The 144,179-nt window shown below is 47.2% G+C and overlaps 1 protein-coding gene across 1 annotated transcript; it reads right to left on the minus strand.

The window, feature by feature from the left end:
* Positions 1–5,762: 5,762 nt before the first annotated feature.
* LOC141021651 (uncharacterized) lies at positions 5,763–119,083 on the minus strand. The gene is made up of 3 exons (XM_073497504.1): positions 118,721–119,083; positions 118,170–118,325; positions 5,763–5,963 (listed from the first exon to the last, which is right to left on the minus strand). The coding sequence occupies exons 1-3, from the start codon at positions 119,081–119,083 to the stop codon at positions 5,763–5,765; spliced, it is 720 nt and encodes a 239-aa protein (XP_073353605.1).
* Between the last annotated feature and the right edge of the window lie 25,096 nt (positions 119,084–144,179).

Here is a 144,179-nt window from a genome sequence, read left to right on the forward strand (position 1 = left end):
AATGCAATAACTGCTAATACAATTCCAATAGACTCTTAGCATCGCTACGAGTGAGAAAGTCCCACCGTAGTCAACCCCTTGAACTTGTCGGAAAACATCTTAACGACAAGTCGAGCTTTCTTAATGGTGATACTTACCATCATTGTCCGTCTTCATTTTAAAATCCATCTGTACCCAATAGCCTTACGACCATCAAGTAGTTCTTCCAAAGTCTATACTTTGTTTTCACACATGGATCCTCTCGGATTTTATGGCCTCGAGCCATTTGTCAGAATCCGGGCCCACCATTGTTTCTCCATAGCTCGTAGGTTCATTGTTGTCTAGCAACATGACCTCCAAGACAGGATTACGTACCACTCTGAAATAGTACGCATCCTTGTCGACCTACGAGGTTTGGTAGTGACTTGATCCGAAGTTTCATGATCACTATCATCAGCTTCCACTTCAATTGGTATAGGCGCTACAGGAACAACTTCATGTGCCCTGCTACACACTGGTTGAAGTGACGGTTCAATAACCTCATCAAGTCTCCACCATCCTCACACCCAATTCTTTCGAGAGAAACTTTTCCTCGAGAAAGGACCCATTTCTAGAAACAATCACTTTTGCTTCCGGATCCGAAATAGGAGGTATACCCAACTGTTTTGGGTGTCCTATGAAGATGCATTTATCCGCTTTGGGTTTGAGCTTATCAGGCTAAACCCTTTTCTCATAAGCGTCGCAGCCCCAAACTTTTAAGAAATGACAGCTTAGGTTTCTCTAAACCATAGTTCATATTGTGTCATCTCAACGGAACTACGTGGTGCCCTATTTAAAGTGAATGTGGTTATCTCTAATGCCTAACCCATAAACGATAGTGGTAATTCGATAAGAGACATCATGGTTTGCACCACATCAAATAGGGTGCAGCTATGATGTTCGGACACACCATCACACTATGGTGTTCCAGGCGGCATTAGTTGTGAAACAATTTCCACAATGTCTTAGTTGTGTACCAAACACGTAACTCAGATATTCATCTCTATGATCATATCGTAGACATTTTATCCTCTTGTCACGACAATCTTCAACTTCACTCTGAAATTACTTGAACCTTTCAATAATTCAGACTTGTGTTTCCTCAAGTAAATATACTTAGAATCTACTCAAATCATCTATGAAGTAGGAGCATAACGATATTCACTGCGTGCCTCATCACTCATTGGATTGCACACATCAAATGTATTACTTCCAACAAGTTGCTCTCTTGTTTCATGTCAGTGAAAACGAGGCCTTTCAGTCATCTTGCCCATGTGGTATGATTTGCATGTCTCAAGTGATTCAAAATCAAGTGAGTCCAAACGATCCATCTGCATGGAGTTTCTTCATGCGTATAAACCAATAGACATGGTTCGCATGTCTCAAACTTTTCAAAAAATGAGTGAGTCCAAAGATCCATCAACATGGAGCTTCTTCATGCGTTTTATACCAATATGACTCAAATGGCAGTGCCACAAGTATGTGGTACTATCATTACTATCTTATATCTTTTGGCATGAACATGTGTATCACTACGATCGAGATTCAATGAACCATTCATTTTAGGTGCAAGACCATTGAAGGTATTATTCAAATAAACAGAGTAACCATTATTCTCCTTAAATGAATAACCGTATTGTGATAAACATAATCCAATCATGTCTGTGCTCAATGCAAACACCAAATAACAATTATTTAGGTTTAACACCAATCTCGATGGTAGAGGGAGCATGCGATGCTTGATCACATCAACCTTGGAAACACTTCCAACACATATCGTCATCTCACCTTCAGCTAGTCTCCGTTTATTCCGTAGCTTTTTATTTCGAGTTACTACCACTTAGCAACCGAACCGGTATTTAATACACTGGTGCTACTAGGAGTACTAGTAAAGTACACATTATAATGTATATCCAATATACTTCTATCGGCCTTGCCAGCCTTCTCATCTACCAAGTATCTAGGGTAGTTCTGCTTCAGTGACCGTTCCCCTCATTTCAGAAGCACTTAGTCTCGGGTTTGGATTCAACCTTGGGTTTCTTCACTAGAGCAGCAATAGATTTGCCGTTTCATGAAGTATCCCTTTCTTCCCCTTGCCCTTCTTGAAACTAGTGGTTTTACTAACCATCAACAATTGATGCTCCTATTTGATTTCTACTTTTGCGGTGTCGCGAATAGCTCAAGGATCATCATATCTATCCCTGATATGTTATAGTTCATCACGAAGCTCTAGTAGCTTGGTGGCAGTGACTTTGGAGAACCATCACCATCTCATCTGGAAGATTAACTCCCACTCGATTCAAGCGATTGTAGTACTCATACAATCTGAGAACATGCTCAACGATTGAGCTTTTCTCCTTAGTTTGCAGGCTTAAGAAACTTGTCAGAGGTCTCATACCTCTTGACGTGGGCACTAGCCTGAAATCCCAATTTCAGTCCTTGGAACATCTCATATGTTCTGCGATGTTTCAAAAACGTCTTTGGTGCCTCAATTCTAAACCATTTAGCATTACGCACTGAACTATCATGTAGTCATCAAAACGTGTATGTCAGATGTTCGCAACATCCACAACCGACGCTCGAGGTTCAGCACACTGAGTGGTGCATTAAGGACATAATCCTTCTGCGCAGCAATGAGGACAATCCTCAGTTTACGGGCCCAGACCGCATAATTGCTACTGTCAACTCTCAACTAAATTTCTCAAGGAACAAATCTAAAACAGTAGAACCAAAGCGTGACCTACGACATAATTTGCAAAGACCTTTTGACTATGTTCATGATAATTAATTTCATCTAATCAAATTATTTAATGAACTCCCACTCAGATAGACAACCCTCTAGTCATCTAAGTGATACATGATCCGAGTCAACTAGGCCGTGTCCGATCATCACGTGAGACGGACTAGTCATCATCGGTGAACATCTTCATGTTGATCATATCCACTATACGACTCATGTTCGACCTTTCAGTCTCTTGTGTTCCGAGGCCATGTATGTACATGCTAGGCTCGTCAAATCAACCTAAGTGTTTTGCATGTTAAATCTGGCTTACACCCGTTGTATGCGAACGTTAGAATCTATCACACCCGATCATCACGTGGTGCTTCGAAACAACGAACTTTCGCAACGGTGCACAGTTAGGGGGGACACTTTCTTGAAATTTTATGAGGGATCATCTTATTTATGCTACCGTCGTTCTAAGCAAATAAGATGTAAAAACATGATAAACATCACATGCAATCAAATAGTGACATGATATGGCCAATATCATTTTGCTCCTTTTGATCTCCATCTTCGGGGCGCCATGATCATCATCGTCACCGGCATGACACCATGATGTCCATCATCATGATCTCCATCATCGTGTCTTCATGAAGTTGTCTCGCCAACTATTACTTCTACTACTATGGCTAACGGTTAGCAATAAACTAAAGTAATTACATGGCGTTTTCATTGACACGCAGGTCATATAACAAATTAAGACAACTCCTATGGCTCCTGCCGGTTGTCATACTCATCGACATGCAAGTCGTGATTCCTATTACAAGAACATGATCAATCTCATACATCACATATATCATTCATCACATCCTTTTGGCCATATCACATCACACGGCATATGCTGCAAGAACAAGTTAGACGTCCTCTAATTGTTGTTGCAAGTTTTTACGTGGCTGCTATAGGTTTCTAGCAAGAACGTTTCTTACCTACGCCAAAACCACAACGTGATATGCCAATTTCTATTTACCCTTCATAAGGACCCTTTTCATCGAATCCGATCCGACTAAAGTGGGAGAGACAGACACCCGCTAGCCACCTTATGCAACTAGTGCATGTCAGTCGGTGGAACATGTCTCACGTAAGCATACGTGTAAGGTCGGTCCGGGCCGCTTCATCCCACGATGCCGCCGAATCAAGATAAGGCTAGTAACGACAAGTAAATTGACAAAATCGACGCCCACAACAACTTGTGTTCTACTCGTGCATAGAAACTACGCATAGACCTAGCTCATGATGCCACTGTTGGGGATCGTTGCAGAAATTAAAAAATTTCTACGCATCACCAAGATCAATCTATGGAGAGACTAGCAACGAGAGAGAGGGGAGTGCATCTTCATACCCTTGAAGATCACGATGCGGAAGCGTTACAAGAACGCGGATGAAGGAGTCGTACTCGTAGCGATTCAGATCACGGTTGATTCCGATCTAAGCGCCGTACAACAGCGCCTCCGCGTTCAACACACGTACAGCCCGGGGACGTCTCCTCCTTCTTGATCCAGCAAGGGGAGAGGAGAAGTTGAGGAAGAGCTCCGGCAGCACGACGGCGTGGTGGTGGAGCTTGCAGTTCTCTGGCAGGGCTTCGCCAAGCACTACTACAGAGGAGGAGGTGTTGGGGAGGGAGAGGGCTGCGCCAGGGGAAGGGGTGCAGCTCCCATGCGCATCGCCACTATATATAGGGGTGGAGGGGGCTGGTTTCTTGCCCTCCAAGTCCATTGGGGCGTTGGCAAAGGTGGAGGGGAAGAAATCCCATCATTTCCCTTCCCCACCGATTGTTATCCCCCTTTTTTTAGGGATCTTGATCTTATCCCTTCGGGATATGATCTTATTCCTTCTAAGGGGGGATCTTGGTGCGCCTTGACCAGGGGTGTGGGGCCTTGCCCCCACTACGCACGTTCATGTGGGTCCCCCCATGCAGGTGGGCCCCACCCCGAAACCTTCTAGAACCTTCCCGGTACAATACCGAAAAATCCCGAACATTTTCCGGTGGCCAAAATAGGACTTCCCATATATAAATATTTACCTCCGAACCATTCCGGAACTCCTCATGACGTACGGGATCTCATCCGGGACTCCGAACAACATTCGGTAACTGCACACTAATTCCAATAACAACTCTAGCATCACCGAACCTTAAGTGTGTAGACCCTACGGGTTCGGGAATCATGCAGACATGACCGAGACAGCTCTCTGGCCAATAACCAACAGCGGGATCTGGATACCCATGTTGGCTCCCACATGTTCCACGATGATCTCATCGGATGAACCACGATGTCGGGGATTCAATCAATCCTGTATACAATCCCTTTGTCAATCGGTACGTTACTTGCCCGAGATTCGATCGTCGGTATCCCAATACCTCGTTCAATCTCGTTACTGGCAAGTCACTTTTACTCGTTCCGTAACACATCATCCCGTGATCAACTCTTTGGTCACATTGAGCTCATTATGATGATGTCCTACCGAGTGGGCCCAGAGATACCTCTCCGTCACAGGGAGTGACAAACCCGAGTCTTGATTCGTGCCAACCCAACAGACACTTTCGGAGATACCCGTAGTGTGCCTTTATAGCCACCCAATTACATTGTGACGTTTGGCACACCCAAAGCATTCCTATGGTATCCGGGAGTTGCACAATCTCATGGTCTAAGGAAATGATACTTGACATTAGAAAAGCTTTAGCAGACGAACTACACAATCTTGTGCTATGCTTAGGATTGGGTCTTGTCCATCACATCATTCTCCTAATGAATGATCCCGTTATCAACGACATCCAATGTCCATGGTCAGGAAACCGTAACCATCTATTGATCAACGAGCTAGTCAACTAGAGGCTTACTAGGGACATATTGTGGTCTATGTATTCACACATGTATTACGGTCTCCGGTCAATACAATTATAGCATGAACAATAGACAATTATCATGAACAAGGAAATATAATAATAACCATTTTATTATTGCCTCTAGGGCATATTTCCAACAAGCACCTCGCCGGGGTACTCGTCGGCCGCGGGTGCATCGGAGATGCGCAGCGCGGCGAAGGAGGCGGCGAGCGAATCGATGACGTCGTCCGCCAGCGTAACGGGCTCACCGGAGTCAGAGAGGAGCCCCGTCTGGAACATGTCTCCGGCCAGGACCTCGAGCTGCGCCACGGTGGAAGCCAACTGTCATGGTGGGTGCATGACAGATGCCAAAGGATGGCTAAAGAGAGGAGGAGGCTCGAGGGCACCGGTGGGTGTCGGTGTCAAAACCGGCGGATCTCGGGTAAGGGGTCCCGAATTGTGCGTCTAAGGTCGATGGTTACAGGAGACGGGGGACAGGATGTTTACCCAGGTTCGAGCCCTCTCTATGGAGGTAATACCCTACTTCTTGCTTGATTGATCTTGATGAATATGAGTATTACAAGAGTTGATCTACCACGAGATCGTAATGGCTAAACCCTAGAGGCCTAGCCTGTATGACTATGGTAATGAGTTTATCCTTTCTGGTCTACACCCTCCGGTTTATATAGACACCGGGGGATCTAGGGTTACATAGAGTCGGTTACATAAGAAGGAATCTTCATAGTTGGTCGCCAAGCTTGCCTTCCACGCCAAGGAGAGTCCAATCCGGACACGGGTACAGTCTTCGGCCTTCATATCTTCACAGCCCATCAGTCCGGCCCATGGATAACAAGCCGGACGCTCGAGGACCCCTTAGTCCAGGACTCCCTCAGTAGCCCCTAAACCTGGCTTCAATGACGAGGAGTCCGGCACGCAGATTGTCTTCGGCATTGCAAGGCGGGTTCCCTTCTTCCCGAACTCCAAGATAGTCTTCGGACACGATGATAGTATCCGTGCCTGTCACGCACAACCACAAAGAGAATATAATATTTCACGAGTCCCATTCACCGGCAACTCTTTTGATAATATGACATCACGCCTGCCCGGCCATTATTTTTGAACCGTTGGCTAGACCGTCGTCCCACGTTCCAAGACGTGGTTTTATTGGCATGTCTTATCCAAACGGAGATCGTGTCTCCCCTTTTTTAAGGGATTCTTATCAACCCGGACGTGGGTAACCCAACCGCCGCTTGGGGAAAACTCCTTGGGAATAGGCAGGTTTTGAGGCCCATGAGGAGACGTTTGATATTCGCGGCCTTCATATAGGGGTGCAGACCCGTCTTTTTCTTTCACGCTTGCTTATTCCTCAACCCCTGCTACGCCGAGTTCCAACACCCAAGCTTCAATCGCTACCAGCCCCAATCATGTCCGGATCTAGCCGTCAAGGCCGGTGGGTGGCTTCTTCTATCACGGAGGGAGATATTGCAAAGCTTCGACCGGCGAGGTATCTGACCGTAGAAATCCTTCATCGGCTTCCTGCCGAGGGGCAGGTTATTCCCACTCCCAGATCCGGCGAGAGGGTCGTGTTTGTGTCCCACTTCCTCCGCGGGTTAGGGTTTGCCCTTAACCCCTTCGTCCGAGGGCTCATGTTCTATTATGGGCTAGATTTTCATGATCTGGCCCCGGACTCTATTCTTCTTATCTCGTCATTCATCGTTACGTGCGAAGCCTTCCTCCGAACTCCTCCGCACTTCGGCTTGTGGCTCAAGACCTTCGATGTGAAGCCGCAAGTGATAGAGGGGGAGCAGGCAGAGTGCGGTGGTGCCATAGTGAGTAAGCTTGCTAGCGCTTTTTGGCTGAAGGGATCCTTTGCCAAATCTTCCGACTTATGGCAGCAGGGGTGGTTCTATATCACCGAACCCCATGGCTCCAAGTGGGCAGCTGCGCCCGTATTTCGATCTGGCCCCCCAATTCAGCTTGCATCGTGGATTAATAAGGGGTTGGACTGGGGATCAACGGACGAGGTGCGGACTTCGCAAAGTCGCATCCGGAAGCTCATTGAGAGGGACATCAATATCGTCAACGTTGTTCAAGTAATGCTAGTCCGCCGGACCCTGCCGTGCCAGCGACGGCCCCTCTGCCTATGGGAGTTTAATCCAGAAGGGCCGCGGACTCTTCAGCACTTCTTCGGCACTACGCGCGAAGGAATGTGGAAATTATTCTTCGGGAAACGAAAGCAATGGCCGGACACCACAGAAGATGTCGGCCTAGACTATAACCATCCGGACACCCCGGTAAGTGCCCGTTCGCCGAACACCTCGTAAATCGGATACCCAGTGGTAAGACACTGACCGAACCATCCTTTTTCAGGGCTGGATAAAGAAAGTGGAGCGGATTAGGTGTCCGGCTCCCCTCCCCGAAGACGCAGCGGATCCTATGCTAACAAGGATGCTGGCCTCGGCACCACACCAGGTGCCGGCAAGGGAGGGTCAGGAGGAGACTGAGAAGACCCGGGATGACCTTTATTCCAGAGGTAAGTCGGATACTGAGTCCGGAGAAATCGACCTTTCCTCGCCCGAAGACAAAGGCGAGAGAGGAGGCAGTATCCCTTCTCCGAGCAGGAGGAAAAGGGCCGCCTCCAAAGGTTGGGAGGGGCGGTCTCCCAAAAGGGGAAAAATGTCGCCGTCGAGCGGCTTAGGTTTGGAAGGCGATGCCGTTGAACAGCTCCAACATGGGGACAAGCCCTTAACCAAACCGTGAGTGAATCCGGGGTGCTTTGACAGCGTCCCGCTGTTTTGCCATTACCAAAGATATATGTAACGTGTGTGTGTATTTCTACAGGTCAGCACAGAGTTTTTCGGGGTAATCCTCTTCTTCAGGAGGTCTCCTCCCAGAGATGATGGAAAGCGAGACGCCTCCCCTGTCCTCCTCGCGCAGTAAGGCGGACGACTCCGAAGTGTCATCGGGGAGGGTTTTTCTTGCTCAACAAGTTATGCAGGGGATAAAAAGGCAGTGCCCAAAGGTGGATCTCCGTCCGTCCGGGATTCTGGGGCCAATAATAAAGGCCTCGGACTGTCAGGCTTGCCGTCGACGACGATTCCGGAGACGGGGGAACGAATTCCTTCAAAGGATGACTGCGCTCCTAGAGCGGCTTCCGGAGACCCAGTGGCTCCAGACATATTACGCGACATGTTGCGAAACGCATCTGTCTCGGGGGAGCAGCGTACCTTGATGGGTACAGTGGTTGAGAAGATTTTGTCCGCAAAGAGCGGATTAAATGAAGCCTTCATGAGCCTGCTAAAAGGCTTCGAGGTTTGTGATATAATGTTTTCAGCTATGTTTTATTTGCAAAGATGCACCTGTGTATAGGTAGTAGCCCCTGAGACTCGGGTTGGCTTCCAATGGGAAGCAAACGGAGGATCGAAAAGAATCATTCGAGGACTAACTTGTGGAACTTTAAAAACAGGCTGCTTCCCCCTTATCCACTTCCCATACTATGGATATTGCCGAGTTGCGGCGGAAGCTGGATGTAGCACGAGACGATCTTGCGTTAATCAATATGCGTCTTGACGAGTCGCAAGGTATGTATTCGGGGCAATCTCCATACATTTTTGTGGTATGAGCATGATGCTGAAAGTGATATGCTGGAATATGTGTGGCTACAGATGGTGCTGCCGCCGTTGAAGTTCTTTGAGCGGAATAGGCCCGGTGTAGCAATGCGGCTGCCGAAAAGGCATCGGCTGAACTAAAGGCCGAACAAGCTGCACTGCGCCAAGACGAGGAGAAGATATCCACGATGGCGCTCGAACTGAAAAATGCTACTGGCCGCTGTGAATTTCTGGAGAAGGAGAATGAAGCCAAAATGGCTGAACTTGACAAGGCCTTACAAGAGGCGAGAGAAGCGCGGTCGGAATCCAGAGCAGCCCATGAGGAGATCCGGCAAGCTAGGGAGATTGCGGCTGGTAAGCCGTTTCTACTACAGACTAAGTTCGGCGATCTGAACTATGCTCAGCTTGACCGAGTGTGGAGTTCTCTGGACGACTTTTTAGACTTGCCGAAGAGTTCTTCCGATGCGGCGCAGTATTATCAAGCGCGAGAGGGGTACGCAACGGAGAAGCTTCTGGTCGCAGTTTGGCGCTTCAAAGCGCCCTCTGTTGCTGAATGAACAGATGTCCCAATGGGTCGAGCTTCATAGGATATCCGGCGCTGCCATGAAGAACATCATAATCCGGTTGTGGCCAACCGAGCCTGTGCCGAATAGCTACTTCGGTTTGGTGCAAAGGCTTGTTGACGTGGTGCCGCGTATCGACGCTGTGAAGCGGTCGACGTGCATTGAGGGTGCACGGATGGTTTTTGCCTGAGTCAAAACATTCTGGGGGAAGATGAAGGCCATCGATGTCGCGGCGAAGAGTCCACCCAAGGGCAAGGACCGTCCTGAACCGGAGCATTATTTTGAAGACGTCCTAGAGGCCGCCCGCTTGATAGAGGGTTAGTGCTCGAAAGACATAATGTTTGAGTGAGGTGTATGAGAATTGTAAAAGACAATTTTATAGTTAATTTATTTGTATGTTTTGCTCGAAAGCTTTGAATTCCTCCTGTGCGGCCGTTTAATATAATCTGAAAGTTTTCCAGTCGTCGGCTTCAGCCGCCTCGTAGGAAGTACGGGGGTGTTCGGAAAAGCATTTAATCACTCTTTATCCAACGTCTTGGTCCATGAAGGAGGTGATAATGCGGCGAACCAGGCAATCGGACTATAGGGCGTTAACACTTTCACTTAGCCATAGGAGTTTTATGGTGGGGCTACGACATAGCCCCTGGTATGTATGCGGCGTATTATAATATGATGCCTTACATACCTGATCTGAAAAAGATCCCTCGTGTAACACGGGGAATCGCTAAGGATTCCAATAAGTCATCAAGTGGTTGACCAGCTCTCGCCGCATCATGACAGTCAGTTTTCGGCTTTCTCTACTAAGGTACTTCACCAGATGAACCGGAAGCACAATCGCAATAGTTCTCCCTTTACTACCCTAGCCGATGGAGCGGAACGTAGGGTAGCAAGCACAGGAGCCGGGCAACCCAACTATTGACCCAAGACAATGATTCGGAGCTGATGCATATAAGGCCAAACTTGTGACGCCGAAGTACGCTATAGAGTAGTTCGGACTTTTGCTGGCAACTCATTTGTTCCCATACCGAGCCCCTGGCAGGTTATGCCGAGGTATATCTTTGAAACAACCGTAGGAGCCATATTCGTTGGCGAAACAACACGGATGATTAATTCGGATACTTTTTACTGGGACCTGAGCGATATGCCAATGATTACTTTTTATATATATAAAGACCACAACCCCGGCTATTTGACATGCTCGGGGTTGCAGGCGGAGGAGGAGGCATATTACAGGCTCGAAATAAAGAGTGCGGTCTACAAAAGTTACTTTGGACCTCTTGTCGCACGTCTGCGCCGCCTGTCCTCGGCGAGGGGAATCCTTGATGGAAGTAGCCCCTTAGGTGAGTGTACGGATTCGAACTCCGATAGAGTCAGTTTTAGATATTTGCCCTGTTTGTCACCTATTTTTAAGAGATAGTGAAGGAAGAAATAAAAAGGAAGTAGATAAAAAGTGTTACGGGAATGTTTGCAGGCTTGTTCGTAGTGCGCTTCCACCAATTCCCATGGTATCTTGAGTGTGTAGTGGTGTATGCGCGGTACACAATGTGCAGGTGTACGGGGTGGGCGGCGGAAGCCGGACTGCTACTTTCGCTCTGGGAGTAATCGATCCTCGAGTGGAGATTGCTTCTGACTCCCGGTATTTCCTTGGTGAACCTCTCCGTTGTCCTTGTCACCTGGCGGCCTCCTCCCTTTGTGTTCGGCGTTGAGCTTGCCGGCCTACTTAAAGACCCAGCAATTTCTATTAGTATGATTAGCTGGTTTATCGGGGTGGCCGTGAATCTGGCAGGGTCGGTCCAATATCCTGTCTAGGTTGGATGGTTCGTCTCGGTTCGCTTTGAATGGCTTCTTTCGTTGATCGGGCTTGGGATTGCTAAATCTGGCGTTGACAGCTTTGTCGCGTGATCTTTCATTATCGTTGCGACTGTTGTGTTTGCTTCGTCGTGGCTTGCCGTTGCCGTCTCGGATTTCAAAAGTGCCCGGGTCACTGGCATTGTTGCTTCTACGAGCGAGCCAACTGTCCTCTCCCGTGCAAAAGTGGGTCATTAGAGTAGTAAGGGCCGTCATGGATTTAGGTCCTTCTTGGCCGAGCTGGCGTGCCAGCCATTCGTCCCGGGCGCTGTGTCTGAAGGCTGCGAGGGCTTCCGCGTCCGGACAGTCAATGATTTGGTTCTTTTTGACTAAGAACCGAGTCCAGAGCTTCCTGGCTGACTCTCCGGGCTGCTGGACAATGTGACTTAAGTCATCGGCATCCGGTGGCCGGACATATGTTCCTTGGAAGTTGTCAAGGAAGGCTTCTTCCAGGTCTTCCCAGCTGCCTATGGAATTTTCAGGCAGGCTGTTTAACCAGTGCCGAGCTGGCCCTTTTAGCTTTAGTGGGAGGTATTTAATGGCGTGGAGGTCGTCTCCACGGGCCATGTGGATGTGGAGGATAAAGTCTTCTATCAATACCGTGGGATCGGTTGTGCCGTCGTATGATTCAATATTGACGGGTTTGAATCCTTCGGGGAATTCATGATCCATTACTTCATCAATGAAGCAAAGAGGGTGTGCGGCGCCTCTATGTAGGGCCACACTGCGATGTAACTCCGAAGGAGTCCATTTGCGGTTTTCGGCTCGGGCATGGCTAGGTTTGTCACGTCCGAATAGGTTGCCATCATCGCGTGTCGAGGCATGCCCTCGCGATCCGTAGATAGATCTTGCGTGTTCTGCTCTTCTATCCAAGTCTCGTCGAAGGTAGTCTGTACAACCATGAGCTGTGTTATTCCTGCCTTTACGGCGAGGTGGGGCGGTCTGGTGTTCGGCTTGAGTTGCCTCTTTATCCGGACAGCGTTGTCGACGACCTGCCGCATTGTGTGATGATGGTACGGGCTCCAACGCCTCGTCGTCGAACTGAGGTAGCAATCTACACTTCGGGTAGCATTTGGCTGGGCCACTAGGGTCGTATTCTTCGGTGGCCAGGACTTCGGTCCATCTATCGTTGAGTAGGTCTTGGTCAGCTTGAAGCTGCCGCTGCTTCTTTTTCAGGCTCCTTGCAGTGGCATTTAGCCTGCGCTTGAAGCGCTCCTACTCGAGGGGGTTTTCGGGTACGATGAAGTCTTCGTCGCCAAGGCTTACCTCATCTTCGGAGAGCGGAAGGTAGTTGTCGTCCTCCAAATTGTCGCTGGGCAGGGCCTGTTCATCGGGGCTGGCTTGCCCGTTTTCTTGTTCTTCCTGTTCGGATCTTGCTCCAGCAGGGTCTTCATTGTTTTCGTCATCGTCCGGAGTACTATTTTCTCCAGTGCCAGCGTTGCTGCGATGTGACTTAGAGCGGCGTTTAGGGCGCCGGTATTTAGACTGTGTCTCAGGAGGTTTATTCTCAACTGGATCTTCTTTGTCATCATCGCTAGCTTTTTTAGGTGTATTAACCATGTACACGTCGTGTAAAGAGGTGGCCGTCCCACGTCCCGTAAATGGCGGGTCTTGGCCCTGCTCCTTGTCGGCATCATCGTCTATGCCGTCAATGTCTTCGGAGCCATAGTCAAGCATGTCGGTTGAGTCCTCGACAGTGGCTATGAAGTGGGTGGCGGGTGGGGAGCGAAATTCTCCATTATCAGCCCCTAGCTCGAACCGGACATAGTTCAGTTCTTTATCCAAGGACAGGTCTTTTAACGAGTTTAACACGTCGCCCAGGGGTGAGTGTTGGAAGATGTCTGCAGCTTCGAATTCAAAAATCGATAACCGATCCAGCTCGGTGTCCACAGGCGTACGTGGTTCGGAACTTATAGCCGGAGACGAGTCCGGAGTTCCGTTGACGTAAATATTGCAAGGTGTCGAGTCTGTGTGCGGCTCCAACGCCGCGGACTCTGTGGCCTCAGGTGGCGCAATCTGCTCCGGATTTAAGGACATTGCAGCAACAGGAACCATCTCATGGATGTGATCCGATGACAGATTTAAGTTACATTCATCGGAGCGAGGGGGAGCGATCGCCGCGGTCTCGAATCCGTTGAAGATCAGGTCTCCACGGATGTCTGCGACATAGTTCACGCTTCCAAATTTGACTTGATGGCCAGGGGCGTAGCTGTCGATCTGCTCCAGATGGCCAAGCAAGTTGGCCCGCAGTACGAAGCCACCGAATACAAAGATCTGTCCGGCGAGGAAGGTTTCTCCCTGGACAGCGTCACTATCGACGATTGAAGGGTCCATCGAACCTTTCATCGACGACACAGTGGAACTCTCAATGAAAGCACCAATGTCGGTGTCAAAACTGGCGGATCTTGGGTAGGGGGTCCCAAACTGTGCGTCTAAGGTCGATGGTTACAGGAGACGGGGGACACGATGTTTACCCAGGTTCAGGCCCTCTCTATGGAGGTAATACCCTACTTCCTGCTTGATTGATCTTGATGAATATGAGTATTACAAGAGTTGATCTACCACGAGATCATAAAGGCTAAACCCTAGAGGCCTAGCCTGTATGACTATGGTAATGAGTATATCCTTTCCGGACTACACCCTCCGGTTTATATAGACACCGGGGGGATCTAGGGTTACATAGAGTCAGTTACATAAGAAGGAATCTTCATAGTTGGTCGCCAAGCTTGCCTTCCACGCCAAGGAGAGTCCAATCCAGACACGGGTACAGTCTTCGGCCTTCATATCTTCACAGCCCATCAGTCCGGCCTATGGATAACAGGCCGGACGCCCGATGACCCCTTAGTCCAGGACTCCCTCAGTGGGCTCCAGAGGCGAGGTCGGCATGAGCGAGCGAGGGACGCAAGACATACCCAGGTTCGGGGCTCTCCGAAGAGATAACACCCCTAGTCCTGCCAAGTGTGGTTTATATGTAACAGTACAGAGTTGCTCCTTGAGCTGTTTGGAGGAAGGAGGAAGGCTAACCAAGGCTTAGGCTTCTACCCTTCCCTGGGTGTGTGTGAGTGGTTTGGTCAAGTGTTCTCGTGCCCGTGTACATGAGGTCTCCTGGGGGTTTTATAGGTCAACCCCCCAGGGTTACAATGGTAAAGTTACAAGGCCGTGGGGCCGGGTTGTCATCGTCCGGGAAGCCGGTGCTGGGACCCGCCGGGTGTCAGGGCTCACCGGGTTCTCTGGGCGCGGGCCCCATGTGCCAGAAGGCACTGTTTGCCATCTTGTCGAACGTCGCAGAGTGGCCGGGTCGAGTCTGCTACAGTGGCGCATTGCCCAATCGCCCTTTGCAGGCGTCAGCAGTGACAACGGGTGCGCTTTAGCCATGCCGGCCTCGGTCAGCAGGGTAGGTGGGGCACTGTTGCCATGCCTCTACCGGTCAGAGGAGTTGGTGGGGTACTGTGGCCATGCTCATCCTCTTAATGGAGACTTGTCCCATCGCATGCCTTGGATGCGACGGGAGCTCACCCGTGGCTGGGTTGAGGAACATGCCACGGGGCAGTTGGCTTGCTGGGAAGCCTTGGTGCGCCGGGTTCTGCCGGCTTGCGCCAGCGGTCAGGGCTGGGTTGATATCTTGGCCGGGTCAAAGAGTTCTGCTGGGCTAAAGGACTTGGCTGGGTTGATGAACCTGGCCAAGTGCGAGCCTGATTGAGGGGCGATGCCGGCCCTGATGTTTTTGAAAACGATCCGGGTTCCATTGCCTGCCCAGGGTTCATCCTCCCAACAAAGAATGTGACAAAGCTAGTGTTTACATGGTTGGATTCATATCCTTCCACCGTTGTTGTCGTCAAACGAATGTCATGAGATCTGAGAAAATCATTGTGCTTCCTTTAACATTAATTGGTTAGACCTTTTTCTCGAAGTCCTAGTACCTAAATAGACATGAAGATTGAAAACAGTTAATGTCTAAAATAGAGTATGTCGAAGGAGCGACAGCTAAACGGTTAATTCTAGTACATTATATATGGGCTTTCAATGTGTGTGAAATCATCACCTTTATATACAAATTCTCCAGACATGGAAAGCATCGCAGCAAGCCAATAGTGGTGTTCATATCAAGACACCCTATATAAATATATTAGGTCTTGACAGAATCCAGCACCCCTGATATACCATCCATGGACAAGCTCTGCATTCAGCATAGAACATAATATTAGCACCGAAAGTGTACTCCAAAATGATATTTAACTTATGCGCACAAATGAAAAATGCAGATTACTAAAGTGTACGTGGATAAATACAGTACCGGAATAAGTGTGGAGCCAACCACCAACTTGCAACCTTCAAACGGATCAGGAAATACACCCAAGGTCTCCAATTTAGGCGCAGAGACCACAGTTATTTGCGAAGGTTTATAACAACAATCAAGGAGCAACCTTTGAAGTGAAGGGGCATCTTCGATGATGAGCTCCTGCCCTTCAAAATGAATTCCAATGCTTACAAGGTGAGGCGACTTCATTTTGAGACAAGGGATATGGATTCCTAGTCCAAAAACAAGCACCAAACGCTCCAGTGCAGGTCAGCTGGAGTGGATGATGCTGTGCAGTGAGGCCGCCGACAGATCAACCAACACAAGCGCAAGTTTTTTCAGCAGTGGGAGTCAAAGCATTTGTACCAGATTGTCTGCTAGATGGCACCGGGTCAAGGTGGCGGTGTGGAGAGAGGAGGAAAACCATGAGATGGGCATCAGTGGTGAGGGTACAGATGGAGCTCTTGGTGGTAACCTATCGCTGTAGTAATGGTAGAACTCAAGCTGCTGGAGTTTCTCGAATTGACGGGATGTCAGCCAGGCGGCCACCATGCAGGGTATGTCCAGCAGGTAGCATGCCGGGATGCAGATGCATTGAACGGAGCCCTGGTGGGAGGAGATGATAGCTGCATGGAGTTCAGAATCATCATCGACAGATAGCTGATGACAGTCGAGATTAAGAGGCGCGGCGTGCCACAGAGTGCGCCACGGAGATGCCAGGACTTGTGTGCGGTAGCCATCCTTGGTGGGGAGAAGGTAGATGATCTCCCCAAGGATGGCGTATGGGAGATTGTTGATGCAGTCCACCGAAGATTCTACTGGTTCCTCAGGTCCAGGGGGCGTGGCCGCTTCTGGCCGCGCAGCCGAGTCCAATATCTACATCCGGCGGCGGCGATGGCCGGAGCCTCATCTGTGTACATACCAATCTGAAAGAAAAAAGGGCAGAAACATACATGTAAGACATTCAAAATCAATTCTCAAGATCTGGAAGAAAAAAGGCACAAACATAAATGTAGGACATTCAAAATCAATTATCAAGATCTGGCCACGAATTATTAGCACGCATGCTAACTGAGGGAGTCATGGACTAAGGGACCCTCGGGCGTCCGGCCTGTTAGCCATGGGCCGGACTGATGGGCTGGGAAGATACGAAGATCGAAGACTCCACCCGTGTCCGGATGGGACTCTCCTTGGCGTGGAAGGCAAGCCTGGCGATGAAATATGTAGATTCCCTTCTCTGAAACCGCCTTTGTGTAACCCTAGATCCCTCCGGTGTTTATATAAACCGGAAGGTTAGGTCTATAGGACCGAATACTCATTACCATATTCATACAGGCTAGACTTCTAGGGTTTAGCCATTACGATCTCGTGGTAGATCAACTGTTGTAATACTCATATTCATCAAGATCAATCAAGCAGGAAGTAGGGTATTACGTGAAGGAAATATGCCCTAGAGGCAATAATAAAGTTATTATTTATTTCCTTATTTCATGATAAATGTTTATTATTCATGCTAGAATTGTATTAACCGGAAACTTGATACATGTGTGAATACATAGACAAAACAGAGTGTCACTAGTATGCCTCTACTTGACTAGCTCGTTGAATCAAAGATGGTTAAGTTTCCTAGCCATACACATGAGTTGTCATTTGATTAACGGGATCTCATCGTTAGAGAATGATGTGATTGACTTGACCCATTCCGTTAGCTTAGCACTTGATCGTTTAGTATGTTGCTATTGCTTTCTTCATGACTTATACATGTTCCTATGACTATGAGATTATGCAACTCCCGAATACCGGAGGAACACTTTGTGTGCTACCAAACATCACAACATAACTGGGTGATTATAAAGGTGCTCTACAGGTGTCTCCAATGGTACTTGTTGAGTTGGCATAGATCAAGATTAGGATTTGTCACTCCGATTGTTGGAGAGGTATCTCTGGGCCCTCTCGGTAATGCACATCACTATAAGCCTTGCAAGCAATGTGATTAATGAGTTAGTTGCGGGATGATGCATTACATAACGAGTAAAGAGACTTGCCGGTAACGAGATTGAACTAGGTATTGAGATACCGACGATCGAATCTCGGGCAAGTAACATACCGATGACAAAGGGAACAATGTATGTTGTTATGCGGTTTAACAGATAAAGATATTCGTAGAATATGTGGGAGCCAATATGAGCATCCAGGTTCCGCTATTGGTTATTGACCGGAGACGTGTCTCGGTCATGTCTACATAGTTCTCGAACCCATAGGGTCCGCACGCTTAAAGTTTGATGACGATCGGTATTATGAGTTTTTGTGTTTTGATGTACCGAAGGTAGTTCGGAGTCCCGGATATGATCACGGACATGATGAGCAGTCTATAATGTTCGAGACGTAAATATCGATATATTGGATGACTATGTTCGGACACCGGAAATGTTCCGGGAGGTTTTGGACATTTACCGGAGTACCGGGAGGTTACCGGAACCCCCGGGGGGGTTATTGGGCCTTATGAGCCCAAGTGGAGGAAGAGGAGAGGCGGCCAGCTAGGGGCGCGCGGCCCCCCTAGCCCAAACCGAATTGGACTAGGGGGCCGGCCCCCCTTTCCTTCTTCTTCTCGTCCCCTTCCTTCCCCTCTCCTACTAGGACTAGGAAAGAGGGGGGAATCCTACTTGGAGTAGGATTGCTCCCCTTGGGCGCGCCTCCTCCTCCTTGGCCACCCCTCCTCCCCTTGCTCCTTTATATACGGAGGAGGGGGGCACCTCTAGACACAACAATTGATCTCTTGATCTCTTAGCCGTGTGCGGTGCCCCCCTCCACCATATTCCACCTCGGTCATATCGTAGCGGTGCTTAGGCGAAGCCCTGCGTCGGTAGCAACTTCATCACCGTCATCACGCCGTCATGCTGACGGAACTCTCCCGTGAAGCTCTGCTGGATCGGAGTTCGCGGGACGTCATCGAGCTGAACGTGTGCTGAACTCGGGGGTGCCGTATGTTCGGTACTTGGATCGGTCGGATCGTGAAGACGTACGACTACATCAACCGCTTTGTGCTAACACTTCCGCTTTCGGTCTACGAGGGTACGTGGACAACACTCTCCCCTCTCGTTGCTATGCATCACCATGATCCTGTGTGTGCGTAGGATTTTTTTTGAAATTAATACGTTCCCCAACAGTGGCATCCGAGCCAGGTTTATGCGTAGATGTTATATGCACGAGTAGAACACAAGTGAGTTGTGGGCGATACAAGTCATACTGCTTACCAGCATGTCATACTTTGGTTCGGGGGTATTGTTGGATGAACCGGCCCGGACCGACATTACGCGTACGCTTACGCGAGACTGGTTCTACCGACGTGCTTTGCACATAGGTGGCTGGCGGGTGTCAGTTTCTCCAACTTTAGTTGAACCGAGTGTGACTACGCCCGGTCCTTGAGAAGGCTAAAACAACACTAACTTGATGAACTATCGTTGTGGTTTTGATGCGTAGGTAAGAACGGTTCTTGCTCAGCCCATAGCAGCCACGGAAAACTTGCAACAACAAAGTAGAGGACGTCTAACTTGTTTTTGCAGGGCATATTGTGATGTGATATGGTCAAGGCATGATGCTATATTTTATTGTATGAGATGATCATGTTTTGTAACCGAGTTATCGGCAACTGGCAGGAGCCGTATGGTTGTCGCTTTATTGTATGGAATGCAATCGCCCTGTAATTGCTTTACTTTATCACTAAACGGTAGCGATAGTCGTAGAAGCAATAGTTGGCGAGACGACAACGATGCTACGATGGAGATCAAGGTGTCGCGCCGGTGACGATGGTGATCATGACGGTGCTTCGGAGATGGAGATCACAAGCACAAGATGATGATGGCCATATCATATCACTTATATTGATTGCATGTGATGTTTATCCTTTATGCATCTTATTTTGCTTTGTTTGACGGTAGCATTATAAGATGATCTCTCACTAAATTTCAAGATAAAAGTGTTCTCCCTGAGTATGCACCGTTGCCAAAGTTTGTCGTGCCGAGACACCACGTGATGATCGGGTGTGATAAGCTCTACGTACATCTACAACGGGTGCAAGCCAGTTTTGCACACGCAGAATACTCGGGTTAAACTTGACGAGCCTAGCATATGCAGATATGGCCTCGGAACACTGAGACCGAAAGGTCGAGCGTGAATCATATAGTAGATATGATCAACATAGTGATGTTCACCATTGAAAACTACTCCATCTCACGTGATGATCGGACATGGTTTAGTTGATTTGGATCACGTGATCACTTAGATGATTAGAGGGATGTCTATCTAAGTGGGAGTTCTTAAGTAATATGATTAATTGAACTTTAATTTATCATGATCTTAGTCCTGATAGTATTTGCATATCTATGTTGTAGATCAATAGCTCGTGATGTTGTTCCCCGTTTATTTTTGATATGTTCCTAGAGAAAAATAAGTTGAAAGATGTTAGTAGCAAAGATGCGGATTAGCTCCGTGATCTGAGGATTATCCTCATTGCTGCACAGATGTATTATGTCCTTGATGCACCGCTAGGTGACAGAACTATTGCAGGAGCAGATACAGACGTTATGAACGTTTTTGATAAAAGCTCGGTATGATGACTACTTGATAGTTTAGTGCACCATGCTTTATGGCCTAGAACCAGGACTTCAAAAATCTTTTGAACGCCACGGAGCATATAAGATGTTCCAAGAGTTGACATTGGTATTTTATACTCATGCCCGTGTCGAGAGGTATGAGATCTCTGACAATACTTTGCCTACAAGATGGAGGAGAATAGCTCAACCAGTGAGCATGTGCTCAGATTGTCCGAGTACTACAATTGCTTGAATCAAATGGGAGTTAATCTTCCAGATAAGATAGTTGACCAAGTTCTCTAGTCACTATCACCAAGTTACTAGAACTTCATGATGAACTATAATATGCAAGGGATGATGAAAACAATTCCCAAGCTCTTCGCAATGCTAAAATCGGCGAAGGTGGAAATCAAAGAAAAACATCAAGAGTTGATGGTTGACAAGATCACTAATTTCAAGAAAAAAGGGCAAAGGGAAGATGGGGAACTTCAAAGAGATGGCAAGCAAGTTGCTGCTCAAGTGAAGAAGCCCAAGTCTGGACCTAAGCCTGAGACTAAGTGCTTCTACTACAAAGGGACTGGTCACTGGAAGCAGAACTACCCCAAGTATTTGGCGGATAAGAAGGATGGCAAAGTGAACAAAGGTATATTTGATATACATGTTATTGATGTGTACTTTACTAGTGTTTATAGCAACCCCTCGGTATTTGATACTGGTTCAGTTACTAAGAGTAGTAACTTGAAATGGGAGTTGCAGAATGAACAGAAACTAGTTAAGGGTGAAGTGACGATGTGTGTTGGAAGTAGTTTCAAGATTGATATGATCATCATCGCACACTCCCTATACTTTCGGCATTAGCGTTGAACCTAAATAAATGTTATTTGGTGTTTGCGTTGAGCATGAATATGATTTGATCATGTTTATTGCAATACGGTTATTCATTTAAGTTAGAGAATAATTGTTGTTCTGTTTACATGAATAAAACCTTCTATGGTCATACACCCAACAAAAATGGTTCGTTGGATCTCGGTCGTGGTGATACACATATTCATAATATTGAAGCCAAAAGATGCAAAGTTAATAATGATAGTGCAACTTATTTGTGGCACTGTCGTTTAGGTCATATTGGTGTAAAGCGCATGAAGAAACTCCATGCTGATGGGCTTTTGGAATCATTTTATTATGAATCACTTGATGCTTGCGAACCATGCCTCATGGGCAAGATGACTAAGACTCCGTTCTCCGGAACTATGGAGCAAGCAACAGACTTTTTGGAAATAATACATACTGATGTATGCGGTCCGATAAGTGTTGAGGCTCGCGGCAGGTATCTTTATTTTCTGACCATCACAGATGATTTGAGCAGATATGGGTATATCTACTTGATGAAACATAAGCCTGGAACATTTGAAAAGTTCAAAGAATTTCAGAGTAAAGTGGAGAATCATCGTAACAAGGAAATAAAATTTTCTACGATATTATCGCAGAAATAAAATATTTGAGTTAACGAGTTTGGCCTTCAGTTAAAACAATGTGAAATAGTTTCACTACTCACGCCACCTGGAACACCACAGTGTAATGGTGTGTCCGAACGTCGTAACCGTACTTTATTAGATATGGTGTGATCTATGATGTCTCTTACCGATCTACCACTATCGTTTTGGGGTTATGCATTAGAGACAGCTACATTCACGTAAAATAGGGCACCATCTAAATCCATGGAGATGACACCGTATGAACTATGGTTTTGCGAGAAACCTGAGCTGTCGTTTCTTAAAGTTTGGGACTGCGATGCTTATGTGAAAAAGTTTCAACATGATAAGCTCGAACCCAAATCGGAGAAGTAAATCTTCATAGGATACCCAAGAGAAACTGTTGGGTACACCTTCTATCACAGATCCGAAGGCAAGATATTCGTTGCTGAGAATGGATCCTTTCTAGAGAAGGAGTTTCTCTCGAAAGAAGTGAGTGGGTGGAAAGTAAAACTTGATGAGGTAATTGTACCTTCTCCCGAATTGGAAAGTAGTTCATAGAAATCAGTTCCAGTGATGCCTACATGAATTAGTGAGGAAGTTAATGATGATGATCATGAAATTTCAGATCAAGTTACTACCGAACCTCGTAGGTCAACCAGAGTAAGATCCGCACCAGAGTGGTACGGTAATCCTGTTCTGGAAGTCATCTTAGTAGACCATGACGAACCTGCGAACTATGAGGAAGCGATGATGAGCCTAGGTTCCGCAAAATGGCTTGAGGCCATGAAATCTGAGATAGGATCCATGTATGAAAACAAAGTATGGACTTTGGTGGAATTGCCCGATGATCGGCAAGCCATTGAGAATAAATGGATCTTCAAGAGGAAGACAGACGCTGATAGTAGTGTTACTCTCCACAAAGCTCGAATTGTTGCAAAAATGTTTTCGACAAGTTCAAGATGTTGAATACAATGAGATTTTCTCACTTGTATCGATGCTTAAAACTCTGTCCGCATCATGTTAGCAGTTGCCGCATTTTATGAAATTTGGCAAATGGATGTCAAACCTGCATTCCTTAATGGATTTCTTAAAAGAAGAGTTGTATATGATGCAACCAGAAGGATTTGTCGATCCTAAAGATGCTAACAAAGTGTGCAAAGCTCCAGCGATCCATCTATGGACTGGTGCAAGCATCTCGGAGTTGGAATATACGCTTTGATAATTTGATCAAAGCATATAGTTTTATACAGACTACGGTGAAGCCTGTATTTACAAAAGTGAGTGGGAGCACTACAGCCTTTCTGATAAGTATATGTGAATGACATATTGTTGATCGGAAAGAATGTAGAATTTTCTGAAAAGCATAAAGGAGTATTTGAAAGGAGTTTTTCAAAGAAAGACCTCGGTGAAGCTGCTTACATATTGAGCATCAAGATCTATAGAGATAGATCAAGACGCTTGATAAGTTTTTTCAATGAGTACATACCTTGAAAAGATTTTGAAGTAGTTCAAAATGGAACAGTCAAAGAAGGAGTTCTTGCCTGTGTTGCTAGGTGTGAAGTTGAGTAAGACTCAAAACCCGACCACAACAGAAAATAGAAAGAGAATGAGAAGTCATTCCCTATGCCTCAGTCATAGGTTCTATAAAGTATGCTATGCTATGTACTAGATCTATTGTATACCCTGCCTTGAGTTTGTCAAGGGAGTAAAATAGTGATCTAGGAGTAGATCACTGGACATTGGTCAAAATTATCCTTAGAGGACTAAGGAAATATTTCTCGGTTATGGAGGTGATAAAGAGTTCGTTGTAAAAGTTACGTTGATGAAAACTTTGACATCGATCTAGATGACTCTGAGTCTCAATCTGGATACATATTGAAAGTGGGAGCATTTTGCTAGAGTAGCTCCGTGTAGAGCATTGTAGACATAGAATATTTGCAAAATACATACGGCTCTAAATGTGGCAGACCCGTTGACTAAACTTCTCTCACAAGTAAAACATGATCACACCTTAGTACTCTATGGGTGTTAATCACATAGCGATGTGAACTAGATTATTGACTCTAGTAAACCCTTTGGGTATTGGTCACATGACGATGTGAACTATGGGTGTTAATTACATGGTGATGTGAACTATTGGTGTTAATCACATGGTGATGTGATCTAGATTATTGACTCTAGTGCAAGTGGGAGACTGAAGGAAATATGCCCTAGAGGCAATAATAAAGTTATTATTTATTTCCTTATTTCATGATAAATGTTTATTATTCATGCTAGAATTGTATTAACCAGAAACTTGATACATGTGTGAATACATAGACAAAACAGAGTGTCACTAGTATGCCTCTACTTGACTAGCTCGTTGAATCAAAGATGGTTAAGTTTCCTAGCCATAGACATGAGTTGTCATTTGATTAACGGGATCACATCATTAGAGAATGATGTGATTGACTTGACCCATTCCGTTAGCTTAGCACTTGATCGTTTAGTATGTTGCTATTGCTTTCTTCATGACTTATACATGTTCCTATGACTATGAGATTATGCAACTCCCGAATACCGGAGGAACACTTTGTGTGCTACCAAACGTCACAACCTAATTGGGTGATTATAAAGGTGCTCTACAGGTGTCTCCGATGGTACTTGTTGAGTTGGCATAGATCAAGATTAGGATTTGTCACTCCGATTGTCGGAGAGGTATCTCTGGGCCCTCTCGGTAATGCACATCACTATAAGCCTTGCAAGCAATGTGACTAATGAGTTAGTTGCGGGATGATGCATTACATAACGAGTAAAGAGACTTGCCGGTAACGAGATTGAACTAGGTATTGAGATACGGACGATCGAATCTCGGGCAAGTAACATACCGATAACAAAGGGAACAACGTATGTTGTTATGCGGTTTGACCGATAAAGATCTTCGTAGAATATGTGGGAGCCAATATGAGCATCCAGGTTCCGCTATTGGTTATTGACCGGAGACGTGTCTCGGTCATGTCTACATAGTTCTCAAACCCGTAGGGTCCGCACTCTTAAAGTTTGATGACGATCGGTATTATGAGTTTTTGCGTTTTGATGTACCGAAGGTAGTTCGGAGTCCCGGATATGATCACGGACATGACGAGGAGTCTCGAAATGGTCGGGACATAAAGATCGATATATTGGATGACTATGTTCAGACACCGGAAAGGTTTCGGGAGGTTTCGGACATTTACCGGAGTACCGGGGGGTTACCGGAACCGCCCGGGGGGTTATTGGGCCTTATGGGCCCAAGTGCAGGAAGAGGAGAGGCGGCCAGCTAGGGGAGCGCGCCCCCCCTAGCCTAAACTGAATTGGACTAGGGGGCCGGCCCCCCTTTCCTTCTTCTCCTCCCCTTCCTTCCCCTCTCCTACTAGGACTAGGAAAGAGGGGGGATCCTACTTGGAGTAGGATTGCCCCCCTTGGGCGCGCCTCCTCCTCCTTGGCCGCCCCCTCCTCCCCTTGCTCCTTTATATACGGAGGAGGGGGGCACCTCTAGACACAACAATTGATCTCTTGATCTCTTAGCCGTGTGCGGTGCCCCCCTCCACCATATTCCACCTTGGTCATATCGTAGCGGTGCTTAGGCGAAGCCCTGCGTCAGTAGCAACATCGTCACCGTCATGATGCCGTCGTGCTGACGGAACTCTCCCGTGAAGCTCTGCTGGATTGGAGTTCGCGGGACGTCATCGAGCTGAACGTGTGCTGAACTCGGAGGTGCCATACGTTCGGTACTTGGATCGGTCCGATCGTGAAGACGCACGACTACATCAACCGCGTTGTGCTAACGCTTCCGCTTTTGGTCTACGAGGGTACGTGGACAACACTCTCCCCTCTCGTTGCTATGCATCACCATGATCCTGTGTGTGCGTAGGAATTTTTTTTGAAATTACTACGTTCCCCAACATTACCTCCATAACATTGTGCACCCCGTCTCCTGTTACCACCGATCCTATACGCACAGTTCCTAGACGCACAGTTCGGGACCACCGAACCTAGGTAAACATTGTGTCCCCCGTCTCCTGTTACCACCGATCCTAGACGCACAGTTCGGGACCCCCTACCCGAGATCCACCGGTTTTGACACCGACATTGGTGCTTTCATTGAGAGTTTTGTTGTGCCGTCGTCAGAAGGATTGATGACTCGCCTTGTCGTCAAGGAAAATATCACCTCCGGAGGAGCCCTGGCGCCAGCCCAAACCCTCCGACTGGGCGGCTTCGTCATGACCGCATGTTCGGCCCTTAAGCCGACGATGACCTCTCGGGTCATCGAAAATCGCCTCCCCGTTGATCCCGAATACTCCGAAAGGATGGATCCGACGGAGCTATCGTCCCAAAACAAACTCCTAGATCGCATCACCGCCTTGGGAGTCGCCACAGACTACGATCGGATTGGGCTTAAACCCGACCAGAGAGAGATTAAAACTCCACCGATCACCCACCAGATAGCGGTAGTCGAGGAGCAAGACAACTCTTCCTCTATGTTGAGGACGAACTATGTTCGCATCTCCGATCTCGAAGCGCCAGATACCCTCCGGCAGAAAGACGCGCCTTGTTCTCCGGACATAGAATCGGATGGCAAGCCCAAAAATTCAGTTGATTTCTCGGAGCCCGAACTGTTAAGTCCGGAAGATCTTCTGACTCCGGATCCAAAGTTGGGCTAGGGTTCGGATTTAAAGCAGTGCTCTCATGAGCATACAACATCAGTCTCAGGAAACGGTCCATCACTTCTGGGCCAGCTTCCTCCTTGTGAAAAACAAGATTAAAGATTGCCGTGACGAAGACGTGATCTCAGCGTTCCACAACAACTACACGGACGAAGGAGTCCTTAACGCCATCAGTCGACGTCACATACCACACTTCGCTGACTTGGAAACTATCGTACAAATGTACAGCGTAATGGAGAGCGCCTGGGAAACTCAGGCGGCTCGCTGGGACTCATCGGTCCCCACTCCACCTCCCGTTCAGGTGAAAAGGGTGCACCCTCATGGCACGCCCGGTCCAATAATAAAGAAATATAAGCCCATTATGGGGCATGGAACCGTTCTGGAAGGATGGCTCCATCGGCCACGCAAAATACACACAACACCGGATAAGCCGCCAACCCACGGCCTTAGAGCATGTTGGGTACTCCGGCAAGTGGCCAAGAGCGGCGAGGATATCCTCACCCAGAATACCCCAGAACAACACCCCCTAGAAGACAACAACCTTAAATTATTGACGGTCTTCGAGACATTTGCGTCAAACAATAGGCGCAAAAGGGCAATCCGCGAACTCGCCAAAGTCTGCCAAATCGCAGCAATAAACCCTTGGAACGACACGGCTATAACTTTTAATGCCGGTGACGAACCAAAATACAGGACAGTCCGAGCACCAGTCGCCCTAGTCCTCAGTCCAATTGTGGACGGCTTTCAGCTCACCAAGTTCCTCATGGACGGAGACAGTGTACTAAACCTCATTTATGAGGACACACTCCACAAAATGGAAATAGACAGGAGCCGCATCGAGCAAAGCAGCACGACATTCCGAGGAATCATTCCTAGTCGGGAGGCACGATGTGCGGGGAAAATCACACTTGACGTGGTATTCGGCACGCCGGTGAATTATCGGTCCAAAGAGATAACCTTCCAAGTGGCCCCTTTCAACAGCGGATATCACGCTCTCTTGGGGCGAGAAGCATTTACACGCTTCCAAGATATACCTCACTACGGGTATATGAAGCTTAAGATGCCGAGGTCCAATGGCATAATTACTCTCGCCAGTGATCTGAACATAGCACTCCGCACCGAAAACAAAACCGCATCCCTAGCCCTTGAGGCATTATCTGAGGCCCTCACGACCGAAGAATTAACCGCACTGCGCTCCACGGTGGACAGGGACGACATGATCCTAGACAAGCAGCCCAAATCCACCTCCTTCAAACCGGCAGAAGAAATAGTCAAATTCCAAGTCCATCCAACGGACCCCAAGAAGACAGCATCCATTGGTGCACAACTAGACCCAACGGTCGACGCCGCGCTCCGAGAGTTCCTGTGCGAGAACTGGGATATATTTTCCTGGCACCCCTCTGATATGCCAGGAATCCCGCGCGAGTTGGCCGAACACAACCTCAATATATTGAAGGGATACAAGCCGGTCAAGTAGACACTGCGGCGTTTTTCCGAACCCAAACGTCAAGCTATGGGGGAAGAGTTAGCCAAGTTAATTGAAGCCGGATTCATTAGAGAAATAAAACACCCGGACTGGCTGGCAAACCTGGTGATGGTGCCAAAGAAGGACAAATCCTGGCGCTTGTGCGTCAATTTCAAAGACCTCAATAAGGCCTTCCCTAAGGATCCCTTCCCCCTCCCCCGCATTGACCAGATCATTGACGCTACCGCAGGGCACGACTCACTGTTCTTCCTCGACGCGTATTCCGGATACCATGAAATCAAAATGAAGGAGTCTGACCAAGCCGCAACGGCATTCATCACCCCATGTGGGCCATTCTGCTTCAACACCATGCCTTTCGGGCTCAAAAACGCCACTTACCAACGCATGATTCAAACATGCTTGGAGAAACAGATCGGCAAAACAGTTGAAGCATACGTGGATGACGTCGTCATCAAAACCAAACACGTCGAGTCGTTGATTGACGATTTACGTCTTACATTCGACAACCTCCGTACATACGACATTAAGCTGAATCCGGAAAAATGTGTTTTCGGCGTTCCTGCCAGAAAACAGCTGGGCTTCATTGTTTCCAATAGAGGAATTGAGGCCAACCAGCCAAAATCCGAGCTTTGTCACAACTGGCTACGCCAACAGATCTTAAACAGGTCCAAAAGCTGGCAGGATGTGTGGTAGCTTTAAGCCGCTTTATCTCCAGATTGGGAGAAAAAGCCTTGCCACTATACCGCCTTCTTCGACGCACCGACCACTTCGAGTGGACGGATGCGGCAACGGCCGGACTGGAGGAAATAAAGGCCCTTCTGGCAAGTAACCCAATCCTGGCCGCGCCGAACACTGGCGGACCCATGTTATTATATATATCAGCAACACACCAGGTGGTGAGCGCCATGCTTGCCGTCGAGTGAGAACAGGACAGACACAAATACCCGCTTCAGAAGCCTATATACTACGTGTCCACTGTCCTCACACCATGGAAATCCCGGTACCCTCATTACCAAAAGATAGCATACACGGTCTTCATGGCGTCCCGGAAGCTACGACACTACTTTCAGGAGTGCTCGATCACGGTGGCTTCCGTAGTACCACTAAACGACATAATAAACAACCGCGATGCTACGGTCCGGATTGCCAAATGGGCCATTGAGCTCCTTCCATTTGACATTACATATAAACCGCGTCGAGCCATTAAATCCCAAGTACTGGCTGATTTCTTTGCCGAATGGACAGAGGCTGAACTCCCTAAAGAGTACGGCATGTATTCCAACTGGGTCATGTATTTCGATGGTTCCAAAATGCTGGCAGGGTTAGGAGCGGGTGTCGTGTAAACGTCCCCCACCGGAGACGTAATTCAATACGTACTCCAAATATTATATATAGACTCCAACAACGCAGCCGAATATGAGGCCTTATTACACGGACTTCGGATGGCCGTCTCCATGGGCATACAACGCCTGGAAGTGCGCGGGGATTCAAACCTCGCAATATCTCAAATAAATGGAGACTTTGATGCCAAAGATCCAAAGATGGCAGCTTATCGTAATGCCGTTCTCAAAATTTTAGCCCGATTCGAGGGGCTCGAGTTCCATCATGTGGCTCGAGAAGGCAATCAAGCGGCGGATATCCTTGCTCGCATCGGCGCTAAGCGCGACCCCGTCCCACCTAATATCTTTCTGGAAAGGCTTTTTAAGCCTTCCGTGGTGTGGCAAGGGGAGAGCAGCAACACCAGTCCGGATCCGACCACATCCCCAGATCCCTAACGCACTGACATCATCGGAGGCTCATCCACCAAAATAACACTGTCGGCCCATCTTATAATGGAAGTCATCGCTGCATGGACAGAACCCTTCTTGGCCTACCTTGATAGGCGGGAGCTCCCTGAGGACCAGAATGAGGCTCGCCGCATTGTCCGGCGCTCTAAAGCCTACAAGGTTCATGAAGGAGAACTCTACAAAAAAAGTGCTACCAGAGTACTTCAAAGATGTATCTCCGAGGAGGAGGGCGGCAGCTCTTGGCAGAAATTCACGCCGGCCTCGGTGGCCACCACACCGCGGCTCGGGCCCTTGTAAGCAAGGCTTTCCGTACAGGCTTCTATTGGCCCATGGCCCGAGCAGACGCACATGACCTCGTCGAACATTGCGTCGGATGCCAAATCTTCACCAACCAAAGTCATATGCCCCCCACTGCCCTCCAAACCATCCCCATCACCTGGCCTTTTGCGGTCTGGGGATTGGATATGGTTGGACCCCTTAAAGGTGGAAGCCACAAGAAGAAATATCTGCTCGTCATGGTAGATAAATTCACTAAGTGGATAGAGGCCAAACCGGTCAAAACGGCCGAGGCCGGACCAGTGATAGACTTTATCCGGCGTTGTACACCGTTATGGTGTTCCACACAACATCATCACTGATAATGGCTCCAACTTTACAGCTAACGAAGTGAAAAATTGGTGCGCCAATATAGGCATTAAGCTCGATTACGCCTCCGTCTATCACCCACAAACAAATGGTCAGGTCGAACGAGCCAACGGTCTTATTATGAGCGGCATTAAACCCAGACTAGTGCGGTCTTTGAAAGAGTCAGACAAGCACTGGGTGGAGGAGCTCGACTCCGTACTTTGGGGGCTGTGGACCACGCCCAATCGCACTACCAGACACACACCTTTTTTCATGGTGTACGGTGCAGAGGCTGTGCTACCCTGCGACATTATTCATGACTCACCTCGAGTACGCATGTATGAAGAGAGAGAGGCCGAGCTAGATCGGCAGGACAGCTTAGATGCCCTGGAGGAGGAGAGCGACGTTGAAAAGGCCCGTTCCGCATTTTATCAACAGCATGCCCGAAGATATCAAAGCAGAGAAGTACGGGCCAAGACTTATAATATTGGCGAACTAGTTATGCGCTTGCCAGAGAAGAAAAAGGACAAACTCAAGCCCAAGTGGGAGGGTCCCTTCATCATTGACGAAGTTCTCACCGGAGGAGCGTACCGCCTGCGCGATGCCTCAGACAACTGCTTAGAGCTGAACCCATGGAACGCGGCCAGACTCCAAAGATTCTACGCTTAGCGCCGAACTCTTTGTTCGTCTCCTTATCCCTCTTGTTTCCATTATTTTCCTCTCTTTTTTGCTTTTTTTCTTTTCTAGCCTTAAAGCCTTCGTGCGGCTCAACCGCGCACTTGTGACGTATACATACTCAAATATGTACATCCACCATACCTGGGGGCTTCTTTAATAGAAGCTTATTAATATTATTTTTCGAGCATCAAGCTCATCACATATGCGCGTTTTTCCCATATGAACCTTTTCTACACCATTATATGCATCGATATGACTAAAGTTTTGGCCAAGCTGGGTTGCCTGGCTCCTGTGCTTATGCCCTACGTTCCCGTCAGTTCGGCTAGGGCATAAAGGGAGCACCTCTGCGATTGTTACTGCCGGGTCATCCGGATGTGTACCTCAGACTGGGTGAAGCCGAAAGCTAGCGTTCTTAAGGGAATATTCGGTCGGTGGATTAAAGATGTTTTTTACATTCATTCCATTAGGAACCCCCAGATGTTACTTATACTACGATTGTCCCAATCACAGTTCGGACATGCATTCTTACGCATGCACACCCCGGGAAAGGAACCCTTAACGGAACTATTCTCTCTGGAAGATGTTTCTTACACTTTCAGTGTAATATAACATAACTAGTAGGATACTTGTCTGTTCAAGCAACTATGACCCCTACGCCTAGTTTCCAAGCATACCCCGGTCTACTCGGCCGTGCGGGTATTCGAAAACACTCCGCGTCCTTGGGCCCAGAGGTCGAAGTGAAAAGGTCTGCCATGACAAGCTTTTTACAATTCAGCTAGAGTTACATATGAAAAGGAAAGTACATAATCATTTAAGACTCAAAAACTTCCTGTTCTATGCCGTCCAGCAGGCTATCTAATTTGCAATGGTGGCCACCTCTACTTGGTTATATACCAAACTAACGGGAATTTCCTTCCCATCTGACCCTAGAGGCCCGACCCGAGCCATATGATTTGGATCAAGCTTGGTATACCGTGTTTTCACCATGGCCCAGGCCTCTCGTGCACCCTCTCGGCAGGCTGATATCTTCCATAATCGGATACGCCGCCGCGCTCCCTTGTATAGCTCCACGAGCTCCTTCATTCTTCCTGGAGAGGAGGCGGACGGTCATAAAGCCTTGGCAACACTCCGGATTGCCTACCGCGTGATGTCTACTACTCAACCTTCTCCTTGTAGACATTGTTGGCCCTCCAAGTGCAGAGGTTTGTAGGACAGTAGCAAATTTCCCTCAAGTGGATGACCTAAGGTTTATCAATCCATGGGAGGCGTAGGTTGAAGATGGTCTCTCTCAAATAACCCTGCAACCAAATAACAAAGAGGCTCTTATGTCCCCAACACACCCAATACAATGGTAAATTGTATAGGTGCACTAGTTCGTCGAAGAGATGGTGATACAAGTGCAATAAGGATGGTAGATATAGATTTTTGTAATCTGAAAATATAAAAACAGCAAGGTAACTAATGATAAAAGTGAGCGTAAACGGTATTGCAAAGCTAGGAAACAAGGCCTAGGGTTCATACTTTCACTAGTGCAAGTTCTCTCAACAATAATAACATAATCGGATCATATAACTATCCCTCAACATGCAACAAAGAGTCACTCCAAAGTCACTAATAGCGGAGAACAAATGAAGAGATTATTGTAGGGTACGAAACCACCTCAAAGTTATCCTTTCTAATCGATCTATTCAAGAGACCGTAGTAAAATAACACGAAGCTATTCTTTCCGTTCGATCTATCATAGAGTTCGTACTAGAATAACACCTTAAGACACAAATCAACCAAAACCCTAATGTCACCTAGATACTCCAATGTCACCTCAAGTATCCGTGGGTATGATTATACGATATGCATCACACAATCTCAGATTCATCTATTCCACCAACACAAAGAACTTCAAAGAGTGCCCCAAAGCTTCTAACGGAGAGTCGAGAAGAAAACGTGTGCCAACCCCTATGCATAGGTTCATGGGCGGAACCCGCAAGTTGATCACCAAAACATACATCAAGTGGGTCACGTGATTGTTGGGAATCGTAGCATAATTTAAAATTTTCCTACGCTCACCAAGATGCATATATGGAGTCTACTAGCAATGAGGGAAAGGAGTGGATCTACATACCCTTGTAGATCGCGAGCGGAAGCGTTCCAATGAACGTGGATGACGGAGTCGTACTCGCCGTGATCCAAATCACCGATGACCGAGTGCCGAACGTACGACACCTCCGCGTTCAACACACGTACGGTGCAGCGACGTCTCCTCCTTCTTGATCCAGCAAGGGGGGAGGAGAGGTTGATGGAGATCCAACAGCACGACGGTGTGGTGGTGGATGTAGCGGGTCTCCGGCAGGGCTTCGCCGAGCTTCTGCGAGAGAGAGAGGTGTTGCAGGGGAGGAGGGAGGCGCCCAAGGCTGTTGTGTTGCTGCCCTCCCTTCCCCCCACTATATATAGGGCCAGGGAGAGGGGGGCGCAGCCTTGCCCCTTCCTCCAAGGAAGGGTGCGGCCAGGGGGGAGTCCTTCCCCCCCAAGGCACCTCGGAGGTGCCTTCCCCCTTTAGGACTCTCCCCTTTTTTTATCTCTTGCGCATGGGCCTCTTGGGGCTGGTGCCCTTGGCCCATATAGGCCAAGGCGCACCCCTTACAGCCCATGTGGCTCCCCGGGGCTGGTGGACCCCTTTGGTGGACCCCCGGACCCCTTTCGGCACTCCCGGTACAATACCGATAAAGCGCGAAACTTTTCCGGCGACCAAAATAAGACTTCCCATATATAAATATTTACCTCCGGACCACTCCGGAACCTCTCGTGACATCCGGGATCTCATCCGGGACTCCGAACAACTTTCGGGTTTCCGCATACATATATCTCTACAACCCTAGCGTCACCGGACCTTAAGTGTGTAGACCCTACGGGTTCGGGAGACATGCAGACATGACCGAGACGCCTCTCCGGTCAATAACCAACAGCGGGATCTGGATACCCATGTTGGCTCCCACATGTTCCACGATGATATCATCGGATGAACCACGGTGTCGAGGATTCAATCAATCCGTATGCAATTCCCTTTGTCAATCGGTATGTTACTTGCCCGAGATTCGATCGTCGGTATCCCAATACCTTGTTCAATCTCGTTACCGGCAAGTCTCTTTACTCGTACCGCAATGCATGATCCCGTGACTAACGCCTTAGTCACATTGAGCTCATTATGATGATGCATTACCGAGTGGGCCCAGAGATACCTCTCCGTCACACGGAGTGACAAATCCCAGTCTCGATCCGTGCCAACCCAACAGACACTTTCGGAGATACCCGTAATGCACCTTTATAGTCACCCAGTTACGTTGTGACGTTTGGCACACCCAAAGCACTCCTACGGTATCCGGGAGTTGCACGATCTCATGGTCTAAGGAAAAGATACTTGACATTGGAAAAGCTCTAGCAAACGAAACTACACGATCTTTTATGCTATGCTTAAGTTGGGTCTTGTCCATCACATCATTCTCCTAATGATGTGATCCCGTTATCGATGACATCCAATGTCCATAGCCAGGAAACCATGACTATCTGTTGATCAACGAGCTAGTCAACTAGAGGCTTACTAGGGACAGGTTGTGGTCTATGTATTCACACATGTATTACGATTTTCGGACAATACAATTATAGCATGAATAATAGACTATTATCATGAACAAAGAAATATAATAATAACCTTTTATTATTGCCTCTAGGGCATATTTCCAATAGTCTCCCACTTGCACTAGAGTCAATAATCTAGTTACATTGTGATGAATCGAACACCCATTGCATCCTGGTGTTGATCATGTTTTACCCTGGGGGAGGTTTAGTCAACGGATCTGCTACATTCAGGTCCGTATGTACTTTACAAATATCTATGTCTCCATTTTGAACACTTTCACGAATGGAGTTGAAGCGACGCTTGATATGCCTGGTCTTCCTGTGAAACCTGGGCTCCTTCGCAAGGGCAATAGCTCCAGTGTTGTCACAGAAGAGAGTCATCGGGCCCGATGCATTGGGAATCACCCCTAGGTCGGTAATGAACTCCTTCATCCAGACTGCTTCCTGTGCTGCCTCCGAGGCTGCCATGTACTCCGCTTCACATGTAGATCCCGCCACGACGCTTTGCTTGCAACTGCACCAGCTTACTGCTCCTCCATTCAAAATATACACGTATCCGGTTTGTGACTTCGAGTCATCCAGATCTGTGTCGAAGCTAGCGTCGACGTAACCCTTTACGACGAGCTCTTCATCACCTCCATAAACGAGAAACATATCCTTAGTCCTTTTCAGGTACTTCAGGATATTCATGACCGCTGTCCAGTGTTCCTTGCCGGGATTACTTTGGTACCTTCCTACCAAACTTACGGCAAGGTTTACATCAGGTCTGGTACACAGCATGGCATACATAATAGACCCTATGGCCGAGGCATAGGGGATGACACTCATCTCTTCTATATCTTCTGCCGTGGTCGGGCATTGAGCCGTGCTCAATTGCACACCTTGCAATACAGGCAAGAACCCCTTCTTGGACTGATCCATACTGAACTTCTTCAATATCTTGTCAAGGTATGTACTCTGTGAAAGACCAATGAGGCGTCTTGATCTATCTCTATAGATCTTGATGCCTAATATATAAGCAGCTTCTCCAAGGTCCTTCATTGAAAAACACTTATTCAAATAGGCCTTAATACTTTCCAAGAATTCTATATCATTTCCCATCAATAGTATGTCATCCACATATAATATGAGAAATGCTACAGAGCTCCCACTCACTTTCTTGTAAACACAGGCTTCTCCATAAGTCTGTGTAAACCCAAACGCTTTGATCATCTCATCAAAGCGAATGTTCCAACTCCGAGATGCTTGCACCAACCCATAGATTGAGCGCTGGAGCTTGCATACTTTGTTAGCATTCTTAGGATCGACAAAACCTTCCGGCTGCATCATATACAACTCTTCCTTAAGGAAGCCATTAAGGAATGCCGTTTTGACGTCCATCTGCCATATCTCATAATCATAGTATGCGGCAATTGCTAACATGATTCGGATGGACTTCAGCTTCGCTACGGGTGAGAAAGTCTCATCGTAGTCAACCCCTTGAACTTGTCGATAACCCTTAGCGACAAGTCGAGCTTTGTAGATGGTCACATTACCATCCGCGTCCGTCTTCTTCTTAAAGATCCATTTGTTTTCTATGGCTCGCCGCTCATCGGGCAAGTCAGTCAAAGTCCATACTTTGTTTTCATACATGGATTCTATCTCGGATTTCATGGCTTCTAGCCATTTGTCGGAATCCGGGCCCGCCATCGCTTCTTCATAGTTCGAAGGTTCATCGTTGTCTAACAACATGATTTCCAGGACAGGGTTGCCGTACCACTCTGGTGCGGAACGTGTCCTTGTGGACCTACGAAGTTCAGTAACTTGATATGAAGCTTCATGATCATCATCATTAACTTCCTCCCCAGTCGGTGTAGGCACCACAGGAACATTTTCCCGCACTGCGCTACTTTCCGGTTCGGAAGGGGTGACTATCACCTCATCAAGTTCCACTTTCCTCCCACTCAATTCTTTCGAGAGAAACTCCTTCTCTAGAAAGGACCCGTTCTTGGCAACGAAGATCTTGCCTTCGGATCTGAGGTAGAAGGTATACCCAACGGTTTCCTTAGGGTATCCTATGAAGACGCATTTTTCCGATTTGGGTTCGAGCTTTTCAGGTTGAAGTTTCTTGACATAAGCATCGCATCCCCAAACTTTTAGAAACGACAGCTTAGGTTTCTTCCCAAACCATAATTCATACGGTGTCGTCTCAACGGATTTCGACGGAGCCCTATTTAAAGTGAATGCGGCAGTCTCTAAAGCATAACCCCAAAATGAGAGCGGTAAGTCGGTAAGAGACATCATAGATCGCACCATATCCAATAGAGTGCGATTACGACGTTCGGACACACCATTTCTCTGAGGTGTTCCAGGCGGCGTGAGTTGTGAAACTATTCCACATTTCCTTAAGTGTGCACCAAACTCGTGACTTAAATATTCTCCACCACGATCTGATCGTAGGAATTTTATTCTCCTGTCACGTTGATTCTCAACTTCACTCTGAAATTCCTTGAACTTTTCAAAGGTTTCAGACTTGTGTTTCATTAGGTAGACATATCCATATCTACTTAAATCATCAGTGAGAGTGAGAACATAACGATATCCTCCGCGAGCCTCAACACTCATTGGACCACACACATCGGTATGTATGATTTCCAATAAGTTGGTTGCTCGCTCCATTGTTCCAGAGAACGGAGTCTTGGTCATCTTACCCATGAGGCATGGTTCGCACGTGTCAAATGATTCGTAATCAAGAGACTCCAAAAGTCCATCTGCATGGAGCTTCTTCATGCGCTTGACACCAATGTGACCAAGGCGGCAGTGCCACAAGTATGTGGGACTATCGTTATCAACTTTACATCTTTTGGTATTCACACTATGAACATGTGTAACATCACGTTCGAGATTCATCAAAAATAAACCATTGACCAGCGGGGCATGACCATAAAACATCTCTCTCAAATAAATAGAACAACCATTATTCTCGGGTTTAAATGAGTAGCCATCTCGAATTAAACGAGATCCAGATACAATGTTCATGCTCAAAGCTGGCACTAAATAACAATTATTGAGGTTTAAAACTAATCCCGTGGGTAGATGCAGAGGTAGTGTGCCGACGGCGATCACATCGACCTTGGAACCATTCCCGACGCGCATCGTCACCTCGTCCTTTGCCAGTCTCCGTTTATTCCGTAGTTCCTGCTTTGAGTTACAAATATGAGCAACCGCACCGGTATCAAATACCCAGGAGCTACTACGAGTACTGGTAAGGTACACATCAATTACTTGTATATCACATATACCTTGGGTGTTGCCGGCCTTCTTCTTGTCCGCTAAATATTTGGGGCAGTTCCGCTTCCAGTGACCACTTCCCTTGCAATAAAAGCACTCAGTCCCGGGCTTGGGTCCATTCTTTGACTTCTTCCCAGTAACTGGTTTACCGGGCGCGGCAACTCCCTTGCCGTCCTTCTTGAAGTTCTTCTTACCCTTGCCCTTCTTGAACTTGGTGGTTTTATTCACCATCAACACTTGATGTTCTTTTCCGATCTCCCCTTCCGCTGATTTCAGCATTGAATATACCTCGGGAATGGTCTTTTCCATCCCCTGCATATTGTAGTTCATCACAAAGCTCTTGTAGCTTGGTGGAAGCGACTGGAGGATTCTGTCAATGACCGCGTCATCCGGGAGATTAACTCCCAGCTGAGACAAGCGGTTGTGCAACCCAGACATTCTGAGTATGTGCTCACTAACAGAACTGTTCTCCTCCATTTTACAGCTGAAGAACTTGTCGGAGACATCATATCTCTCGACCCGGGCATGAGCTTGAAAAACCAGTTTCAGCTCCTCGAACATCTCATATGCTCCATGTTTCTCAAAACGCTTTTGGAGACCCGGTTCTAAGCTGTAAAGCATGCCGCACTGAACGAGGGAGTAATCATCAGCACGTGATTGCCAAGCGTTCATAACGTCTTGGTTCTGTGGGATTGGTGCATCACCTAGCGGTGCTTCTAAGACATAATCTTTCTTGGCTACTATGAGGATGAGCCTCAGGTTCCGGACCCAGTCCGTATAGTTGCTGCCATCATCTTTCAGCTTGGTTTTCTCTAGGAACGCGTTGAAATTGAGGACAACGTTGGCCATTTGATCTACAATACATAGTGTAAAGATTTTAGACTAAGTTCATGATAATTGAGTTCATCTAATCAAATTATTTAATGAACTCCCACTCAGATAGACATCCCTCCAGTCATCTAAGTGAAACATGATCCGAGTTCAACTAGGCCGTGTCCGATCATCACGTGAGACGACTAGTCAAGATCGGTGAACATCTCCATGTTGATCGTATCTTCTATACGACTCATGCTCGACCTTTCGGTCCTCCGTGTTCCGAGGCCATGTCTGTACATGCTAGGCTCGTCAAGTCAACCTAAGTGTATTGCGTGTGTTCCGAGGCCATGTCTGTACATGCTAGGCTCGTCAACACCCGTTGTATTCGAACGTAAGAATCTATCACACCCGATCATCACGTGGTGCTTCGAAACGACGAACCTTCGTAACGGTGCACAGTTAGGGTGAACACTTTCTTGAAATTATTATAAGGGATCATCCTACTTGCTTCCGTCGTTCTAAGCAAATAAGATGCAAAAAACATGATAAACATCACATGCAATCAAATAGTGACATGATATGGCCAATATCATCATGCTCCTTTGATCCCCATCTTCGGGGCACCATGATCATCTTTGTCACCGGCATGACACCATGATCTCCATCATCATGATCTCCATCATTGTGTCTTCATGAAGTCGTCACGCCAACGATTACTTCTAGTTCTATGGCTAACGCGTTTAGCAATAAAGTAAAGTAATTTACATGGAGTTATTCAATGACTCGCAGGTCATACAAAATAATAAAGACAACTCCTATGGCTCCTGCCGGTTGTCATACTCATCGACATGCAAGTCGTGATTCCTATTACAAGAATATGATCAATCTCATACATCACATATATCATTCATCACATCTTCTGGCCATATCACATCACATAGCACTTGCTGCAAAAACAAGTTAGACGTCCTCTAATTGTTGTTGCAAGTTTTTACATGGTTTGTAGGTTTCTAGCAAGAACGTTTCTTACCTACGTATGACCACAACGTGATTTGCCAATTTCTATTTACCCTTCATAAGGACCCTTTTCATCGAATCCGTTTGGACTAAAGTAGGAGAGACAGACACCCGCTAGCCACCTTATGCATCTAGTGCATGTCAGTCGGTGGAACCTGTCTCACGTAAGTGTACGTGTAAGGTCGGTCCGGGCCGCTTCATCCTACAATGCCGCCGAAACAAGAAAAGACTAGTAGCGGCAAGAAGAATTGGCAAACTCAACGCCCACAACTTCTTTGTGTTCTACTCGTGCATAGTAACTACGCATAGACCTGGCTCATGATGCCACTGTTGGGAATCGTAGCATAATTTAAAATTTTCCTACGCTCACCAAGATGCACCTATGGAGTCTACTAGCAACGAGGGGAAAGGAGTGGATCTACATACCCTTGTAGATCGCGAGCGGAAGCGTTCCAATGAACGTGGATGACGGAGTCGTACTCGCCGTGATCCAAATCACCGATGACCGAGTGCCGAACGTACGGCACCTCCGCGTTCAACACACGTACGGTGCAGCGACGTCTCCTCCTTCTTGATCCAGCAAGGGGGGAGGAGAGGTTGATGGAGATCCAACAGCACGACGGTGTGGTGGTGGATGTAGCGGGTCTCCGGCAGGGCTTCGCCGAGCTTCTGCGAGAGAGAGAGAGAGGTGTTGCAGGGGAGGAGGGAGGCGCCCAAGGCTGTTGTGTTGCTGCCCTCCCTTCCCCCCACTATATATAGGGCCAGGGAGAGGGGGGCGCAGCCTTGCCCCTTCCTCCAAGGAAGGGTGCGGCCAGGGGGGAGTCCTTCCCCCCCAAGGCACCTCGGAGGTGCCTTCCCCCTTTAGGACTCTCCCCTTTTTTTTATCTCTTGCGCATGGGCCTCTTGGGGCTGGTGCCCTTGGCCCATATAGGCCAAGGCGCACCCCTTACAGCCCATGTGGCCCCCCGGGGCTGGTGGACCCTTTTGGTGGACCCCCGGACCCCTTTCGGCACTCCCGGTACAATACCGATAAAGCGCGAAACTTTTCCGGCGACCAAAATAAGACTTCCCATATATAAATCTTTACCTCCGGACCACTCCGGAACCTCTCGTGACGTCCGGGATCTCATCCGGGACTCCGAACAACTTTCGGGTTTCCGCATACATATATCTCTACAACCCTAGCGTCACCGGACCTTAAGTGTGTAGACCCTACGGGTTCGGGAGACATGCAGACATGACCGAGACGCCTCTCCGGTCAATAACCAACAGCGGGATCTGGATACCCATGTTGGCTCCCACATGTTCCACGATGATATCATCGGATGAACCACGGTGTCGAGGATTCAATCAATCCGTATGCAATTCCCTTTGTCAATCGGTATGTTACTTGCCCGAGATTCGATCGTCGGTATCCCAATACCTTGTTCAATCTCGTTACTGGCAAGTCTCTTTACTCGTACCGCAATGCATGATCCCGTGACTAACGCCTTAGTCACATTGAGCTCATTATGATGATGCATTACCGAGTGGACCCAGAGATACCTCTCCGTCACACGGAGTGACAAATCCCAGTCTCGATCCGTGCCAACCCAACAGACACTTTCGGAGATACCCGTAATGCACCTTTATAGTCACCCAGTTACGTTGTGACGTTTGGCACACCCAAAGCACTCCTACGGTATCCGGGAGTTGCACGATCTCATGGTCTAAGGAAAAGATACTTGACATTGGAAAAGCTCTAGCAAACGAAACTACACGATCTTTTATGCTATGCTTAAGTTGGGTCTTGTCCATCACATCATTCTCCTAATGATGTGATCCCGTTATCAATGACATCCAATGTCCATAGTCAGGAAACCATGACTATCTGTTGATCAACGAGCTAGTCAACTAGAGGCTTACTAGGGACAGGTTGTGGTCTATGTATTCACACATGTATTACGATTTCCGGAGAATACAATTATAGCATGAATAATAGACTATTATCATGAACAAAGAAATATAATAATAGCCTTTTATTATTGCCTCTAGGGCATATTTCCAACAGTGATATCCCATTGTCACCACAGATAAGCATGGCAATACATACATCAATTGTTCTCAAATCCTGAAAGACTCAATCCGACAAGATAACTTCAAAGGGAAAACTCAATCCATTACAAGAGAGTAGAGGGGGAGAAACATCATAAGATCCAACTATAATAGCAAAGCTCGCGATACATCAAGATCGTACCACCTCAAGAACACGAGAGAGAGAGAGAGAGAGATCAAACACATAGCTACTGGTACATACCCTCAGCCCCGAGGGTGAACTACTCCCTCCTCGTCATGGAGAGCGCCGGGATGATGAAGATGGCCATCGGTGAGGGATCCCCCCTCCGGCATGGTGCCGAAACAGGGTCCCGATTGGTTTTCGGTGGCTCTGGAGGTTTGCGGTGGCGGAACTCCCGATCTATTCTGCTCCTAGAAGGTTTTAGGGTATATTGGTATATATAGGAGGAAGAAATACGTCAGGGGAGCCACGAGGGGCCCACGAGGGTGGAGGGCGCGCCCAGGGGGTGGGTGCGCCCCCCTGCCTCGTGCCCTCCTCGTTGATCCCCTGACACTCCAAGTCCCCTGGATTGCTTCCGTTCCAAAAATAACGTTCCCGAAGGTTTCGTTCCGTTTGGACTCCATTTGATATTCCTTTTCTGCGAAACACTGAAACAAGGAGAAAAACAGAAACTGGCATTGGGCTCTGGGTTAATAGGTTAGTCCCAAAAATAATATAAAAGTGCATAGTAAAGCCCATTAAACATCCAAAATAGATAATATAATATCATGAATACTTCATAAATTATAGATACGTTGGAGAGGTATCAGCATCCCCAAGCTTAATTCATGCTCGTCCTCGAGTAGGTAAATGATAAAAGAAATAATTTATGAAGTGTGAATGCTAGCAGGTGCACAAGTTTGATCAATGATAATTTCAATCACCTTTTCTAGCATCATCATATGTCATAACAGTAGCTCATCTCATAAAACTTTTCATGATCAAGTAACAAACTATTCACATGTTAAAGTATAGATCATAAACTTTCCTGAAAACTAACAAACAGTGCTGTTAGTCATCAAACAATTGCAATTCATCTTATTTTCAGGAACAGTCTATGTCAGAGCTTTGATTTAGCAAACTCCACATACTCAACTATCATATAGTCTTTCACAAGTGCTAACACTCACGCGATATTTATGGGTTCAAAGTTTTAATCAGACACAGAGAAAGATAGGGGCTTATAGATTCGCCTCCCAACCTTTTACCTCAAGGGTAATGTCAACAATAATAGTTCATGATGCCTTACATCCAATTGGATATATATATATATATATAATCTTTCCAACACAGTGTGCTTGCCAAAGGATAAAATGTAAAAAGGAAAGGTGAAGATCACCATGACTCTTGCATAAGGTAAAAGACAAGAATAAAAGATAGGCCGTTCGCAGAGGGAAGCAGAGGTTGTCATGCGCTTTTATAGTTGGATGCACAAAATCTTAATGCGAGGGAACGTCACTTTATATTGCCACTTGTGATAGGGACCTTTATTATGCAGTCTGTCTCTTTTATTACTTCCATATCACAAGATCGTATAAAGCTTATTTTCTCCACACTAAAAGATCATACATATTTAGAGAGCAATTTTTATTGCATGCACCGATGACAACTTACTTGAAGGATCTTACTCAATCCATAGGTTGGTATGGTGGACTCTCATGGCAATACTGGTTTACGGGATGTTTGGAAGCACAAGTAGTATCTCCACTTGGTGCAAAGAATTTGGCTAGCATGAGGGGGAAAGGCAAGCTCAACGTGTTGGGCGATCCATGACAATATACTTTATTTCAGATATAAGAAAACATAACCCATTACGTTGTCTTCCTTGTCCAACATCAACCTTTTAGCATGTCATATTTTAATGAGTGCTCACAATTACAAAAGATGTCCAAGATAGTATATTATATGTGGAATCTCTCTTCCTTCGATATTCTTTCATGAATTGTTCAAGTGACCAATACAATGTTTGTTAACCTTCAATAAATTTACCACCTCTACTTCTTATATGTGAAGTCATTACTCCCCATGGGATAAGCATATGAAACATATATATTTTCAGATTTATGATATTCAATTCATTCAACCATTTACACATAGGATATAAGTGAAGCACACGAGTAAATGACAAACTACTCCAAAAAGATATAAGTGAAGATCAATGAGTAGTTAAATAATTACATAGCTATGTGAAGGCTCTCTCTCATTTAAGAATTTCAGATCTTGGTATTTTATTCAAACAGAAAGCAAAACAAAATAAAATGACATTGCAAGGATAGCACAACTCATGTGAAGAAGCAAAAATTTAGGCTCAACCGATACTAACCGATAATTGTTGAAGAAGAAAGGTGGGATGCCTACCGGGGCATCCCCAAGCTTAGATGCTTGAGACTTCTTGAAATATTATCTTGGGGTGCCTTGGGCATCCCCAAGCTTGAAATTTTGTGTCTCCTTAATTCCTTTTATATCTCGGTTTCCTTAAATCTCAAAAAACTTCATCCACACAAAACTCAACAAGAACTCGTGAGATAAGTTAGTATAAACCAATGCAAAAACCTTATCATTCTCTACTGTAGAAAATCACAAAAATTATTATTCAACATTGCATACTAAATTTCTCTGCATATTTAATGCTCCTATCCTCAAATAGAATCATTAAACAAGCAAACATATGCAAACAATGCAAACATAACAGCAATCTGCCAAAACAGTACAGCCTGTAAAGAATGCAAGAGTATCAATACTTCCCCAGCTCCAAAAATTATGAAAGAAAATTCCCACTGTAGTAAATTTATCAGAGCTCAATATGCAAAAAGTTTCAACATTTTATCATATACTGAATTTTCTAGGGAATTTTTGCAACAGCGGTAAACTTTCTGTTTTGAAACAGCAACATGTATACTTGCAAAATAAGCATGGTAAAGGCTATCCTTGGCATTTTTATGGAAAATAGAGATGCAAAACACTATTCTAAATAACAGCAAGCAAATACTAACAGAATAAAATGACGCTCCAAGCAAAACACATATCATGTGGTGAATAAAAATATAGCTCCAAGTAAAGTTACCGATAGACGAAAACGAAAGAGGGGATGCCATCCGGGGCATCCCCAAGCTTAGGCTCTTGGTTGCCCTTTAATATTACCTTGGGGTGCCTTGGGCGTCCCCAAGCTTAGGCTGTTGCCATTCCTTATTTCATAGTCCATCGAATCTTTACCCAAAACTTGAAAACTTCACAACACAAAACTCAACAGAAAATCTTATGAGCTCCGTTAGTATAAGAAAATAAATCACCACTTTTGGTACTGTTGTGAACTCATTCTAAATTCATATTGGTGTAATATCTACTGTATTTCAACTTCTCTATGGTTCATACCCTCCGATACTACTCATAGATTCATCAAAATAAGCAAACAACACATAGAAAACAGAATCTGTCAAAAACAGAACAGTCTGTAGTAATCTGTATCAAACGTATACTTATGGAATTCCAAAAATTCTACCAAATTGGGAAGTCCTAAGAAATTTGTTTATTTATCTACTGAAAAAAGAATCAACTGAAAAGCACGTTCCTGTGATTTATGAAAACTAATCTCGTGCGCACAAAGTTTCTGTTTTTTTTACAGCAAGATCAAATAACTATCACCATAGGTTATCCCAAAGGTCTTACTTGGCACTTTATTGAAACAAAAGCTATAAGACATGATTACTACAGTAGCATAATCATGTGAACACACAAAAACAGTAAAGGTAAATATTGGGTTGTCTCCCAACAAGCGCTTTTCTTTATTGCCTTTTTAGCTAGGCATGATGATGACAATGATGCTCACATAAAGGATAAGAATTAAAACATAACGGGAGCATCATGAAGCATATGACTAGCACTTTTAAGCCTAACCCACTTCCTATGCATAGGGATTTTGTGAGCAAACAACTTATGGGAACATGAAACAACTAGCATAGGAAGGTAAAACAAGCAAATCTTCAAGATTTTCAACACATAGAGAGGAAACTTGATATTATTGCAATATGTAGAAGCATATGATCCTCTCTCATAATAATTTTCAGTAGCATCATGAATGAATTCAACAATATAACCAGCACCCAAAGCATTCTTTTCATGATCTACAAGTATAGAATTTTTATTACTCTCCACATAAGCAAAATTCTTCTCATTCGGAATAGTGGGAGCAAACTCAACAAAATAACTATCATGTGAGGCATAATCCAATTGAAAATTAAAATCATGATAACAAGTTTCATGGTTATCTTTATTCTTTATAGCATACAAGTCATCACAATAATCATCATAGATAGCAAGTATGTTCTCATAATCAATTGGAACCTCTTCCGAAATAGTGGATTCATCACTAAATAAAGTCATGACCTCTCCAAATCCACTTTCATCAATATAATCATCATAAATAGGAGGCATGCTTTCATCATAATAAATTTGCTCATCAAAACTTGGGGGACAAAAAATATCATCTTCATCAAACATAGCATCCCCAAGCTTGTGCCTTTGCATATCATTAGCATCATGGGTATTCAAAGAATTCATACTAACAACATTGCAATCATGCTCATCATTCAAAGATTTAGTGCCAAATATTTTAATGCATTCTTCCTCTAGCAATTGAGCACAATTATCGGAATCCTTATTTTCACGGAAGATATTAAAAAGATGAACCATATGAGGCACCCTCAATTCCATTTTTTTGTAGTTTTCTTTTATAGACGAAACTAGTGATTGTAGCGACCCGACCTCAGACGGTCAAGTCTCTGTGCTTAAGTGTCATCCCTGGATCGGTATGCTGACACACACAGTACTCGAGGATTTATAACAGAGGTAAATCACATGTATAAAATAACGTAAATACTATTACCTCAATCCAAATAGTGGAAGTAACAACAAGGTTGTGGATTCCCATCAACACCAACGGCAAAGTTGAGTGTAGAAATCGTAACCCTAACGTATCACTTACTCGTCGTAAGATTCCTGCAACATGAGACGTTGCAGCCACAAAGGGTCGGTACATTGAATGTACTCGCAAATTCACACCATAGGATAATAATGAATAATAACTATCACTACATGCATATATGGCTGGTGGAGGCTCAATGGTTATAAAGTTTTTGCGAAAAGCCAATTTTTCCCTACTACAAAGGAATATATTTTATTTAACTACAAAGTTGGTTGATAAAATATTGAGAAGGTTCCTCCAACTCAATCCCAAAATAATAATCATTAACCCAATCAAGTTAATTAAAGTAACGTGATGAGATCAATATGATAATGCAAGTACCAGAGACTCAAGATTGTCCATAACCGGGGACACGGCTAACCATGATTAGTTTGTACACTCTGCAGAGGTTTGTGCACTTTTCCCCACCAGACTCGATCTCCTCCGTTTGATTTCTCGCACTACATGGTGTTTGAGAAACGGATGACCGAGACACAGTCTTTCAGAAACAATAACTCTTTACTCCGGGTGGACATTTACACCTACTTTCCCCTACATCTGCTAGCCCACCTCTTCAAGAGGTCATGTAACCTACTCAACTATGCTAGAGCCCATAATAGCTTGTGGCTGCGCACGGAAGTTTCTAGTTTGAATAATCTCATGATCCCTTTGAGCCTGGGTGGCATTCCATAGGGTGATCACACGGGTCCTCTGGGATCCCCTTGGGCAAGCACTGGGTTCTCCAGGTGCCCGGGCAAACCACTGGGTGCTCCAGGGTGCCCCAACCAATCCACCCAGATGTGTATTAAAGTAGCCACCTTAAGTTAACCATTAAATAATAATCTCACATCTGTCATGGATACACTCAATCCCAATCCATGTCTACGAGCATAGCATAGCAGTATAAGCATAACGTAGTAACTCCCAGGGTTTGTTACAGGGCAATAGGTTCTACCTCATCAACTACTTCCCAATACCCACATGTTATCAAATCCTAACCATGCAATGTTTGGAGGTGAAACTAATGCATAAGAACTGGGTATGAAAGGGATATGATCAAAGTGTGAACTTGCCTGCAATGTTGATGAAGATGATTCGCACTCAACACTCTTGATAGATCTACTCGTCACACTCCGGTCAATCTATCGCAAGCAATCAATAGTAACCACACATAAGCAATCACTCAAAAGATCAGAAAGAACGAAGAAGACGATTCGGAAAACATCAAAACCAAGCAAATAACTCTTGCAACATAAAACAATTTCTAATAGTACCAAAATTATATGAATTTGGCCTTATCAGAAAGTTTAGGTCAAGAGCTTCGATTTGCAAAAAGAATCAACTCAAACGGAGCTACGAAACTCAAGTTACGATCAAACGAAGTTTGAATTCAAATCTGGTATAATTCAAATTTTAAACTTTCAAAAACATGTTTGAGTTGGATTACTGGATAGAGGGGATCCCAACGAAGAAGCGGGCGTTGGTTTCGTTGAATTTGGACAAACGAGTAAAAAGTTGCGATCGATTGAAGATCAGGGACTAAACTGTAAGAAAAGATTTCACAGATAGGTCCCTGGCCGAAACTAAAAAGAAAAAGAAAAATCCTATCGAACAAGCGTTCGCTACAGAACCCTACAGAATGAGATCGTTCACTAGAACTACCTAAGCAGAAAACGTTCGTTAAATAATCCAATCAAAACAGAACCGGTTTATAAAAAACAAAATCAAAACTAAAAGAAAACCTGGTGAAACGGGCGGTTCATACCGGTTCGGTCATATTGAGTCGGCGGTTAATCGGGACGGTGGTTCCGGTGAGTCCGGCGAGCTCCGGCGAGGGACGGGCGGTGGCTGCGCGGGGCGGGGCGCTGGGCGGCGTCGGTGGCGATGGCGATGCGACGAGGGCGAGCAGCAGCGAGCGGCGGCGGAGCTAGCGAGGCGGCGGCGGTAACCTACGGCAGCGGCGGCGGATCTAGCGAGGGGTGGCGGCACGAGAGGCGAGGAGGAGAGGGCCCGGGTGGCGCCCTTTATAGGAGGGGAGGGGAGGCGCCAGGCGTGGAGGAGGGGCAAGGGGAGGCGTGCCCGACCGAAACTCGACGGCGGCGGAGTCGGCCACGCTCGGGACTTCGTCCCGAGCTCGAAGACGGAGGCGGTTGGCGAGCTGGGCTAGGCCTGGCTGAGGAGCTGGGCCGGCCCAGTCGGCGGGGATTCTTTTTTTAAAATAAAGATTTTCCAGACAACAAACATAAATAAAACAAAATAAATAAAAAAATTTATATAGGCATATAATATATCAAAATTTTCAGAAAAAGATTTCCTAGAAGCTGAACATTTTTGTAAAGTCAAATAAAATTGAGAAAAATTCAAATAATTCAAAGAGTGCTACTGCCCTACTAAAATCCAATAAAAATCATTTTAAAAATACAAAATGATTTCAATTTTATTTCTCTCTAATTTTCTACTGTAGAAAAATAATTTCCTAGAAGCTGAACATGTTACCCTATTTTTCGTATATTTTATTTTTGGAGAAAAATAATTTGAATAAAACCCAAATAACTCCAAATTAAAAAATAATTTCCAAAACGACTTTGAATTTGATCCTTTTAAACTCCCAACTTATATTTCATATGTTTTGAAGAAGTCATTTTATCTTCTCTCATGAAAATCATTGAGTTGCTTAAAGTTTCTGAATTTGAAATTTTTTCAAATGAAATTCAAATATTTTCAACACCCCTTTTCATTTAAATAAATGGAAGAAGTCATGTCATCTTCTCTCCAGGGTTTTGTGGTGAAAAGAATTTGAATTCATGGAAATCATAGAATGCAAAAATGAAAGTTTGGGAAAGTCCTTTTATTCCCTCTCATTTAACTTTCAAAAAGTTTCGAATTTCACTCAATCAATCACACAACAATCAAACAATCAATCAAATCTATCTATTTATTATGACATTCCAAAATTTAGAATTTTGGGATGTTACAGTGATAAAACAACAAACTAAAAGATTCGATTGCAACATCTAAAGATATACCTTCAAGCACTCACCTCCCCGGCAACGGCGCCAGAAAAGAGCTTGATGTCTACTACTCAACCTTCTCCTTGTAGACGTTGTTGGGCCTCCAAGTGCAGAGGTTTGTAGGACAGTAGCAAATTTCCCTCAAGTGGATGACATAAGGTTTATCAATCCGTGAGAGGCGTAGGTTGAAGGTGGTCTCTCTCAAACAACCCTGCAACCAAATAACAAAGAGTCTCTTGTGTCCCCAACACACCCAATACAATGGTAAATTCTATAGGTGCACTAGTTCGGCGAAGAGATGGTGATACAAGTGCAATATGGATGGTAGATATAGGTTTTTGTAATCTGAAAATATAAAAACAGCAAGGTAACTAATGATAAGTGAGCGTAAACAGTATTGCAATGCTAGTAAACAAGGCCTAGGGTTCATACTTTCACTAGTGCAAGTTCTCTCAACAATAATAACATAATCGGATCATATAACTATCCCTCAACATGCAACAAAGAGTCACTTCAAAGTCACTAATAGCGGAGAACAAACGAAGAGATTATTGTAGGGTACGAAACCACCTCAAAGTTATCCTTTCTGATCGATCTATTCAAGAGTCCGTAGTAAAATAACACGAAGCTATTCTTTTGGTTCGATCTATCATAGAGTTCGTACTAGAATAACACCTTAAGACAAAAATCAACCAAAACCCTAATGTCACCTAGATACTCCAATGTCACCTCAAGTATCCGTGGGTATGATTATACGATATGCATCACACAATCTCAGATTCATCTATTCAACCAACACAAAGAACTTCAAAGAGTGCCCCAAAGTTTCTACCGGAGAGTCAAGATGAAAACGTGTGCCAACCCCTATGCATAGGTTCATGGGTGGAACCCGCAAGTTGATCACCAAAACATACATCAAGTGGGTCACGTGATATCCCATTGTCACCATAGATAAGCACAGCAAGACATACATCAAGTGTTCTCAAATCCTTAAAGACTCAATCCGACAAGATAACTTCAAAGGGAAAACTCAATCCATTACAAGAGAGTAGAGGGGGAGAAACATCATAAGATCCAACTATAATAGCAAAGCTCGCGATACATCAAGATTGTACCACCTCAAGAACACGAGAGAAAGAGAGAGATCAAACACATAGTTACTGGTACATACCCTCAGCCCCGAGGGTGAACTACTCCCTCCTCGTCATGGAGAGCGACGGGGTGATGAAGATGGCCACCGGTGAGGGATCCCCCCTCCGGCAGGGTGCCGGAACAGGGTCCCGATTGGTTTTCGGTGGCTCTGGAGGTTTGCGGCGGCAGAACTCCCGATCTATTCTGCTCCTCGAAGGTTTTAGGGTATATTGGTATATATAGGAGGAAGAAATACGTCAGGGGAGCCACGAGGTGCCCACGAGGGTGGAGGGCACGCCCAGGGGGGTGGGCGCGCCCCCTGCCTCGTGCCCTCCTCGTTGATCCCCTGACGTGCACTCCAAGTCCCCTGGATTGCTTCCGTTCCAAAAATAATTTTCCCGAAGGTTTCATTCCGTTTGGACTCCATTTGATATTCCTTTTCTGCGAAACACTGAAACAAGGAGAAAAACAGAAACTGGCACTGGGCTCTGGGTTAATAGGTTAGTCCCAAAAATAATATAAAAGTGCATAGTAAAGCCCATGAAACATCCAAAACAGATAATATAATAGCATGAATACTTCATAAATTATAGATACGTTGGAGACGTATCACCGCGCTTGCTCGTGCATCTGGGACAGGCCCTGCAGTAGATCGCTCGACGATCCGAATACCTCCTCCTCGGGACGGCCAGTCAGTATACCTACAGACATAACGCTGTTAGTTCCTTTCCTTGCCGAATTACACGGTGGTAAGTACGAACACATACTAAATATGCCGCCTCGCAGCCTCTTATTCTCCTTCACGGAGTCGGCTAGCTGGGCCCACACATCCTTCAGCTCTTCGCCCAGCTGGGTCCTGGAATCCTGGTGGTGGTTTTTCTCATCAACAGCCTGTTTCAGCCTATGTTCGCCCGCAGCACATAGCCTTTTGGCCTCTTTTTCATTCGCTTGCGCGACTTCCAGTGCTTCCGTCAGTTCATCTGATGATCATGCCATGATACATTCAATATTGTTAGCATTACGGGCATACGCTTATATTTTCCTATTGGAGGGGAACATTACCAGGTGACGCCTTCTTGGATTTCTCCAGTTCGGCGGTAACAACGTTTAGCTGTGTCCGGCACTTTTCCACCTCTTGAGACAACAGGTTGTTCTTCTCTTTTAACACCTGGGTACACAACGATCCTTAAATCAGTTGTGCCAACTGCTTCAAGTCTCGGGGGCTACTGGTATGCAACTATTGCATTTGGACAAGGTAAACTTACCTGCACATCTTTCAAATATTGGCTTGTGGCTCTGGCAAGCCCGTCTCGGGCGGTCCGAATGTATGCATCAGCCGAGTTGAAGGCATTGAATGCTTCCGTTGAAAAGCCAGAGTCACAAAGAATGGCCCTCCGGCGCCGATGATTCATGGCGCCCTCCACTTCCGAGTTGGTGACGGACATATTGTCCGAATCCTCGGCCGGACGACAATCCGGCATCACCCCCACACCAGCCCCCGTCTTTACGGCAGGGTTTGGATCCCGGTCGCGGGGAGTATGACCGGCCGAACCCCCCGATATAGTCTGGCTCACTTTTTTCCAAATACAGGACAAACATATAAAGCACAATTGGATGCGACTGCTGAAGCACATATTTGCAAGTTCATACCTCTTGGATGAAGGGCCAGCCGTATCTTTGTCTGCCTTCCTCTTCGAAGGCTCGCCCGGCATGGGGACCGCTCTCTTTGGAGACGCCCTCGGTGTGGCATGGCGCACCGTACGCCTCCCCTTTAGGGCACAGGATGGTGCGGTGGGTGAGGTGGAATGACAAAACTCTTTCGGACGGAATATCTCTTGATTACTTACGTGTGAAGCAGGCAGGAGGCCGGGGTAATCGGCGATGATGGCCACTTCTGTGCCGTCGTAACTCGCCTGGTAAAACACCCCGCCCTCGAGCACCACGAATATGTCCGGATCCTCTTCGAATCCGGGGTCAAGCTTCCGATTATGGCCCTCGGGCTGCGGGGCGGGGCTGTAAAGCCCCTCGGAGACCTTTCGCCAGTGCTATAATAAATAGGCGGATTACAAATTCATCAAAGATGGCTTGAGAAGGGGAGTAAGTAGAGCAGAGGGGTTTGAAACTTACCCAGCTAGGCGGATTGTACATGGAATATCCATCTCTGCGCTTGATATGAAGGAATTCCTCCTCCTCCCCTTTATATAGTTCGGCCAATATTTTGGCCAGAGCGGCGGGGGTGTCCGAACCCTTCCTGCCGCAGCGGGAGGCGCCGTCTTCCCCATTATAGTTCCACATGGGAAGCCCTCGATACTGGAGTGGCTGGACTACCCGCACTATTGAGGTCACCATTACCTCGGCTATTGATAATCCAGATTGGGCAAGCGTCTTTATCTTGCCCATGAGCTGGCGAACTTCCACACTATCGTCTTCCTCTAGACTCCGAGGGCGCCAGCTGTGGCGTTTCTTTAATGGAACACTTGTGAACTCGGGAAGGCCCATCCGAACTGGGTCTGGAAGTGCAACGTCCTCAATATAGAACCATTCAGACGGCCACTCTTCGGACGCCTTCCTTGGTGTGCCGGATAGGTATCCGGTCTCGGCGATGCGCCATATCTCGGCTCCGCCCACTTCAAATATTGATCCCTCGTGGTTGCGTGGAACGAGGCAGAATAACTTTCTCCACAGTTCAAAATGGGCCTCACAACCCAGAAATAGCTCGCATAAAGCGACATAACCCGCGATATGCAGGATAGAGGCCGGCGTAAAGTTATGCAGTTGAAGGCCATAATACTCCAGAAGCCCACGAAGGAATGGATGAATTGGAAATCCCACACCTCTTAGCAGGTAGGGGACGAAGTACACTCATTTCCCCCGGATGGATTGGGGAAATCTTCAGCCTCAGCCTCGCCATTAAAGACGGTCAATCCTGCTCGAACAGGGACCAAATCCGCGGGAGGAAGAAATCCCTGTGTTTGCAGCTTCTCCAGCTGACCATGGGATACGGAGCACCTCTCCCACTCGCCTTTTCTTGGGCCGCAGGGGCGGGAGGAGGAGCTGGGAGCGCTGGCCATGTTGGAATGGTCTCTCCTAGCAATCTCTGAGGATTTTTCCGCGTGGTACCGAATGGATCTGAGATCCAAACTCTTTAAATAGATACCCTTTCTCATGGCTGGGGTGTTATGTGCAAAAGTGCCATGACCTCTTGTATTCGCCTAACACGTGGAAGCCAAAGTCTTGGATGCACATAAGACGAGCAGTGCAACATTAAATGGAACGCCGAATACGTCTCTTCGAAGTTATCGGAGGAGGAACCCGCCTTGCAATGCCGAAGACAATCTGCGCGCCGGACACCTCGTCATTGAAGCCTGGTTCGGGGGCTATTGAGGGAGTCCTAGACTAAGGGGTCCTCGGGCGTCCAGCCTGTTAGCCATGGGCCAGACTGATGGGCTGTGAAGATACGAAGACCGAAGACACCACCCGTGTCCGGATGGGACTCTCCTTGGCGTGGAAGGCAAGCTTGGCGATTAAATATGTAGATTCCCTTCTCTGTAACCGACTTTGTGTAACCCTAGACCCCTCCAGTGTCTATATAAACCGGAGGGTTAGGTCTATGGGACCGAATACTCATTACCATATTCATACAGGCTAGACTTCTAGGGTTTAGCCATTACGATCTCGTGGTAGATCAACTCTTGTAATACACATATTCATCAAGATCAATCAAGCAGGAAGTAGAGTATTACCTCCATAGAGAGGGCCTGAACCTGGGTAAACATTGTGTCCCCCGTCTCCTGTTACCATCGATCCTAGACGCACAATTCGGGATCCCCTACCCGAGATCTGCCGGTTTTGACACCGACACTAACCCTAGTCGGATTATTAGCAAAAATCATTTGTACAGATCAAACAATTAATCACTAACCCTATACGGATACCATTCAAACAATCAATACACTACGTGCATCTAACGGATCTTAATTACTCTGATTTCATGAACTGAGAGAACATAACCATAGGATTTGTATTCCAAAAAAATTATAGAGGGGGGGAGTAACCAGAGAAAACACATGATATGTTTGCCACACAAATGGGTATATAGATGACTAACCGGTTTTCCGTCGGAGTCGCAGTCGTTGCCGGAGTTGCTATTGACCTCGGGCTCCGGCTAGGGGGGCACGTCGGCACCGACGAAGTCAAGGTCGTGCCGCTGCCCGCGCGAGACCTCGTCGGCAGTGACGACAACCTCTGTGCCCAGCTTCACGCGTTGGGTGGGTGCTTCACCAGCCCCGGCGTCGCCACTCCCTTCGATGGTGCGCTTCAACGGCATCCTCATACACTCCAGAGTCCAGACGTTGGTGACCACTATGGACCGGGGGTGTGGTCGCCTATTATGGACGGCAGCTTGGGTGCGCCATTAATATGGACCAGTGGGAGCACGACGGGCGGTGGTCAAAGGCTGTCTCGCCTTCCGGTGAGCCTGCGCGGCGGACTTCCGACATTCCTACCATCATTTCACATAGCTACTCGCACACCTCCCGGTGACATTGCGCAGCAAAAATGCCTCCCGTCAATTCACACACCTGCGTGCGTGCACGGCACACGGCGCGCGTGGCAGCACGTATATTTTTTTGTTTTTTGATGATTCATTATGCCGCTTTACTGCTTAACCGAAGCATGGCACGGTCTAACGCACACGGTCCGAATAAATAATTCATATGAGATATTGGTTACCGGTTATTAACAATCTCCCGTTTGTAAGAAGATTATATCAAAACGTGTCTCAAATTTGACGAAAAATACAATATCATAGTCTACTGGTGTCCATATATGACACCATGATAAGTTTCATGAATTTCAACTAAGTTTTGGATTTACTGAATTTTACAAATCTATATTCTCAATGTTTTGAAATCTGTTGCATGGGGAAACATGCACCCAGGGACACACATATAATTTTGCAATCCATTTTGGTGCACATGTAGCTCAAATTTGATTTTTGCACATTAAATCCCTAGGAAATCAATCAATGTATAAAAACAATCGAATGATCTCTGTTTTTTTAATTTTAACATGACACTCCTCTGGCCACATGTTCACTGCAGAAAAAGTTTGACATGCCTTAGAGTGGCTGTGGTGGTGCGGGATGTGTGTGTCTGTGTGTGTGGGGGGTGGGGGGAGGGGTCTGGTAGTACACTACGAGTCATGAGCCTTCGTGTGGGATTATTGATCATTTTATGAGTCATATATATATGGCACATCAAAGTCATGAATTGGTTATTTAAAGCATTACACAACCCTTTCATGCATACATGTTCGGGAAACATGCATGCATTGGTGGTCCTCTCGGACACTCCCTCGTACGGTTGTCAGCGACATGCCCATTCGTTAGACCGCAAAGGTTTTCAGTTTCGACCGACAAAGAGAGACATTTTACCAAAAGGTGGATTAATCTTGGCTTGTGTGTGGTGTGGATCATGGTGAGATTCCACATCAATGTTCGGGCACGTGCGTACACATGAGTCCCTCCCACCGGCTTGAAGTGAGGGGGCTACGCATCGTGGTGTAGTGTGTTTCCGGTTTGTGAAGCATGTGCCACGTCAAAGTTGTGCATTGGGTTTTCAAACATCACATAACACACAGGCACATGCACACGGTGGTTTTGTCCTATGACACTCTGATACGTCCATTTTGCATCATGTTTACCTACTATTATTTATAATTTTTTTATGCATAATAATGCTTTTTGGAGTAATTCTAATGCCTTTTCTCTCATAATATGCAAGGTTCACACAAAGAGGGAGAATTCCGGCAGCTGGAAATCTAGACCTGAAAAAGCTACGTCAGGCTACCTACTGCACAACTCCAAATGAGCTGAAACTTCACGAGGAATTTTTATGGAATAAATAAGAATTGTTGGAGCGAATAACTACCAGAGGGGGCCCACCAGGTAGGCACAACCCACCTGGGCGCGCGAGGGAGCCCAGGCACGCCCAGGTGGGTTGTGCCCTCCTCGACCCACCTCCGGTGCCCATCTTCTGGTATATAAGTCATTATGACCAGAAAAAATAAGGAGAGGACTTTCGGGACGGAGCGCCGCTGTCTCAAGGCGGAACTTGGGCAGGAGCACTTTTGCCCTCCGGTGGAGCGATTCCGCCGGGGGAACTTCTCTCCCGGAGGGGGAAATCATCGTCATCATGATCACCAACAACTCTCCCATCTTGGGGAGGGCAATCTCCATCAACATATTCAACAAAACCATCTTCTCTGAAACCCTAGTTCATCTCTTGTGTTCAATCTTTGTACCGGAACTATAGATTGGTACGTGTGGGTGACTAGTAGTGTTGATTGCAGCTTGTAGTTGATCACTATATGGTTTATTTGGTGGAAGATTATATGTTCAGATCCATTATGCTATTTAATACCCCTCTGATCACGAACATGATTATCACTTGTGAGTAGTTACTTTTGTTCTTGAGGTCATGGGAGAAATCTTGTTGCAAGTAATCATGTGAACTTGATATGCGTTCGATATTTTGATAGTATGTATGTTGTGATTCCCATAGTGGTGTCATGTGAACGTCGACTACATGACACTTCACCATACTTGGGCCTAAGGGAATGCATTGTGGAGTAGTTATTAGATGATGGGTTGCGAGAGTGACAGAAGCTTAAACCCTAGTTTATGCGCTATTTCGTAAGGGACCGATTGGATCCAAAAGTTTAATCCTATGGTTAGAATTTATTCTTAATACTTTTCTCGTAGTTGCGGATGCTTGCGAGGGGGTTAATCATAAGTAGGAGGTTTGTTCAAGTAAGAAAAACACCTAAGCACCGGTCCACCCACATATCAAATTATCAAAGTAGCGAACACAAATCAAATCAACATGATGAAAGTGACTAGATGAAATTCCCGTGTACCCTCAAGAACGCTTTGCTTATTATAAGAAACCGTTTTGGCCTGTCCCTTGCCTCAAAAGGATTGGGCTACCTTTCTGCACTTTTGCTACTATTATCGTTACTTGCTCATTACAAATTATCCTGCTACCAAATTATCTATTACTTACAATTTCAGCGCTTGCAGACATTACCTTGCTGAAAACCACTTGTCATTTCCTTCTGCTCCTCATTGGGTTCGACACTCTTACTTATCGAAAGGACTACGATTGATCCCATATACTTTTGTGTCATCAAGGCTCTTTTCTGGCGCCGTTGCTGGGGAGTGAAGCGCTCTTGGTAAGTGGAAATTGGTAAGGAAAAAATTATTATTACGTGCTGAAATTTATTGTCACTTGTTACTATGGAGAACAATCCTTTGAGGGGTTTGTTCGGGGTATCTTCACCTCGATCAGAACCATAATTAGTTGCCCCTCAACCCACTTCACCTACTGAAAATACTGAATATGAAATTCCTTCGGGTATGATAGAACAACTGCTAGCTAATCCTTATGTAGCAGATGGAACCGAGCATCCTGATATGCACTTGATATATGTGGAAGAAATTTGTGGATTATTCAATCTTGCAGGTTTACTTGGAGATGAAGCTAAGAAGAAGGTTTTCCCTTTATCTTTGAAGGGAAAAACATTGGCATGGTATAGGCTATGCGATGATATTGGATCTTGGAATTGGAATCGATTGAAATTGGAGTTTCACCAAAAAAAAATCCTATGCATCTAGTTCATCGTGATCGGAATTATATATATAATTTTTGGTCTTGTGAAGGAGAAAGTATTGCTCTATCTTGGGGGAGGCTCAAGTCAATGTTATATTCATGCCCCAACCATGAGCTCTCAAGAGAAATTATTATTCAGAATTTTTATGCTCGACTTTCTCATAATGATCGATCCATGCTCGATACTTCTTGTACTGGTTCCTTTATGAAGAAGACTATTGAATTCCGGTGGGATCTTTAGAAATAATTAAACGCAACTTTGAAGATTGGGAACTCGATGAAGGTAAAGAGTCGGGTATTAAGCTTAAGTTTAATTGTGTTAAATCTTTTATGAATACCGATGCTTTTCAAAAATTTAGCACTAAATATGGAATTGACTCTGAGATAGTAGCCTCCTTTTGTGACTCTTTTGCTACTCATGTTGATCTCCCTAAGGGGAAGTGGTTTAAATATCACCCACCTATTAAAGAAGAAATTAAAGAACCGGTAATAGCTAAAGATGAAACTATTATTTATAATGTTGATCCAGTTGTTCCTACTGCTTATATTGAAAAACCACCTTTCCCTGTTAGGATGAAGGAACATGCTAAAGTTTCAACCGTGGTCAATAAAAGTTATATTAGAACACCTAAACCACCTGAGCAAATCAAAGTAGAACCTAGTGTTGCTATGGTTAAGGATCTCTTGGTCGATAATATTGATGGTCATGTTATTTACTTCGTTCGTGAAGCTGCTAGAATTGCCAAACCCGATGGGAAAGATAAACATAGACCCATTGTTGGCATGCCCATTGTCTCAGTTAAAATAGGAGATCACTGTTATCATGGTTTATGCGACATAGGTGCTAGCGTGAGTGGTATTCCTTTTACTTTATATCAAGAAATTATGAATGACATAGCACCCGCTGAGATAGAACACATAGATGTTACTATTAAACTTGCTAATAGAGATACAATCACACCACTTGGGATTGTTAGAGATGTTGAAGTCTTGTGTGGGAAAACATAATACCCTACTGATTTTCTTGTTCTTGGTTCCCCACAGGATGAGTTTTGTCCCATTATCTTTGGTAGACCTTTCTTGAACACCGTTAATGCTAAAAATAGATTGTGAGAAACAAACTGTCGGTGTTATTTTTGGTGATGAGTCTCATGAGTTTAATTTTTCCAAGTTTAGTAGAAAACCTCATAAAAAAGAATTGCCTAGTAAGGATGAAATTATTGGTCTTGCTTCTATTGATGTACCTCCTACTGATCCACTAGAACAATATCTGCTAGACCATGAAAATGATTTGCATATGCACGAAAGAAATGAAATAGATAGAATCTTGTTCAAAAAACAACCTCTCCTTAAGCACAATTTTCCTATTGAAACTCTAGGAGGTCCTCCTCCACCTAAAGGTGATCCTGTGTCTGAATTAAAACAGTTACCTGACACTTTGAAATATGCTTATCTTGATGAGAAGAAGATATATCCTGTTATTATTAGTGCTAACCTTTCAGAACATGAGGAAGAAAGATTATTGAAAGTTTTAAGGAAGCACCGAGCTGCTATTGGATATACTCTTGATGATCTTAAGGGCATCAATCCCACTCTATGTCAGCACAAGATTAATATGGAACCTGATGCTAAACCCGTTGTTGATCACCAACGTCGGTTAAATCCAAAGATGAAAGAAGTGGTAAGAATGGAAATATTAAAACTTCTGGAAGCAGGTATAATCTATCCTATAGCTGATAGTAGATGGGTAAGTCTTGTCCATTGTGTCCCTAAGAAAGGAGGTATTACTATTGTTCCTAATTATAAGAATGATCTTATTCCACAAAGAATTGTTACAGGCTATAGAATGGTAATTGATTTTAGAAAAATAAACAAAGCAACTAGAAAAGATCATTACTCTCTGCCTTTTATTGATCAAATGCTAGAAATATTATCTAAGCACACACATTTTTGCTTCCTTGATGGATATTCTGGTTTTTCACAAATACCTATTTCTCAACCTGATCAAGAAAAGACCACGTTTACTTGTCCTTTTGGAGCTTATGCTTATAGACATATGCCTTTTGGTTTAAGCAATGCACCTGCTACCTTTCAAAGATGTATGACTGCTACATTCTCTGAATTTTGTGAAAAGATTGTTGAGGTTTTCATGGATGACTTTTCTGTTTATGGGAAGTCTTTTGATGATTGTTTAAGCAATCTTGATCGAGTTTTGCATAGATGTGAGCAAACCAATCTTGTCTTGAATTGGGAGAAGTGCCACTTTATGGTTAACGAAGGTATTGTTTTGGGCCATAAAATTTCTGAAAGAGGTATTGAGGTGGAAAAAGCTAAGGTTGATGCAATTGAGAAAATTCCATGTCCTAAAGATATCAAAGGTATTCGTAGTTTCCTTGGTCATGCTGGTTTCTATAGGGGATTTATCAAAGACTTTTCTAAAATTTCTAGGCCTCTTACAAATCTTTTGCAAAATGATATTCCTTTTGTTTTTTATGATGATTGTTTAGAAGCCCTCGAAACACTCAAGAAAGCCTTAATTTCTGCACCTATTGTTCAACCACCTGATTGAAACTTGCCTTTTGAAATTATGTGTGGTGCTAGTGATTATGTTGTTGGTGCTGTTCTAGGACAAATAGTTGATAAGAAACTGAATGTTATTCACTACGCAAGTAAAACTCTAGACAGTGCACAAAGAAATTATGCTACTACTGAAAAAGAATTTCTAGTAGTGGTGTTTGCTTGTGATAAATTTAGATCCTATATTGTAGATTCAAAAGTAGTTGTTCACACTGATCATGCTGCAATAAAGTATCTTATGGAAAAGGAAGATGCCAAACCTAGGCTTATTCGATGGGTTCTCTTGTTACAAGAATTTGATTTGCATATCACTGATAGAAAAGGAGTGGAGAACCCCGTGGCTGATAACTTATCTAGGCTTGAAAATATTCTTGATGACCCACAACCTATTAATGATAGCTTTCCTGATGAGCAGCTAGCTACAATAAATGTTTCTCATAACACTCCTTGGTATGCTGATTATGGTAATTACATTGTTGCTAAATACATACCAACAAAAGAAAAAAATCTTCTATGATTTAAGACATTACTTTTGGGATGACCCACATCTTTATAAAGAAGGAGTATATGGTATTATTAGACGTTGTGTACCTAAGCATGAACAGGGAGAAATCCTACGGAAATGTCACTCCGAAGCTTATGGAGGACATCATGAGGGAGACATAACTGCTCACAAGGTATTACAATCTGGGTTTTATTGGCCTACTCTCTTCAAGGATGCTCGTAAGTTCGTCGTATCTTGTGATGAATGTCAAAGAATAGGTAATATCGGTAAGCGTCAAGAAATGCCTATGAATTATTCACTTGTTGTTGAACCATTTGATGCTTGGGGATTTGATTACATGGGACCTTTTTCTTCTTCTAATGGGTATACTCATATTTTGGTTGATGTTGAGTATGTTACTAAGTGGGTAGAAGCTATTCCAACTAGTAGTGCTGATCACAACACCTCTATTAAAATGCTAAAAGAAGTTATTTTCCCAAGGTTTGGAGTCCCTAGATATTTAATGACTAATGGTGGTTCACACTTTATACATGGTTCTTTCCATAAAATGCTTGCCAAGTATGATGTTAACCATAGAATTGCATCACCCTATCATCCTCAGTCTTATGGTCAAGTTGAACTTAGCAATGGAGAAATAACATTAATTTTACAAAAGACTTTCAATAGGTCCCGGAAGAATTGGTCTAATAAATTAGATGATGCACTTTGGGCTTATAGAACAGCATATAAAAATCCTATGGGTATGTCTCCTTATAAAATGGTTTATGGAAAAACTTGTCATTTGCCTCTTGAGTTAGAACACAAAGCTTATTGGGCAATTAAAGAACTCAACTATGATTTCAAACTTTCTGGTGAGAAGAGGTTATTTGATATTAGCTCATTAGATGAATGGAGAACCCAAGCTTATGAAAACTCCCAAGTTATTTAAAGAAAAAGTTAAAATATGGCACGATAAAACAATCCAAAAGCGTGAGTTCAAAGTTAGAGAATATGTTCTTTTGTACAACTCTCGTTTTAGATTCTTTGCAGGAAAACTCCTCCCCAAATGGGAAGGACCCTATGTTATCAAGGAGGTTTATCGATCTGGAGCTATCAAAATAAATAATGCCGAAGGTACAAACCCGAAGGTTGTTAATGGGCAACGAATAAAACATTATATCTCAGGTACGCCCATTAATGTTGAAAGCAATATTATCCAAACGATGACACCGGAAGAACACATAAAAGAGACCTTCCGGAACACTCCAGAATCGTGAAAAAGAGGAGGTACGTGATATGGTAAGTAAACGGACTCCGAAAAATCTGCAAAAATATTTTCTGTCTGTTTTGGAATATAACAAAAATTAGGAAAATAAGAAACAACTAGGCAGGTGGGTTGTGCCCACCTCGGGTACCTCCCGGACTCCGTTTTTCTTCCGTTTGCTTGTTTCCCAAGATAAAATCTTTATATACCCCCCGAACCTATTGACCTCCATATCACGGAGAAATCTTCTATTTTCTTTTCTTGCTGTTTTTCGGTCAGATCTGTTGAGCCAGGCATCATGTCTTCTTCTTCCCCCAACAACGTGGAAGAGGATGCTTGGTTGATGAAGATCAAGCTGAAGAGAGAAGAGCCCGTAGAAGTCGTCAAAGGGGATGAGAGCAAGGAGGCTACCGGAGATCAAGCGCCGGTGGTTGAGCAGGCCTGGCCTGCCGAGGAAGAAGAAGAAGATATCATTAAACCTTACTATGATCATCTCACCCCCACCGAGATCGAAGCCTTTCTGATCATCAAAACGTTTCATCACCACCACCTCCTTCTTCATCACCAAAAGAAAATATCTCACTCGTGAAAATATTTTGTTGCAAGAGCATATCATCGCCCTCCGAAGCGTCATCCGTAGATTGGAGAATCTCTTGATCATGAAGGACAAGATCGCTACTACTTCATCACCACCACCTCCTTCTTCATCACCAAAAGAAAATTGAGTATCGGGTATGGGCACTCCCCTTGGCTTGCGCCAAGCTTGGGGGAGGTGCCCCTGTATCGTATCACCTCCACTATCTTTTGCCTTTATTTACCTTAGTTCGATCCATAGTTATCTTTTGCTTTAGATGAATAAAAGTTTAGTTCGATCCTTTCTTTTCGAGAGTTTGCTTAGTGATCCATCTTTGTAATCATGTGCAAGATATATAATAAAGTTTAGTTTGAGTTTTGTTTTCTTTACTTCCATTTTCAACATAAAAAAGGAATAAATGAAAAATATCATATGCTAATCTTATGGTAAGTAATGACATCACATAAGGAAAAGTATAAGTAGAAAAAATTATTGGAGATTGACAAACATATCATTGGTCAATGATGCAATTCATGAAAGAATTAATAAGGGAAGAGAAGATTCACATGCAAATACACTATCTTGGAAATCTTTTGTGATTGTGAGCCCCCATCAAAATATTATATGCCAAAATTGTTGACGTTGGACAAGGAAGACAACATAATGATTTATGTTTGTTAATATTCACATAGAAGTTATATTGTCATAGATCCTTCAACATGTGGTGCTTGCCCCCCATCTTTCCTAGCCAAAAATTCCGCACCAAGTAGAGATACTACTTGTGCATCCAAAAACCCTTAAACCCAAATCTTATTTTCTAGAGTCCACCATACCTACCTAAGGATTGAGTAAGATCCTTCAAGTAAGTTGTCATCGGTGCAATAAGGCAATAAAAATTGCTTCTAAAAGTGTTAGATCATTTAGTGTAAGAGAAAATTGAGCGTTGTACGAACTTGTGATGGCAAAGAATAAAAGAGACATACTGTATAATAAAGGTTGCTATCATAAGGGGCAATAAAACGTGACGTTCTTTAGCACTATGGGATTGAGCATACAAACAAAAAGCGCATGACAACCTCTGCTTCCCTCTGCGAAGGGCCTATCTTTTACTTTTATGTATTTACTTTCATGCAAGAGTCAAAGTTTTTCTCTCTATTCCTTTTTATTTTTCTCTTTTGGCAAGCATCATGTGGTGAGGAAATATCTAGGCACATATATCCAGTTGGATGTGGATAGCATGGGTTATTATTGTTGACATCAACTTTGAGGTGAATACGGGGGAGGCAAAATTATAAGCCCCTATCTTTCTATGTGTCCGGTTGAAACGTTTTGCTCATGTGTATGCTGTGAGTGTTAGCAATCATAGAAGACTATATGATGGTTGAGTATGTGGACTTGCCTAAAGGCTCCAATATGTGACCCTTCCTGAAAAGATGATGAATTGTAGTTGCAAAGTTGACTGAGAACATAGTTTGTTGGTTTCCAATAGAGTTTATGCTTTATACTTCGATGTTGTGATGAATTGTTACTTATTCATGAGAAGTCTATGATAAAAGTTCTATGATAAAAGTTTTATGTTAAAGTTTGTTGTTGTTATAATAATTTACATGATGCTTCTATGTCCGTATTTTGTTTTTATCGACACCCCTCTCTCTAAGCATGTGGACATGTTTTTCGATTTCGGTTTTTGCTTGAGGACAAGCGAGGTCTAAGCTTGGGGGAGTTGATACGTCCATTTTGCATCATGTTTACCTACTGTTATTTATAATGTTTTATGCATAATAATGCTTTTTGGAGTAATTCTAATGCCTTTTCTCTCATAATATGCAAGGTTCACACAAAGAGGGAGAATTCCGGCAGCTGGGAATCTGGACCTGGAAATGTGCTGAAACTTCAAAGGAATTTTTATGGAATGAATACGAATTATTGGAGAGAATAACTACCAAAGGGGGGCCCACCAAGTGTAACACCCTGGTTTTTGGCCCTTTCTTTTTCTTTTGTAATTTATTTGTCTTTGCCCTAGTTTTATTTTTGAAGTGGTTCTGTGGCCTTGCAACCTGGGAGATATTCAATTCATCTCCTCCAAAGTGACTCATCATTCCCAACTTTTTCCCAAGATCATGCCATTGTCCATTCTAGCTCAACCTCAAAATTCTTTTCTAGGGAATATTCTTTTTTCTGTTAAAGGAATAACCCTGTCTGACGTAGGTTGTGAAACAACCTATATTTCTGCGTCCAAAAGATTCCCAAATAATTCTCATAATTTCTTTGGGTCATATATTCCTCAAATATGCCCAAATATTTCCTTAACCAGTTCAAAAATAATTCCCCAATATTACTTCTTCACTTCTCTCCAGAAGGGCACTTTGTGAAGGAAGTATCATTTATATTATTCTGTTTGCTCCAAACTTTTTGGGAATTCTCTTATGTCCAAATGATTGCCACATGCCAAAACGCAACTTCATTTTCCTACTGAATCTTCCTTAGTGATTTTTCAAAGTTTCGGTTCAAATAGAAGCTTTGTGAAGGAAGTACTAGCTAGGAGTATCCAAATAAGTTTAAATTTGCATGCCTCTTCATGTGCTCCATCCCTTGATCTATGTGAGCACATGACCAAATCTTTGATTCTGTTAATATTTTCAGGTTGTGAAGCAACTATGAGTTATATTGCTTCATTAATTCTGAAAAATTACCAGATCATGCTCCTACCCATATCACTTCTCTCCACCAAATTTGGGACCATTTCATCAATCCATTTACTCCCCAAAATTATTGCAAGTTTCTGGACAGAGAGGATGTTTGTGAAGCAAGTACCATTTTGGCAAGTCCATTTGGTATGAAATTTTTACAGCATCTTAATATGTCCATATCAGCATGATCTACCCAATTTCAGCTCAAGTGGCTAATCTATGTGAGTGCATCATCCTATTCTCATTTCTGGACCAATTATGCAGTTACAAAGAAACCCTGTTGTTTTGTGGTCCAATTCCCCTCATAACCCCCAGGATTATAGTCCTTCTTAATCTAAACCTCTCAGACATCATATCTTGTTCTTATCTCATCTCATTTCATCGCACCACTTGCTCCAAGTTTGCTACAGCAAACTTGTGATGCTTGTTTCTTTCTACTCTCAGTGTCTGTGATCGTTTCATCAATTCAGGGCTGCTCCAGCTTGGAGGTACTTCATGCCAGACATCATTTGGCAGACCGTGTGGCACTGTGTGCACTAGTGCACGCGGTGATCACGATTCTGGCTCACCAAATACGTGCTCTGCTCACTGTGGCCGCGTCCAGGACGTTGCCTAGCTCCGGCCCCTCCCCCTCTCATAGTCTTCGCGCGTGAGCGTGTCTAGTGGCTTCACCTTGTCGTCGCCTTCACCATGGACCCGTCTCCCCCTCCTGTAGCTCGCTCGTCGGCGCTCGTCGCCGCGTGCCCACGGGCGAAAAGTGCCCGGCAGCCTCTGTTCGCGCTGCAACGTCTTCCTCCCCTTGTACCTTGGCCTCCTCTGCCCCGTGAAGCTTGTCTTCGCTGCCTCATTGTGTTCCTCGCCCTCCCCGTGATCGCTGAGCTCGACAGAGCCTCGGCCGGACATGCACGGCGGCACTCGGCCACAGCCTCCCTCGCCCCGCCTATTTAAGCCCCTCCCCGCGGCCTCCCGAGCACCTCATCACCCTCACCTCATTCCACTCCCCCTCCCTAGACACTCGCCCGAGCTCCAGGGGCCCTTCCTGCTCGCCATTGCCGCCTCGGTCGCCGGCGGCCGCCTCCTAAATTCGGGCAGGCCCGCGCTCCTCTCCTCTTCTTTCCTCCACCAGAGAGATCTCTAGTACCAACCAAATCTCTGGTGCACTCTTTTCTCCTCTCCGGCGACCCCTGAACGCGAGTCCGACGTCGCCCGTTACCGCCGTCCGCCATGGCCCCAGTCCTGCTCGCCTCGTTCCACCCCGGGGCCTATGACCTCCACCGTCGGGTGCGGCTCCTCCTGTTGAGCTCGTCCATAGGTCGAGCGAGGTGGGGATAGCCGGAGCCGGCCGGACGAGCACCCGGGCCGGCAGCCTCCTTCTGTTCTGCGTGTGAGCGACGGCGAGAAGAAGGAGGCAGGAGAAGAGAGTTGACCAGCGCGTGGACCCCGTGGCGCCACCTGTTAGTGGCACAAGGCCCGGCCCCGCGCCTGCCAGCGTGGAGTAAGTGGGAGCGCATTCGCGCTTGTACGTTTTCTCGTACCAAAGGCGTATTTTGGTGCGGCTTAAGCTAGGAATACGCTTTCCTATTCTGGAAAGCATATTTGACCAAATACGTTTTCTGTTTTTTCCAGTCAAGGACTTATTTGTGGATTAATTTTTGCAGATAGCTCCCTGGCAGTCAAACACTCGTAACTTTTTTCTCCTACTCCAAATGAGGTGATTCCAAAGCCCACTTCTTCGTCTCGTCGAGCCTGTTCCGATGGAATCATTTTCACCATGTGATAACATTCTAGAAATGACCATTATGCCCTTGCCCATATTCAGCCCCCTCCGAGAGAGAATGTTTTCCGGTGATTCTTTCCGCGAGCTTCTCGCACTTCTTCCCGGTGAATCCATCCACCACAGGCAAGCCACACCCTCCATTGCATGATTGCAATGCAATGCCATGGTTTAAATTATTTGAACTTATTTAAAATATTGCTTTAGCTACATGTGACTTGTTCATGGCATTTCTCGGAGTGATGTTTTGATCTGGCTATTGCCATGATGTTGTTTGGAGTTCTAGGACTAATATTTTGCAGCTTATGAGGATGACATGTGCCATTGGATTATTAGTGGCTTATATTATTTTCATGATAGTATTTGATATTATGCTTTGGAGTATTATTTTGGATATGATGTTATCATGTGGATCTTAGGTTAAAATCCTGCATTGGATTAGTAGTATCATTATACTTGGATTCATCATGATAGTAGTGCTATGCTATCCTCGGAGTATTATGATATGACTGTTATGGTTTGGATTATGTGTTGGATATTGCTATGACTTGGATTACAAGTGGATATTCGATATCGGAGTATCAGTTAAACTTTGAGGATAAATTCCGTCATTTCATTGGTCAGGTGCCACCGAACCGGGCTTTCCCAGTGCAACCACATTTGCCTTTATGGGAAGGCCCTAATGCGATCTATTGACATGTCTCTCGCCGGTGCCTCCAACGAGGGAAGGTTATGCGCGCGCACTACCCTGATCAGGTAGGCGGACATAAGCCTTGTGTGCTCGTAGTTGTTGTAGATGGCTTTCTCCCCGCTTGGGACCGTTTATTGTTTTGACACGATGGTGGCCATTGGATGTCACGAGTTGACATCGGGGCCACCCATGACTTAGCCCAAAGGGGAGTTGGTTGGAGTGTCCAGGAGAGTGTCATGGCAGTAGATTGGTTTTGTCGGAACGCCGTTGGTCCACCCAAATGGGAGCGAGAGGCCATGGGTTCTGTGATGTGGGTACAGTGTACTAACATCTGCAGAGTGTGTCTTTAATCTATCCATAGCCGCATCCTCGGTCATGGGCACAAGTTTCTGCTAGGTCACACCGTTCGATCAACACTCACATGATAGAATGACTTATAGATGACTTATATGTTGATATTGTGAGCAGTAACAGTTTGGCAGGATGTTGATGATGATGTTGGGATGATCTCGAGGATGATCATTCAGTTTGGGATGTGGTCACGAGGTGATCATGTGGATGTTTTGATCACGAGGTGATCAGGTGGATCACTAGGTAATCGAGATGGTATATTGTTTGGCCGGATAGCCAAGAGTGAGATGGGTGTTGAGTTTGAGATGTTGGTTTATAAGCATTGTAGTAGTTTCATATTATGTTTAGTAGTTGCTTCATCATAGTAGTTGTTAATTAATTAACCTGCTAATGCTATGTTATTGTCTTGCCTTGATGCTTTTGGTTGTTGTGATCTTGCAAGTACATTCAATGTACTGACCTGGCGTGTCATGCCAGATTGCAGGTGATGTCGTGATTGATTGATTGTTTGTCGAGGTATCCGTTCGTGCGAGCTAGATCGTGTCCCAGCCAGAGTCCCTGCGGAGTGGAGTTCACCACCTTCGTCATTGTTCCGCTCCTAGAAGTATTCGGCGGCTACGAGTTGTTCTGCTGCTAGCATAGAGCTGCCTTAGCAGGCGTAGTGTCGTTGTGCTGATTTGATCTTTTGTAACATCAGACCCTTGTAGCATTATCCTTTGTAATAAGAGCTGATTTGTTCTATGCCAAGCAGTGTCGTATTCCAGAAGACTTTTCCTCGATCTCTGGGCTGGAATACGGGGTGTTCCGGTCTCTTTGAGCCGGGGTGCCACAAGGCTTGGTATCAGAGCAGGTCTGGCTGTAGGACTCCCTAGTCAGCGCGAGCGGTAGAAATCGGTAGTATAGAGTCTGGCTTGTTTTTTTTGCATTTGGTTGCTACATTTGTTTGCTACATAGCATGCATATAGCATTAATATTTTGCTGCTAACGGTTTAATCTAGTGAGTGTAGATGGCATTGGATCCTGATCCACTACAACTCAGCCTCTGCATTTCCTCAGTTTCCTCTTTCCTTCGGTATTTGGCGTCGTCTCTGTCCCAGCAGAGTGATGCCAAGTGATCCGGACACTATTTTCAGAAACGGTGCTCAGGTATCACACCGATCTCTTCCTTCCAGCTATCCCTATCGCTTCGGTGGTAGACATGCTTCTACCCCGGATCGTGCTTTTCTCTTGTCGCGTTGGCAACCCTTAATGATCTTAGCTATCAAAAAAGGGCAATGCCAGCGGACTCAGCTTTCCTCGCTACCCTATTCCTTGGACGAGTACGGATCCCTTCCGTCCGCTTGATGATGATGTGGTGGTCACACTCGTGTCCCGCTACATGGTTACCAAGTACGTCCTCGCCTCCGAGCTAGTCAAGGTTGTTACCTGGCTAAGCCAGCACTTGGTGTAGATATGTTTACACCACCTTTTCCACACGTTGATCCATCTTCGTGCACACCGTAACAGCATGTTAGATCGTAGAACCGGAGATTCTGCGAGATTTGTGTGCTTAAGTAAGCATGCATATTATGTGACTAGCAGTAATATGTGACCTTGTTTGTGTGTGAGTTGATTGTTGTTGTGTGCTTTTGTTTAGTTGAGTTGTTTCTTCTCTCTTTTGGGCCCTCGGTGTTACCCTATTTTCCCCTTATGGAATTTGCTCATCAACTGACTCCGGGCTTAAAGAAGCAATAAGGAGTTCAAACATTTGGAAGAAGCTCAGCTAAACACATCAAGTCTACACTAGTATTTAATCCTCACAGCAGTAATGATCTAGCCAGCAGGAAGACAAGTCAGGTGCAAGATCCACGGTATATTTTCAGTCAAAGGTATGGATCATATACAAAGTTTTGGCTCAGCAATGAATGATGCTTGAAATATGTTATACTCCGAGAGAAAGTCAGAATGTGCTATGATCAAGGAAGACAGTCATATAATTTTTCTCATGCAAACAACCAGCCGCAAAATATCATGGTCATGTGTATGGATTTTTGTCTGCATTTCACAATATGAAGCTTTGGATGTGCTAAACTCGGTCTTCCTCCACATGCTATTGGAAGAAGCTTATGGTGCAAGGCTCCTCAATTTCCCCCCGTACAATATATGGATAGTTTCCGGTCCAAGATACCCAGTCTTTCACAACAATATACCCTAGTAAAAGCTTTTGACATAAGAAATCAAATCTTTCTCAACAAGCAACCAGAGGAGAAGCTTCTCAGATACGAAACCCAGTCTTCTCCAGCACGCCACCTCGATAAAAGCTTCGAGTATAAGCAATCGAGTCTTCTTCAACAAGCTACTTGGATAGCTTCCCACATAAGACGCCCAACTCGCGATAGTACAACGCTATGCACCATCGTCAGATATGCCACAACAAGCTGATAGTACATGGCAGCGCAGCTCAAGAATCAGATCCGTAACATTTTTAGAAGTACAATTCAGTCAAGACATATGCCTACTACAAAGACCAAGTGTTCGGTTGCATATCCTTCTTACATATATGGTGAGCATACACCCCGGGCATACAAGTCACTCATTCGAGATGCGGCAGTGATCAAGCTAATATACCTAAGGAAGGTAAGGGTTCAACAACCCCATGAGTCATGCAAATGAAGATAAGTAGAGATACACCTCATATAATGAAAGGATCGACAAGTTCTAGAGCTGACAACGCAGAATCAACAGTCTTGACAATGGTCACCAAGGCCATTATTTCCGCATCTGACAAGGAGATATCATGAACCCTCTCACTATTTTGCATGATTGGTCTCATCAACGAGCTATGTACAGCTACAAGCCCCGAGTATATGTGATATATGTGCGGACCCAAGTCAGAAAGCAAGCACAAGGAATAATGCCAAAAATATTTCCCTAACCACATACATGGTCATACGAAGAATCAAGGACATATGTGGCAAGCTATTTAAACGAGGTATCCTAACAAAGAAAGTCATGACTGTCAAAGAGTGAGACTGGCAGCAAAGGTATGATGATTTGTGCGCAATCATCAGGGTCCAGATACCCAAGTCAGTTGGAGGCCATGATTCCATATGGATCCACAAAAACATACCCCCTGAAGCCTACTCTGATATACAAAGACTTCATATTCCACCAACCCAGTTGTCCCACGACACCTGCCTCGACTAGTTAGTGTGGAATATCCAAGTCTGTTATGTCAAATCCAAGATTCCTTTGCAGCCTCCACAATTTGACTTCAACGACAATGAAAAAGATCTCACAGCCTATTACCACAAATGGGTATACTGAAAACATGAGTAAGTCAAAAGCAGAACCATTACCTCAGACCAGGTATACTCACTGGCAGAACCAAGTACACGGACAACTTGTCATGAAAAGTGTCCTCCCATCAGCACTCTTGTCAGGCCAGTCTCAAGATGCTAATGTTTGAGGTATGCTACACTTATAAGTCCGTACCATTTATATTGCTCACTGCCGAAGGCAGTCGAATCTTTGGTACGTATCTCATGTTTGAGACCAAGAAACAAATCGAGATAAGTTAGTACCACCTACGAGCAGTCAGATCTCGTCGGGAGAACGGCCATGATTCTCAGCATTGATTGAACCCGGAAGACATGAGTTTGTCTGAGCAACCCCATGGCAGAAGTAAAAAGTTTTCATGGCCAAATGAAATCTATGCTCAGATCCCTTGGATATCACCACAGATATGAAAGAATCAATGTCAACTTAAGGATTTAGTATATGAGCAAAAACCTGTCAGAATGTGGGAAAGGTGAAGCAAACCACTCCCGAGCAAGGTAATCAGATCATATGAAATTCTTGAGGGAACGATAAACAAGGGAAATGGATACCCGTGTTGTAAACGGTGTCCTCAAGTCATACTTGTTCCCTGAGCAACCAAATCTCGAGGACGAGATTTCTTTAAGGGGGGAAGGTTTGTAACACCCTGGTTTTTGGCCCTTTATTTTTATTTTTTAATTTATTTGGTTTTCTCCCTAGTTTTATTTTTGGAGTGGTTATGTGGCCTTGCAACCTGGGAGATATTCAATTCTTCTCCTCCAAAGTGACCCATCATTCCCAACTTTTTCCCAAGATCATGCCTGTGACGCCCCCGATTTGACCGTACACTAATCATGCACGCAAATGTGTACGACCACGATCAGGGACTCACGGGAAGATATCACAACACAACTCTAAAACATAAATAAGTCATACAAGCATTATAATACAAGCCAGGGGCCTCGAGGGCTCGAATACAAGTGCTCGATCATAGATGAGTCAGCGGAAGCAACAATATCTGAGTACAGACATAAGTTAAACAAGTTTGCCTTAAGAAGGCTAGCACAAAAGTAGCAACGATCGAAAAGGCAAGGCCTCCTGCCTGGGACCTCCTAACTACTCCTGGTCGTCGTCAGCGGCCTGCACGTAGTAGTAGGCACCTCCAGTGCCGTAGGTGTCGTCATCGACGGTGGCGTCTGGCTCCTGAACTCCAGCATCTGGTTGCGACAATCCGGTATAGAAAGGGGAAAGGAGGGAGAAAAGCAACCGTGAGTACTCATCCAAAGTACTCGCAAGCAAGGAGCTACACTACATATGCATGGGTATATGTGTAAAGAGGCATATCAGTGGACTGAACTGCAGAATGCCGGAATAAGAGGGGGATAGCTAGCCCTGGCGAAGACTACGCTTCTGGACATCTCCATCTTGCAGCATGTAGAAGAGAGAAGATTGAAGTCCTCCAAGTAGCATCGCATAGCATAAACCTACCCGGCAATCCCCTCCTCGTCGCCCTGTTAGAGAGCGATCACCGGGTTGTATCTGGCACTTGGAAGGGTGTATTTTATTCAGTATCCAGTTCTAGTTGTCATAAGCTCAAGGTACAACTCCGGGTCGTCCTTTTACCGAGGGACACGGCTATTCGAATAGATAAACTTCCCTGCAGGGGTGCACCACATAACCCAACACGCTCGATCCCAATTGGCCGGACACACTTTTCTGGGTCATGCCCGGCCTCGTAAGATCAACGCGTCGCAGCCCCACCTAAGCACAACAGAGCGGTCAGCACGCCGGTCTAATCCTAAGCGCGCAGGGGTCTGGGCCCATCGCCCTATGCACACCTGCACGTTGCGAACGCGGCCGCGAGCAGACCTAGCAACCCACACGATCACGGCGGTTACGTCAAAGCGGTCCAACACGGCGCGCGCCACTCAGTCGCTGACGTCACGAGGGCTTCGGCTGATACCACGACGCCGGGATACCCATAACTACTCCCGCGTAGATGGCTAGTGCGTATAGACCAAATGGCCAGACTCAGATCAAATACCAAGATCTCGTTAAGCGTGTTAAGTATCCGCGAACGCCGACCAGGGCCAGGCCCACCTCTTACCTAGGCGGTCTCAACCTGCCATGTCGCTCCGCCACAAAGATCCACTTGCGGGTACTCCTACGAGCCGACCCGACTTTAGTCATCACATGTGTCATGTATATAGTATATAAGTATATGCCCGTGATCACCGCCCAGGTGATCACGGCCCGATAGTATAGCACAGCAGACGGACAAGAATGTAGGGCCACTGATGGAAATCTAGCATCCTATACTAAGCATGTAGGATTGCAGGTAAAGGTATCAACAGTAGTAGCAAGGATAGGCTATGCATCAGAATAGGATATCAAAAAGCAGTAACATGCTACACTACTCTAATGCAAGCAGTATAGAGGAGAGTAGGCGATATCTGGTGATCAAGGGGGGGGGGCTTGCCTGATTGCTCTGGCAAGTAGGAGGGGTCGTCGACTCCGTAGTCGAACTGGGCAGCAGCAGTGTCGGTCTCGTAGTCTACCGGAGAGAAGAGGGGGAAGAAACAGTAAATACAATGCAAACATAAGCATGACGATGCGTGACATGACAATGAGCGGTGCTAGGAGTGCCCTAACGCGACTGTAGGTGGTACCGGTGAAGGGGGGGGGACATCCGGGAGGTATGCCCGATGTTCCGCATTTTCGGACAGACGGATCGGAGGGGGAAAGTTGCTAGTTCGATAGGTTAGGGAGGTGCGGTGGATGAACGGACTGCGTAGTCGGATTCGTCTCGTCGTTCTGAGCAACTTTCATATAGAAAACATTTTCATCCGAGTTACGGTTTAAAAGATATGAATTTTCAAAGTTTATTTGAATTTCTGGATTTATTTATATTAAGAAAAATGAATTATGACGTCAGCATGAGGCAATGCTGACGTCAGCAAGTCAACAGGTCGGCTGACCAGTCAAACCAGACAGGTGGGTCCAGTGGGACCCACATGTCAGCCTCTGTTAGTCTAATACTTAATTAAACTAATCTAACAGTATAATTAGAGGGATGGGCCCCACATGTCAGTGAGTGTTTAGCTAAACTAATTATTTTTATTTATAAAACATTTTCTTTTTCTTTATTTTTTTAATTTCTGCGGCGGGGCCCGCATGTCAGTGACTGGGCCTGCCCAGTCAGCAGTTGACTGGGTCAACCCAGTCAACTGGGGCCCGTGGGGGCCACTGGCAGTGACCCAGGGGTGGCCCCAGGTGTGCCACGTCGGCGGCCGGCGCCGGAGCAACGCCGGCGACCGAAAACACGGCGGAGGCGCTCGGGACCTCGCCGGAATCCACGTACAGGGCACCGTTCAGGGAGTTTTTGGTCGCGTTCGAAAGCTACGGCTGCGCCGCGTCCAACGGTGGTGGTTGTGGCGGCAGGGGTGACCGGAATCGAGCGCGGCGAGCTCATCGGCGGACGACCGGAGTCGGACGCCAGAGGAAAGGGCGACGCAGCATGCTAGCGAGCGAACGGAGAGGCTAGGTGGGACGTGCGTTAGGAGGCGAATGCAACGGGCGCTGGCCCGTGACCATTTGGTCACCGGAGGCACGCCGGCGACGAGCGCAGGCGGCAGCGCGTTCGGGCGCTCAACGGAGGCTATGCTAGGAGGCACGGGGAGGCACGGGCGTGGGCTCGTTGGGCTCCTGGGAGCTCCAAGAGTTTGACTACGAGCTCGGACGCGAGCTCAGGCCACGGTAGCCACGGCGGCGAGGTGATATGCGGCGGCGAGCTCAAAGCAACGGCGACGAGCTAGCTAGGGAGGCTCACGCAGTGCGAGGAGGAGAATGGAGGGAGGGAGGAGCTCACCGAGCGGCTACGTAAAGCCTGCGACAGCTTAGGAGCGCAGAGGTGGCCGGAGACGACGGCGGTCACCGACGCCCGAGGCGGAAGGGGGCGGCTCGATCCGCTGCCTGCGGTGCTCCCCGGCTTGCGTTCGTGGACGGGGACGAGGAAGCCGACGACGGCGGAGCTGCTGGACAGGTTGGCGAGGCGAGGCGAGGTTGGTTGCCGCGGTTGCGACGGCGGACGGCGACGGAGGCGCTCGGGATGATGGGGGGGAGCACGGAGCGGCGCGAAGGAGAGGGGATGAGGGAGGCGCAGGGGCCGAGAGTGAGCGGGGTGAGTGGGAGAGAGACCCGAGGAGGCGCGGGGGCTGGCGCCCTTATCCCCTCCGGCGTCGGTGCCGGCGAGGTGGTCGGGCGGCAGCGCGCCCCTGTTCCGACCCGGTCGGGGGAACAGGAAGGGGACGCGGGGGTGAGTTGGGTTGGGCCGGGGTCGGGGCGCGGGTGGCGGCCCAGTTTGGGCCGGGGTTCGGTCCAGACGGGCCACGGGTCCAGTGGGGGGGGGAAAGGGCTTTTCCTTTTTCTTTTTTTTCTTTCTGTGATCTGTTTTCTGTTTTCCTTTTATTTGTTTATTTTATTTTCTGTTTTATTTCTTTTAAAATTAATTAGGTATTTTATAAAAATGTTTCCTCCACCATAATTACCAGTGTATTATTTAGCACCCACTGAACATTTTTGTTTGAATTTTTGAAAACTTTTATTTTTCACTTTAATTATATTTGAAGTTTGAGCTAGGAGTTTGAAAGGAAGGTGATTCAAATGTGATCAAGCCCTGTTTAGCAACATGATTAGCTTAATCACAGGGGGTTACTGTAGCATGATTCTCAGGGTGTTACAAATCTCCTCCACTACAAGAAATCTCGTCCCGAGATTTAGGAGGTAGAAGGAAACAGTGCGGGGTATTCTTCGCGCAGACGATCCTCTCGTTCCCAAGTGGCCTCATCTTCAGAATGGTGCGACCACTGGACTTTGAGAAACTTGATCGCCTTCTGACGTGTGCGGCGTTCAGCTTGGTCGAGAATGCGGACCGGATGCTCCTTATAGGAGAGGTCTTGCTGCAATTCGAGCACTTCGTGATCCACAGCTCGGATTGGATCCTTGAAGCAACGGCGGAGCTGTGACACATGGAACACATCGTGAACCTGAGAAAGGTTCGGCGGTAGTTCCAGTTGGTATGCCACTTTTCCACGCCTTTCGAGAATAGTGAATGGGCCAATATAGCGAGGAGCTAGTTTTCCCTTGATCCCGAAGCGGTGAGCACCCTTCATAGGTGTGACTCGAAGATAAGCCTTTTCGCCAGGTTGATAGACCATGTCTTTATGATGATGGTCATACTGACTCTTCTGACGTGACTGAGCAGTCTTGAGATTCTCGCGTATAATGCGGACTTGTTCTTCGGCATCTTGGATAATATCCGGACCGAAGAGTGGACGTTCCCCAGTTTCTGACCAGTTCAGGGGGGTTCGGCACTTTCGTCCATATAACACTTCGAAGGGGGCCATCTTCAGACTAGCTTGATAGCTATTATTATAAGAGAACTCAGCATACGGGAGAGATTCCTCCCATTTCTTGCCGAAGGAAATAACGCAAGCTCGAAGCATGTCTTCGAGAACTTGATTGACGCGTTCAACTTGTCCTTGCGATTGAGGATGAAACGCAGTACTGAATGACAGATGAGTTCCCATTGCTTCTTGGAAACTTGCCCAGAATCTTGAAGTGAATAAGCTGCCACGGTCTGAGCTGATAACCAATGGAATACCGTGGAGTGAAACAATCCTGGACATATAGAGCGTTGCCAACTTGCTAGCAGTGATCGTTTCTTTGACCGCCAGAAAATGTGCAACTTTGGAAAGCCGGTCAATGACGACAAGAATAGCATCATTACCTTTCTGCGATTTGGGAAATCCAGTGACGAAGTCCATCTCAACATGGTCCCATTTCCATTCAGGAATAGAGATAGGTTGCAGAGTTCCAGCAGGCCTTTGATGTTCTGCTTTGATACGACGGCAAACGTCACACTCAGCAACATAACGAGCAATGTCTTGCTTCATATTAGTCCACCAGAATCTCTGACGGATATCTTGGTACATCTTTGTACTACCAGGATGGATACATAGAGGCGTATCATGAGCTTCTTTCATAACTTCCTGTGTCATATCCAGGTTTTTCTCTGCACATGGCACCACTAGGCGGCCCTTGAAGTATAAGGTGCCATCTTCAGCAATAGAGAAGAATGAGGGTTTTCCTTCTGCGAGGTAGCGCTTAATCTTATGGGCTTCAGAGTCATATCCCTGTATTCTCTTGATGGAGTCCAGGAGATCTGGTTCGACGACCAGGGTATTGAGGGAACCCTGGGGAACAACACGGAGGTTCATCTTGCGGAACTCCTTAGGAGGGGGAGCGAGTGCACCCGGAGGAACAATATGGAGGTTCAGCTTCCTGAATTCTTCAACAAGCGAGGGCTGAACTTTGTGAACCTGGAGGTGGTTGCAGTAAGACTTGCGGCTCAAGGCATCAGCCATTACATTAGCCTTGCCTGGCGTATAGGAAATACCCAAGTCAAAGTCTGCAACAAGCTCCATCCATCTCTGCTGACGGAGGTTCAGATCTGGTTGAGTAAACAGATACTTCAGACTTTGGTGGTCGGTGAAGATCTCGCAACGATTACCGAGAAGGTAATGTCGCCACTGCTTCAGCGCATGAATGACAGCAGCAAGTTCGAGGTCGTGAACTGGGTAGTTCTCTTCGTGAGGGCGCAATTGTCGAGAGGCATAAGCAATCACTTTGCGGTCTTGCATTAGGACACAGCCTAACCCTTGACGGGAAGCGTCGCAGTAAATGACGAAGTCCTTCTTAGTATCAGGTGGAGCTAGAACTGGGGCAGAAGTCAACTTGTCTTTGAGTGCCTGGAAACTTTCCTGACATTTGTCTGTCCATTGGAACTTGACACCCTTATGCAACAGGTTAGTCAGAGGCCTGGCGATCTTAGAGAAGTTCTCGACGAATCGACGGCAATAGCTGGCGAGACCGAGAAAACTTCTGACTTGCTTAACGTTCTTGGGAGGAGTCCAATCAAGAATAGCCTGAACTCGCTCGGGGTTGACGGCAATACCATCCTTAGAGATGACATGCCCAAGATAGGTTACTTCCGGTAGCCAGAATTCACATTTGGAGAACTTGGCATATAGTTGATGTTCTCGTAGCTTTTCCAGCACAAGTCGAAGATGTTCAGCATGTTCTTCTTCGTTCTTGGAAAGTATCTGGATATCATCCAGATAAACCACGACGAACTTGTCGAGGTAATCCATGAATATGTAGTTCATCAGACGAGAGAAGGTGGCTGGAGCATTGGTTAAACCGAAAGACATGACGGTGTACTCATATGAACCATAGCGAGTCACGAAGGCGGTCTTTGGGATATCCTCTTCGCGAACACGGATCTGGTGGTAGCCCAACCTCAAGTCGAGCTTAGAGAACACTGACGAACCCGCCAGTTGATCATACAGATCATTGATCCGAGGAAGAGGGTATTTATTCTGAATGGTAGCTTGGTTTATAGGACGGTAGTCTTGAACTAACCGGTTTGTTCCGTCCTTCTTCTTGACAAAGAGAGAAGGTGCTCCCCAAGGAGAGCAACTTGGGCGAATGAATCCTTTGCGAAGAGACTTGTCGATTTCCTCCTTAAGCTCAAGGAGTTCATGCGGCGGCATTTTGTAGGGTCGCTTGGCTGTAGGAGTGGTGCCTGGTTTCAAGTCGATGATGAATTCGACAGCTCTAGCAGGGGGAATCCCCGGAAGTTCTTCAGGAAAGACGTCGAGGAATTCACGCACGACGGGAATGTTTTCAATGCCCTCGAGTGGTGCAGCGTTCAATGCATTCAATGCATAGAGCCTTGCCTCGGCATTTTGCACCAGATGGGCTTGGTAAGTAACTATCTCATCTGAAGGGTGTAGCAGATGGACGGTCTTAGTGGTGCAAACGATTGAAGCAGTATGCGCTTTTAACCAATTCATTCCCAGAATGAGATCAATGCTACAGGACTTCAGTACGATGGGAGAGACAAGAAATTCCAGTCCTTCAATTTCAACAGTAACATCGCGACTAACCATAGAGGTTTGACATTGGCTCGCAGGGGTGTGTACCACTAGCGGAGTGTTTATCTCTTCGTGATTAATGCCATGCAGGAATGCAAATTCTGCTGAAATGAATGAGTGGGATGCTCCTGTATCAAATAAAACGGATGCTGGTACTGAATTTACGAGGAGTGTACCCATCACAGTAGCAGGCTGGTCTTGAGCTTCGCTGAGATCAACGTGGTTGGCATGAGCACGACCTTGAGACTTAGCATTGTTGTTGCGGGGCTGGTTGTTACCACGGCCAGCTGCTGGAAGGGCCAGTTGATTCTGATTCTGATAGCAGTTCCTGGCAAAGTGACCCGGTTGACCACACTTGAAGCACAGACCATTATCGGGAGTGGGAACAGGAGCCCCAGGTGGGGGAGCTGGTAGCTTTGACTGCTTAGATGGTGGAGGAGGCAGACGCGGTGCAGCATAAGATTTCCTGGGAGCAGGTGCATTTGGACGATACACGCTGTTCGGGATCCATATCTTACGCTTCTGTGAGGGTGAGCCCGAAGATGAGCCCGTGTCACGGTTGCGCCTCTGAGAGCTCTGGTATTCCTGCAGACCAGTCTCGACATTGATGGCCTTATTCACCAAGGTGGCGAAATCGACGAAGTCATGCACTAGAAGTGCGAGCTTGATGTCAGCTTGTAGTCCATCTCGGAACTTCTCCTGTCTGCGTGCATCAGTTGCAATGTCTTCTTCAGCATAGCGGGACAAGTCCAGAAACTCCCGCTGATAAGCTTCAACAGTTTTGTTGCCTTGGGTGAGGTTGCGGAACTCACGCTTCTTCCGGTCCATGACTCCCTGAGGAATGAAGCGGGCACGGAAAGCAGCTTGGAAGTCTGGCCAGGTGATGATTGTTCCAGCTGGCAGAGTACGCCTGTGGCTGTCCCACCATTGAGCTGCGGGTCCCTTCAAGAAGAAGGAAGCAAAATTGACATAGCTGGCAAGGGCTACATCAGCAGACTCCATCTCATAGGTGATGTCACGGAGCCAGTCATCAGCATCCAGAGGCTGAGTTGAGCTGCGGTAGATGGTTGGGTTGAGGCGTATGAAATCTTGAAGAGTCACTTGGGCTGGCTGCTGGTTCATATTGGGGCGAGGAAACTGAGCCATCATATTTTCCATGAATTGGCGGTTCAGTTCGAACTGTTGGATCATACCAGCCATGTACTCAGGTGGTGGTGGGGCATCGCCACCACGACCACGACCACCTGGTCTAACCATCCTGCTAATATATAACAGGGGTAGTTCAGCATTGAGAAAATTTGCCATGACAAGAATCATTCATGATGAAACATGCATAATTGAAAGGAGCACGATAGCTACTGCATAGTAGTCGGCATAACTTACAAAAGGGGTCATGCATAGAGTTCAGTACAAGGACTAAAACATCATAGGCGGCACACAGGCTCGCGGCGACTGAAACTAATACTACAAGCAAGTCTACATCAGTCCCAAGAGGTACTGTGGAGGTAATCGTAGCCCGACAGCTGGTAGTGAGGTAACGGATAGTCCTCCACGTCAGCAGACTGGGGCCCGCGGATACTCAGGTGTAGAGTCCGACGCTCAGGTGGCAGAAGAGAACCAAGTGCGGGAGAGTAGCCACCCACCTCTGGCCAACCGACAGCGTGGGGCATCACGGTCCTGGCTGGGTAGATCGCAGCACGCGGTACCTGTCCAGATCGGACAAAGGGGTGCAGCAGCGTCAGAGCACGGTAAAGGTGCTGACGGGTGGTGTACATCTCGTGACGAAGAGCTCGGTTAGCTCGATCCAGCCCATCAGCATGCAGAACCAGGTGCTGATGGTAGAAGGGCTCCCGGGTGACAGTGGAGTAGGCAGCAGTATAGTATCCCTCCGCACCAACATCAGAGGCGATAGCAATGTGCCTGAAAGGGGAGATGTCCAACTCCTGATACTCTCCACGAAGACGTGTCAGAGCAGCATAGGCAGCATCGTGGACAGCCATATCGATGGTCACACCAACACCATGTGCGGTGTGCAGCACAGTAGTGGAGTCGTACTCCCGAGAGTAGAGGTGGACGATGGCACGGTACTGCTCCTGGTTAAAGTCCTGGAACTCCTCGTAGACGGTGAACTCAGGGTGCCAGCGATAACCCAGATAGGTCATCATCTCAGCTAGCACCGCAGGTGATCCCGAGGCACCAATGGCCATCGTGTGGCGAACAACCTGCCTCGTGGGTTCCATCTGAAAGCAAAGACGTTTCAAAGGAGTCAAATGACAGTGTGTGAATTGGTCAAAATACTATTCTAAGAAACAACTAAGGCTTATCCATCTTTGGGGTGAACGCGGTCACGGGATCCTAGTGTTAGAGTTAGTAAATTCGTTTAACCCGAGTAGAAGAGATTTCAGAGTCCCAGAGTAAAGGTCGAGGAGTAAAAGATCCTAGTACCACCCAATGGCGACGTGGACCCGTAAGCCGCACAGCCATGTTAGTAGAAGTTTTTGCAATGACTAGACTCGACTTCGGCCAAGGAGTGTGGAAGGGGGGTTCCTACAGGCAGTCGGCTCTGATACCAACTTGTGACGCCCCCGATTTGACCGTACACTAATCATGCACGCAAATGTGTACGACCACGATCAGGGACTCACGGGAAGATATCACAACACAACTCTAAAACATAAATAAGTCATACAAGCATTATAATACAAGCCAGGGGCCTCGAGGGCTCGAATACAAGTGCTCGATCATAGACGAGTCAGCGGAAGCAACAATATCTGAGTACAGACATAAGTTAAACAAGTTTGCCTTAAGAAGGCTAGCACAAAAGTAGCAACGATCGAAAAGGCAAGGCCTCCTGCCTGGGACCTCCTAACTACTCCTGGTCGTCGTCAGCGGCCTGCACGTAGTAGTAGGCACCTCCAGTGCCGTAGGTGTCGTCGTCGACGGTGGCGTCTGGCTCCTGAACTCCAGCATCTGGTTGCGACAATCCGGTATAGAAAGGGGAAAGGAGGGAGAAAAGCAACCGTGAGTACTCATCCAAAGTACTAGCAAGCAAGGAGCTACACTACATATGCATGGGTATATGTGTAAAGAGGCATATCAGTGGACTGAACTGCAGAATGCCGGAATAAGAGGGGGATAGCTAGCCCTGGCGAAGACTACGCTTCTGGACATCTCCATCTTGCAGCCTGTAGAAGAGAGAAGATTGAAGTCCTCCAAGTAGCATCGCATAGCATAAACCTACCCGGCAATCCCCTCCTGGTCGCCCTGTTAGAGAGCGATCACCGGGTTGTATCTGGCACTTGGAAGGGTGTATTTTATTCAGTATCCAGTTCTAGTTGTCATAAGCTCAAGGTACAACTCCGGGTCGTCCTTTTACCGAGGGACACGGCTATTCGAATAGATAAACTTCCCTGCAGGGGTGCACCACATAAGCCAACACGCTCGATCCCAATTGGCCGGACACACTTTTCTGGGTCATGCCCGGCCTCGTAAGATCAACGCGTCGCAGCCCCACCTAAGCACAACAGAGCGGTCAGCACGCCGGTCTAATCCTAAGCGCGCAGGGGTCTGGGCCCATCGCCCTATGCACACCTGCACGTTGCGAACGCGACCGCGAGCAGACCTAGCAACCCACACGATCACGGCGGTTACGTCAAAGCGGTCCAACACGGCGCGCGCCACTCAGTCGCTGACGTCACGAGGGCTTCGGCTGATACCACGACGCCGGGATACCCATAACTACTCCCGCGTAGATGGCTAGTGCGTATAGACCAAATGGCCAGACTCAGATCAAATACCAAGATCTCGTTAAGCGTGTTAAGTATCCGCGAACGCCGACCAGGGCCAGGCCCACCTCTTACCTAGGCGGTCTCAACCTGCCCTGTCGCTCCGCCACAAAGATCCACTTGCGGGTACTCCTACGAGCCGACCCGACTTTAGTCATCACATGTGTCATGTATATAGTATATAAGTATATGCCCGTGATCACCGCCCAGGTGATCACGGCCCGATAGTATAGCACAGCAGACGGACAAGAATGTAGGGCCACTGATGGAAATCTAGCATCCTATACTAAGCATGTAGGATTGCAGGTAAAGGTATCAACAGTAGTAGCAAGGATAGGCTATGCATCAGAATAGGATATCGAAAAGCAGTAACATGCTACACTACTCTAATGCAAGCAGTATAGAGGAGAGTAGGCGATATCTGGTGATCAAGGGGGGGGCTTGCCTGATTGCTCTGGCAAGTAGGAGGGGTCGTCGACTCCGTAGTTGAACTGGGCAGCAGCAGTGTCGGTCTCGTAGTCTACCGGAGAGAAGAGGGGGAAGAAACAGTAAATACAATGCAAACATAAGCATGACGATGCGTGACATGACAATGAGCGGTGCTAGGGGTGCCCTAACGCGACAGTAGGTGGTACCGGTGAAGGGGGGGGACATCCGGGAGGTATGCCCGATGTTCCGCGTTTTCGGACAGACGGATCGGAGGGGGAAAGTTGCTAGTTCGATAGGTTAGGGAGGTGCGGTGGATGAACGGACTGCATAGTCGGATTCGTCTCGTCGTTCTGAGCAACTTTCATATAGAAAACATTTTCATCCGAGTTACGGTTTAAAAGATATGAATTTTCAAAGTTTATTTGAATTTCTGGATTTATTTATATTAAGAAAAATGAATTATGACGTCAGCATGAGGCAATGCTGACGTCAGCAAGTCAACAGGTCGGCTGACCAGTCAAACCAGGTAGGTGGGTCCAGTGGGACCCACATGTCAGCCTCTGTTAGTCTAATACTTAATTAAACTAATCTAACATTATAATTAGAGGGATGGGCCCCACATGTCAATGAGTGTTTAGCTAAACTAATTATTTTTATTTATAAAACATTTTCTTTTTCTTTATTTTTTTAATTTCTGCGGCGGGGCCCGCATGTCAGTGACTGGGCCTGCCCAGTCAGCAGTTGACTGGGTCAACCCAGTCAACTGGGGCCCGTGGGGGCCACTGGCAGTGACCCAGGGGTGGCCCCAGGTGTGCCACGTCGGCGGCCGGCGCCGGAGCAACGCCGGCGACCGAAAACACGGCGGAGGCGCTCGGGACCTCGCCGGAATCCACGTACAGGGCACCGTTCAGGGAGTTTTTGGTCGCGTTCGAAAGCTACGGCTGCGCCGCGTCCAACGGTGGTGGTTGTGGCGGCAGGGGTGACCGGAATCGAGCGCGGCGAGCTCATCGGCGGACGACCGGAGTCGGACGCCAGAGGAAAGGGCGACGCAGCATGCTAGCGAGCGAACGGAGAGGCTAGGTGGGACGTGCGTTAGGAGGCGAATGCAACGGGCGCTGGCCCGTGACCATTTGGTCACCGGAGGCACGCCGGCGAGGAGCGCAGGCGGCAGCGCGTTCGGGCGCTCAACGGAGGCTATGCTAGGAGGCACGGGGAGGCACGGGCGTGGGCTCGTTGGGCTCCTGGGAGCTCCAGGAGTTTGACTACGAGCTCGGACGCGAGCTCAGGCCACGGTAGCCACGGCGGCGAGGTGATATGCGACGGCGAGCTCAAAGCAACGGCGACGAGCTAGCTAGGGAGGGAGGAGCTCACCGAGCGGCTACGTAAAGCCTGCGACAGCTTAGGAGCGCAGAGGTGGCCGGAGACGACGGCGGTCACCGACGCCCGAGGCGGAAGGGGGCGGCTCGATCCGCTGCCTGCGGTGCTCCCCGGCTTGCGTTCGTGGACGGGGACGAGGAAGCCAACGACGGCGGAGCTGCTGGACAGGTTGGCGAGGCGAGGCGAGGTTGGTTGCCGCGGTTGCGACGGCGGACGGCGACGGAGGCGCTCGGGATGATGGGGGGAGCACGGAGCGGCGCGAAGGAGAGGGGATGAGGGAGGCGCAGGGGCCGAGAGTGAGCGGGGTGAGTGGGAGAGAGACCCGAGGAGGCGCGGGGGCTGGCGCCCTTATCCCCTCCGGCGTCGGTGCCGGCGAGGTGGTCGGGCGGCAGCGCGCCCCTGTTCCGACCCGGTCGGGGGAACAGGAAGGGGACGCGGGGGTGAGTTGGGCTGGGCCGGGGTCGGGGCGCGGGTGGCGGCCCAGTTTGGGCCGGGGTTCGGTCCAGACGGGCCACGGGTCCAGTGGGGGGGGGGGGAAAGGGCTTTTCCTTTTTCTTTTTTTTTTCTTTTTGTGATCTGTTTTATGTTTTCCTTTTATTTGTTTATTTTCTTTTCTGTTTTATTTCTTTTAAAAGTAATTAGGTATTTTATAAAAATGTGTTTCCTCCACCATAATTACCAGTGTATTATTTAGCACCCACTGAACATTTTTGTTTGAATTTTTGAAAACTTTTATTTTTCACTTTAATTATATTTGATGTTTGAGCTAGGAGTTTGAAAGGAAGGTGATTCAAATGTGATCAAGCCCTGTTTAGCAACATGATTAGCTTAATCACAGGGGGTTACTGTAGCATGATTCTCAGGGTGTTACAATGCCATTGTCCATTCTAGCTCAACCTCAAAATTCTTTTCTAGGAAATATTCCTTTTTCTATTAAAGGAATAACCCTGTCTGACCTAGGTTGTGAAGCAACCTATATTTCTGCCATCCACAAAATTCCCAAATAATTCTCATAATTTCTTTGGGTCATATATTGCTCAAATATGCCCAAATGTTTCCTTGACTAGTTCAAAAATAATTCCCCAATATTACTTCTTCACTTCTGTCCAGAAGGGCACTTTGTGAAGGAAGTATCATTTATCTTATTCTGTTTGCTCCCAAACTTTTTGGGCATTCTCTTATGTCCAAATGATTGCCACATGCCAATATTCAACTTCATTTTCCTAGTGAATCTTCCTTAGTATTTTTTCAAAGTTTCTGATCAATAGAAGCTTTGTGAAGGAAGTACAAGCTAGGAGTATCCAAATGAGTTTAAATTTTGCATGCCTCTTCATGTGCTTATATCATTACCCTCCCCCAATTTTAAGCTCCATCCCTTGATCTATGTGAGCACAGGATCAAATCTTTGATTCTATTAATATTTTCAGGTTGTGAAGCAAGTATGAGTTATATTGCTTCATTAATTCTGAAGAATTACCAGATCATGCTCCTACCCATATCACTTCTCTCCACCAAATTTGGGACCATTTCATAAATCCATTTACTCCCCAAAATTATAGCAAGTTTCTGGACAGAGAGGATGTTTGTGAAGCAAGTACCATTTTGGCAAGTCCATTTGGTATGAAATTTTTACAGCATCTTAATATGTCCATATCATCATGATCTACCCAATTTCAGCTCAAGTGGCTAATCTATGTGAGTGCATCATCCTATTCTCATTTCTGGACCAATTATGCAGTTACAAAGCAACCCTGTTGTTTTGTGGTCCAATTCCCCTCATAACCCCCAGGATTATAGTCCTTCTTAATCTAAACCTCCCAGACATCATATCTTGTTCTTATCTCATCTTATTTCATCGCACCACTTGCTCCAAGTTTGCTACAACAAACTTGTGATGCTTGTTTCTTTCTACTCTCAGTGCCTGTGATCGTTTCATCGATTCAGGGGTGCTCCAGCTTGGAGGTACTTCATGCCAGACATCATTTGGCAGACCGTGTGGCAATGTGTGCACTAGTGCATGCGGTGATCACAAGTCTGGCTCGCCAAATACGCGCTCTGCTCGCTTTGGCCGCGTCTAGGACATCGCCTAGCTCCGGCCCCTTCCCCTTTCGTCATCTTCACGCGCGTGAGCGTGTCTAGTGGCTTCACCTCGTCGTCGCCTTCACCATGGACCCCTCTCCCCCTCCTGTAGCTCGCTCGTCGGCGCTCGCTGCCGCGTGCCCATAGGCGAACAGTGCCCGGCAGCCTCTATTCGCACCGCGGTGTCTTCCTCCCCGTGTCACTTGGCCTCCTCTACCCCATGAAGCTTGTCATCGCTGCCTCGTCATGTTCCTCGCCCTCCCCGTGATCGCTGAGCTCGACAGAGCCTCGGCCGGACATGCACGGCGGCACTCAGCCACGGCCTCCCTCGCCCCGCCTATTTAAGCCCCTCCCCGCGGCCTCCCGAGCACCTCATCGCCCTCACCTTATTCCAGTCCCCCTCCCTAGACACTCGCCCAAGCTCCAGGGGCCCTTCCTGCTCGCCATTTCCGCCTCGGTCACCGGCGGCCGCTGCCTAATTTCGGGCAGGCCCGCGCTCCTCTTCTTTCCTCCACCAGAGAGATCTCCAATACCAACCAAATCTCCGGTGCACTCTTTTCTCCTCTTTGGCGACCCCTGGACGTGAGTCCGACGTCGCCCATCGCCGTCGTCCACATTTCCCCGCTCTCGCTCTCCTCGGTCCACCCCGGGGCCTATGACCTCCACCGTCGTGTGCGGCTCCTCCTGCTGAGCTCGTCCATAAGTTGAGCGAGGCGGGGGATAGCCGGAGCCGACCGAACGAGCACCCGCGTCGGCGGCCTTCTGTTTTGCGTGCGAGCGACGGGGAGAAGAATAAGGAGGCGGGAGGAAAGAGTTGACCAGCGTGTGGACCCTGCGGCCGCACCCGTCAGTGGCACAAGGCCCGGCACCGCGCCTGCCAGCGTGGAGTAAGTGGAAGCGCATTCGTGCTAGTACGTTTTCTCATACTGAATGCGTATTTTGGTGCGGCTTAAGCCAGGAATGCGCTTTCCTATTCTGGAAAGCGTATTTGGCCAAATTCGTTTTCTTTTTTTCTAGCCAAGGACTTAATTGTGGATTAATTTTTACAGATAGGTCCCTGCACTGGTACCGTGAGGTGCTATACAAACGGTTGTTAACCCCTTTCCGCGACGGCATTTGGAACCATCGCCAAGTGAGTGTGGGCGATAGGGGGTCCTTCCCACACGACCCAGAAACCGTCGGGGATATGCCCTCCTGGCACACACGCTCGACAAAATGACGTCATGTGCGACCGGCGAGCGATCAAATACGGTTATACATACAGTAGTGCTAAAAAATACAATTATACAGGCGAAATCGTTTCCGGCCGTAAGTATATCCCACACAGTCAGTCCCCGCTAAACGTTTCCATTCGTATATACATCCCACACAGTTGCTCCAAGGAAAACGTTTTCGTTCGCAGGTATATCACACACGATATTAACAATTTTATCGTTTGCGTTATTGAATGTAACACACACGGTGCGTAGAAGAAACTGTGTGGCAAAGGCTGTCCATCACACACAGTTTTATGTGGTAAACGTTTCCGCAAGGTGGCCTAATGCAAATAGTTTTCAAGAGAAGGTCATGTGTGATTGTTCATTGATCCAACACGGTTTGTTCCTAGAAACTATGTGTGTTGCCTGAGGTCATCGCCCACGGTATTTTCTCAATACTGTTTGCAATAGCAAAACCCAATTAGCAGGCTAATTCGCCATTAGCAGGCTAATTGCCCTATTATTAATAATCCATTTATTAATCTAATTTACATTCATATTAAGCACATAATATATTTCATTTCCATATTAAGGAAGCAGGATTTCATAATTGAAATACATCAGAGTACAACATAATATAGCTTCAGCACTCAGCTACCCCATTACACAACTGCACCAGCACCAAGTTTCACATGCAACATCACTACTGCAGGTTGTTGCTAACGCGACACTACGATTAGAGACCCTTCGACGAAACTGTGTGCGATGCCATAATCGCAAATGGTGGTGTAAAAAAACCGTCAAAAAGGTCCAAACGTTTGCGATGGAGGATGCATCAAACACGGTTCAGATTTTAGTTGTGTGTGCGATGCAGGGCACACGGTTCAGCTCTTTTAAATGTTTGCGATGAGGAGGAACAAAAGAAATGGGCAGCCAGATGAAGGTATGTGCGATGTACAACATACGGTTCACTCGGATGAACTGTTTGTGATTAGGCAACACAAAAGAAACGGTCAGACAGATCAGAGGTGTGTGCGATATATGGCATGCGGTTCACTCGGATGAACTGTTTGCGTTGAGACATGAGAACAGAAATGGTTCAAATGACCAAGATGTGTGTGATACGAGGCAAACAGGTCTGTAATCCGAAACGTGTGCGAAGAACGATAACAACATAAACGATTACTGCTAACAAGCCGTGTGTGTTGTGAGCAAACGATTGCTGGTATACAATTGTGAGTGATTGATTAAAACATCACCGACGGGTTCCATTGTTTAGTCCGTGTGGGATGTGATTTTCTTTGTCCGCACAACATCTACGCTCTGTCTACAGAGCATCAACATATATACTTAAAAAGACATCATTGCATAACCAAATTAAGCATACAATTACACAAGTGACTACACACATAACATTTCCACACACCAAAGTAAGCAATTGTAGCGATCAGACCTCAAATAGTCTGATCTACCGTGCACCAGTGTCATCCCTGGATCAGTAATGCTGACACGCACAGTACAAATGGAGGATTTATAACAGAGTAGCAATCACACACTTATTACAACGAGTATCTCAAGAGAGAAATAAGTATGACAAATATGGCTTAAGGCCATCTAATACGATAACAGCGGAAGACTTGGAAGATAAGTGAGTCCATCAACTCCAACGGCATCACTGAGTATAAGACCACGACCTAAGGCACCTTACTCGTCGTCTGAAAAGTCAGCAACATGAAACGTTGCAGCCCGAAAACGGGTCAGCACATGGAATATGATGGCAATGTAACACATAGAGAGTAATGAACATAATAATGCTATACTACATGCATATATGGCTGGTGTTAAGCTCTATGGTTACAGTTTTGTGAAAAGCCAATTTTTCCCTACTGCAAAGGAATAAATTTTATTTAACTATCATGGTGGTTGTTAAACATTGAGAATGGTTGACAGCATTCTCAATCCCAATTAAGTATCATCATTAACCCAACAAAATTAATTAAAGTAACATGATGAGATTCACATGATAATCCAAGTACTAGATACTCAAGATGTCCATAACCGGGGACACGGCTAACCATGATTAGTTTATACACTCTGCAGAGGTTTGTGCACTTTTCCCCACAAGACTCGATCTCCTCCGTTGGGATTCTCGCACTTCATGGTGTTTGAGAAACGGATGACCGAGACACAGTCTTTCAGAAGCGTTAACTCTCTACTCCGGGTAGACAGTACCACCTACATCCCCTACATCTGCTAGTCTACCTCTTCAAGAGCTCACACAACCTACTCAACTATGCTAGAGCCCATAATAGCTTGCAGCTGCACACGGAAGTTTCTAGCATGAATAATCTCATGATCCCTTTGAACCTGGGTGGCGGTCCAAAAGAAAACAGGCAATCCTGGAATACCCAGGTACCTCAACCCACCCAAATGTGAGTTTTAGTTGCCACCTTAAGGTTAACCATTATTTAACAATCTCACATCTGTCATGGTAACACTCAAACCCAATCCACGTCTACTAGCATAGCATAGCAATATAAGCAAACGTAGAAGTAACTCCCGAAGGTTTGATAATAAACAGGTAATAGGTACTACCTCAACTACTTCCCAATTCCCACAGCTTAATTAGATCCTAACCATGCAATGTTTGAGGGTTGGTCTAATGCAATAAAACTGGGTAGTAAAAGAAGTATGATCAAAGTGTTACTTGCCTTGCTGATGATCCGTGAAACCTAGAGATTCAAAGTAGCAAGCGGCGCACTCCGGGTACTCTATCGCAAACAAACAAGCAAACAATAAGCACTCATCTAATGCACAGGTAAAACTCAAATAAAGATCTAACCAGAAAGTTCAACTTAAGAACTCCGGTTTGCAAAAAGAATCGAATCAAACGATGCAACGAAAGTCAAACGGCGAAGGAAACAAGCTTCGTTTACTAATCTGGATCTAAGTCAAATTTTACAGTAGCAAAAACTTGTTTGAATAGGTTAAACGGAAAGAGAATTTCGAGACGAATCTCTAGGCGCTTGAATCGCCTGATTCCGATAAACGAACTAAAAGATAAACCAGAACGAAAATCTGATCAGAAATCGCAATCTGGAATAATCGCGGAAAATCCGATGAAAAAGAAAACTGATGAACAGTTAAATGAACGGACGTTCGTTAACTGCGACTAACTGGCGAACACGTTCGTTAAAACGAACGGGTCGGTGAACGTTCACTAACTAACTAAACCAAAAAAAGATAAACCGATCTATTCAAAAAAATCTAGGGTTTCGAAAAAAATAAATCGAACGTTTTTTTCAAAAAAAAACCGGCACGGCGGCGGCTTTGGCTACCTCGGTCCGGCGGAACTCTGGCGGGGTCGGAACGGGGCTCCAGCGGGTTCGGGAGAGGGCGGCGAGGGCGGCGGGGCTCGGGCGTCGTCGGGGGCGGCGAGGGGCGACGAGGGCGGCGGCGTACAGGGCTTCCCGAGGCGGCGGCGTCGGGCTCCTGCTCCGGCGGGTCCTCTCAGCGGCGGGACGGCTTCGGGTCGGGGCGGGGTGAGAAGAGGGGCGGCGGAAACGAGCGGGACTCGGGGCGGCGGCGGTCTCCGTCTCGGTCTCCACGAGGGAGACGAGGCGCGGGGTTGGGCTGGGCCGTCGCGCTGGGTTTCGGCCCAGTCGGCGCTCGTGAGTTTTTTTTAAAATAATTTCGCTGAACCTAAAAAAAATCGTAGAAAAATAAATAAAAAATCCAAAAATGCCAAAACAAATTTTCACAGTCTAATTAAAATAATTAGAACGAGATGAACATTTTCTTGGCCCAAAAATGCAGTTTTGAAAACGTGCAATTTTTCTAATGCAATTAAAATCCGAATAAAAACAAATATTTGATTTTAATATTTTCCTCCAATATTTCAATTATTTTGGAGAAGTCATATTTTCTCCTCTCATTTATTTTAATACGAAATATTTTTCGGAGAGGAAAATAATTAAAACCAAAAATCCTCATTTCATCATTTGATAAAAATCAAATATGAAAACCGCGAAAAATCCCCAACTCTCTCCGAGGGTCCTTGAGTTGCTTAGGATTTTCGAGGATTTGCCAAAATGCAATAAAATATGCTATGCAATAATGATCTAATGTATAACATTCCAAATTGAAAATTTGGGATGTTACAAACCTACCCCCTTAAGATGAATCTCGCCCTCGAGATTCGGGTTGGCTAGAAAATAGGTGAGAGTGGTTCTTCCGTAGATCTTCCTCTCGCTCCCAGGTGGCTTCGTCCTCGGTATGGTGACTCCACTGAACTATGCAAAACTTGATAACCTTGCTGCGGGTGACTCGGCTGGCATACTCAAGAATCTTAACTGGTTTCTCCTCATAGGTCAAGTCACTATCCAGCTAAATCGCTTCCAATGGCACCGTATCTCTCAGTGGTATCTCAGCCATCCCTGCGTGGCACTTCTTCAACTGGGAAACGTGAAATACATCATGAACTCCTGACAATACTTCCGGCAATTCCAGTTTGTAAGCAACTTCTCCCATATGCTCCAAAACTTTGTATGGTCCTACAAAACGTGGCGCTAACTTTCCCTTAACTCCAAAGCGCTTCACTCCTCGAAGTGGTGATACTCGTAGGTAAACTCTGTCTCCGACTTCGTAAACTGTCTCCTTGCGTTTAGAATCCGCATAATTCTTCTGCCTGGACTGGGCTACCTTGAGCCTATCGCGAATCAATTTCACCTTCTGTTCTGATTCCTTGATCAAGTCTGGTCCAAACAACTGGCGGTCTCCAACTTCATTCCACAACAAGGGTGTTCTACACCTCCTTCCGTACAAAGCTTCGAAAGGGGCCATCTTCAAACTGGTTTGATAACTGTTGTTGTAAGAAAACTCTGCATACGGCAAATTGTCGTCCCAACTAGATCCATAATCTAGCGCACAAGCTCTCAGCATATCTTCCAAAATCTGATTGACTCTCTTGGTATGTCCGTCTGTCTATGGGTGAAAGGCTGTACTGAACTCTAGCCTGGTACCCAAAGTTTCATGTAACTGATTCCAAAACTTCGAAGTAAACTGGGTTCCTCTATCTGATACAATGGTCCTCGGAACTCCATGCAGACATACGATCCTGGTCATGTATATCTTTGCCAACTTAGCACTGGTGTAAGTGGTCTTCACTGGGATGAAATGAGCTACTTTCGTCAAGCGATCGACTACAACCCATATTGAGTCATAGCCGGAACAAGTCCTGGGCAATCCCGTGATAAAATCCATGCCTAGTTTATCCCATTTCCATTCGGGTATCGGCAATGGCTATAGCAATCCTGCTGGCTTCTGATGCTCTGCCTTCACTCTCTGACATACATCACAAACTGCTACATACTCCGCAATATCCTTCTTCATTCCGGTCCACCAGAAAGTATCCTTCATATCCAAATACATCTTGGTATTTCCTGGGTGAATCGAATACGGCGAATCATGGGCCTCTTGCAAGATCAACTTCTTGATCTCTGCATTGGGCACATAAACGCGGTCCTCAAACCATAAGGTATCGTGCTCATCCTCACGAAATCCCTTGGCTTTTCCTTTACTCATCCTTTTCTTTATTTCTGCAATCTCCTTGTCTATCTTCTGAGCTTCCCTGATCTTTTCCATCAAGGTAGACTGAATCTCCAACGTTGCTAAATAGCCTCTTGGAACTATCTCCAAACATAGCTCGCGAAGATCCTCGGCTAATAATTTCGGTAACTCTCCGGTCATGAGGGTGTTAACATGGCTCTTGCGGCTCAACGCATCAGCTACTACGTTAGCCTTCCCTGGGTGATAATGCAATCTCATATCATAATCCTTAATGAGCTCCAACCATCTCCTTTGCCTGAGATTCAACTCCTTCTGCGTGAAAATGTACTTCAAACTCTTGTGATCCGTGTACACCTCACAGTGATTTCCGGTGAGAAAATGTCTCCATGTCTTCAACGCATGTACTACGGCTGCTAACTCCAAATCATGGGTGGCATAATTCTTCTCATGGGGTTTAAGTTGTCGTGAAGCATATGAAACAACTCTTCCCTCCTGCATTAGCACTGCTCCAAGTCCTCGACGTGAAGCGTCGCAATATAATTCATAATCCTTGCGTTGATCTGGCAGAATCAGCACTGGTGATGTAACCAAACGTTTCTTCAACTCTTGGAAACTAGCTTCACATTCCTCAGTCCAATTGAATTTGATGTCCTTCTTTAACAGCTCTGTCATGGGCTTAGCAATCCTCGAGAAATTCTTAATGAACCTCCGGTAGTATCCTGCAAGTCCAAGAAAACTCCGGATCTCTCCAACTGATGTGGGTGATTCCCAGTTTGTCACAGTGTCGACTTTGGCGGGGTCTACTGCTATTCCTTCTCCGGATATAACATTTCTGAGGAATCCAACTTCCTTCAACCAAAACTCACATTTGCTGAACTTGGCGTATAACTGATGTTCTTTGAGCTTCTCAAGTACCAAACGCAAATGCTCCTTATGCTCCTCTTCGTTCTTTGAGTAGACCAAAATGTCATCAATGAACACTACGACAAACTTATCCAAAAACTCCATAAACACTTTGTTCATCAGGTTCATGAAATAGGCAGGTGTGTTAGTCAGACCAAATGACATAACGGTATACTCGTACAACCCATACCTGGTGGTAAAAGCCGTCTTGGGTATATCCTGCTCTCGAATCTTCAACTGATGGTATCCTGATCGTAGATCGATCTTGGAAAATACCTCAGCTCCTTGTAATCGGTCAAACAGATCATTGATCATCGGCAGTGGGTACTTATTTTTGATGGTCACTTCATTCAATCCACGATAATCAACAACCATCCTCAACGATCCATCTTTCTTCTCCACTAGAAGTACGGGTGATCCCCAAGGTGAAGAACTTGGGCGAATATAGTCTTTATCCAATAACTCCTTAATCTGCTTCTTAATCTCCTCCAAATCTTTTGCGGGCATTCTGTACGGTCTCGATATTGGCCCTGTGCCTGGCAAAAGCTCAATCAAAAACTCTATGTCTCTATCTGGTGGCATGCCTGGCAACTCTTCTGGAAATACATCCGGGTAATCCTTCACCACTGGTACTTCTTCCTGTACAACTCCTGATAAGGAATTTACTTGAGTCCTCTTCGGCACATGTCGGGATACATACTTAATCCTTCTCCCTTCTGGGGTGGTAAGCAAAATCAACTTACTGGCACACTCAATGTTCCCTCCATACTTCGATAACCAATCCATGCCTAATATCACATCCAATCCTTGCGATTCCAGTACTATTAGGTCCGAGGGAAACACGTAGTTACCAATCCTTAATGGTAACCAATCACACCATAAACTAGCCATATACTCTGCTCCTGGCGAGGTTACTAACATGGGTGACCTAAGGGCTTGGGTTGGCAGTTTATACTTATCCACAAATCCCCTTGATATGTATGAATGTGATGCACCAGTATCAAAAAGAACGATTGCAGTAAATGACTTAACCAAAAACTTACCTATTACTGCATCTGGCTGAGCTTCAACCTCCTCCACGCTAACGTGGTTCACATGTCCTTTGTTGAAAGGGTTCGGCTTCTTCCCAGAGCTTCCATTGCCATTTCCATTCTGGGCTTCAGGACATTCATTGGCATAATGTCCAGTCTTCTGGCACTTAAAGCAAGTGACTTGGCTCAGGTCTCTCTTAGCCGGGGTTGAAGGGTTGGTACAGTTCTGGCCATTGCTTCCTCCATTCCCATTACCATTCTTGGGGCCATTATGGTTGTGCGAACTACCTCCTCCATGGGTATGCTGAAACTGTCCTCCCGATTTCGGGGTAAAACGTGGCTTCTGCTGAGCTCCAGAATTGTACTTCCCTTGTCCATACTTCCTTTTACGGTTTTCAATCTGCTGCTGCTTCCCTTCAATCATGAGAGCTCTATCTACCAACTCCTGGTAGTTGTTGAAGGTTGCTACCATCAACTGCATGCTCAGCTCATCATTTAGTCCTTCCAGAAACTTCTCCTGCTTGGCTGCATCTGTAGCAATGTCATCTGGAGCATAACGTGCTAACTTACTAAAGTCCTCCACATACTGGCCTACGGTGCGTCCTCCTTGGCGTAGGTTGCGAAACTCACGCTTCTTCATAGCCATAGCTCCTGCTGAAACATGGGCAGTACGGAAAGCTTGCTGAAACTGGTCCCATGTGACAGTGTCAACAGGGTGTGTGGCTGTGTAATTCTCCCACCATGATGCTGCGGGTCCATCAAGCTGATGTGCGGCAAATCGCACTCTCTCCGCATCTGTGCATCCTGCAGTGGTCAACTCCCTTCCAACTTTGTGGAGCCAATCATTTGCAACAATCGGCTCGGTGCTGCTGGAAAACACCGGCGGATTTAGCCTCAAGAAACGGCTAAGTGATCAACAGGTGGTGGTGGTGGGTTGTTGTTGTTGTTGTTGCCTTGGTTCTGTACTAACACTTGCATTAGGGCATTCTGCTGCTGAATCAACTGAGTGATCTCCGGTGGGAAAACAAATCCGGTGTCGCGTCTCGGAGGCATCTGATAGGTTTAGAAAAGATGAGAATTTAGAATAGAATGAGGTCTAGAGAGAAAACACTACCCATATGCACATGAGACAACACAATCAATATCACTCAATCAATTCAAACAAGGCATACAATCGATCTAACTATCGTTACAAAGTGCTCGGACTATACTATATACATGGGGGAATACTACTACTGATTATGGTGGTCTACTAGAAATTTTGATCGGTCGAAGACTCCATGATATCTGCTCCAGCTTCATCAACAAAGTCATCTTCACTAGGGTCTGAGTCAGTGTCGTCGATGATGATGTAGTTATCCGGGCAAGTAGAATCGTCATCTTCTCCTCCTGGAGCTGGGTCTCCCATGAATACTCCGATCTTCTTTATCAGGTCATCATTCTTCTCCAACAACGTGGCGATCTCCTCCTCATATCCATCGCACGTAGACTTGAGTTCTTCCTCCAACTCCGTGATCTTGGTCAATGCCTTCTTCAGATCTAACATGTCTGCGCACATCTGGTTCTCCTGGCGACGAATGTGTTGGTTTTGCTCCTGGACGAAAGCTGCAATTGATCCATCCTTCTTGGTGCTGATCATCTCCCATTGCTCATCTCGGCGTCCACAAATCTGATAAATAGTATCCTTAAGCTCCCTGTGGTAGACTTCTCCAATGCGTCCCATAGAGATGTGGGCTGCCATGCTCTTCCCTAAACTCCAGGTTGGTGCATCAAAGGAAAACTCTATAGGCTCAGTGACTGGCGTAAACGTCCTTCCTGGAACTTGAACTTGAATCTTCCAGCACTCCTCTTCTGGTAGTGTGGCGTTGTAGGTCTCGGTGAAGCTTGGTATTCCGATGTTCAGGTACTTAGTGACTTCCTTCAAGTGTCGTCCAAAAGGTGTATCTTCATCCGGTTGCATGAACTTGTTCCTTGCATCCGCCATTCCTAAAAGAGTAGAAAGTGGAGAGGAGTCAGAAATGAGAAGAGAGTAGTGTTCTAGGGTTTAAGCTTAGTGGTCGTGTCCTACAGTTAGCGTGTGCTCTGATACCATCTTTGTAGCGATCAGACCTCAAATAGTCTGACCTACCGTGCACCAGTGTCATCCCTGGATCAGTAATGCTGACATGCACAGTACAAATGGAGGATTTATAACAGAGTAGCAATCACACACTTATTACAATGAGTATCTCAAGAGAGAAATAAGTATGACAAATATGGCTTAAGGCCATCTAATACGATAACAGCGGAAGACTTGGAAGATAAGTGAGTCCATCAACTCCAACGGCATCACTGAGTATAAGACCATGACCTAAGGCACCTTACTCGTCGTCTGAAAAGTCTGCAACATGAAACGTTGCAGCCCGAAAACGGGCCAGCACATGGAATATGCTGGCAATGTAACACATAGAGAGTAATGAACATAATAATGCTATACTACATGCATATATGGCTGGTGTTAAGCTCTATGGTTACAGTTTTGCGAAAAGCCAATTTTTCCCTACTGCAAAGGAATAAATTTTATTTAACTATCATGGTGGTTGTTAAACATTGAGAATGGTTGACAGCATTCTCAATCCCAATTAAGTATCATCATTAACCCAACAAAATTAATTAAAGTAACATGATGAGATTCACATGATAATCCAAGTACTAGATACTCAAGATGTCCATAACCGGGGACACGGCTAACCATGATTAGTTTATACACTCTGCAGAGGTTTGTGCACTTTTCCCCACAAGACTCGATCTCCTCCGTTGGGATTCTCGCACTTCATTGTGTTTGAGAAACGGATGACCGAGACACAGTCTTTCAGAAGCGTTAACTCTCTACTCTGGGTAGACAGTACCACCTACATCCCCTACATCTTCTAGTCTACCTCTTCAAGAGCTCACACAACCTACTCAACTATGCTAGAGCCCATAATAGCTTGCGGCTGCACACGGAAGTTTCTAGCATGAATAATCTCATGATCCCTTTGAACCTGGGTGGCGGTCCAAAAGAAAACAGGCAATCCTGGAATACCCAGGTACCTCAATCCACCCAGATGTGAGTTTTAGTTGCCACCTTAAGGTTAACCATTATTTAACAATCTCACATCTGTCATGGTAACACTCAAACCCAATCCACGTCTACTAGCATAGCATAGCAATATAAGCAAACGTAGAAGTAACTCCCGAAGGTTTGATAATAAACAGGTAATAGGTACTACCTCAACTACTTCCCAATTCCCACAGCTTAATTAGATCCTAACCATGCAATGTTTGAGGGTTGGTCTAATGCAATAAAACTGGGTAGTAAAAGAAGTATGATCAAAGTGTTACTTGCCTTGCTGATGATCCGTGAAACCTAGAGATTCGAAGTAGCAAGCGGCGCACTCCGGGTACTCTATCGCAAACAAACAAGCAAACAATAAGCACTCATCTAATGCACAGGTAAAACTCAAATAAAGATCTAACCAGAAAGTTCAACTTAAGAATTCCGGTTTGCAAAACGAATCGAATCAAACGAAGCAACGAAAGTCAAACGGCGAAGGAAACAAGCTTCGTTTACTAATCTGGATCTAAGTCAAATTTTACAGTAACAAAAACTTGTTTGAATAGGTTAAATGGAAAGAGAATTTCGAGACGAAACTCTAGGCGCTTGAATCGCCTGATTCCGATAAACGAGCTAAAAGATAAACCAGAACGAAAATCTGATCAGAAATCACGATCTGGAATAATCACGAAAAATCCGACAAAAAAGAAAACTGACGAACAGTTAAACGAACGGACGTTCGTTAACTGCGACTAACCGGCGAACACGTTCGTTAAAACGAACGGATCGGTGAACGTTCACTAACTAACTAAACCAAAAAAAGATAAACCGATCTATTCAAAAAAATCTAGGGTTTCGAAAAAAATAAACCGAACGGTTTTTTTTTAAAACGGTACGGCAGCGGCTTCTGCTACCTCGGTCTGGCGGAACTCCGGCGGGGTCGGGACGGGGCTTCGGCGGGTTCGGGAGAGGGCGGCGAGGGCGGCGGGGCACGGGCGTCGTCGGGGGCGGCGAGGGGCGACGAGGGCGGCGGCGTACGGGGCTTCCCGAGGCGGCGGCGTCGGGCTCCTGCTCCGACGGGTCCTCTCGGCGGCGGGGCGGCTTCGGGTCGGGGCGGGGTGAGAAGAGGGGCGGCGGGGGGTATTTAAGGAGGCGGGTGCTGCCTTGGGGAAGGGGCAAGGGGCGGCGGCGGTCTCCGTCTCGGTCTCCAGGAGGGAGACGAGGCGCGGGGCTGGGCTGGGCCGTCGGCTGGGTTTCGGCCCAGTCGGCGCTCGCGAGTTTTTTTATAAATAATTTCGCTGAACCTAAAAAAACGTAGAAAAATAAATAAAAAATCCAAAAATGCCAAAACAAATTTTCAGTCTAATTAAAATAATTAGAACGAGATGAACATTTTCTTGGCCCAAAAATGCAGTTTTGAAAAGGTGCAATTTTTCTAATGCAATTAAAATCCGAATACAATTAAATATTTGATTTTAATATTTTTCCTCCAATATTTCAATTATTTTGGAGAAGTCATATTTTCTCCTCTCATTTATTTTAATACGAAATATTTTTCGAAGAGAAAAATAATTAAAACCAAAAATCCTCGTTTCCTCATTTGATAAAAATCAAATATGAAAACCGCGAAAAATCCCCAACTCTCTCCGAGGGTCCTTGAGTTGCTTAGGATTTTCGAGGATTTGCCAAAATGCAATAAAATATGCTATGCAATGATGATCTAATGTATAACATTCCAAATTGAAAATTTGGGATTTTACAGCAATTACATGCATACTAAAGTAGGAGAAACGAGGATCTAATCATCTACTTATTGTTGCGACGATGCTTGGCATTGCTCTACTTCTGGCTGGATCCCTGGCCGTTTTGGGAAAGGAGGCACTTCCTCATGTCAACGATCCGCCTGTACATGTCGTAACTCGTGTACGCCTCCTTGGCCGCGTACACGACGTGAGCTTTGTCGAGTTTCTCCATCCAGGCCAAGTGCCAGGCACGCTTGTCCTTGTTGCACGACTCCTTCATGTCTCTGTAGTAGGTGTCGATGATGGCCTCGGCGAGGTGAACCAGTGAGTCCTTCTCATGCTCCTTGCTGCCCCAGATCTTGCATTGGCCCTGGATGTCGACAAGATTCTGGCAGGCGATGCCCGAATTCTCGAGCGCCTTTACATCATTGGTGATGTCCACCGTAGCGAACATGTAGTGGGGGCTGTTGACAAACCTGGCAAAATTCTCGCAAGGCCTTGTGGCCAGGCAGTAGTGGTAGACGAGGACGTGGTGGCGCACGCACATCTGGGCGACGGCGACCTTGGGACGAGACCCGACACGAGCGCGGGTGTACTCGACGTCGAACTCGACCACCTTGTACTTCTCTTTGGCAAGCAACAACTCCATGATGTGGATGGAGTGCTCCACCCAGACCGAGTCGTTGGTGTACACCACTGAGAGGTCCATGAACCTTCTGTGGGTGTACACCATGGCACGCATGGTGAACTGCTACTCGTCATCGGCAGCCGCTCGGAGCGCCATTGGAGCCGCGCAGGATACCCTCTAAGAATTTCTCGTGGTGGGTGTGCTTCTTGCAATGGTGGGGCGCGATCGAAAGGTTGGCCGCTGTAATAAATGGGGGCCGGCCGGCCTGTAATCGTCACGTCTTGTCACGGCGTTCATAGCGGAGGATTCCAGTGCACACTTGACAACACCGCACCGCACGCATGGGCTCGAAGAGGCGCCAAATGTATCGTCGGTGAGCCTATTCCCGCGCTACCGCGCTGTTTACCGTGCAAGCTTCCCGCCCGACTAGTTTGGCCACGCGTCGGCTAGAAGAGGGACAAATCATGGGCGTTTATTGGCAAAAAATATTTGTAAAAACGAAGTGTGTGGAATGACTTCGGGCATAAGTTTACCTATGGGTGATGAGGTCAACGTTACACAGAAGGGTGATGATGGACACTGAAGTGTGATAATTAATTCTGCGCTCTACAGTGCACACGGTGGAAGAAACCAAATGTGTGCAAGAATGTCGAAGATCGTAGTCTTATTAGCTATACAAATCATGTGCTGTGAGATCCACAAGGTAAACAGATTCAAGAATGGTTAATAAAATCTAAGACCATTGCATATTAAGGTCAAAATAGTGCTAGCAATATACGAGTCTCATACGATGCCATTTCAACGATTGTACCACAAAAGCTCGAAATGTTACAAGGTTCAAATTCCAGAGTTATATGGCTCAAATTCGAAGATTACAAGGTTCAAACTGATATTAGAAATGAAATTCAGGCCCTCAGCTGCAAACGCTCGCGCTGATCCACTGAACATGGATATCAGAGAGGTTCAAACTAATATCACCGCTTCTAAGTCTGGTTTCGAAACCTCGCAATTTTTGCAAAGGGGTCAGCCACTGAGAAGTCGTGTATGGGGTTGACACGATGACTTCCGATTACTCTGTCATCTGAAGTTCCAAAATGAAATTCAGCATTTTTGGAGCCTACTCCATTCTGCCGCAGGCGCCGGCACTGATCAACAAACCATTCATTTTTGCGAAATAAATGTAGGGCAAACCTCATTTCCTTCAGCACCCTTTCTCTGAGAACAAAGAACCTGGCGAATATAATCTCCGGTAAGGTCCCTCGGTAGGAGTTCAAAGTAATTTCTGAGAGATGCAGATCTAGGCATTCGACGTGATTGTTATATTGTATCACATTATCCACCACTGGGCCTAATCTTATCTGCAAAAGAAGAGAACGTGTTAGTGCCTACATGCAGTTTTGAACATTACTACAGGCCTATTTGGTTTGCAGGATTTGTAAAATGCACTAACATGTCATCTTCGATCTGACATGATTAACATGGGCATTTGATTATATTCTAGAAAAATGTAGCCTTCTTCACAAGAGATTGGAGTGGATGAAAAGTTCCCTAAGAAAACTAGTATAGATGAATCCAAAGGAGAAATGCTTATTGATTATAACCATATGGATCAAGCAACCAATATGGGGGGGACATGTATGTACTGAAATCCTCCAAAAGAACCTTCAGAAATCGTAGTACATTGTCATTGTAAACTTGGAAAAAGGTGTCACAAAATGAACTCCCTTATGGTTAACATTTAACAGGAAAGGAACATCACCTTGATATATAGCTTCTCCAGGCACGGAAAGAATCTCAGGAAACTAACAACTTGCTCCAGGTTGGGGCCAATAGATTCTAGTGCCAAGACCTTCACTATGCGCAGTTTCAGGGTCAAGCTTGTCGGAATCATTTTCTGAATGACAGACGAACAAACATCTTCAAAATTAGAAATAATGTTAATTTGTAGAAGGGGAGGTAGAAGGCGGCTGTTGTACCTGAACGGGTGTGGATCCAATAACAAGTTCGGAGTATTTGTGAGACGAGTAGCCCACCACTGTCAATTTCAGCGCAGAAATGACATTGATTCTTGTTAGACCTTCTTGATCAACTACAAGTAATCTCTCAAGTGCAGGTGTGTCCTCAATGACCATACCATGGTACACATCTTGTGATATCTTCCTGCCGCACCAGCAACACACATAAATAGTCCGGAGAGTCATGGAGGTGATGTGGAAGGTACTCAACCCATTGATCGCCTGAAGACGGAAGTACTCGAGTGTAGTACAGCCACGGAGCAGGCGCTCCATGTCACCGTTTGAGAGGCAGATGGCAACGAGCTCGAGGTGCTTCAGTCGTGGTAGAATAAGAGCGGGCGCGTCATTAAGGGGGGAGAAATGGCAGTTCCTGAACTTGGTGACGCGCAGCGTGGGCGCGAGGCGGAGTGCGGACGTTGGCAGCGACCGCATATGCCCATCATCAAAAGTGAGCTCCTCAAGCTGATCTAGGGCGGGGGACCGAAACCAGTCGTCAAGCTTGGCTCGATCCTTGCCGTTGGAATGAAACTTGCCCATTCTAAGGCCTTTGGTTGGGCCAAGGTGACTGCCGAGGATCTAGGAGAACGCATCCAAGCTTTTGCGATAGCCATGGCAAAGCTCGTGGGTGTCGATGAGGTCGAGAGGGCTGGAGTTCCATAGGGGGCGCCACCCCCGGGAAAGGACGGTTGTCCGTGCCCCATATTTGCTTGGGAGGAGGGAGGTGATGACTCTCAACATATCATCGGGGAGGCTGCTGATGAAGTCTAGGCCTGCTAGAGTCGCTTGCGGTTCTAGCTCGCCCCGCCTCCGCTTGTTGGCAGCCCCGTTCTCCACCTCCGGAGTCTCCTTGTCCGCTTGTTGGCAGCCCCGTTCTCCACCTCCGGAGTCTCCTTGTCAGCGGTGCTTTCTGATAGAAATGGGAGTACAGGGAATATTTAGTTAAAACAGGGCAATAGAAAAGTGTATTGGTAACTATAAGTGATTAGGTAGGAATATAGTAAGAAAAGGGAATAACAATTGGTTGCTTAAATACTACACAATTCATTTGACATTGCTGGGTAAGTCAACATGCAGATAGTTGAAAAGAAAACTTACTTCAAACAAATTCTAGACGGATGATTTTGTCGGGGAAGTTAGCATATATCTCATGACCAGGCCCTTTTATGTGCAGTGCAATTTTAGTGCTAGCTTTCAGTACATAAAACTTTGCAATTTCTTTCCAAAAGTCAGTGCCAAAATAGGAGTCACCACGTTCATCAAGTCTTACAGCAGCAACGATTGTAAATCCATGGTTTGTGTGCAGTATGAGATCTGTGGAGCCTTGATCTATGTAAAGGGAAAAATTGTGCACTACATAATCTGTTGCATAGCAGGAGATGTTCTACAGAAAATGGTAGGATTGTTAAAGAAAATATGGTAACATGCAAATATGGGCCCAAATTGAAAGAACTATACAGCAGTTGAAATCGAAGGACAAAAATCTATAATTAAACAGATAGGGTAAACATGATGTCATGGAAATATGAGAGTAATAGAAAGAACAATACATCATTAATTTGCCTAATATAGAAAGAAGAGGGAAAAATCCCCTTTGACGTATATGGTTCATGTTGCACCTTTTATCCAAATGTAGCAATATTTAGAATATGTTCAGGAAAGTAGGCCATGCCAACCGATTTAGGGTGAGATTGAACATACCGCGCACATCCTCAAGTTATCTGGTACGGTGAGATGGACTCTCTGGCAGCGGTCGCAAAGTCCTGAAGTGTCGGTGCACTGTACATTCTATGAATGAAAGAAAACCCTCAAATCATCTCGAATAAAAATGAATTCACGGCGATTTCCGCCGGGTGATTAAAGGAGGCAGATGAACTGGGATAAGAGATGAGATAATATCTCGTTACATTAGTTACCTTGTCGTCCATGAGAAAGAACCCTCGGTACGGAAGATTCCCCAACCGAGCGGAGCTGGGTCGACCGCGAGCAGCATGGAGAAAGTCGATGGCGATAGGCGGCGGCAAGCGGAAGTGGCGAAATGCGGTGGGCTTTGCCGGCAGCCTGGCGGCGGCGGTAGGCGTCGAGCTAAGTGTTTACCGCCGCGATAGGTGGTGTCATGGCATAGACGCAGAGGAGCTTGTGCAGGTGTGAATGGGGAACATACCGGAGGGGCCGAGGGGGTGGCGGGCGGGGTGTGGGTTTTTGTGACATGGGGATGGTGAGGTTTTTCTTTTTTTTTGAATTGGGTGGTGAGGGTTTTCTGTCCCACAAAACAATTTGGGGGCGACGGTTTGCTAGAGCGAACCGTGTGTGATTAACGCAGCAGGCAAAATGAAAGTCAATGCACATGGTTCCAATTTTGGGAACCGTGTGTGATTGACGTACTACCTCCGTCCTGGTTTATTGGTCCCCTTTGTAATTTTTACCAAATTTTGACGAAATATTTGACATACTTAGACATAGATAATAAGCGTACACGTACATAAGCATAGTTCAACCATAAGTACATAGTTCAACCGTCATTAAGCATACTCAAGCGTACATAGTTCGATCCATCCCACATCTCATCTCACATGCGGCCGGCATGATCCTGAAGCTTCTCCAGGTACTCGGCGTACGCGCCGTGCGCCACCCTGCGAGAATACTTCTGCTTGAAGGAGCCAACAGCCCGTCCCCTTGCATGTGCCAGAACACTTAGATACGCGTCATGAAGCTTCTGGTTGCAAAATGGGCATCCATAGCCGCCGTTCCAGGTCCTAATACACCTGTTATGCATTCCCGCATAAAGCTCCCTCAGGATTTGCCTCTTGTACCTCCTCTGGCCATCTTCATCCTCGTTGTCCACATCGTCAGACACCACCTATACAAATAGTAAAACAAATTTGGCAAAAAATCAATGATTACATGCCGTGAAGTAGGATTAGGAATTTATGGCTATTTATTTATACATATCCAGAGATTATGGTTCGATTTTTAAGCACACTCGTCTATGTACAGACCAATCTTGAAGAAAATAATGGCACAAACATATGTAGGTCATTCAAAATCAATTGTCAAGCCCTGTCTAGGAATTGTTAGCACGAACACTAACCCTAGTCGGACTACTAGCAGAAATCATTTGCACAGATGAAACAACTAATCACTTATCACATGTACCATTCAAACAATCAATACACTACACGGATCTAACGAAACTTACTCAGATTTCATGGATGGGAGAACATAACCATAGGATTTCTATTCCCTATGATCTATTTGACACATAAATGGGTATAGATGGGTATAGATGACTAACCAGCTGTCCGTCATCGTCGGAGTCGTCGCCGGAGTGCTCGTCGGAATCGTCGCCGGAGTGGTCGTCGGAGTCGGTGTGGAACTCCATCTCCAGCTGTGGAAGCTTGACGCCGTCGACGATGTTAGGGTGCAGCGATAACTCGCCGGCGGTGACGACAACCTCTGTCTCCATCTCCACGCCTGATCCGGTGCTTTAGCAGCCCCGGTGTCGCCACTCCCTCCGATGGGGCGCTTCGGCGGCATCCTCATACACTGACGGCTTTGAGGACTGAGAGCGGCGTCGAGGATGCAAGCGGAGAGAGAGGATTGTGTGTGTGTGGCGAGGATGGGGGGTGCGGCCGCTCGGGCGCACCATTAATATGGAGTAGTGGGAGTTGTGGGAGAGAGGCGGGCGGCGGTCAAACCGATGGCTCGCCTCCTGGTGAGCCTCCTCACCGGACTGCTGGCATGCCTACCAAAGTTTCACACATCTACTCGCACGCCTCCTGATGACACTGCGCAGCGAGCACGCCTCCGTCAATTCACACACCTGCACGCATGCCTCCCTGTCTGCCTGCACGGTGGACTGCTCGCATGCGTCCCGTCAAATCACGCCTGCTCGCACGGCACACGGGTCGCGTGGCGGCACGTATATTTTTTTCTATTTGGATGATTAATGATGTCACTTTATTGCTTAACCGAAGCATGGCACGTATCCATTGTTGGTCTAACGCTCACGATTCGAATAAATAATCCGTTTGGGATACTGGTTCCCAATTATTAATAATCTCTCGTATGTAATTAGATAAATATTACATCAAAACTGGTCTCAAATTTGACAAAAAAAAGTACAATGCCACTTTGTATTGGTGTCCATATGACAACACGATAAGTTTCATGAACTTCAAATAAGTTATGGATGTACTAGAATTTAAAAATCAAGATTCTCAATGTTTGAAATTTGTGGCACGGGGAGTAAACATGCACCCAGTGAGACACATGTGTTTTTGCAATCCATTTAGGTGCACTGTCATGTGTGCATGTAGCTCAAATTTGATTTTTGCACATTATACCCATAGAAAATCAATCAATCAATGTACTAAAACGTCTTAATGATCTCTGTGATTTTTTTGAAATTAAAACGTCCCTCCTTTGGTAACATGTATGTTCACCGCGGGATAATTAATTTAACATGCATCGTAGTTGCGGTGGATTCACGGTGTGTGTGGGTGTGTGCGTCTGGGGGTGGCGGGTGGCTCGCAGTACACTACGAGTTTTGAGCCACTGTGTGGGTTGGCCGTTTTGTTAGGCAGGCTGGTGCCACATCAGAGTCGTGAAATTGTTATTTAAAACATTACACAACCCTTTCATACATAAATGTTTTGGCCACATGCAGTCGATGGTTGTCCTACACGACACTCGATACTCGCGTGTGACGCTTTCTGTGGGCCAGCGAGGTCGTCGTCCATCACTTTGACGAACAGCCGGCAGTGAGGTTAATTTGGCCAGCAAGGTAGAATCTTTTTTGTTTGTGTTATTGTTGGGGATATAACTACTGGTGTCACCCACCCAGGAGGGGCCGGGTTACGTCAGGACGATCATCACATGAAGCCCAATATCAAGCTTGAGGACGGCGGTTCAGTAATGGGCTTAAGGCCTAGAGGCGGCTTAAGGCCCGTAGTGATAAACCGCCGTTAAGGCATAACTTGTAGTGTAAGGCGAGAATAGTTAAGAGTGCGAGCCGGATACTGTTTATAAGTCGGCCGGGACTCTGAGAGCCACTGGGCGTTAACCTCTCTATATAAAGGGACGACCCATCAGCGGTTCAGGACAAGTAAAATCAGATCGATAGCCAGGCATAGCGGTTTAGCTCCCTGGTCATCGAAACCCTAAGTAATTCCACCTCAACTGGAGTAGGCTTTTACCTTCACCGTAAGGGGCCGAACCAGTATAATCCTCGTCTCCTTTGTCCTGTTTAACCCCTTTAAGCTTCCTAGTTGCGATGGCTCCATGACTAAGTCCTTGCACGAGGACATCTGCCGTGACTATTCCACGACAGTTGGCGCCCACCGTGGGGCCAGCGCACGGTGGATTTGAGTTCTTGAAGGGCAGCTTCAAAGGGCTCAAGGGATACGCTGTGGGCCGGATGACCAAGAGTCGTCGCGGCAAGCTCTACATCGACGACGCAGGCTGGGGCCCTGACGCCGGCTCAATCAAGTATGGGTACCGGGTCCCCTTCGGCGGAATCCACGTTTTCATTAGCAAGATTGGCGAGCCGGGCCCTGAGCCGGACATCTGCACCGACCTCGTCGAGACGGCTCAGCGTGCAAGACCCGCCCGGACTCTGCCTGCCTTGAAGCGTGCTTTCGTGGGATGCGTCCATGGAGGACTCTCTGAAGGATCTGGATCTGGCGATGAGGCGGCCACCCGCTCTGACGGCGAGTCGTCCACAGGTGAGACCGACTCGTTATATCAACTTCACGATGGCAGGCTCAGGGGTTGTTCCGATGGCAACAGTATTCCGGACCCCTTTGAGCCGCCGAGCCGGGTTGGAATCTTCATGGCCGGCACACAACCTGTTCAAAACTCTGCCGCTGGGGCAGGAGGCCCTGTGCACTCACCGGCTCAGGTGCTAATGGATCTCACAGATAAGATGACGGCCCTGTTAACCGCCACGGTCGTCCCGGCGGATCAAGCTCAACATGATGCAGAAGTGGCACAGTTAAAGTTGGACATAGCGCAGGCCAAGGAAGACCTGGCAGCGGAAGGAGTTAGGATGGCTGCAGAGCGGGCGGCTCTAGACGCCCAGACTCAGCTTATTCAAGCGCAATCTTTCCGGCTCACGATGGATCAGAATGCATCCAATGAGGTCATGAGAAGGAGGTATCAGAAGGCTCAATCTCGACTCCCTCCGGTTTATGATCCTCGCAACCTCTTCAACACACCCGGTGCAGGGCCTAGCAACCCGCCAGAGATAAATCAGATCACGGCACCCGGGGTGGGAACGCTGGTTCAGCCACCAGTGATGGGGCCTCCCCGTGTGAATACTGCACCGCCTCCATATGTGCCAACACCACCAGGTCATTATTCTAACCCATTGGAAAACATGATCGCTGCAGCAGCGCGACTGGCGGCTCTTCCGGTTGAGGGTGACTCCCCAACGGCGGTCGAAACCCGCAGGGTCAGAGAACTTCTTCAGACGGCTTTGGCGCAGCAGGAGGCATATTCATATAGCCGGGACAGGATTCATTCGACCCCTCGACAGGCAATTTGTCAAAACCGGAGTCCGAGTTATAGCAGACGCATGGCATCGGCAACCGGCTCAAGCAACGTCCGGCGCCATGACTTTCCTGGGGGGCATGGCCCGGCACATAACGGAGCCTTTAATGCGGTAGATCAAGACAGAGCACGTCAGGAAGCTGAGCAGGTGGCTCAGATGACGGCTTACCAGCCTTTTCCGGTTTACCCGACGGCTTCTATTGAGGCAGGCATGGCTACAAGAGCCGGAGGTGTCCCTTGCCTGGTGCCGGCTCTCCGTAACGAACGTCTGGCCAAAGATTTCAAAGGACCTAGGAAGGTACCTAATTACACGGCTGATTTACAGCCCGGAGCATGGATTGAGAGATACGAGATGGCTATGGAGTTGCTGGAGGTCAGCGAAGCGGCAATGGCCAAATACTTCACCATGATGTTGGATGGGACTGCCCGCACTTGGTTGAAGGGACTGCCACCCAATTCCATTGGGTCATGGGCAGAGCTAAAAGCCCGGTTCATCCAAAATTTCAAAGATACATGTAGGCAATCTATGTCAATTGTGGATTTGACTAACTGCAAACAGCAAGAAGGCGAGTCTACAACCCATTGGGTACGCCGGGTCAAAGAGATAATACATTCGTCTGATAAGATGGATGCCGGCTCTACGGTCTTGATGTTGGAGAAAAATTGTTGTTTTGCGCCCCTGAAGATGAAGCTTGGGCGGCTCAAGCGCGATTGCAACGATATGGGTACGCTGATGGTGGCTCTGGTCAAGTACGCCGACTCTGATAGTACCAAGGATCCCGCGTCTGATGAGGAAAAGACAGGGAAGGGAAAGAAGAATGGCAACGGCAAGGGCCCTCGGCATAACCCGGCGAACCAGGGAAGTAATAAACGTAAGGCTGATGGCAGTATGGAATTTGTGGCCAACGCCAATGCGCAAGGTAACAACCACCGACGTAAGGGGAGACCACCTCCCCGATCCGCCGGATCAGGCCCGACGCTTGAGCAATTGTTGAATGAGCCCTGTCCAAGCCACGGTTCTAGGGAGAAGCCCGCCACTCATCTATGGAAAGACTGCGCAGTCATGAAAGCTTTCAAAAATTCCAACACTTTCAATGGCAACAATGGGCAGGGCGGTGGCTCAGGCGGCGGCGGCTTTCATGGCCTGGGCGGCGGTTCAAATTCCAATTTTCAGAAATTTCAAGGTAATCAAGGGGGGTTCAACCAGCAATCTGGCTAGGGTAATCAGCAGCAGCAGCAGGGGGTATATCAGACCAATCCAAAGCAGCTCAACAGTGGACAGTATCATGCGTTTACTACCAGTTTGTGCAAGCGAGACCAGGAGCTTCATAAAAGGGCTGTGAACGCTGTTGAGCCGGCGGTTCCACGTTACTTGCGATGGTCTGAGCAACCTATTGTATGGAGTAGGGAGGATCACCCTCCCCGGGTTGATAATCCGGGTCACCTGGCTTTGGTGGTGGCTCCTCAGGTTGGTGGGTATAAATTCACTAAGGTGCTCATGGACGGGGGCAGCAGCATCAACATCCTCTATTATGAGACCTTCCGTCGTATGGGATTAACCGATAAAAACCTCAGCTAGTCCAATACTGTTTTCCACGGCGTGGTGTCTGGTAAGTCGGCGTATCCAGTTGGTAAGATCGAGCTGGAAGTAGCCTTTGGAGATGAGTACAACTCCAGGGCAGAAAAACTGACTTTTGAGGTGGTCAAGATCAGAAGCCAGTACCATGCTCTATTTGGGCGGTCGGCTTACGCCAAGTTCATGGCACGGCCGTGTTATGTATATTTGCAGCTCAAGATGCCGGGTCACAACGGTACCATTACGGTTCATGGCAGCCGAAAAGTAGCTTTGGAGTGCGAGGAAGGTGACGCTGCTTACGCTGAATCTGTTTGTGCGACAGAAGAGTTGAAGTTTTATAAGGATAATGTTGACCCGGCAGATATGACGTCTCTGAAAAAGCCAACCACGGAGCATGAGCCGGTAATGAAATTTAAGTCGGCCGATGAGACTAAGCTTGTTGACTTTGTTCCAGGTGACTCATCTAAGCAGTTCAGCATCAGCGCCAATCTGGATCCTAAATAGGAAGGCGCGCTCATCGAGTTCATCCGTGAGAACCGGGACATCTTTGCATGGAAACCTTCTGACATGCCGGGTGTACCGAGAGAGCTCGCTGTGCACACTCTTAATATTGATCCAAAATTTAAGCCAATCAGGCAATTCCTCCGGCGGTTTAATGAGGAGAGGCGGAAGGCCATTGGTGAGGAAGTAGCTCGGCTCTTGGCGGCCGGGTTCATTGTGGAAGTCTTTCATCCAGAATGGTTAGCTAACCCGGTGCTCGTACTCAAAAAGAACGGCACCTGGCGTATGTGTGTGGATTATACGGATTTAAACAAGGCTTGCCCGGCTGATCCTTTTGCTCTCCCTCGTATTGATCAAATTATTGATGCTACGGCGGGTTGTGAGCGTTTGAGTTTTTTGGATGCGTACTCTGGTTACCATCAGATCAAAATGGTTGTTAAGGACCAAGAGAAGACGGCGTTCATTACTCCCTTTGGAGCTTTCTGTTATGTGTCTATGCCTTTTGGGCTCAAGAGTGCACAGGCGACTTACCAGCGTTGCGTGCAGAATTGTCTTCATAATCAGATTGGGCGCAACGTTCATGCCTATGTGGATGATATTGTGGTCAAATCCAGAGAGAAGGAGACCTTGATAGATGATCTGAGAGAGACCTTTCATAATCTCCGGGTCTACAAGATGATGCTTAACCCGGCCAAGTGTGTTTTTGGTGTTCCTGCAGGCAAGCTCTTGGGTTTTCTGGTTTCTCACAGAGGCATTGAAGCTAACCCGGAGAAGATCAAAGCAATCACCTCTCTGGCTAAGCCGGCGTGCATAAATGACGTCCAGCGTCTGGCGGGTCGCATCGCTGCTTTGAGTCGATTTATAAGCCGGTTGGGCGAAAAGGCCATACCACTGTATCAGATGATGAAGAAAACAGATGACTTTGTCTGGAGTGATGCTGCTAATGCTGCTTTTGAGGATTTGAAAAGACAGTTAGCTGAGCCGGCAGTCCTTGCTGCTCCTGTCGATAAGGAGCACTTATTGTTGTATGTAGCCGCTAACACATGAGCTGTCAGTGTGGCCGTCGTGGTGGAGCGCAAGGAGGCGGGTAAGGAACATCCGGTTCAGCGGCCGGTTTACTACGTCAGCGAAGTACTCATTTAGTCCAAGCAACGGTATCCACATTGGCAGAAGCTTGTTTATGGGGTGTTCATGGCAAGCCAGAAGCTTAAGCATTATTCCCAGGGCCACCCCATCATTGTGGTTAGTTCTGCTCCTTTAGGAGATATCATCCAAAACAGATAAGCCACCGGAAGAGTTGCTAAGTGGGCCATTGAACTTGGGCCTCATGATTTAAAGTATGTGCCACGCACTGCTATCAAATCTCAAGCATTGGTAGACTTCATCAACGACTGGACAGAGCTGCAGATGCCTGAGGAGAGACCAGATAACACATACTGGACTATTCACTTCGACGGGTCCAGGCAGTTGGAGGGCTCGGGGGCTGGAGTCGTTTTAGCTTCCCCTCGAGGTGACAAATTTTGTTATGTGCTACGGTTGATGTTTCCCTGTACTAACAATGCAGCTGAGTATGAGGCCTTGCTCCATGGTCTTCGGATGGCTAAGGAGATGAGCTTAAGCCGGGTGAGATGCTTTGGCAACTCAGATTTGGTGGCTCAACAGGTATCAGGCAAGTGGGATTCCAAGGACCCCCTCATGGCGGCTTATCCGTGAAGTTGATGCCATCGCCGGGCATTTTCAGGGTTATCAAGTGGAGCACATTGACCGCAGAAAGAACGAAGCGGCTGATGCCTTAAGCCGGCTGGGCTCTCAGCGTAAGCCGGTGCCACCTAATACTTTCTTGGATATTCTGCATAACCCTTCTGTCAAGTTGCCTACAGAGGAAGACTTGGTTGTTCCTGACCCAGAAGCACAGTTGGTGGCGGCTCTTCACGTTATCCCAGATTGGACAGTGCCATACTTGGCTTACATGACCCGGGGAGACTTGCCTGAGGATGAAACTTTGGCCAGACAGATAACCCGGCGGTCTAAGTCAATGATAATTATCAATGGCGAGCTGCATCATCGCAGTGTTACTGGGGCTTTTCAGCGTTGTGTTTCCCCTGAGGAGGGTCAAGAAATTTTACGAGAGGTTCACGAGGGGGATTGTGGCCATCATGCCGGCTCAAAATCCCTTGTGGCGAAGGCTTTTCGTCATGGTTTTTATTGGCTGACGGCTCACGCTGACGCAGAGGATTTAGTCAGTAAATGTGACGGTTGTCAGAAGTTCTCAAGACGTGCTCACGTGCCGGCTCAAAAGTTGAGGATGATTCCAATCACTTGGCCGTTTGCAGTCTGGGGGCTTGATATGGTTGGGCCTTTCAAAAGGTCCAAGGATAAGAAGACCCACCTCTTGGTGGCGGTGGACAAGTTCACAAAGTGGGTTGAGGCAGAGCCAGTTAGTAAGTGTGACGCAGCCACGACGGTTCAGTTCATGAAAAAGGTGATATTTCGCTTTGGTTTTCCACACAACATTATAACTGACAATGGTACCAATCTGTCTAAAGCCGCCATGGAAGAATTTTGCCAACGAGAGCATATTCGGCTTGATGTTTCATCAGTAGCTCACCCCCAATCCAATGGTCAAGCTGAGAGAGCCAATCAGGAAATCTTGAAGGGCATCAAGCCCCGGCTTTTGGTCCCTTTGCAACGGACGCCGGGTTGTTGGGTGGAGGAGTTACCCTCTGTGTTATGGAGCATCAATACTACTCCTAACAGGTCTATGGGTTACACGCCTTTCTTCATGGTTTACGGAGCCAAGGCGGTTCTCCCTAGCGACATCCGTCATGACTCGCCTCGAGTGGCGGCTTATGTCGAGGTAGACAATGAGCAAGCGCGTCAAGATGCTCTTGACTTGTTGGATGAACAACATGACGTAGCAGCAGCTCGCTCGGTGATTTACCAACAAGACCTACGCCGCTATCACAGCCGCCGGATTAAGTCTAGGACCTTTCAGGAAGGTGATTTGGTGCTCCGGCTCATCCAGGATCAAACAGATGCACACAAGCTATCCCCACCTTGGGAAGGGCCCTTTGTGGTCAGCAAGAACTTGCACAACGGGTCATACTAGCTCATCGATATTCGAGAGCACAAAGATTCACGTAAGTCGGAGGAGGAGACCCGCCGGCCGTGGAATATAGCTCAGCTTCGGCCTTATTACACCTGAGCCACCGGCTCTCGTAATGTACATATTTCTATAGCCATGTATATATTATGATGAATAATAAAGCAGGACCTCTGTCCTTTCTTCCCCTCCAAAGGTAAATGTGTCATTGTTATTTTCATTATGATATCACAGGATCACTTGGAGGTTGATCCGGCTTATGATCGTATTCGAATCTAGCCGTTAAATATATGATCACTTGGGGGCTTCCTGTTCAAACATAGGTCGTATCCGAACCAAAGAGAACATAGCTGTCGATACCCATTTGATTGGCATATTTCCGAGCTCACTGGGGAGTTTCTTGATCATATTTGAATCATGGCTCAACCCCCTTTGGGAACCGACGTGGATCGTATTCGAATCAGCGTCGTTAAACAACTCTCAAGATCATTTGGGGGCTTCCTGTTGAAACATAGGTCGTATTCGAACCAAGGAGAACATAGCTGTCGATACCCTCTTGATCGGCAATGCCAAAGCCACTGGGGGCTACATGATCGTATTCGAATCTTAGCTTAACCCCTTTGGGACGGTTCTATGGTCGTATTCGAATCAGAAGCCTCCAAATTTTTGAAGTCTCTTTGTTGCAAGCAAGTTCTTTTGATTATATCTAAAGTGTTCAAGGGTGGTTTCTACTCCACCGGCTTAACTTTGGTCAATAAAGTTGATCGCACATGATAAGCATCATGTTACATAGTGGGGTTTTTTACTCATTATTCGGATCACATAAACCGGAGGTATACTTGAAGGATCACAGGTATGCTGTTATGGTTGTCTCAAGGATATAATGGAGGACCGGTTTGTTATGATTCCGGGTTATATGAAAAGTGTATGACTCTCCATGCGGTAAGCCGCCAAGGGACTTGTGATTTGTTTTTCTATGCAGGACAATTAAAGACAGCTCTTTAAACATAAGGAAAACAGAGGATCAAGCATAACTCGGAAGAATATAAAAGGGCAGCTTAAACAATGTTGAGCGCTACACACGCGCGCGATGGCACGACAAAATTAAGTGTTTGTCCTACTCTATTACATGACTCCCCGAGTCCAAAAGGTGAGGCATCGTCTTTTAAGACATAACCATGAGCCGCCTGCGAGATCAAGGGCGTTGTTGGCCTGAGGTTTCCGGGTCATCCCTCTCCGCTCCTCCGGCTGTTTCCATGACCTCGAAGGTTGATGATTTCCAGTCAATGCCACTCAAGGCTTCAAATTGAGCCTCATCATCAATTAACCCGGCCGGGTCAACTTCAGGGGCGAAGGTATGCTTACGAGTTGGAGGAACCAGGATGACTGCTTCATAGCGTGGTGTTGGGATTCTCTGATTCTCCGCGTCATAGCCCGGTTGATATTTGGTAAGATCTGTGTCATTGCCAATTAAAGTGGCCACATGGCGTACGCTCTTCACACAAGCGGCGAAGTCCTTCTAGTCAAAGGGGGTGCCATCTTCCTTAAAGCTAGGATACCCAAGGGCGATGTCGGCCGGGTCTAGCTCCGGTAGAAACGCCTTGGCCCGGCTCAGAGCGGCTATAGCTCCGGCTCTTGCAGAAGCCCGTCTCAACTCTTGGAAGCGTTGAGGAAGTACGGTAAGCCACCTGAGTACATCCGCCAGGTGAGTGGGAACTTCATTTGACAGAGCCACAATGGATAAGGCACGTTGTGACCCGGTGTAAAGTTGCTCTACCAAGGTATAAACCGCCTTCAATTTTGTCAGCACGTTTTGATTAAGATTGGAGCTCCTGGGGCCTGCATTGCAAAGACAGGTAAGCTGATGACAATTGAGATGCTCTTTGGAAAAGATGTAAACTAGCTAACACTTATGGAGTAACTTACCAAAGATTGCGGAGACCATCTGAGAAACATGGTGTTTTAAGACGGATAGCTCGGCGGCTGTTTCAGCAAGAGTGGGCCTCCTCTTGTTCGGCCCGGCTGAGCAAAGCCGTCTTTTCATCCGCCCAGGCTTTTCTCTCTGCTTCAAATTTCTTCTTTAGTTTCTCTTGAGCAGATACACTGAATTCAAACTTGGAGTTGGCCTTTTGGGTTTCATTTTCTTGAGTCTTCAGGCGGTTCTTTAAATCAGAGATCTTCGATTCAAATTGCTTGACGGCGGCCTGTATAAATTCCGGGTCACAGTTAGGGTGATTATAATGCAACATTAAGTCCCAAGCACTTTGCAAGCAAAGACACTTGGCACTTGGGGGCTAATGTATGCTGAAGAGCTCTATTTACAGTGGCGGTTCATGCAAATAAGTCCCAAGCACTTTGCAAGCAAAGGTACTTGGCACTTGGGGGCTAATGCATATTGCTGTTCAACTACTTGATTAAAACAAGGTAAGGACTAATTCAGATATGCTGATTAAACCGGACCTTGAGTGCTACCAGGTAAGCCGGTTTTCTTGCAGTGATTACTAAGCCGGTATTAAGTCTACAACATATTTTATCATAAGTAATAGACTTGGGGGCTGGCATGGTAAGTATAACTATGGAGTAAGAAAGAGAGTTATACCTCAGATTTTTGCTGTATTTGTTTCACCATGTCAATCTCCAGATCCCGGCTGTTGTGCACTTGATTTACATAGCCAGAGACAATATCTTCAATGCTCAGATGAGCATAATCAGTGATGTTCAACTTGGCCCGGCGGCGCTCCAAAAGTTCTTCCTTGGCAGAGCACTTGGCCAGCACGGTAGGTCGTCCCGGTTCGACAAACTCAATCCGGGTGATCTCAACGTCCGGATCATCTGGATGAGCCGGGCTGGGGATCTCTGGGTTCTCAGAACCTTCCATAGCTTGTTCAACAGTTGGAGCAGCGGTGGCATCCGGAGATGGTACAGCCGGCGACTCATCAGCAGAGGCATTAGGAGCAACCATTCTGAGTTCCGGCTCAGCCAGGACCGGCTCTTCGGCCGGCTTATTTTTCTTTGCCCTCTTGCAGGGCTTCACTTGTACACTGCAAGTCAAAGGGTTAGTGCAAAAACATGAGTAAGATAAGCACAAAATCAACTGATCATCATTACCCAGGAGCGGTTTTGAAAGCCGGTAAGCTGGACTGCATTGAGTCACCGGAGGAAGGCGAAGTTCCCTGGTAGTTTGAGTCAGAAGAATTAAGGGGTTGACGAGTGGCGCCCGCCAAAGGATACAAAGAATATAAGTCGGAGATAACCTCAGTCCGGCGCTTCCTTGATGCTTCGGGTAAGCCGGAGGAGAGGTCTGCATCTTTGCTGGTCCGGGTCTGCCTCCGACTCTCATAAATCTGTCGCTTCAAAAGAAATTGAGGATCTTGATAAGCTAAAGGATGTGAAAATCTTACTTTCCGGGTTACTCTTCGGACTTTCTGTCTCGGCAAAGGCTCGGAGTCGGAGGAAATTATAGTTACCTCTTCATTCACTTCACGACTCGCTCTGGTGTCCTCCTGCTGATAATCCGTGTCAATAAGATGGTTAAAAAAGGAGCCTAAAGAGTCAAGAGCTACCTCTGACTCGGAGGTGTCTTCCAGATGAAGCAGGTCCGAGGCGCTAGGTTTATTCCCTTTCTTACGGGGAGCGGCTTTCCTGGCGGCTTTCTTAACTTTTCTAGCTTTCTTGGCAGCTTCATGGTCATACTTGACTTTCCAGAATTTATCATTAGCCTGTAAAATACAACAAAGGTTACTGAGTTAAGACAAAATCATTAAAATGGAAGGTGAAGTATTCAGGTCAATGGTTTACCGCTGGAGCCGGGTTAGTCTTGCAGAAAGGGCTTAAGCGCACTCTCCCGCAATCTGCCAGGCTCTCGTTCAGAAGAGACTTGGTTGTATCATCAATGACGTCCTCAGGTAAGTCGTCTGGACTGTGCCGAAGAGGATCATCCTTCTGGCCTGTGTAATCACACATCAAGCCGGGGCGGCGGCTTAAAGGAATCACCCGCCAGGCAATCCAGACCCGGACCAGATCAATGCCATTTAGGCCGTTCCCCAGGAGAGCTTTGATTTTGTTGATGGTGGGAGTAAGTGGTTGACATTCAGCTTGAGATAATTTTTTGGCAATGGGTGATTTGACTCCAGACGCAGGGCGCGAAAGCCGGGCAGAGGGTTTTCATCAGCCGGAGAAGTGTCTTGGCAATAGAACCATGTCTGGCTCCAATCTTTCGGGTGGCTTGGCGGCTCAGCATAAGGGAAGAGACAATCTCTCCGTCGTTGGATTAAGATTCCACCGAGCTCCAAGCTGGGCCCGTTGGCACATTCGTTTTGGCGCTTCAGATAGAATAACTCTCTAAAGAGTAGCAAGCTGGGTTCTTCTCCAAGGTACACCTCACAGAACACTTGGAAGTTGCAGATGTTTGACACGGAATTGGGTCCGATGTCTTGAGGTCGCAGGTCAAAAAAGTGTAGGACATCTCTGAAGAATTTTGAGCTGGGAGGAGCAAAGCCCCGGTTCATGTGATCAGTAAATATGACAACTTCCCCATCCTTGGGTTGAGGCCTCTCTTCTGACGGGTCAGGAGCACGATAGGACATGACTTCTTTCCTTGGCAGATAACCCGTCTTTACAAAATCAGTTAAGATGATGTCGGTGACGTTGGATCTAACCCAGTTGCATGTGATGGGTGCTTTGGGAGCCTTAGGCGGCATTGTGAAATATGGAAGCTTATGACAAAATAAACTTTCCGGTTCAAATTTAAGCCGGAGGAAAGTTTCAGTTCAGTATTTAAGATGGCGGCTTATGAAAGGGCCTAATGATATATGGCTAATTGTGTCAGGTTATTTAAGCCGCCATGGATATCATGAGCAATTAAGTTATTTAACTCTATTATGAATGATCCGGAAATTTCACAAAGCATGGCCTCTTTTAAGCCGGCGATATGAGCCGCCATGGCTAACAGATGCAGTTTTTGCCTAAGTGTTGCACAAACAAGTTTCACAGATTGCAGGGATTATTTTGGATCAAACGATCGTCCAGAAAAGAAAAATTTCTAGACCTAAAACCTGATACGGAGAAGTTCATAAGCTCTAAATGAGGTCTTTTTGCAAGCAAAAGGGATCTGCTAGTATTGAAAATGAGTGTGAAACGACTACCGCCGAAGTTATGCACTACTCTTGGATCAAAGGAGGCCGTTGTGGAAGAACTGCGAAGGAATCGCGAGGAACCACGAAGAACACAGAAGAACTCGCGCACCCTAATGTGGATCTAATATACGGGACGGTGAGGACTTACTGGTGCTGATGAGCAGCGGAGGTGCGACACGGTTCTCTGGTCAAGACAGGTCGATGCAGCGGCCTTGGTTGGTGCAGACGGGATGCGCGGCGGCGGTGGCGGAGCTCAGGCTCTAAGGCGTCGAGAGGAGGAAGACGATGGAAAGGGAAGAATGACGAAGACCTGAAGGCCGGGCCTACTTATAAGGGACGGCTGATGAATGAGCGCGAGAAACGAGGAGGCTAAAGATATGGTTATCCAGCTGCAGAGATGCCTCGATTTTCGGGACAATTATTAAGATAAGGATCCATTGAGATACGATTGAGCAAAACGTGCATTAATGGCGGATGATGTCACGGCGGGTTACCAAGAATCCAGAAGATGACGTCGCGGCGGGTTATAGCCTTTGCGCAGACAGAAGCCAGAAGATTTTTTATTAAGGTATTGAAGATTGACATGAACCGGTTCAAATCAATCTGGGGCCTAATGTTGGGGATATAACTACTGGTGTCACCCGCCCAGGAGGGGCCGGGTTACGTCAGGACGATCATCACATGAAGCCCAATATCAATCTTGAGGACGGCGGTTCAGTAATGGGCTTAAGGCCCGTAGTGATAAACCACCGTTAAGGCATGACTTGTAGTGTAAGGCGAGAATAGTTAAGAGTCCGAGCCGGATACTGTTTATAAGCCGGCCGGGACTCTGAGAGCCGCTGGGCGTTAACCTCTCTATATAAAGGGACGACCCAACGGCGGTTCAGGACAAGTAAAATCAGATCGATAGCCAGGCATAGCGGTTTAGCTCCCTGGTCATCGAAACCCTAAGTAATTCCACCTCAACTGGAGTAGGCTTTTACCTTCACCGTAAGGGGCCGAACCAGTATAATCCTCGTGTCCTTTGTCCTGTTTAACCCCTTTAAGCTTCCTAGTTGCGATGGCTCCACGACTAAGTCCTTGCACGAGGACATCTGCCGTGACTATTCCACGACAGTTATGGTGGTATATAGTATGTGTCGAAGAGGTGGGAGGGGACTAGCATATATACTATACGTACGCATCCGTGAACAAGTACACCTCACTCAGTTTCGGGACTTTTTGGTTTCCGAGGCACGTGCCACATCAGAATTGTGAAATTGGTTATTCAAACATCACACACACCTTTTTGGGCCACATGCATATCCTAGCTAGGACATTCACGTGTGACGCTTCCATATGTGGGCCCATGAGGCCATCGTCGATGCATGCATGCATCACTTTAACCTACATCGGGAGAGGTTAATTAATTTCACCATCGATGAGGATTCTTTTGGGTTGTACATATATTACGGCAGGAGCATATAGTATGCGGTGAAGAGGGGGGAAGGGGACCATCATATGTAGTACGCTTGATATGAACCTCGCTCTGTGTGGGTGCATGGTTTATGGTTTTTGAGGCATGTGGCACATCAAAGTTGTGCATTTTGGGTATTCAACATATATATGTTTGGCCCACATGCAAAGCGGTGGTGGTTGTCCTCTCGCACCCACTTAAGCGGTTATCAGCGATATCGATGCTTTCCATCTGTGGGCCCGCTTGGTCCATCACTACTTTTTGCCTGACAACAAGAGAGGTTAATTTGACTTAGGAGGGGATTATTATTTTTGCTCTGGGATGACATGCATGATACAGTTTGAGCACACACACATGCATGTGTACGCATGAATCCCTCCCATCGAGTCGAAGTGGCTAGTACAACGACACATCATGAACCGATCTCGCTCTGTGTGGGGAGCTAGTGTACGATTTTTGACGCATGCGCCACATCAATGTTGTGTATTCAAACATGCATGCACGCATCACCTCCATACATATGCATGTAGTGGTTGCCTCCGAGCGGTTCACTCCCTCGTGTGGTTATCGGCGACAAGCCTATATATTCGTGGGCCCACCTGGACATCCATGATCACCTTGACCAACAACAAGATAGGTTACCATGGCGAATTCTTCATTTGGTTCGTGTTATCGTAGTATAGGTCATGGTGAAATCCAGACCTTAAGTTTGAGCGCATATACTATGCACGCATGCATGCATGAATCCCCGTCGTTGGCTTGAAGTGTGGTGAACATACATATGCATCGTCAACCTAACCCTCACTTAGTGTGGGGATTTCTAGTTCGAAATCACAGTGCCACATAAAAGTTGTTCCATTGTTACTCAAAAACACACCTCTCCATACATATGTTTGGGCCACACGCATGCAGTGGTTGTCTTCAGGGACTAGCTACTTGCGTGATTATTGGCGAGCTAGCCCATCTCCGGGGTCGCATGGACGGCCATCACTTTGACCAACAATAAGAGAGATGTTGTACGACCAAGGTGGATTATTCTTGGTCCGTTTTACGATCCATCTTGGTGAGATGTGCCTCTCTGGCCCGCCGACTGAAAGTGTGTGTGGGGGGGGTTGCTACTTCGCACTTTGCTAGGTGAACCTCGGTTGGGGGGGACATGCATTCATAGATTAGGATTCCCTTCGCGCCGACACGAGGGAGGGGGCTGCTAGCTACTTCTCACTTTGCTAGGGTGAACCTCGGTTGGGGGGAGGGCATGCATTCATAGCTTAGGATTCCCTTCGTGCTGACACGATGGAGGGGGGCTGCTAGCTACTTTGCACTTTGCTAGGTGAACCTCGGTTGGGGGTGTCAGTGTCAAAACCGGCAGATCTCGGGTAGGGGGTCCCAAGCTGTGCGTCTTAGGATCGATGGTAACATGAACACGTGATTTTACCCAGCTTCGGGCTCTCTCGAAGAGATAATACCCTACATGCTGCTTGATTGACTTTAATGGGTATAGGGGTTACAAGAGTTGATATACCTCGAGATCGTATGTTATGATCTAAACCTGAGGGTATGATGAATAATGTCATCATCTCCCATCGACTAGCCTAGCCTCGGCTTATATAACATACCGGAGGCCTAGGATAACAAGAGTCCTAGTCGATTACGTAGGTGGAGAGGAGTCCTTGCCTTGATCATCAAGTCTTGTGGAATATCCCTTGTATGCGGCATGGGCTGTCCGAACTGGCCCATGAGTGAACCGTCATGGGGGTCCTCGGCCCGATCTAGCTGGTCGGGAGACGACGTGGTGAGTACCCCCTTGTCCAGGACACCGTCAGTAGGGCCCCTGAACAGGTTTTCAAGTTGGGGGCGCTCCTCAATTCTTCTGAACTGTTCTTCATCTTCGGTCGTCGGTCTTGAAAACTGGTTCAACAAATCTTCTCATCTTTGATCTTGAGGATCGCCGAAGTGAATCCGAAGAGTTTACACGTCGGGTATCCGAGGAGCACCTTTAAGTTCTCGGCCTTTATCAATGCCTTGTTATTTTTTACGCCACACCTCGGGTTTGAAGTTGTTCCCGTGCGGCGGTGTCCTCTTGCATCCAAGCTCCAACGTCGGACTGCATTCGAGGTATCTTTTGTAGCCGAGCACCAATGTCGGACCGTATCCGAGCTTCAACGCCAGACTGTATCCAAGCTCCAACGCCGAACTATGTCCAGGCTCCAACGCCAGACCGTATCCGAGCTCCAACGCCGGACTATATCCGAGGTGTCATAGATAACCTTGGTTCAAAAAAGTTGAAGAAATTTAGCCGAGCTTAATGCCGGAAATGCCCTCTATGGAGCCAGCCACTTGCATCCGAGCTATATCCCGAAATGCTTTCGAGGTGGTTCAGCACCTCGGTCATGGGTTGATTGTTTGCGGATTTTATTTCTGATGCATGTAAATTTATTTGCTGTCAATATGTATAACCAGTAGCCCTCAAGGTGTGTGTCGGTCTAAACCCCGAGATGCACCTGAAGGAAAACATGAAACTGTTGATCCTAGTAGCCCCTGAGACTCAGGTCGATTCGCAAAATCGGCCTGAGGATCAAATCCTAGCTCGGTGGCATACGTAGGAATAGAAACGCAGTGTAATATATTAGAGATAATGATCGGCGGACGGGCCCCTGAGAGAGGGTCGTGAGAAGTCGCCGTGATATATTAGCTTGATGCCGGATAAGCCCCAGATGGTACTTATTGTTGTCCGAAGACGCGCTTGTCCATAGTTCGGTCATGCCGAACACTGAGCACTTTGAATTTTCCGCATTGAATAGGCAATGCAGTAGCCCCCGAGACACTGGTCGGGTGGCAACACCAGATCAGGGGATCGTTCTACCCCTTTAATGTTAGTAAATGATAAGCCCGAAGCCCAGTAGCCTCCGAGCCTTAATGTGGGCACGAGTGGCCGAATTAAGGATCGATATCCGAAGTAAAATCACAAATTATGTGTAATGATTCTATGTATCCACGTACTTTACATCATTAATGCTGGGGTCCGCATTGTACAAAACTTTGTTGACAGACCATCGGCTTCCATCTCCTCGGCCAGTAGCCAAGGAGTGTTTGTCCTACTTTATAAAGCCTTTATGAGGGCAAAGATTTGCGACAAACAAGGCAATCCAGCCATACGGTTTTACAAACAAAGGTACGTAGAGAGACATGTTATATTATTGTTTAACATAAGAAATGTCTTCCAAAGAAAATAGTCCTGCCATCGGTTCCTTTCTTTGGGTTGTCATGCTAAGCATGATCATGAAACCTCAGCTCCGATCAATGTGAGAGCAAAATATTGAGGATTTAGTTTGGGGAAAGTTCCGAACTATGTGGTCTTTAGCGAACCTAAATTTTCACTTCCCTCGTTGCCAACCAATTATATCTTTTAAGATCGCTAGCTTTCGGCTTCACCCAGTCTGAGGTACTAACTCGGATGACCCGGTAGTAACAATCACAGAGGTGCTCCCTTTATCACCTAGCCGAACAATCGGGAACGTAGGGGTAAGCACAGGAGCCAGGCAACCCAGCTTGGCCAAAAATCTTATGTCAAATTGATGCATATGTATGGCTTTATGACAATAATTACGAAAGGCAGTGCTTGTATACTGAATACAAATACTGATGACATATGTTTATATTGACTCCATTGTGACCGTTTATCAGTTGAAAGTGGCCCATCGTCGGCTTCCACCCCCTTGTAGATGCTACGCAGGGTGTTTCCGCAATAACAAAACAACCCTTAGCCGACGTCTCGGTGCCCAAAGGTGGTTGTGTTAGCGGAAACGAGGCAATCAGATATGCGGGCTTTATAACTTTCACTTAGTCATAAGAGCTTTAAACTGGGGAAGCTAGCGACAAGCCCCCGGTTAGTGTTCAGCACCGACCGAAGTGAAGCCGATAACACTTCGGCCAATGTTATGAAAGGCCCATCATTTATCACGGGTAATCAGTATCGATCTATAGTTTGACACCGTCATCGGACCGCTGACCAGTTTACGCCCATTGTGACAGTCAGTTTTCAGCTTTCTCCACTGAGGTGCTTAACCATTCGAGCTGGAAGCACAATCGCAGTGGTTCTCCCTTTGCACACCTAGTCGAACAATCGGGAACGTAGGAGGTAATCACAGGAGCCGGGCCACCCAACTATTGACCGAAGACACAATTCGAAACCGATGCATATATAGCAATATCCGAGAATTTTGTTGCCGAATCTCTAAAGGTGTCCGGCGTTGCACTGCGAGACTTATGTTGGAAACACACAAATAGTTTAAAAGTGCCATAGGATTGGAAAACCAAAAAAGTCAGTAAAAACTTGACGTCCGAACTAGATCAAGTGTTCGGTGCCAATTCGAAAATTGGTCTTAGAAAAAAAATTGTGCTTCTGTCATGCTTTAACATATCTGATCTCTAGACTTCAAGTGGGTCAGCCTTCAGCTTCAACTCCCTATCCCGAAGGCGGAGTGTTTCTCAGGCCAATTTAGAAAACTAAAAGCGAGCGGCTTTAGAGAGAAACCAGGCTACCCGGCTATTGATCATACACCTGAGTCGAGAAAGGAGTGGTAGAAAAAGACTATGCAGCGACTAACAAAAACGGCTCATACTAATTTAAGAGCCCCCCAAGTGACTTGGGTAAAAGAATTTTATGTATAATAATTGTATGTACCGAAGTACTTATATCATATCTGTGTTCACCCGAACTTTAAACGCGTCTTAACCGACCGTCGGCTTCTCCCTCTTCGGTCAAGGGCCGAAAAGTGTTATGTACTCCACCTGTCGAGAGTATCGACGGTGATTCCGATAACCAGGCAATCAGGCCATAAGGCTATAACAGACAAAGCGCGCTCAGGGAACTTATGCTATATTACTGACGAAGTGTAAGAAGCATCTTCGAAGAAAATAGTACCCCCACCGATACCTTTCTTCGGTTGCTCATTGTTACTATGAGACTTGTGCAATAGATTTTTTGTACTCATGAGTTCCGTTGTGTGCCGACCATGATTGAAAACAATAAGAGCACTAGCTTTCGGCTTCACCCAGTCTGAGGTCCGAGCTCGGATGACCCGATCGTGACAATCACAGAGGTGCTCCCTTTACTCCCTAGCCGAACAATCGGGAACATAAGGGTAAACACAGGAGCAAGGCAACCCAGCTTGCGGAACACTTAAGTCAACATGGTGCATATTGTGGCGTAATAGACGAACAAGGAACGAAGCCATACAAGTATAATCATATGCAAGAGGAAAGGCTTCATAAAGGAAGCCCCCCAGTAAACGGGGTATTTGAATTTGTGTGTCACAAACAAAGTTTTGACAAGGAAGTTTTTCACAAACAATTTTTTCCAAAAAAGTATAATGCTTGGTCGAACCGAACAAAATTTAAAACTGAAAGTTTTTGAGCATGAAAGCGACTTAGCTGGTTAATGTGTCCGGCATTGATGACGTGGTCAGAGATTGATGCGGGACAAGGCTCCATCCCCCAAGCCGGTCCCGAGGTGGCGGAGTGAAGAGCTCGGCACTCCGAAGTAGTGACATAGCATGGCCAATGCAGGCCGGCAGAGTGACGCCAAAGTCCCCGGCATGGGTTAATGAAGTGTTGACGATGCCCCCCGTCCAGCCGAGGTGACGTGGTATGTCAGTACGCCGAGGTGACAACCCTGCCCGACCCGGACCATTTACCTGTGCACAAAAAATAGTGCAAACCGGAGATAATAGAAATAGTAATAAATTAAAAAATTGATGCATAATAAATAATTTATGCAAAGTGAGTAATAAAAGAAATATGGCCTGTGCGCCGAACACTCGATGAGGTAGAGTTCTCTCGGCGATGCCGAAGTCACCGAGGCAACCGAACACGTCGGTATGGCAACTCGACCAACAAGGTGATCACGCGAGCCGATTTACGCCGATCGGGACGACGGCGTCGGCTTGCCGAAGAGACCACGTGACGCAATCGAAGTCCATTACCTGCACATGTAAAATAGTGTAGGCCAACAATAATAATATAAATATATAAAAATCCTCGCGTAATTAATTTACGCAAAATAATTTATTTAAAGATATGTGGCCTGGCGCCGAAGTCAATGTCGATGCAGGGCATCGGCGTGATGCGGTAAAGGCGTGGCAAAGCCTGAATTCACAGGTCGGTCCGAGTTCCGGATGCGGCGTTCGTCGAACTATGTACGAAAACTGACCGAACCACCACGCGACCGTCGTTAATGTGGCCACCATTTGATAGACCTGTGTACACATGATGGAACAAACCAGAGTAATAATTCTTTGGGAAAAATAAACCCAAACAAGCAAAAATTGCTAGGATTAATAGCACCTGATTTATTTGTTGTAGCAGTCCGAAGAAAAGTGATTTCCAAAATTGGGACTCGATCCGCATACCCATTGCCTGATGGCCGGTGAAGCGACGGCATGGCGATGCTGGTAAAGGTTGGCTCACCGAGGCAAAGCCTCCGGTCCAGCTAACATGACGAAGCTGATCGGTTGACGGCGCCGAAGTCTCCGGAGTAGGTTGATGAAGGGATGGCGAAGCCCCCGGTCCAGGCGGGGAGACGGAGCAGGTCGGTAAGGAGACGTTGCAGCTGCCATGTCAGCCGAGGTGTTGAAGTAGTTCGGCGTGATGGATATCGGCCCGATGAAGCAACGGTGCGGCCATGCCGATGCAGGTCGTAACTCGTGACATGGTCAATGCCGGCTTGATGAAGTGACCGTGCGGCGATGCCGGTGTGCCCGCTCCGTGTAATCCGTGGGGCGGTGATGTTGTGATGATTTATCCTTTGCGATGCCGAACTCTTGTTCAGCTTGCCGAGATGATGATCCGAAGAAGTTGAGCTCGGCTCAACAAAGCGACGATGTGTCTAGCGCAGGTCGGCAGCCGTGGAGCAACGTTGTCAGGCTGGTTTGACACCCGCGCGATGGTGAAGATCGTATTGGAAAAGACTTTAAAATTAGTGGGATGTGTTTGGGAACAAAACACAATACCCATACAAAACTTCCTTCAAAAAGGATGTCCGAAATCCCGTCCATAAAAAAGATGAACTCGGGTCGGATTCGTTCTCGCGCAGAAAACAGATCTGAAAACCGATGCACTAATCGGGAGGTTCCCGGAGTTTGGACGGTCGGATCGAGCTGAAATTTTGAGGGGTGGTAGATATAGGAATTCCACAGCCGATCAACGGTTGGATCTTCCAAAGGACATCCGAGCTAGATGCTGGACATCACGCTCCAAACTCGTCCAGATCCCGTCCAGGTTCGACGGGGCTCCGGTATATCGGAGACCGGCGGAGATTGCTCCATCGGAACGCGACAAAATTTTACAGTGTTGTTGTGGACTCAACCGCACGATTCCACCAAAGGAATCATCAAAGAGATGCTCGAGGAGGTGGTGGTAGCAGATACAAGTTCGTTGTTCGAAGAAACAGCACGGTCGCCCGAGGACAATGTTGACGTTGAGCCCCCGAGCTCCATGGATGATTCCTCCATGACCTTGATAGAGATCGGAGTTGATGTTGATGAAGGCCCTCGTCCGAACATGATGATTGGAGGTAGGGCATAGTCCTTGGTCAAGCCAAGGTGACCAGTCGAGGCGCGACGAAGACGCCGACGTCGCAGTTGATCTGCAGGCGAGCCATTGATCCTTTTGCCGACCACACAGCGGAGCTCTCAATGAAAGCACCATTGTCAGTGTCAAAACCGGCAGATCTCGGGTAGGGGGTCCCAAGCTGTGCGTCTTAGGATTGATGGTAACATGAACACGGGATTTTACCCAGCTTCGGGCTCTCTCGAAGAGATAATACCATACATGCTGCTTGATTGACTTTAATGAGTATAGGGGTTACAAGAGTTGATCTACCTCGAGATCGTATGTTATGATCTAAACCTGAGGGTATGATGAATAATGTCATCATCTCCCATCGACTAGCCTAGCCTCGGCTTATATAACATACCGGAGGCCTAGGATAACAAGAGTCCTAGTCGAATACGTAGGTGGGGAGGAGTCCTTGTCTTGATCATCAAGTCTTGTGGAATATCCCTTGTATGCGGCATGGGCTGTCCGAACTGGCCCATGAGTGAACCGTCATGGGGGTCCTCGGCCCGATCCAGCTGGTCGGGAGACGACGTGGTGAGTACCCCCTAGCCCAGGACACCGTCAGGGGGGGCATGCATTCATAGCTTAGGATTCCCGTCGTGCCGACTCGAGGGAGGGGGGCTGCTAGCTACTTCGCACTTTGCTAGGTGAACCTCGGTTGGGGGGCATGCATTCATAGCTTAGGATTCCCTTCGTGCCGACATGAGGGAGGGGGCTGCTAGCTACTTAGCACTTTGATAGGGGTGAACCTCGGTTGGGGGGCATGCATTCATAGCTTAGGATTCCCTTCGTGCCGACACGAGGGAGGGGGGCTGCTAGCTACTTTGCACTTTGCTAGGGTGAACCTCGGTTGGGGGCATGCATTCATAGCTTAGGATTCCCTTCATGCCGACACGACGGAGGGGGGGCTGCTAGCTACTTCGCACTTTGCTAGGTGAATGAACCTTGGTTGGGGGGCATGCATGCATTCATAGCTTAGGATTCCCTTCGTGCCGACACGAGGGAGGAGGGGGCTGCTAGCTACTTCGCACTTTGCTAGGTGAACCTCGGTTGGGGGGGAGGGGGCATGCATTCATAGCTTAGGATTCCCTTCGTGCCGACACAAGGGGGGGTGGGGGCAAGCAATACCGTGCGCTTTGTGAGAGAGGTGCCACATCGAAGTTGCATTTGGTATTTGAAAATCAAACCACCCTTTTGATACATAAATTTGGTCCACATGCAAGTGTCTTCGTGTTCTGACCCTCTCCCGCGTCATTTTTCGCCAAATTTATGAACATTAGACAAGTCGGATGACACAACAGACACGGTTCACTCAAACTAACCGTGTGCCACGCCGGTGCACCTGTCACGCATACATCCACACCGTACATTGGGCTCCACGAGGCTCCCCCTCTCAAAAATATTTGCCCGTCTCGAGGGTTTTCTGTTTCATAACACACGGTTGTTATCTCCGGACCGTGTGCGATGTTTCTTGTTCCCAATCCCGCCTGCATCCCTAGAAAATATCTACCCGCCTCGAGGGTTTTTCTGTTTCATAACACACGGTTGTTATCTCCGGACCGTGTGCGATATTTCTTGTTCCCAATCCCGCCTGCATCCCTAGAAAATATCTGCCCGCCTCGAGGGTTTTTCTGTTTCATAACACACGGTTGTTATCTTTGGACCGTGTGCGATGCACTATCATCAAAATTTTAAATATCCCGGCATTTCACTCCCGCGTAGTAAAATTTTCAGTACCCGCGTCATTTCCTCAAACACCCCGCGCCCCCCCCTCCACACACACACACACACAACACACACACCCAAAACCTCCTCGAGCGTGCGCGCACACACACACCCCCTCCCTCACTCGAAACCCTAGCAAGGTCCCCGCCGCCGCTGCCGCCGCCGTTGCTGCCGCAAGGCCTCCATTGTCAACATCTGCCGGTTTGCCCATGCATCTTACCCACCGATCTCCATACCTAGGCCGCCCTGAGTTTCTTAGATGACGCCTGCCAAACGCCCCCTTTCCCACAGATCCCCATCCCCATCCCCCACTCCAGAGCGTTGCAGCCTAAGCCCGGCTACGCTACCCGTGGAGCTCGAGGAGCGACTGGCCCAAAAGAGGTGTATAGCGGTCTCTTCGCCCGACGTCGCCGAGGAAGCTGACGACCATTACTGGCGGCAGGCACTCAAGCAGCGGGCTAGAGTATGCGGGCATGTCTCGGCCGCCGGCTACGACATCGAGGTCATCGACAGCGACGGCCTGAGGCGGGCTATGTCACAGGTTAAGTGGCCCACCCCCAACCCCTCGGGTTCAACCGCCGTCAATATCCTCCATGGCCCCGCCGCTGATCTCCTCTCGCTCGATGTCAACAATTTGCCATTCTACATCACCATCGAGCCCCTTTTGTCATTTCTGAAGGACACGTTCTACGACGCTGGCTTGGGATCCACAGCTTCCAAGTCAAACCTCATCGACGGCGACCACGAGGAGGGCACCCTCTCCGACTCTTCCAAGGGGAAAGAGCCCATCTGCTCTTCCAAGGGGAAAGCGCCCGTCTGCGACATCAGGGAGGGCACCCTACAGTCGTGCTCTTCCAAGGGGAAGGAGCCCATCTGCAACAACATGGAGTGCATCCAGGGTCTATGCTCTTCCCACGGGAACGAGCCCATCTGTGAGAAGTGAGGAAACCCATGATTTGTTTTGACGTGCCTCTTCACAGGGGCAAACCCATGATTTGTTTTGTCGAGTCCCTTTTGTAGTGTATTGAGAATATGTACAGTTTTAATTGCTATATCTGGTTGTTTGTAGTATGCCTTGTTTATTTCAGTTGTTCACAATGTGATGCTCTATATGTGCAATTATTTACTGTGCAGTACATTTCATCAATCCAGTTTTAAACATACCGATAGGAATGCATATATTTGCTTGTTGCTAAGCCTGTTATAGCTAGCATATGCCTCTTTTAAAAAAATTTATTGTTCGGTTGTTTGTAGTTAGCATATGTCCAGTTTCAAATGCTATTTTTGGTTGTTCGTAGTATGCCTTATTTATTCCAGTTATTCACAACGTGATGTTCTATATGTGCAAGTATGAACTATGCAGTTCAATTTCATCAGTACTAGTTTCAACAATACCACTATGAATGACTACATTTGGTTGCTGCATCTTGTAGTTAACACGCCTTTCCATTTTTATTTAACAATAACCAATGTACTTAGACCGGCACAATACCAGTTTGAATGACTATGTTTGCTTGTTGTTAAATGTTAGGCCTATTGCAGTTAGCACACCTTTCCACTTGTTTTGCTTTACTAGCGTGCTTAAACCTGCACACTGAAGCTATCTTTTGGAGATTATTTTGTCTGCCATGTATAATTTTGGTTGATGTTTGGCCTGTTGTGCTTAACATGCTTCTCGATGTACCTACACAGGACAATTTTGGGAACGACTGATGTTTTTCATTGAGGTTAGTTTCATCCCATGGCTTATATCTGCTCACTTTTCAGGATATCGGTAGCTGGCACCATATAGGTCGGCGGCTAATAAGGGACTAATCGGTGAATCAGACTTTTAACTGAATATATCTACAACCCATTTATCGTTAGGTTAACTAGGGCCATATGTAATATATCTGAGGCTACATAGCAACATGAACTGTACTTAATGTCTAAATATGCAATCCTAGGCTACATAGCAACAAGGAAGAGTGTTACATTAATGTTCTAATGATGTCTAGATATGCGTAGAAGAGCAGCAGCAGCAACAACAACAACAACAACAACAACAACAACAACAACAACAACAACAACAACAACAACAACAACAACACAGCCCTGTTTGGATACTCAACTTAGCTACAGGTTAGAGTTAGTTTCTAGCTCATTACTAACCCTGAACTAACTCCATCCAAAGAGTTGTTTGGATGGCAGGGTTAGATTGACAATAAATGCACTAGGAGAACTAGCTCCAATTAGCACCTCTTGGGTTGGATAGTTTTTTTGGGTGGGTTATAGATGCAACTAGCTCAAACTAGCCCTCATGTTTAGATATACTTTAGGGCTATTTGAGCCCGAACTAGCTCAAACCAACTATAACCCATGGCTACAGCAGTAGTTAATCAGCCGATAATTTGTAAGAATGCACTAAACTCCTTCCGGCCCATAATATAATATGTTAATTCATCTAATATGTGAGTATATTGGATGTTATAAGATACTCCCTCCGTTCCTAAATATTTGTCTTTTTAGAGATTTCAAATGGACTACCACATACGGATGTATATAGACATATTATATAAGAGTGTTGTACTACATCATTGTGCAATTGTTGTTTAGCTTCTAATATTAACTTGGTGCTTTTAGGTACATATGTCATTGGTAAAGATCCGCGCTTCGACCCTTTCTGCGTATGGGGCAATGAGATATCGATGAACCAACATCAAGTGAGGAAGCTGATAAAGAATGTTAGTAAAATGGGTCCAAAGATGGCAATTAAACTATTTGTTTACACTTTATCCAAGACAACAACGAACTGTAGGATGGTAAGTAAGAACTCTGCAGCCTTCTTTTTACTGTCCATAATGAGTTGTGTTAGATGACAATGTCTGAATCTTTTTCCTTTGAAGTGGCTGCCAAAGCAGTTTACTCAAGATTACCTCTCAAACTACATGATTGGTGGGCATGCAAAGGTTAAAGTATTTCTACCAGAACACGATGATTATCTAGATGTTTTCATGAAGACCGTGAAGGATGGGCGGTCGGCCATCACAAGGGGTTGGACTAGAGTCGTGCGTGCCTTCTACATGGAGGAGGGCACAATATGGGCATTCTGCTTCACCTTGTTCAGCAACCAGAATATATTTCGCCTCTTTCTTTACCATCTTTAATAGTACAAGTATACAACTGTGGTTCATCATTCTTTATTTGGTTCTTATGTAATTCTTGAACATATGTACCTATGAATCAAATAATGCATTGGTTGTTTGAACCTAATGGATATGAATAAAGCTGTAGCATACATTCAAATTCACATTCAAATCCAAATCCGGCACAATTTGGAAAAGCAGCAATTAAATTACGGTGAAATTACGCTCTCCAGGTTGTTACGGCACACACGGTTGGTAAAACACAAATGTTTGCGATATGCACCATAATCCTAGACGGTTCACAGAGAGGAAACGTGTGCAAGCATGCACACAGTTGCTGTTTGCAAAGCGTGTGCGTTGTCAAACAATATCACAAACCGTGCGGGCAAACTAAACGTTTGGGTTAGTTGCCTTATCGTACACGATTTGCAACCATGAACTGTTTCTGATGAAGTATGCATCGTCGACGTTGCACCACAGAATAGTGTGTGTGATAGTTGTCGTGTACAACGATGTTATGATGGTCTGACGTTTCGTAATCCTGTCCGACACTCGTACGATGATTAGCTAATCTTATTAACAGTGAACCGTTTGTGATGGGTCGCGCATCATAGACGTTCTATAATAGTGAACCGTTTGTGATGGGCTACGCATCGTAAACGTAGCACCATAGAATACCGACCGCGATGGCAATGCGAGCAGAAACGAGTAGGAGTACTGTAGGGGCCCTATCCCCGACGGTTTTTGGGTCGTGTGGGAAGGACCCCCCCTATCGCCCACACTCACTTGGCGATGGTTCCAAATGCCGTCGCGGAAAGGGGTTAAAAACCGTTTGTATAGCACCGACACGTACCAGTGATAGTACTTGCAAAACACTCACCGAAGAGAAACGTTGGGGCTAATGAGCTCGTGGTATGCTTATAGGCATGATCCGTTGTCGATCGGCCAATAGCCCAAGCTCCTAAAATTGTAGGCTTAGCGATCGATCAGACAATAGTCGACACGGATACATTCAGGCCTCATTTGATTCATAGGGTAGGAAAATCGTAGCAATAGGAAAGTCATAGGAAATGAGATGACATGTATCTTAAATCCTATGAGTAGGAATAGGAAAGGAGATGCCCTTTGATTCACATCATAGGATTTTTTTCCATTGAGTCTAGGCTAATATTTCTTTTCCTATGAAATGTGGAGGATAGGAAGAATTCCTCCATAGGAATATGATTCCATTCCTATAAACCAAAGGGCTCTACAGAAATTTTTCCTATAGAAATCCTATCCTATGAAATTCCTACAAGATTCCACTACACCAAAGGAGGCCTCACATTAATAGCCAGCAAAATTGGCACGTACTTGTAACATGCGTGAATGTGTAATTTTTTGTTGGAAGCGTGAATGTATAGTGACGTCGTACTTTCGGAGTGGCTATAGAGAGTGTGCATGTGTGCTAGGGACACGGCTTCATTGACTTACTACACCTGCCTTTGGGTGTATGATAGGTGGTGTTGGGCCCACCTATCATACACCCAAAGGCAGGTGCAGTAAGTCAATGAAGCCGCGTCCCTAGCACACGTGCACACTCTCTGTAGCCACTCCGAAAGTACGACGTCACTACACATTCACGCTTCCAACAAAAAAAATTACACATTCACGCATGTTACAAGTACGTGCCAATTTTGCTGGCTATTAATGTGAGGCCTCCTTTGGTGTAGTGGAATCTTGTAGGAATTTCATAGGATAGGATTTCTATAGGAAAAATTTCTGTAGAGCCCTTTGGTTTATAGGAATGGAATCATATTCCTATGGAGTAATTCTTCCTATCCTCCACATTTCATAGGAAAAGAAATATTAGCCTAGACTCAATGGAAAAAATCCTATGATGTGAATCAAAGGGCATCTCCTTCCCTATTCCTACTCATAGGATTTCTGCCTTTGGGTGTATGATAGGTGGGCCCAACAGGTGTCTGGCCCACCTGTCATACAACCAAAGGCAGGTGCTAGAGGGGTTGTGGGATGGAGAGAGATCTAGAGAGAGATAAATACCCTCTTTCTACTCCTAATCATTAGATTGACAAAGGATATTTTTTGAGAACACAAAATCATAGCAGTACAGAGACGTACTCCCTCCTTTCCAAAATAGATGACTCAACTTTGTACTAACTTTGAAACGGAGGGAGTACAAATCCTAGGCGGGCTAGTTTGGCCTAGGGGGTTTCAGTGATATGATGTGCTACAGTGCCGTCCAGTCTTTGCGTGTGGGAGCAGTATTGCGGGTACAGTAAGTTTTCTTAAAGAAGCGGAAGGGATCCTCTTCCCAAATGTAGGCGGGAAGGGATCCCACAATGGCCAAATTCGAAGGGGGGCAACTAGTACAAGTTATCCTGACAAAAGTAGTCTTCGCCTGCAAAAGCCTCTGGTGGTGACGCTGAGGTGGGCTCCGCGATGACCTCCGTCCTGCCGCCCTGGCGGTCTTGGTCTTGTTGCACCGGAATGGAAACCTTTGCTTGATTCCTCAGGACTCCGCGCCTGCGCTTGCCTCCTTAGCATCGAAGAGGAAACGGTACACTGCTCCCACTGACGCACGCCTGGCCTTGGTCGTCATGGATCACGTCACATGAACCTCGCGAGGTGTAGCTTGCATTGATATCTCCGCTCCTCGGGAGCCAGCCTGGGGAGGCCGCCCCTCGTGGAGGTCTTGGCGTCGTCTGCCTCGCGAGGCTTGGCCCCTCGCAAGGGTCTTGAGTTGTTGTTGTTGGAGCTGGGCCGTACCGGGCCATTGACAGAGCCACGCCGTGGGCCGTAGGCAGGCAAGTCTGGGCACCCCCGGTCCCAGGACGCCGACAGTAGCCCTCGGGCCCAAGGCGCGCTCGGACTTGGCTTCGAGGCGAAGCCAAGGGGCAAGTGCGGAGCGTTGCGGGCCCTAACCATCTGCGGCCTTGGTCGACGCGTGGCGATTGATGGGATGTGGGCGTCTCCGCTTCCCCACGCTGCCTCGGCAACCGCTCAACTTGACGAGACTCTGCTGCATGCAGAGAAAAACATCATTACGTGGGATAGTGGAGGTCGGCGGTTGGCCTTCCTCTGGCTATAAATGCGGGGAGGGGCAGGGCCCCCTTGCTCATCTCCGTCTTCTCGCCACCCGCTCCTTCCTCTTCCTTCTTGCCTTGCTGTCTTGCTACAGTATCCATGGCGCCGATCAGGAGATTTTCCGCAGCGGAGAAGGGAAAAGCCCCTCGCGAAGAGAAGGGGCCACTTCTGCCGAAGAAGAGGCTTAGCTGTTGCCGCGACACCGGCGAGAGGCCAGAGGTGACGCGACCTTGGTACGAGCGTCCTCCGCCTGGCTTCCCGTTCCCTCTATACGCCCAGGTGCAAGGCTCCGGAGAAGGCGGCAGCACCCCGCGCCGCGCGAGCCATGGCCGTGGTGGCCAGGCTGAGGTTGCACGGGCTGCTGGCCCGCGAACCCACGCCAAAGGCTCCTCGCGCGAGTTCATGGTGTGGGGCGGTGATGCCGCCGCGCACGTGGATCCAGCTCCCGTGGCTCTTCGCCGAGGAGATGCCGCCGAGGGGGCCACTTGTGTTGTGGCTTCAGCACGCCGGGTGCTGCAGTCTGGCCACAGGGCCAGAGGTCGAGGTCGTCCCCCTGGGCAAAATTCATGACCCGAGGATGGGGCGAGGTCGCCCGCGCCTACCGCGCGGAGGGGGCCCTCGCCATCCATTTCGAGTATGATGGCACCTCCACATTGTTCTTCAAGGTCTTCGACGAGGAAGGCCGCCGCCTGGAGTGCTGCCCTGGAGGAAGCGGACTGCGTGGCGCGGCTGTGGGCACCGAGCCCGCTTCCGGTCCTGTTGACAACTCCTCCAGCAGCAGCGACGACTCCTAGGAGTCCAGCGACTCTCCCGAACCTAGCGAGTCTCCGGAGTCGAGCGACGACAGCTACGTGCCACCGAGCTCTCGGCGTGCCCGGAGCGCGGCAGCGGCATCCGCTCGGCGTCGACGATGATCTGGATGGGGTTGTCGTCGGCCTCACGTGGCCCACTGTTGATGACGGTGTCGACGGTGATGCTCGTAGCAAGGGCTTCTTGATGTTTTTTCTTCTTTTGTTCCCTGCGAGGAATCGAGACAAACCCCGTGGGGGTATGTAAAGAACTTGTAATGCTTTTGCTCCAATGTTTATTTCTCCTAGTATAAGGTTCCAGCTGTGTGTCTCGCATCGACATTGTTCCCCCTTTCCGTTCTCGCGGTAGCTTTGCGCTCTACGTCGGCAGGTCCCAGTCCCCAGGCAGGCTTCGGCCGTTGCTGGTATGCCAGGTCGCGATGCCGTGGTCAAGGCCAGGAGGTGAGCGACCCGAGGTCTGGTAAGAGCTCCTGAGGCGCGATGCTCAAGAGGTCCCCTTTGGCGTGCAAGCAGCTTCCTGAAGGCCGAAAAGGAAAGCGGCATTGCTAGAGCGAGATTGCGACAGTCAGGAATTCTGGGCAACGGGTTTACGTTGATACATATAAATGACCTATCTTAATGAGACTGAGGTGATTCCTTTGTGCAGCGCCTGACCGTGCTTAGCGGTGGTGCTACCAGGTGGGGCTCACGCCGGCCTCCCCTTTTCCTTGCTCAGCTGAGTGCTCTGCATCCTCGAGTCCCTACCCTCGAGTGAGACTCAGCCACCGCTAGTATGCCAGGTCGTGATGCCGTGGTCAAGGCTAGGGACGGTCGGTAGGAGCTCCTGAGGCGCGGTGCTCAGGAATCCCCCCCCCCTTAACGCGCAAGCGAATTGCGTAAAAAAGGGACGGTCGGTGCGGCCGCCTGTAGTTAAGTTTTGAAGATTCCCGCGGGTTAGCCCGAGAGGAGAATGTAACTCATAATCGCGTTTGATGTCCTACCGCTGATCTTTCCGCAAGAAGATGAAGGCACTGAGGATCTGGTTAGGCGACGTGCGCAGGGCGGGCCGCGAGCCAGAGCTTGATCTCTCAGGTTTGTCAGCGTTGCAGGGACAGACCCGAGCACAAGCATCATGCCAGTATGTGTAGCCCCTGTTGCGGGATGAGCAAGAGGCCGGTCAGCAACGCGGGAGGCTGCGAAGGGCAATAAGCAATAGGCAAGTGGGTGATAACATAAATCATCTCATGGATAAGGTAAAGCTAGTTTTGATGGATGCAAAACGGTACATGCCGCAGGACCAGATCCACGCGGCTTGGGGATGATGCAGCCCGAGCGGCGCCCCCAACAGAGTGAATCAAAGATGCAAAGGATACAAGTCGCAGGGACGGCCCATGCGACCTGGGGATAATGCAGCCCGAGGGGCGCCCCCAACTGAATAAACCGGAAAATGTCACCTGACACCGTTGCTAAAGAGATGTCGAAGTAGCCGAAGACGCGTGCTGAAGAGGTCTCTCCTCACGAGCCGCCTGGGTCCTGAACCTTGGGAGGCTCTGGGGGCCCGGGAGGCTCGCGAAGAACCGTCGCCATTTCCGCCAGGACTGCCTGGTGCCTGGCCTCCTGAGCTTGCATTGATATGTCCGCTCCTCGGGAGCCAGCCTGGGGAGGCCGCCCCTCGTGGAGGTCTTGGCGTCGTCCGCCTCGCGAGGGTCTTGAGTTGTTGTTGTTGAAGCTGGGCCGTACCGGGCCGTCGACAGAGCCACACCATGGGCCGTAGGCAGGCAAGTCTGGGCACCCCCGGTCCCAGGACGCCGACAGTTTTTACCTTTGTTTTTTAGACACAATTTTTTTTATACCTCTTTTTTTAGAATTGATTTTTTATACCTAGGAGCACGTGTGGAGATGGGCTCTTGCAGAGCCCACTCCTTGACTTTGTCAATGCCTCTCTCTCCTCCACATAAGCGGGCTTATAGCCTAGTATTTTACTAGTACTACTTGCTATGAATGCGGGCAGCTGGCGTCTGAGGGGGAGCGCGCGTGGGAGGGGCAGGGTTTTCTGGTGGGCCAGGGCAGTCAGAAGCGGGCTTGGAAGCAGTCTGGACTCCCGCATGGCCCACCTCATATTATCCCCATATATTTCTTGGAGTCCATGCGCGGCGGGCGGGCGATCTCTTCTCCCTCCCCGTCTCTCTCTTCTCAGCCGACACCCGCCGAGCGATTAGATTTCGGCTATCGACGTTTTATTCAATTGCAGTCCCACATGTCAGTGAAAATGCAAGACAACACATGTCCCCTCTGGTGAGCGGCGTGCGAGCCGGACTGTCGGGGGCGCGACGCAAACGCGACGCGTACGAGTCATAAGTGTGCCACCTTTTCCTTTTGAACTTGCAAAGCGAAACATCCAATGCTGCCCGCATACCTTTCGACAACTATATGAACTAACCGGAGAAAATTCATGCAAACAAAGCAAATTGCAAATTAATCGGATGAAATTCATTACATTTCGAAAACTTTTCCTATAAACTAGACGAAAATCATTACATATTTCGCACAAACCATACTAAAACCTACTGTAAACCTAATCTAAACGATCGCCGGCGCCCGACCACCATGTCCGGCCATGAGCCCCGAGAACGCCGGCCATTGCCTTTGCCTCCTCCTCATCCGCCTCGGCTTTGTCCAACTCCGCCTCGATAACCTCCTCCTTTGGAGCACAAGGTTCTGAAGATTTCCGCCTCCACGTCGCCGTCAAGTAGCTAATCGGTCGCCGATGTTTACCCCACCAAGCTTGGCATCGACTGAGTGGAGGAGCGGTGGCCTTCCTGGGACCAGAGCGGCGGCGACCTACCATGTACTATTGTTCCTCGCTGCCGGCTACGCTCGCGCACGCGCGCCGGCTTCATGGTCGTGGCGGCGGAGGGCGGCCAGGGGGGGAGCCGGCGATCTCCTTCGTCTGCTCCTGCAACAGTACGTCCAAGAGGGCTTTGGAGCGCGCCCGGAGTGAAGCCACCGATGTCCTTCGTCTGCTCCTGCGACAGTACGTCCAAGAAAGCTTTGGAGCGCCAGGAGGCCATGGTTGGAGTGGTGCCGACAGAAGGAAGGGACCGGAGGAGAATGAGTGTGGGTCTTTGGCCATGGCTGGGAGCTGGGGCTCAAGTTAATATAGCGGGCGGATGGCAATGAGCCGCGGCAGATGGATGGACGGCTGGCGCCAGAGTAGGTTCGTCGGCAGCCGCGTGTCATTAATGTGGGCGGCGGACGGAAGGATGGTCGTGGTGTTGTTAACGCGGAGCAGTCACTTGCACCGGGATGCCGCTCGGGTGGCGCTCTCTCGCCGTCGCGCTGCTGCAATGCCGGCGCCAGTGAGAGGTCGGGTCGGGCGTGAATGCGGACGCTGCTTCAGTGACTTAACTGCAGGTGCAGTTGGGTCACTGACATGTGGGCCCAACAGGGATCTGGCCCGCATGTCAGTGACACACCAACTGCACCTGCAGTTAAGTCCTGTGAATGCGGCATTGACGTTCTGGAGAGACGGTGACCGTTTCAGGCGGGAAGCGCGCTAGCGATTGAAGGGGTTTCGGTAGGCCAGGGTGGTCAGACGCTGGCGTGGTGGTAAAATGTGAACTCATGGATGACGAGCCTTTGAAGCATATGCGGCACGTATTGACAACCAGGCATCCATGCAACCGCTCTTGTCGCCAGCTAGCCTTCGACGACCACCATTAGACACCACACAACCATGCATAACTTACGAATAATGGACTAATCGATCAAACACACACTCGTGTGCAGTGGCACTATGATCGGTCGCTCACGATACATATATAGGTACCATAGTACCCTCTCTAGCTAGGCTGTTTTATAGATTGTTGTTGTGATGGATGATATACATGAGCAAGGCGCCGAGTCACGTCGTCGCGTCGTGTGCAGAGCCATGGCTAATGTCGAGTAGCTCGGCGCCCAAGCACGAGTGTGACCATTGGTGTTGAGCCAGGTGAATACATGCTAGGTGTTCGCGGAGGCCGCCAGCAAACGTCTAAACAGTAATGCCAGGCATCGCCGGGGCGCGCAGGTGACGGGCTCGCCGTTTGCATTGCGCCATGAGCAGGACTTTGATTGAGAGGGCGACGTGCATGCATTAGCATGGTTTGACAGCATGAGCGTGAGTGTCTGCACGCGTACATGCTACTTGCCTCTATGGAAGGTGTGCGCTAATGTGTGCATCACATATAATATAAAAAAATCGGTTTGTGCATTTAACGCAAAGTATTTCATTTTCATTTGGCTGACGAGTGTGTGTTGCAGCGACGAGTCCGTGGTTTGATTCCTCACATACGCATAATTTTGGTTTTTATTTCTTTCTCCACTGACAGGTAGGCCCGCATAGATAGATAGATACAGAACACGAGCTGATGAGGCGCATGCGGACTATTTGACTGGTCAACCAGACAAATATGGAGCTATACGCTGAGCCAGTGACTGTATAATCACCATATCTCGTATACAATGATCAAAGTGAGCTATCAAGACAAGTTCGATGACCGCCAATGCATTTTACTCGGTAATAAATGACCAGGATTAAAGGGGAATCCAAATTTCCTTCGTCTTCTATCCTTGAGCTCTTGACAAACCAATGCACTATACGGTTGTCCGGCCACTCCACCCCAGAGCTCTCACCAAGCGTCGTTCATGCCACCGCGCCGCACACTAACCGGTAAGGAAGCGATGGCATCCCACCGTGCCGAGTTCCTCGCCGCCCACGATCGGACACAAAATGGAAGGGAAGCGATGGCATCCCGCCGTGCCGAGTTCATCGCCGCTCACGACCTCACATCTACGTGGGCGGAATTTGAAGCTGCCAAGGCCGAATGGGCGGTAGAGCAAGAGGCGGCCAAAGCAGCACAGAGGGAACGGAAAAGGTAGAAAGCACTCAAGAAAAGAGAGGCCCGCCGCCGCAAGAAATAAGAGGACGCACGCTGCTACGGAGAGGTCGGCGGAGATCCAACCACGGTGGGGTGTCGCTGACAAAGCCGGGAAGGAGAACGATGGCGTCTGGCCAGCATGTGAGAAGTAGTAGTACTAGTAGTTAGTGTGTGTGTGTCTGTGTCGCCCGTACATTTGTTTAATT

This window comes from Aegilops tauschii, chromosome 4 (assembly GCF_002575655.3).
Source record: "Aegilops tauschii subsp. strangulata cultivar AL8/78 chromosome 4, Aet v6.0, whole genome shotgun sequence".
Taxonomy (NCBI): Eukaryota; Viridiplantae; Streptophyta; class Magnoliopsida; order Poales; family Poaceae; genus Aegilops; species Aegilops tauschii.

What these genes read in the sequence shown, in the direction of transcription:
- LOC141021651 (XM_073497504.1), bottom strand. Translation starts at nt 119,083, where the DNA reads ATGGTTGCTCCTAATGCCTCTGCTGATGAGTCGCCGGCTGTACCATCT. An exon ending in AAATACAGCAAAAATCTGAG is followed by an intron (nt 118,326 to 118,720) that starts GTATAACTCTCT and finishes GAATTTATACAG; the next exon opens with GCCGCCGTCAAGCAATTTGA. An exon ending in AAGCAGAGAGAAAAGCCTGG is followed by an intron (nt 5,964 to 118,169) that starts GCGGATGAAAAG and finishes CCACCATGACAG; the next exon opens with TTGGCTTCCACCGTGGCGCA.